This window comes from Tetrao urogallus (assembly GCF_951394365.1).
Source record: "Tetrao urogallus genome assembly, chromosome: 15".
Taxonomy (NCBI): Eukaryota; Metazoa; Chordata; class Aves; order Galliformes; family Phasianidae; genus Tetrao; species Tetrao urogallus.
The window spans coordinates 9,920,381-10,028,877 of record NC_136828.1 but is presented as its reverse complement, the minus strand read 5'-3'; the positions used below and the strand labels follow the sequence as shown (position 1 = coordinate 10,028,877).

At 56.2% G+C, this 108,497-nt stretch overlaps 8 protein-coding genes and 1 pseudogene across 9 annotated transcripts; 6 read left to right on the top strand and 3 right to left on the bottom strand.

Annotated features, from left to right (window-relative positions):
* Window positions 1-4,507: 4,507 nt before the first annotated feature.
* Window positions 4,508-24,911, top strand: MYO15A (myosin XVA; the record flags this gene model as incomplete). Its single annotated transcript, XM_079542913.1, has 63 exons — window positions 4,508-7,525; window positions 8,425-8,507; window positions 8,605-8,668; window positions 8,745-8,854; window positions 8,955-9,029; window positions 9,180-9,270; window positions 9,659-9,762; window positions 10,231-10,294; window positions 10,370-10,483; window positions 10,592-10,753; window positions 10,845-10,958; window positions 11,056-11,114; window positions 11,319-11,442; window positions 11,533-11,628; window positions 11,753-11,884; window positions 12,085-12,210; window positions 12,486-12,563; window positions 12,772-12,926; window positions 13,044-13,089; window positions 13,198-13,322; window positions 13,528-13,645; window positions 13,726-13,901; window positions 13,969-14,053; window positions 14,225-14,278; window positions 14,394-14,475; window positions 14,565-14,695; window positions 15,271-15,366; window positions 15,452-15,687; window positions 16,131-16,300; window positions 16,389-16,461; window positions 16,603-16,797; window positions 16,893-16,990; window positions 17,084-17,172; window positions 17,282-17,408; window positions 17,545-17,603; window positions 17,726-17,789; window positions 17,874-18,012; window positions 18,186-18,276; window positions 18,361-18,457; window positions 18,683-18,804; window positions 19,031-19,090; window positions 19,214-19,289; window positions 19,606-19,721; window positions 19,794-19,912; window positions 19,991-20,132; window positions 20,401-20,512; window positions 20,642-20,716; window positions 21,090-21,295; window positions 21,383-21,516; window positions 21,592-21,658; window positions 21,825-21,897; window positions 22,054-22,127; window positions 22,212-22,294; window positions 22,445-22,575; window positions 22,716-22,810; window positions 23,045-23,122; window positions 23,318-23,414; window positions 23,501-23,661; window positions 23,756-23,889; window positions 23,973-24,106; window positions 24,204-24,337; window positions 24,579-24,719; window positions 24,810-24,911. Exons 1-63 carry the CDS (start codon window positions 4,682-4,684, stop codon window positions 24,909-24,911), a joined length of 9,612 nt encoding a protein of 3,203 aa, XP_079399039.1. The 5' UTR covers window positions 4,508-4,681.
* Window positions 24,912-26,100: 1,189 nt separating this feature from the next.
* On the top strand, window positions 26,101-38,678 carry ALKBH5 (alkB homolog 5, RNA demethylase; the record flags this gene model as incomplete). Its single annotated transcript, XM_079543165.1, has 4 exons — window positions 26,101-26,804; window positions 32,555-32,635; window positions 36,626-36,781; window positions 38,495-38,678. The coding sequence occupies 4 exons, from the start codon at window positions 26,101-26,103 to the stop codon at window positions 38,676-38,678; spliced, it is 1,125 nt and encodes a 374-aa protein (XP_079399291.1).
* A 4,965-nt stretch (window positions 38,679-43,643) lies between these two features.
* Window positions 43,644-54,488, top strand: LLGL1 (LLGL scribble cell polarity complex component 1; the record flags this gene model as incomplete). The annotated part of the gene is made up of 22 exons (XM_079542834.1): window positions 43,644-44,143; window positions 46,053-46,150; window positions 48,401-48,482; window positions 48,565-48,680; window positions 49,447-49,605; window positions 49,690-49,852; window positions 49,941-50,076; window positions 50,181-50,235; window positions 50,328-50,485; window positions 50,590-50,807; window positions 50,887-50,954; window positions 51,305-51,458; window positions 51,777-51,881; window positions 52,026-52,318; window positions 52,388-52,541; window positions 52,622-52,775; window positions 52,863-53,146; window positions 53,339-53,603; window positions 53,688-53,802; window positions 53,905-53,996; window positions 54,195-54,318; window positions 54,410-54,488. Exons 1-22 carry the CDS (start codon window positions 43,679-43,681, stop codon window positions 54,486-54,488), a joined length of 3,537 nt encoding a protein of 1,178 aa, XP_079398960.1. The 5' UTR covers window positions 43,644-43,678.
* A 1,805-nt stretch (window positions 54,489-56,293) lies between these two features.
* Window positions 56,294-64,322, bottom strand: FLII (FLII actin remodeling protein; the record flags this gene model as incomplete). The annotated part of the gene is made up of 30 exons (XM_079542717.1): window positions 56,294-56,428; window positions 56,521-56,586; window positions 56,659-56,764; window positions 56,983-57,089; window positions 57,185-57,313; window positions 57,395-57,455; window positions 57,544-57,698; window positions 57,982-58,207; window positions 58,300-58,439; window positions 58,526-58,714; window positions 58,803-58,994; window positions 59,217-59,321; window positions 59,397-59,568; window positions 59,638-59,721; window positions 59,921-59,995; window positions 60,082-60,164; window positions 60,241-60,420; window positions 60,495-60,707; window positions 60,792-60,921; window positions 61,000-61,151; window positions 61,317-61,401; window positions 61,536-61,693; window positions 61,802-61,977; window positions 62,055-62,158; window positions 62,239-62,400; window positions 62,544-62,629; window positions 62,808-62,888; window positions 63,035-63,106; window positions 63,622-63,732; window positions 64,260-64,322. 30 exons carry the CDS (start codon window positions 64,320-64,322, stop codon window positions 56,294-56,296), a joined length of 3,798 nt encoding a protein of 1,265 aa, XP_079398843.1.
* A 684-nt stretch (window positions 64,323-65,006) lies between these two features.
* MIEF2 (mitochondrial elongation factor 2) lies at window positions 65,007-67,657 on the top strand (the record flags this gene model as incomplete). The annotated part of the gene is made up of 3 exons (XM_079543140.1): window positions 65,007-65,153; window positions 65,690-65,867; window positions 66,603-67,657. 3 exons carry the CDS (start codon window positions 65,007-65,009, stop codon window positions 67,655-67,657), a joined length of 1,380 nt encoding a protein of 459 aa, XP_079399266.1.
* A 3,175-nt stretch (window positions 67,658-70,832) lies between these two features.
* Window positions 70,833-81,064, bottom strand: TOP3A (DNA topoisomerase III alpha; the record flags this gene model as incomplete). The annotated part of the gene is made up of 19 exons (XM_079542933.1): window positions 70,833-71,011; window positions 72,073-72,806; window positions 73,034-73,156; window positions 73,426-73,569; window positions 73,973-74,138; window positions 74,220-74,333; window positions 74,749-74,878; window positions 75,343-75,528; window positions 75,674-75,881; window positions 75,989-76,071; window positions 76,179-76,253; window positions 76,387-76,487; window positions 76,710-76,880; window positions 77,420-77,563; window positions 77,863-77,971; window positions 78,511-78,586; window positions 79,260-79,333; window positions 79,712-79,771; window positions 80,879-81,064. The coding sequence occupies 19 exons, from the start codon at window positions 81,062-81,064 to the stop codon at window positions 70,833-70,835; spliced, it is 3,063 nt and encodes a 1,020-aa protein (XP_079399059.1).
* A 1,088-nt stretch (window positions 81,065-82,152) lies between these two features.
* SMCR8 (SMCR8-C9orf72 complex subunit) lies at window positions 82,153-87,161 on the top strand (the record flags this gene model as incomplete). The annotated part of the gene is made up of 2 exons (XM_079542777.1): window positions 82,153-84,506; window positions 86,708-87,161. 2 exons carry the CDS (start codon window positions 82,153-82,155, stop codon window positions 87,159-87,161), a joined length of 2,808 nt encoding a protein of 935 aa, XP_079398903.1.
* A 5,065-nt stretch (window positions 87,162-92,226) lies between these two features.
* Window positions 92,227-96,013, bottom strand: SHMT1 (serine hydroxymethyltransferase 1; the record flags this gene model as incomplete). Its single annotated transcript, XM_079542842.1, has 11 exons — window positions 92,227-92,396; window positions 92,584-92,694; window positions 92,868-92,984; window positions 93,218-93,340; window positions 93,597-93,713; window positions 93,905-94,117; window positions 94,389-94,470; window positions 94,578-94,738; window positions 94,829-94,944; window positions 95,300-95,445; window positions 95,912-96,013. 11 exons carry the CDS (start codon window positions 96,011-96,013, stop codon window positions 92,227-92,229), a joined length of 1,458 nt encoding a protein of 485 aa, XP_079398968.1.
* Window positions 96,014-97,641: 1,628 nt separating this feature from the next.
* On the top strand, window positions 97,642-99,976 carry LOC306952290 (chemerin-like receptor 1 pseudogene; annotated as a pseudogene). The gene is made up of 2 exons: window positions 97,642-97,671; window positions 98,873-99,976. The product of its transcript is annotated as a chemerin-like receptor 1 pseudogene (transcript).
* Window positions 99,977-108,497: the final 8,521 nt, after the last annotated feature.

The following is a 108,497-nucleotide window of genomic DNA, read 5'->3' as shown; positions in this document are numbered from 1 at the left end:
AGCTCATTTCTTTTCTGAAGCAAGAGTGGCTGTTTTTGCAAGCGAGTTCATAGCTGTGTTTGGAAATGCGTGCATTCTAATTGCAGTGCTCATTCTTTCAGACAGATTCTGTAATTGTTCTGTGCTGATGCTAAAAGCTGCAAGCATTGCAATTCAATGCAGCAGCAGCTTTGCCTGAAGATGTCTCTCAAGGGGTGGGTGGGAAATCACTGCAGTGTTTGTGTTGTACCAGAGCCTCCTGAGCTCTGTGGAATTGCTCAGACCCCTTGTTAGCTAGCAAAGGGAGATGTACTGAGGGACTCCTTGCTGAACGTTTTTGGAGGAAGGCAGGTGCAGGATGGCGTGCAGAAGCAGGCATTGTGCTGATTCCTGCTGTACGAGAGGAGGTTCTCCTGGACGAAACCAAGAGGCAGCAGCCTGGCTGGGCTGGGGCTGCTGCTCTGCACTGCAGCTGCTGCCATCTCTGCTCTTCCAGCCTGCTCTGCCTTCGTTAGCACCATGCCCTGCTCCCCCAGTCGCACCCAGCCTGCCTTGGCCCTTGCTGGTGGTGTGGGGCTGCGTGTGGCTGCTGAGTGATGCTCCAGATGTGGAGCAGGGTGGATCAGCTTTGACACAGTCCATCAACTGCCCTCCATCTCATCGTGGAAACAGCAAAGGCCCGAGGCGTGCTCTGTTTAAAATGCTTGTTCCAGGCAATCAAGCAGGTTTGATTGGCTGAACACTCCTTTTATAATTTAATTTAGTCAGGAATCGTTCGCAAGGTAATAAAAAGAGACTGACTCCAAATACATTCATTTAATTCAATGAGAGATGGTTACTGCGGCAGGCTCGCCTCCACCAGCTTCCCTCACCCCATCACACTGACATCTTAAAGCGCTGCTCGGGACTGTATATAAGAGCCACGATCCACACTGACAGCTTAATTGTTTCTAATGCTGACAAGGGTCACCCCCAAGCAGACATTGCACATTGTGCCACGCTGGCTGGGGAGGCTGCGGAGAGGAGGATTTATGGCTGGCAAATAGTTTAGAATTCCTCTGGTTGCGCCTGCTAAATGATGAACCCTCCCCTTGGGGATTGGGGCTATTGATTGTAATTTGCAGTTAAGCCTTTTGCTTTCTGAGGAATCAGCATAATAAATACCCACCGCATTACGGCAGGGATGTGTTAGCAGGGAGGAGATGGAGCCCAGGCGTGCGGCTCTGGGAGGAGGGAGTAGAGATTGGAGATGTTTCCGTGCAGGATGCTTCCCTCCTTGGGGTGCCTGCAGGGCTGCTCGGTCCCAGCCCCGTTGTGAGAGAGCTCGCTGGTGTGTGGCCCCGTGTCCCTGTGATTTCTCTTCCTAAATGTGCTTTGGCTTGTGGGGAGGAGTGGGTCAGGGCCTTTTGCTGTCTGCCCACATCTGGGGCTCGTGACACATCTGTCCTGGGAGGGATAGGGCTGTGGTACTGTCCAGCTGCGTCACCGTGGGATAAAGGCCAGGGATCAGGGCTGGCTGCCCCTCCAGCTGCTCCATCCGTGCTTCCTCCCAGCCCTGCACAGGGGAAGATTAGCTCCCATCCCTCCGCTCATGAGCAGAGATGAGAATAATAGCAGTCATCAAATATGCATTGGGTAGCAGCAGCCGGCAGCTGCCGTGCGGCAAATATGGGTCTGCCAGGAGAGTGACGGTCCCTGAGGGAGAGTGCAGAGCCAGCAGTGCCAGGGCATGCGAGCAAGCCAGGCTACCCAGGTGAGTGCTGTGGGTGCCCCAGGTAGGTGGCTCAAACCCTGGGCTCGTGGGGGCTGCGATGGACAAGGTGCTGGGAGGGACCTTTGTGCACTGTTGGTCCTTATGCTGCTGTCTTCCTGGTCACGGTACGCAGCGTTGTGTCACATCTGCATGTCTGCTCCCAGCCTTTAATCCTCCTTGCCTCCCCTTCCCATGGCCACAGTGTTTCTGTTGCTCTCTGGCACAGAGCTTCCTGTCCAAAATACCCCATCCTTCCCCACGAGCATCTGCCCCGCTTTTCTTACCGCTCCTTCCCTGCGTTTCATTTATCCTGGGGATGTGGTACCTCAGGAACCCTCCCTGTCCTGGAAGCTGAGGCCCTTAGGATCAGCTCTGTGGTCAAGGTGACACTGTGGGGCCGTGACCTGGCTGCATGGCATGGCTGGGGCTGTGAGTCAGCATTTTGGGGTGTGCGCCAGCTGGTTTAAGCACGAATCTGTTTGTGTCACACCCAGCTGCTCTGTCCTCTGCAGCATCTGCTCCATCCTCTCCTCTGGGTCACGCCTTGCTCCAGGCAGGTTTCCTGGCCAGCCTGGATGCAGTGCATGTTGCCAGGGAACTACTGGTCCCCGTGCTCTTGGGTTTGGTTTTAGGGATGAAAACGAGCAGCCAGCTCAGGGGGCACCAGGAAAAGACCTGTGGTGCTTCAGGGCTTGGAGGGCTCCTGGGGAGAGGATGGGAGCCCTTCAGTGGTGATGTGGTCAGAGGATGCTCTGGACCCCATTGCTGTCCCAGGTATCCTCAGCTCCCTGCAGGCTCTGTGCCAAAGGCATATGGGAAGGCTGTACCTTTAGTATGAGATGGCACGAAGGCGGTCTATGGGGAGATCTGGGCAGGGCTGTGTGGGAGCTCATCTATCTGGGGCTGTGCTGCCCACTCTCCCTTGTTCTCCCTCTCTTGGTATGTCCTCTTGGTGAGCCCTCATCGCGGCCACAGCCATGGCAAAGCACGGGGAGCTGTGCCGGTGCCATGCGGTGCTGAGAGCATGGCTGATGCCCACTGCCATGCCATGCCTGGAGGATGGAGGGTGGGGGTAGGGATCGCACAGGTTGGATGGAGGATAAGAAATGATGGGGACCGTGGAGGGTGGTAGGGTGAAGGTGGGACCTGCAGCTTCCTGGGGTGAAGCACAGCACGGAGGGTTGGGGCTGTGGGAATTGCACGGGGGGGGTTGGCAGCCACTGTGCTGCGCTCCATCGGGCTGTGCTAGCAGGTGAATGGTGCGGGGCGCAGGATGGGTGCTCGTGCCTCCAGCAGGGCTGTTACATGTGGCACGGTGATGGCGAGCTGTGCGTGGGCCAGGGTGTGGAGGAGGGGCTGGAACGGTGCCACCTCGCCTGCACGGCGTGCTCTGGGCAGCAAATTCACACCGCTGCTGCTGAAAGTTTCATGAACCCACAGCGGCACGAATCCAGGGCTGGCATTAAGATTTGATGCGGTCACCCCGCAGATGGGCACGTGCGTGTGTGGGCGCTGCTGCGGGACACGCAGTGTGCGCACGACATCGGGTGACCCCACGCTGCACACTGTGGACTTCCTTGCTTCGAGTGGGTCTCCAGGGTATGATGTGGGCTTGAAGTCCTCCTCTGTGACTCCCCATTGCAACGTAAAGGTGGTAGAGGCTGATTTTAGGTTGGCGACGGTGCTTTGTGCTGATATGAGTGCAAGTGGTGGTGTTTGCGTTCACCTATTGAAGGATGAGTGGCTCTGGACCAGGGCAGCTTTGGAGGCTCAGGGCATTGTTCCTGGGGCACACAGCTGGTAGTGCCACATTTCAGCCCTTGCAGCATCCCACTGCAAGCCAGGAGCAGCAGGAACAATGCTTGCTGTAGGGCTTACCCTTTCTACACCATCTGCAGAGGTGTTTCTTGCCTCTCCTTCGCTCCTTCGGAAAAGTCTCCGTGCAGGAGCAGCTCGTCCCTTGCATTATTCATTCTGCCGCGAGCCCCGAGGTTGGGTTACAGCTGGCAGCCCCGCGGCCAGCATCTCGGGCCGGACTCGTGGGGCTGGGTGGGAGGCAGGCGGCAGCTCCTGCCAGCCCTGCACTGCCGGCCCCACGCCATGCTCAGCCAGGAGCCCCCGCGGGCAGCCCATGGAGCCACACACAGGCACGTGGCCCACCGAAACCAGGCACAGGTAAATAATCACCCCTGGGATAAGGGTCGACTTGTGGCATTTGTGCAGGGCATTGCTAGGGCCGGAGCAGGTGTGAGAGCCGGAGCATGAGCGGCTGTCACCGGCAGGATGGTTGGCAAGAAGGGGGAGGCCAAAAAGGAGGCGGATGGCAAAGGGAAGGGGGGCAAAGGGAAAGGGAAGGATGGCAAGAAGGGCAAGAAGGAGGTGGTCAGCGAGGTGGAGGAGACATCAGACAGCGAGCTGCTGAAGGAGGAGAGCAAGGAGTCCGAAGCGGTGGAAGAGGAGAAGAAGGTGGAGGAAGAGGAGGAGGAGGCTGCATCGGAGGAGCCCAAGAAGGAGAAAGGGAAGGAGAAGAAAGGGGTACTGAAGGCGGTGGTGGCCAAAAAGCCGGGCAAGGGGAAGAAGGTGCAGCTGGAACCGGAGGAAGAGGAGGGCGAGAGCGATGCGGCATCGGCCAAGAAGAACCTCAAAGGCGCCTCCAAAGCGGCGGCCGACAATGCCAAGAAGAAGAAAGGAGCCAAGGGCGCGGAGGCCAAGGCCCAGCCTGCCGAGGAGGAGCAGGAGGTGGCGGCAGCCACAGCGAAGGCGCGGGCGAAGCGCAGCCTGCGAAGCACCTCCAGGCTTTTCCTGGGCTTCAAGAAGCTGGGGCTGCGGCGGCCCAAGAAGGGGCAGTTCAAGAACACGTCCCGCTTCTTCTGGGGGCTGCATAAGCAGAGCACCAAGAAGAAGAAGAAGAAGAAGAACAAAGCGGTCCTCAAGTCCACCTCCAACCTCATGGTGCGCTTCAAGCACGTGGGGAAGAAGAGGAAGAAGGAGGAGGCCGCGGCCGCAGCCGCCCCGCCGCCCAAGCCAGCCTTCCTGCTGCTGCACCGGGCCGGGCAAGCAGCCGAGGACGGCGCGTCGCTCTTCCGCCGGCAACCGGAAAGGAAATTTAAGCCGCGGGCACAGGTGCTGAGCAAGGCGGCGGCCGCCACGGGCTGGCTGGCCAGGAAGCTGCTGTCACGGCGCGGGCGGCTGACGGGGGGCAGCCGGACAGCTGACACAGCCTGGTTGTCCCGCATCGGCGCCAAGAAGCTGCCGTTCCCTGCGGAAGAAGAGATCCTCAGGCACCGAGCCAACATGAGGCGGCTGCCGGCCGGCACTGGGCCCACGGCTCCCATGGCTGAGCGGCGCGGCAGCATGGCGAGGCGCCCGTCCTCCCGGCGGCGGTCGCAGCACGGCAGGCCCATGGGGACGCCGGCCCCGCGCTACGGGTGGGCCCAGGAGGAACGGGGTGCGGCCTATGGACGCCGGCATGGCTACGGCAAGGAGGAGCAGGAGGGGCCCTATGGGATTCGTCATGGATACGCCAAGGAGGTGCCAGGTGGGGCCTATGGCCGCCATCTTGGCTACGCCAAGGAGGGTGATGGACCCTATGGCCGTCGGCGTGGCTATGCCGAGGAGGAGGAGGAGGGACCCTATGGCCTGCAGCACGGATATGAGGATGAGGAGGAAGACTACATGCACTCACCCACTGCAGCTTACCCACCAGGGTACGGCTTTGAGGACGCGGCGCCGACCCGCTACGTTGATTACCCTGGCTATGAGACAGAGGATGAGTATGGATTCGATGGAGGGTTTTGGGATGAGAATGAGCCACTGGAGCACCCCTATGGCTACTTGGAGCCCGAGGATGAGGACTATGGGTCGCCGCTCCACCTCTACGACCCTTACAGCAGTGACCCAGAGTACAGCGAGGAGGTGACAGGACCCTTTGGTTACAGGGAGGACCCCTATGAGGACTTTGGGGAGCCCCTTGGCCTCACGGCTGGAGGGTACATGGGGGATGAGTACCCCGAGCACCGCATCCAGTACAGTGAGGGTGGGTGGGCACCGCGTACCCAATCTTCCTGCAATCCCTACGCTCTGGGGCTGGACGAGATATCAGAGGCCGAGGAACCAGAAGATTGGCAGGAGGAAGACAGGGACTATCCCTTCTCCATCCTCAACACCTCCTCGCTGAAGGGCATGCGGGACACGTTGTCCTCCAAGCTCTCCCTCAACAGGAAATTCAGGCTCTTCCCAAGGCCTCAGGTAAAGCTGTTTGGCAGGGACCGCCTGGACATCTCTCTGCCTCCATCCCCGCACCGCGATGAGGATGACTACGATGAGTATGAGCCGCCAGCCACCAGCCCCAAAGCAACCCGGGGGGGCCGGGTGTCAGCAGCACGGGTGTGTGGGAGCCCTTTGGGGCAGTTCCTGCAGCGTTCCCTTTCACAGCTCCAGCCCCTCGGCCGTGCGCTGCGGGGCGTGGGGAATCCCTGGGACCGCGGTGCTCCCCAGCCCTCTTACAAGCGCTTTGGCCACGGGACAGAGCGTGCCGGGTCAGTGCGGGTGGGTGGCAGCCGGGATCCCCCGCCCCGTGAACCGGGAGCTTCACGGCCGTCCTCGCTCCGCAATCCCTTTGTAAACCCCATGCGCTCCCTATCGCCACCACCAGCCCAGCAGCACCCCAGCAGCGTGCGAGGTGAGCGGCCGCGGCGCTCCGTGTCTTTCGGGGCCAGCTTCCGCCGTGAGCCCCCTGCTGTGCCGCGGGCACCCCCAAATGCCGCGCCGCCAGCTCCAGCAGCACGGCATTCGGGGGTGTCGGGGAGACCCCTGACCCCGCGGCCGTCACGGCGGTGCAGCTCTCCTGGGGTGAGTCCCCCGGGACGGCTCCCCGCGGCCTGGCCTCGGCAGCCGGAGCCCCCCACCAAGGCTGTGAAGCCTCTGATGAGGAGCTCCTTCCTTGCACCGCCCTCACGCCCCGGCAGCCGCCGACTCAACCCCTCCTGGGAGGAAGCCCCCGGCATGGAGCTGCCTCCCTGGCAGAGCACGCCCCCACCGCCCAGCCCTGCGTCTGGGCCCCCCAAATCCTTCATCCAGCGCATCGGGCAGCCCCTCGCCGGCATGGCCCCGCGCTCGCCACCGCCAAGGCCGCCTCCTGCCGAATCCGGGGGACGCAGCCCATCCCCGGGACGGATCCGTCACGTGGGGCAGTCCCTGGCGTCGCTGATCGTGGGGAGCATGGCCTCCTCCAAAGCTCCCTCGTCCCCACCGCCTGCCCGCCGCCCCCTATCTCGCTCGCCCTCCCCACCGAGACGCGCGTCCCGGAGAAATGTGGGCACCCCCAGCTCTCCGAGCCCCAATGTGGGGAGCCCCCATCTCTCTTCCTCCCCTAGCGCCCGCCGCCGCAGTCCCCCACCCCGCGGCCGCATCCCCGGCTCGCCCCCCATCCTCCGCCGCAGCTTCCGTGCCCCCGAGCCTGCGGAGAGCGAGGCCGTGGCTGGGGAGGACGGCGCTGGGCGCTACGCGGTGGTGACGCCGCAGATCCAGAGGTTGGGCTCCTTCCGGAGGGCGTCCCGCATGTACAAGCAGCACTGGTCCAAGCAGCACGTCGTGCGGGTGCGGGAGATGCCCGACGCCTGGACGGCCGAGCAGGGCTACAGCCGGCACCCCGCCGAACGCGGGCGGCAGCGGGCGAGCCAGAGGGGAGCCGACATCGGCCGGTACCTGGGCCAGCGCTCAGCGAGCGCCTGGAGGGACAGGCACCCCTGGGCGGACGGGTACCTGGGCAGCAAGCAGCCCTGGCGCAGCAAGGTAATGCCGGCCGTGCAGTGAGCGAGGGGTGGTTCGTCACAGAGATCGTTATGGGATGGAGATGGTGGGCGAGTGGGCGTCACGTCCGGCCCCGACCACCAGCACCGCCCTGCCTGCTGGGAGGGGAAAGTGCGGTGCAGAGGGGTGTAAGGCAGCCAGAGCCACGGGCTACGTTGGCAGGGTGGGGGGCGAGCGGCTGGGGGTGGTGGTGGGGTCCTGCACGGGGACCGGGCTGGATGGGGGACGGTTGTTGCATGGCCCCCCCGTGCTGCAGACACCTGACTCTGGCTGGCTGCAGCCCGCGTATGGAAATGCTGAGATCTGATCTGCAGGATGGGGCGGGAGAGGTTTCGTTAGCGGGAGGCACCGCGACCCCGGCCGGTGTCTGCTTTCCTGCCCACTGCTGGGCGGGAGCCAGCGGGGGCTGCGTGCAGGCTGAGGTGCAGGGATAGATGTAGTGCTGGGTACAGCCGCGATGCTAGGGACTGCTGTGGTTCTGGGTACAGCTGTAGTGAGTCATTGGGTTTGGAAGGGAACTCAAGTCCAACTCCAGCCCACTGCACCAGCCCACGTCCCTCGGTGCCACATCTGCCCACCTCCCTGGGCAGCCCGCGTGCAGCCCTCTCTGCCTGTTTCTGCTCAGAATCTCCAACAACAGCAATGGAGCAGTCCCAAGCATTGCCTCACTGGGGCTGCTCCCGATTTTCAGCCCTGCTCTCTGCAGATGTGATACTTTTGTTACAGGGACTCATTTTAGGGCCACGGGTGATTGCTTGGGGTCCCTGCACTTACTGGTACTGGGGTCATACTGGCAATTTGGGGCAGTGGCTGTGACCCAGGTTAGATGTAACAAGGGAATGGCGATGCTGTGATGGTGCCCATGCTGTCTCCCCGTGTAGATGCAGTCGCTGTGCAGCCTGCCCATCGTGCGCTACCAGGAGCCGCAAGAGGAGGATGGGCTGGAGGACATGACCCAGTTGGAGTGAGTGCCGTGGTCCCATCCAGGGACAGTTCCATCCCCATGGGGCTGTGGGTCCTGCGCCCCTCCTGCTCCCTAATACAGCCTCCCCCTGCACCAGGGACCTGCAGGAAGCCGCGGTGCTGAGCAACATCCGCACACGCTTCGAGCGCCAGCTCATCTATGTAAGGACAGGGCTGCAGGGGTCCCCTGGGGGAGCTGCTCCCCCAGCGCTCTCAGCCTCTGGTCGCTCTCCTGCAGACCTACATCGGCAGCATCCTGGTGTCGGTGAATCCCTACCGCCTGTACAACATCTACGGGATGGAGCAGGTGCTGCAGTACGAAGGCAGGGCGCTGGGCGAGAACCCGCCGTGAGTACTGCGTTGCTGTGCCACCACCCAGACCTGCAGAGCCTGAGCTGCCCACGTTGGGGTGACACAGGGATGCCTACGTGCCTCCCACTGCTTCCAGGCACCTCTTTGCGATTGCAAACGTCGCCTACTCCAAAATGATGGATGCCAAACACAACCAGTGTATCGTCATCAGGTGAGGGGTGGCCATCCCCACGCACTGCCCGTAATTAGCACTGCCCTGATTGCACAGGGTGCACCAGCCCAGCCCCATGGGTATCTCTGGGCATGGGGTGCATTAGGGCTGCATTGGGTGGGTGTGTTAGGGCTGGGCTCTGCCTTTCAGTGGGGAGAGTGGCTCAGGGAAGACGGAGGCCACCAAGCTGATCCTGCGCTACCTGGCAGCCGTCAGCCAGAAGCGCAGCACTGCACAGCAGGTAGGGGCTGCCACTCTCCCTGTCCCCACCCCTGTCCCCATCCCTGCCTCCCTCCACCGGCTCCACCGCTCTCTCCTTGTCCCCATGCTTCCACTTGGACCACGGCAGATAGAGGTACTCGTGGGGCATACAGACTGAGATGGCTCGATGAGGCTGAGCAACATGGTGGCATTTCTGCCACATCACCCCATCTACATGGGGACAGTGAGGGTGGGAGCTGCATGTGCATGGGGTTGTTGTGCTGTGCTGCATCCCAGTGTGGGCTGGTGATGTTGCACGCCTCCAGTCTAGGTGTGCAATGGTGGTGACGCAGCCAGGGGGGTTGGCACAGCATGTCTTGTGGCTGTTGGGGATCCTCACCTGTGCTCTCCCCATTGGCTGTGGGCAGATCCTGGAGGCAACCCCCTTGCTGGAATCCTTCGGCAATGCCAAAACTGTGAGAAATGACAATTCCAGCAGGTTTGGGAAATTTGTGGAAGTCTTTCTGGAGGAGTAAGTAACACCCATCATTCTCACATGGCCACTCCCACCCCATGTCCTCCCCATCCCGGTGCCCTGCCCTGCTCCTGGACCAGCCCCGTTGATCACAGCTGGGGTGGGACACACATACATTGCTTCTTTTGGGAATGAAATGTGGGAAGGGGAAAGGCAAAGACAGGAAGACACGTGGCATTTGTCGTCTCCTGCCCATGATGCAGCAATGCTGTGCCAGAGGTGAGCAGCCTGACTGCCTATGGATCCCCATGGTCCCTGATCAGCACCACCAATCCCATAGGGATATCCATAGGGATGACCAATGTCACCTTGGGATGCGCAGCTCCTGCCATGCTTGGGAGCCCACTAGGAGGAACCTTGGGTTGGGGGTGACAGCTGCATATAGCAGGAGAAGGGGGGGGGGGGCACGGAGCCATCCTGCAGACCCCCAGGTTGTCAGCCAGGTGCCCGCTCTCGCCCCTGCAGTGGTCTGATTTGCGGTGCCATCACCTCACAGTATCTGCTGGAGAAATCCCGTGTGGTCTTCCAGGTGGGTGCCAGGGGGATCCCTTCAGCTTTATCCACACGCCTCCCTTGTCCTGCAGCTCATCCCTCTGCCCCACAGGCCAAAAGCGAGCGCAATTATCACATCTTCTACGAGATGCTGGTGGGGCTGCCTGCCCAGCAGCGGCAGCGCTACTGCCTGCAGGGAGCTGAGACCTACTACTACCTGAACCAGGTGGCCAGCCCCTGCCTCCTCCTAAGCCTTTCCAGGGGGCTTATGGGGTCCCTCTGTGCCATTCCCCTTGAAGACTGAGGGTGCTGATGGCTCTGGGGTCTGTGGCAGGGTGGGAACTGTGAAATCCCCGGCAAGGATGATGCAGAGGATTTCCGCCGTCTGCTCAACACCATGGAGGTGCTGGGCTTCAGTGTGGATGAGCAGAACAGCATCTTCCGCATCCTCTCCTCTGTCCTCCACCTGGGAAATGTCTACTTTGAGAAATATGAGGTATGTGAGCCAACCCGGTGCCGAGTTCTTTTGACCCAATTTGGGGTGCATACAAAGGAAATGCCCTGTTCCTTCACTGTGTGTGCTGCAGACGGACTGCCAGGAGATTGCAACGGTGGTGAGTGCCACAGAGATCCGGACAGTGGCTGAGCTGCTGCAGATCTCCCCCGAGGGCCTGCAGAAGGCCATCACTTTCAAGGTGACGGTGAGTGTGGGGGGGGGGACACCACTCCAGTCTGACAGATGCATTGGTGACCGTGGCTAAAATCTCAGTCACATCAATGCTTTGTGTCCCCAACTAGGAAACACTGCGGGAGAAGATTTTTACCCCCCTGACTGTCGAAAGTGCCGTGGATGCTAGGTAAAGGGAGGTGGTCTGGGACTGAGAAGATGGGGACATTGCAGTAAGGGACAGGGAAAAAGGGATGATCTTTGTGCAGATCTGGTGCTAGAGGCCATGCGTGCAGACCTGTGTGTGATGTGCATACAGGCCAGGCTGTACAGAGTGCTGCAGGTGCACAGGCAGGGTGCCTTGGTCAGCACTTTGCTCGCCTACCCCTTGCAGGGATGCCATTGCCAAGACCCTCTATGCCCTGCTCTTCGGCTGGCTCACCGACCGCATCAACAAGCTGGTGTACCCACGGCAGGATGCCCTTTCCATTGCCATCCTGGATATCTATGGCTTCGAGGTGAGCAAAGACCTCACCGTACACTCTATTTCCCCAATTTTGCTGCAAATAGCTCTGGATAGTTTCATACCCCACTGCTCTTTTTTGCAGGACCTCAACTTCAACAGCTTTGAGCAGCTGTGTATCAACTATGCCAATGAGTACCTGCAGTTCTTCTTCAACAAGATTATCTTCCAAGAGGAGCAGGTGGGCAGGGGAGCGGAGCCACGCTCTGCTCATCTCCGACCATGTCTCCATGGATCTGGGGGACTTTGGGGTGTCAAAATGTCCAGCCCGGGGTGCAGGGCTCAGTGAGCCGCTGCCATGGCAGGAGGAGTACCTGCGGGAGCAGATTGAGTGGAAGGAAATCCCCTTCAGTGACAACCAGCCCTGCATCGACCTCATCTCCCAGAAACCCTACGGCATCCTCCGCATCCTGGATGACCAGAGCTGCTTCCCCCAGGTGAGGCTGCCCCGAGCTGAGGCACCGAGAATGGCACCACCAGGTTGTCACCATGCCTGGGCGTCACCAAGGCTGCTCAGCTCCTGGGCTATCCTGGACCATCTGGGAGGCCCGCTGTTACCTGGCTGGGTGTCTCCATCCTGCTGCCACCAAACTGCCTGAGCTGTGCCATGGAGCCTCACCTCGCTGTCTGCCCCCAGGCCACGGATCACACATTCCTGCAGAAGTGTCACTACCACCATGGGACCAACCCGCTGTACACCAAGCCGAAGATGCCGCTGCCCGAGTTCACCATCAAGCACTACGCGGGGAAGGTGACCTACCAGGTGTGTGATGGGTTACAGAGCTGACATGGAGGGTCGTGGGACTGATGGTAGAATCATAAAGGTTAGTAAGGATCTCCAAGATCACCAAGTCCAACCACTGATCCATCACCACCATGCCCACCAAACCATGTTCCTAAAATCCAGCAGCAGGGGGCTAGGGGCAGCCCCAGGGCTCTGGGTGGGGGCTGGGAGTGGTCCCCCTCCTGCAGAATCCCAGCCTGGAGCTCCTCACCTCCCTGCTGGGCTCCTCACCTTGAGGTTTTGCCCTTTGCCAGGTTCACAAGTTTTTGGATAAAAACTATGACCAGGTCCGTCAGGACGTGCTGGACCTGTTCATCAGCAGCAGGACCAAGGTATGGCCCTGCCTGGGGCACCGGACACAGACACATGCTGCTTGTAATGTCTCCAAGCATTTGTCCCCCACTCAAGGGGATCAGCAGCAGATGGTGTGACCCCATGCCCTTTTGCCACAGGGCTCCCCAGCCTTCATGTCACGCAGACTGTTCTTGAGTGGCCACCAGGGCCACCTTCCTGCTCCATAACCCTTCCTGTCCCTCCAAGGTGGTGGCCAACCTGTTCTTCGGCCATGCCCAGGTGCTGGCCCGGCAGAGGAGCCTGGTCAGGAGGAGCAGCACCAGGACGCGGCGTTACAAGGCTCCCACTGTGGCTGCACGGTTCCAGCAGTCTCTCCTGGACTTGGTGGAGAAAATGGAGAGGTTGGCACAAGCAGAGCACTCATGAAACTGCTGGAGGGAGGGGGGTGGTTGGACCCACGTCCCTGGTGGCCAGGCTGGCTTCGTCCCCTGTCCCTTGATGGCGTTTCTCCAACACAGGTGCAACCCCTTCTTTGTGCGCTGCCTCAAACCCAACAACAAGAAGGTGAGCACGGTGGGTGCGTGGTGTCATGTGGGTCCTCAAGTCTCCACACCCTTCGCTGGTGAGGATCTGCCCACGCGGCCACCAAGGCTTCACTTCTTGTTCCCCTAGGAGCCAGGACTGTTTGAGGCTGATGTGGTCAGCAGCCAGCTGCGCTACTCGGGTATCTTGGAGACCATCCGCATCCGCAAGGAGGGCTTCCCCATCCGCATCCCTTTCCTTGTCTTCATCGACAGGTGCCTGGGGTGTGCAGGGTGATGGCTGTGGTTTGATCACTGCCAGCTCTGGGGAACCCACAGCAGGGAGCTGAGAGCCCCCCAACTTGGGTTCAGAGCGCCAGGAGAAGTTGCTGTCCCAGGCAATGGGGAGGGCCCATGCCAACATGATGGGAGAAGTCCCATCTGGTAGCAGTGCTGGTGACAGTGCTGTGGGCCCTCCCAGGTACCGCTGCCTGGTCGACATGTGGTCCAATGTTGTCCCCAATGGGGCCAACTGTGTGGAAATGCTGAGGAACCTCTGCCCCGTCAACCCCAGCATGTACTACGTCGGCGTCAGCAAGGTACCAAAGGGCTGCTGGAGAATTTGAGGTGCTCAGGTACAAGTGATGTACCATGGGGGCTCACGGCGTGCTCCCCCCAGCTCTTCCTGAAGGAGCAGCTGTACCAGGCACTGGAGAGCAAGCGGGCCCGTGCCCACCACCTGGCTGCACTCACACTGCAGCGCTACGCCCGCACCTTCTTCATCAAGAAGCGCTTCCGCTCCCTGCGCCGAAAAATCGTCCTGCTGCAGAGCCGGGCACGTGGCTACCTGGCCAGGTAGGGCTGGGGTCACTGGGGTGGGGGGTCAGTGGGGGGCACAGGATGATGGGATGCCCTCCTGCAGGCAGCGGTACCGCCGCATGAGGCACACACTCATCAAGTTCAGGTCGCTGGTACACATCTATGTGAACCGCCGGCGGTACCTCAAGGTGAGGTGGGCAACGGGGGCACCACCAGATCCTGGAGCTCTTCAGTTCCATCCCCACCACCTCCTTGGTGGCATGGATAGGGAGCACCAGAGCAAGAGCACCTTGGTGTGGTCCTGTGCCTCTGGGTCTCCGTGGTGCTGGGGCTTATGTGTAGCATCACTGTGCTTGCAGAGGAAGGAGGATGCACGCCGGCGGGCAGAGGAGGAGAAGGAGAGGATGAAGCAGGTAATGGAGTGATGCTCTCATGCCCTCGCCCATTGGCCATGCCACAGCACTCTGTAGTATTGGGGATGAGGAGGAGAAGCTCAGAAATGGGGCCCCATCTCCTTGCTCATGGCAGGAGCTGACGAGGAGGGAGGTGGTGGATGTGACACACCTGGAGATCCCTGCTGAGCTGATGGGGCTGCTGGAGGCCGCGGCGGGTGAGTGGGTCAGGCACAGCCCTCAGCCTGCACCACCCTCAGCCCCATCCCTGGCTGTGGGTGCCAGAGCTGCTGGCTGTGTGCTGCAGCTGCCCGTGAGGTGAACGCCGGCTGTGTGGTCCTGGTGCCACCACCAGCATTGCAGCCTGACTCCCAGCTCACCCTGCCCCTCGACATCAACGATTACTCCATGGCCAAGTACGTGCGGGGCCACTTCCAGGTAAGGGTGGCATCGGCCGCCTGCCCCAGCAGACAGGGGGCTCGCGGGGGTCCTCATTGCCCTGGATGTGGTGCAGCTGTTAGGTTTGGGGTCCCCAAGGTGGTGCCATGGGGCGCGAGTGGGGCTGGCTGCAGGGTGGCTGCGGTGCTGCGTGGAACTGGAGGTGGCCCCCCTCCGCCCGCCCTCCCTGTGGGTTCTGTTGTCTCCAGGGGCCAAGGGGACCCCGCTGAGGTTATTGGAGAGAGACCCGCCGAGCCCTCCTGGACACCCAACGCGGGGCCAGGAAACCCAGGTCGCTTTGTTCCTTGGCCCTGGCCACTTTGTGTCTTTCCTCTTCCTCCTCTTCCTCCTCTCCCTCTGTTTACACTGTGTGTTTCCAAGTCCCCGGGATCCTCAACAGCATCACATCCTTCTCTCAGCCTCCACAAGGTGTCGGCCCCATCCCACATCCTGACCCTTTCTCAGTCCCAAAGTCTCCATCCTCAACACTCAGAGCATTCCACTGCGTTTCCCCTGGAGGCAGTGGCAGGGTCCTCCAGGGGGGCAGGTAGCCACGGGTGTGGGTGTCACCACAGGAGCCAGCCTTTGGGATGCTGACGGCCCCACTGGTGGCCCCGCTCACCCGGCTGGATAAGGAGCTGTGCCATGAAGCACTCAGCCTCTTCAAGTTGGTAGGTGGGAGAGCGCAGAGTGAGGAAGAGGAGCTGAGCTGGAAGGAAGGAGACAGACAGCCTCCACCCCACTCTGCCCTTACAGATCCTGCGCTTCATGGGTGACCCGGGGCTGGGTGGCAAGCAGGAGACTCTTTTTGGCAACTACATCGTGCAGAAGGGGCTGTCAGCACCGGGGCTGCGGGATGAGCTGCTGGCACAAGCAGCCAACCAGGTCTGGCGCAACACCAACGTCAACAATGAGGAGCGGGGCTGGCTGCTGCTGGCTGCCTGCCTCAGTGCCTTCCCCCCATCCGCCGCCTTCGACAAGTACTTGCTGAAGTGAGCTGGGGATGGGGGCTTGCTGGGACCTCAGGGGTTGGTGTGGGATGGGGTCTGGGTCCATTGTGGGGATAATCTGGAATGCATCACTGGGGACAGTGCCCAGATCCTGGGGGTCACGTGTTTAGAGACAGCTTGGTAACAGTGCTGGGTGCTTCCAGCATCCCCTAGGACCATCCTGGCACATGCGCCCATGGATGCTGCTCCTATGTGGGAGCGCTCTGAGGTGCCCATGTGGTCACTGAGGGTCAGCCTGGTGCAAGTGTCTGAGGATGCTGTTCCCATCTGAGGTCCCTACCATGTTTCCTCGGGGTCAATCTGACACATGTCCCCAGAGACACTGCTCCCATCTGGGAGTGCTCTGAAGTCCCTCCATGGCCCCTTCCAGCCTGTGTCTGGGACTCCCACAGGGTCACCCCTTGGTAGCCGTCCTTTCCCCACAGGTTTGTCTCCGACTACGCCTTTGCTGGCTACAAGCCGGTGTGCCAGCGCAAGCTGATGCACGCCATGGCACGGTCTCAGCTGGGTGCCCGTGCTTACCCACCCTCACTGCTGGAGTGGACAGCGAACCGGCGGCAAGCCAGCATGGCACTGCAGCTCTTCTGCTTCAATGGTGTGGGGTGGCACAGAGCTGGGTTTTTTGGGGGGGTCCCAGTGCAAGAGAGGACCTTGGAACCCACTCACCACCCATCCTTCCCCAGGCGACCAATTCTCCTGCCCCGTGCACTCCTGGAGCACTGGTGAGGACCTGGCAGGAGATGTTCTGAAGCACAGGTACCACCAGCTTGGCTTCCCGCAGCTCCCCCTAAGCCATCTGGGATGACCTCAAACCTGGAGTGGGAGCCACGCTGCCCAGCTCTTGGGCATGGTATCCCCCAGAGCGGGGTCAGCCTGTCCCCAGTGTCCTGCTGTCAGCAGGGGGCTGGTGGAGGGCTGGCGCGGGTGGTCCGTGGCCATGAAGGTGGGCACCCAGTGGGCTGAGCTGGCTGGCCATGATTATGTCCTGGACCTCATCTCCGACCTGGAGCTGCTGCAGGGTTTCCCCAAGCAGAAGTCCTGCTTCCTCATTGCCTGGGACGGGGCGGGGAGCCGGGACCATGCCAGCCGGGCGTAGGTACCCGGGATGGGACACAGCCCTGCAGTCGGCACAGGGCTGGATGGGTGCTTTAGGAACACGGGTTGGTGCAAATCTTCACTCTCTGTAGGGTGCATCCCATGGATTTGGATGAAGTGCCGCCTCCTCCAGCTGTCAGAGCACCCACGCTGCCGTCGCTGGTGGAGGCAGAGGGGTACCCACCGCATGGTAGGGCAGCCCCTGGCTCCTAGATGCCCACTGGGCTGTGCTCACTACAGGGCTTCTGGGGCTTCTGGGCTCATTCTGCCCTCTGCCCACCAGACACCGACTTTGGGGAGCACAGAACCCAGAAGGGTTTGGATCGGTACCTGGACAGCCTCTTTGACCCGGTGCTCTCCTATGGCAATGGGGTGAGTGGCGTCCCCCTGCCTGAGGGTCAGCAGAGCCAGGGGCACAGGGCATAGCACAGCCTCCATGGCGGGGCTGTGCCTCAGTTTCCCCTGGACACCTGGTCATCAGGAGCTGGAGAAGCCTGCTGCCATCGTGCAGAGGATGAAAGGAGGTGGCAGCGTGGGAGGGGCGGACAGCAGTAGCGGTGCCAAGCAGCAGCAACCTGCCATGCCCACTGACACGCAGCAGCCAAGGGGTGAGCTCCTGGGTCCCTCCCTGTCCCCATGCCTTAATTTCCTCACCTGATCCCCAGTCCTTCGACTTGGGGAACACCCTGGGTCCCCGCAGTTCTCAGTGCTGAGCTGGCTGAGCTCTCCATATTGCCTTCACAGGTGCGGAGCCAGCGTCACCCCCACAGAACCACACAGACCCCAGCCCACCAGGGGCCCCGGTCAGTGGGGCAGGGCTGGGAGGGGCTGAACCCACTCCTGTCCAGTCTGCTCCCCAGCCATGGAAACACTGGGGAGCAATGGGGCAGGGGATAGGTCCTCAAGGTACAATTCCACCTTGCAGGGCAGAGCAGCAGAGGGGGCACCCACACGGGCCCCCCAGCCCCGGCCCTACTCACAGAAAGCAGGTAAGGGATGCCTGGGCCAGGAGCTTGACGTCAAATGGGCTGATTGCCCATACAGTCCCCACGAGCCACGGTTTGTCGTCACAGCACCCACAGGCTGGCAATGGAATGGCGAGCCAGTGCAGCACTCCCGGCTGAACTCGGAGCACATCCCACGGCCCACACACAACATCCGTAACATCATCCGGCAGTGCCAGCCCACTTCACGTGGCCCCCAGCCCCACAGGTACCCCCAGGCCCTGCTCTGAGCTTTTGGGGCTGCCAACTGCGTCCTCCGGCCCCATTACCCTCTTACTGGAGGGTGTGTGATGCTGGGATGTGGGTGACACTGGGACGTGGGCGATGCCTGGATGCAAGCGATGCTGTGGTTTGTGTGACATCAGGCTGCTGTCTCCACAGCAAGCTCTTTGGGAAGAAGCTGGATCCCCACGAGGAAGCCTTGCAGATCCTGAAGGAGCAGCTTTCAGCAGCCCGGGTGCCTGCGGCTGCGGTAGGGATGCGGCCACCCTTGTGCCTCCTGTGCCAGGCTGGGGGAGCCGCCAGCCCCAACATTAATCTGCTTGCTGCCTTGCAGGGGATCACGGAGGCTGTGGCTGCAGTGAAACCGGTCCCCGGTGGCAGGTACCAGATGAGAGCACCAATGGGGCGACTGGGAGCCTCCCGGCCTCCAGGTATTGCAGGGCAGAGCCGCACTGGGGTCCCAGGGCAGTGGGGCAACTTGTCCTTCCCCCGTGGCACCGGGTCTGGATGCAGGTCCCGCTCTGCAGCATCCTCATGAGATAATGGCTGTGCCCTCCCTGACCCACAGTGGTTCCCATGCCTCGGTTACCCCTGGCAGAGAGGAGCTGTCAGCTGTCCCCCCCCAGGGTCATGCAGGGCTTTCCATCCCTTTGCAGTCTTCGTGTCGAGGGAGCTCCCATCTGAGGCACAGCAGGTGCAAACCCAGCTTCACCGCAGCTGCAGCGAGGACTTCTACACCTACTGCAATGTGCCCTGGAAAATATACATCCGCAAGGAGGTGCAGGGCTGGGGACAGGGCTGGGACTGAGGACAGGGCTGGAGACAGCCTGCTCCATGTGGCATGGGGGGAAGTCAGGAGGACATGGTGTGAGCAGCAGCATCTGCTCCATGCTCCAGCGGAACAGTACCTGTTCCCTCTGTACTGGAATAAGACTGGTGTCAAATCTCTGCATGGATAAAGGGGATTTTCCCCAGCTGAGCTGTGCCGGTGTCCCTCTTGGCAGGTTTTCTACCCCAAGGACAGCTTCAACAACCCGCTGCTGCTGGACCTCATCTTCCGGCAGGTGAGGAGCTGAGCCAGCCCCGCATCTCCACCTTCAGCTCCACAGAGCTTCCCACAGCTCCGCTGAAGGCAGGGAGAGCTGGGGGCATCGGGGACACATAACTCCCTGTGCTTCTTGCCCCAGATCTTCACTGACACGCTCTCTGACACCTGCATCCGCATCAGCCCTGAAGAGCGGCTCCGCATGAAATCCCTCTTTGGTAATGCTCACCTGCACCCCAAATACTGCTATTCCTGGGAGGGAGAGAGAAGCTCAAAGTGGGCTGCTCCCATTCTCCCACTCTGGCAACTCTCCATTTCTTGCCACAAGCGATTCTGCTTAAACGTGAATCAGTTTTGCCTGTAAATGAGCTGGCTGTGCCCTTGTGTTTCACAGTCACAAGTTGTGCTGGGGCTCAGCCGGGCTTGCTGCTTCAGAGCGATATGTTTCACTGTTCTGGTCATGCTGGGAGATGGGATGAACAACTTCATCTCACACCAGAACCCCCATCCTGAACCCCTTTGCTTTCCCCACAGCGGAAAACAAGCTGGACTCCTTCAGCCCCGTGGCCACTGAGAGTGTCAAGAAGGAGATTGTGACAGCCGCCCGGGACAGCTGTGAGGTTTATTTCTCACGCCTCTTCCCTGCCACGGTGAGGGCACATCGTGGGCTGGGACATGGTGGTGACAGTCCCCGTGCCCGGCTGATGTGCAGTGATGTGCAGGGCAGCGTGGGGACGGGCGTGCAGATCCTGGCTGTGTCCCACACTGGCATCAAACTGCTGCGGTTGGTGAAGGGCACCAACATGCCTGGGGAGCAGCTGCGTGTGCTGCGGGTGTACAGGTAGGGGCTGCCCCATGCATCCATCGGGATGGGAGCTGTGGGTGCCCGGTCCTTCATCCTGCCCTCTACTTGCCCCAGCTATGCAGACGTGCTCTTCGTGGCCACCCCATCCAGGAACATGTTGGAGTTCAACCTGAGCAGTGAGAAGTTCATCCTCTTCTCCCCAAAAGCTCCTCAGGTGAAGGCCATGGTGGATCACTTCATCACGGAGCTCAGGAAGGTGGGGGACACATCTTGGGGATGGGGAGGGCAGTAGGGGACAGTCTGCTCATGGGACACTGTCTGGGACCTGTGAGGTTTGGTGGGGTTGGCTACAGGTGTTTGAGGCCCCTGTGCATGGGCGTGCACGCATTTCCACAGATGTGCATGCATTTCCATGGGTGTGCATCCATTTCCATGGGTGTGCATCCATTTCCATGGGTGTGCATGCATTTCCATGAGTGCATGTGCATGCGTGCATGGGCTGTGCCAGCCCCCCCTACCCCCAGGACTCCCAGTATGTTGTAGCTGTGAGGAACTACAGCCCTGAGGATGGGGCTCAGCTCAGCTTCCACAAAGGAGACATCATTCACCTGCAGCCACTGGAGCACCCCCAAAGAGGTGAGCCACCTCCAGTCCTCGCCCCTTGCCCTTCATGAGCTCAAGGGTCCCACCCCACCCTCAGCCAGGGATAGCTCTGGGGACGGGTTGGTGGCCACCCCTGTGGTATCCATGGCCATGTCCCCACAGATCACTACTACGGCTGCGTGGTTCGCAAGAAGGTGATGTACCTGGAGGAGCTGAAGACTGGCACCCAGGATTTTGGTGGGTGGCTCTGTGGTGTCCCTGTGAGTGTCCCCAGTGTGTATCCATCTGACCTGAGCCTTGTTCCACCCTGGGGCTGGGTCCCACTTCTGTTGCCCCCAAGCAAGCAAGCTGGCTTTGGCTCTTTTTAACACCAACCCAAAGCAAAGGGATGCTCCCCTGTGGTTCCCATCCTGGATGGTTGTAGCACTGGGTGCTGCTCCACGTCCCTGCATCCAGTGGTGTCTGTGTCCCCTCTGCTGTGTCCTTTCCTCACACAATGCAAAGCTGCAGCTGCTTCCAGCTGAAAGCCACAGCCAGACTCCATGGTGAGGGCTTGTGGGTGCCACAGGGGTGACACCTGGGGCCATCCCCACCTCTCTGCCTGATGCAGGGTGGAAGTTCGGGGCCATCCACGGCAGGTCAGGGCTCTTCCCGGCTGAGTTCGTCCAGCCCGTTGCAGCCCCTGACTTCGTCCACTTGCCAGCGGGGAAGAAGGAGGAGCCTGCGGACAAGAAGGGCAGGGTGGCAGCCTCAGGGGCCGTGGCCATGGCCGTGGCTTCCACTGCTGTGGCACGGGAACTGGATCGCAAAACTGAGGTAAGCGTTGCTCTGGGGCTACAGGTTGCCAGCTATGCTCTGTGCCCAGTGCTGGCCATGCCCTGTGCCTACCGCTCCTTTCTGCAGGGGCCTCCGACCAGCACCGCCTTCCCAGAGGGTCCAGAGGGTGACAGCAGCCAGCAGCTTGGGGACGGTGCAGAGAGCTGCTCCATGCTGGCCTTTGCCAGGCGGTATTTCCGTGCAGCACAGCGTGGGACCACGTGAGTGCCCGATGGAGGGACGGGGACACCATGGGGATGGCTGTGCCCACCCGCTCCCTCATCCCTCTCTCTTAGGGAGTCCTGTGGGAGCAAGGGCAAGATGGATGGAGCCAGCGGGATGGAGATGCTGAGGTTCACCAAGGTGCGGGGAAGTGGGGCGCACTGGGGATGGCAGTGTCATGCAAAGCTGGTGTTTGTTGTGGTGTGCCGCCCTGTGCCTGGAGATGTCCCTTGCTGTGGCATCATCTGTGATCCTTGAGGTCTGATGTGCTCGAGAGCTCCTCCAGCACTCACCCTCTCCCCCCCAGATTCCCATCCAGGAGTCGCTCATTGAGTTCACGGATAACAGCATCAACAAACTGGCGACTGAGACTTTCCAAGGTGTGCACAGCCCCCCACCACATCCCCTGCCCCATGGGTGGCCAGATGGGGCGCCTCCTCCAGCCTGCTTGCCCCACGTGCTGCAGTTTGGGAGGCTCTCGTGCCTTGGGGAAGGGATGAGTGAGCTCTGCCACCTTGTGGCTTTGTCACCCCCAGCTGTGATGAAGTTCATGGGTGACCACCCTCTGCGAGGGCAAACGGAGCTGGACATCATCTGCACCATCCTCAAGGTAAACCCCACAGCAGAGTGGTGATTGGTGGCAGCGGCCATGGGGATGTCCCCAGCCATGCACTGAGCAGTGCCTCTCCCCCAGCTGTGCGCCGAGCATGAGGTGCTGCGGGATGAGGTGTACTGTCAGATCATCAATCAGGTCACTGACAACACCAGCTCCAAGCCGTGAGTTCCTGTCTCCATGCTAGAGGCTGGGCTGGGGACAGCTGTGTCCTCTTGCAGCCCACACTGCCCTATGCTGGCCCCTGGGGCTGTGGGTGCCACCATGGACACCCTTCACTCTCCTTGGGGCTCAGCCCAGCCCCTTCCCTGCAGGGACAGCTGCCAGAAGGGCTGGAGGCTGCTCTACATTCTCACCGCCTATTACAAGTGCTCTGAGGTGCTCAGGCCCTTCCTCCTGGCCTTCCTGCGGAATGCCAGCCTGCGCCCAGAGCTGCCTTTCCAGGGTAAGGGCTGCATACGCTCCAGGGACCTTTAGGAGAGCCAGTAAAGGGCAATGTCCCAGCTCAGCCCCATCCCACCTGCCTCTGTCCTGTGCTGCAGAGCCCCTGGGGCTGTCATCCCCACACCCATCTGTCTCTCTCAGGCATCTCCAAAGCCTGTGAGCAAAACCTGCGGAAAACCCTGCAGTTTGGTGGCCGCAGCCTTTTCCCCAGCAACATGGAGCTCAAAGCCATGGTGGTGAGGCCATGGGGGTGCAGGGCAGGGCTGATGCCAGCTTGAGATCCCCTCCCAAAGTTTGGGATGTCTCCGATGTGCTTGGGAGCCTCCCATAAGGGAAGCTCTTTTGGGGATGCCCTGGGCTTTCAGGGGGGGCAAAATGTGGCTCACCATGGCAGGGGCACCGTGGGAGCCTGGGGTGTCCTTACGGGGTGTGAGAAGTGCACCCCACGCCTGATGTGTTCCCCTACACAGGCTGGACGCAGCGCCAAGCGCCAGCTCTTCCTCCTGCCTGGCGGCATCGAGCGGCACCTCAAGATCAAGACATGCTCAGTGAGTCGGGGGGCACGGTGGCTGAGCGCACCCCAGGCGCACGGTCACTGAGCTGAGGGACACTGAGACAAAAGGGTCTCTGGAGATCGGTTACCTGGGGAGCTGCGCAGCGTGAACCCCAGCACAAGAGCTGGTGGTGGCCATGAATGTGGCAGGGGACGTGACACCACCCCAACCCCACACCTCTGTGCCCAGGTGGCTCTGGATGTGATAGAGGAGCTGTGCTGCGAAATGGGGCTGCAGCGCCGAGAGGCTCTGGATGAATATATCCTCTTCGTGGTCACCAACAGAGGTGAGGGGCCAATAGGCTCAGTCAGTGCCACCAGGCGAGCACCAAGTGGAGACCCCCACTGTGCTGAGGCTGCCGGGGCTGCACAGGGCAGAGCGTGCGACCTCTGACACGCCGGGAGTACATCTTGGATGTGGCCACCGAGACCGAGCGCCTGGACGCTGCCTACACCTTCTGGTGCCGCCGGGTGGTCTGGGGACAGCCCCTCAAGTTTGATAACGAGCTCTACGTCACCGTGCACTACAACCAGGTCAGGGTGTCCTCTCCCAACCATCGTCCTCTCCCAACAATTCACCACCCCCAGTGCTGGCTCCAAGCCGTATCACCGCGCTGTCTCCCTCCAGGTCCTCCCTGACTACCTCAAGGGGCTGTTCACCGTCCTGCCGCCCACCAGGCCAGGAGAGCAGCACTTCCAGCAAGTGGCCAAGCTGGCTGCTCTCCAGCACCGAGCCAAGGATGGCCACCACCTCCCCACCATGTACGGGACAGGCTGGGAGCCCATATCCTGCAGAGACTGGGGCCCGTTGGGCACTGAAATCCCTGACCTCTGTGTCCCTGCAGGCGGGAGGTGCAGGACTACATCCCCCCACAGCTCTTCCGCCTGCTGTCGGCCCCATCCTGGCTGCACATGGTGACCCAGCACATGCAGCAAGCACAGGCACTCAGTGCCCACCAGGCCCGGGCGCAGTTCCTGGGTGAGGGCTATGGGACAGGGACAGGGATGGGGTAGGCAGGTTTCTTTACGGGCAATCCAAGAGATGCCGTCCTCCATCCACCCCTCTCCTCCCTCAGGGCTGCTGAGTGCCTGCCCCATGTTCGGCTCATCCTTCTTCTACATCCAGAGCTGCAGCAACCACGCCATCGTCTCACCCTGCATCCTGGCTGTCAACCAGAACGGCCTCAACTTTCTCAGCAAGGAGACCCACGTAGGTGTGGGTTGGGGGGCTGAGCGATGGGGAGACCCCATGGTCCCTGCTGCAGGCTGGCACAGGGCCGTGCGAGCCGTGAGGAGAGGTGGGGGCCGATATCTCCCTCCCGGCACAGTGTGGACCCCTAAGAGCACAGAGCGGGGGCAGGAGGGCCTTCCCTACACACTTTGCTGGAGATGTGCTGGATGCGGTGGGGACCTCAGGACCGCCCTCCCAGCCCCCACCTCCCCACCCCCAGGAGCCGGTGGCCAAGTTCTCGCTGAAGGAGCTGCAGGCGACCCGGACGCAGCGCCCGGCGGCCGGCTCCAGCTCTCCTTATGTGGAAATCACCACCGGGGAGCTGCAGGCCCAGGGCGTCACCCAGCTGCAGTTGGAGCAGGTTGGTGGCTGTGGGGGGACAGAAGGGCCCCGAGCGTGCCCCGACGTTGTGTCCCCGTCGCCACGGCCCGGCCCCGTCCCCTTCCGCCAGGGCCTGGAGCTGTGCCGCGTGGTGGCCGCGCACGTGGAGAGGCTGCTGGGGGCGAGGGAGAAGAGGCTGACGCTGCCGCCCAGCGAGATCACGCTGCTCTGAGCCCGCGGCCCTGTCCCCAACGCGACCCCCACCCCCTCCTCGCTGTAACCCCGCACAGGATTTTATACAAGCCCACGAAGCGGGGCCCGGCCGCGTTCGTGCTGTGTGCTGCGCTCGCTGCGATCCAACCTCCCCCCGCGCTGAGCCCCACAGTTCCTTTCGGTTTCCCCTCAGCAGCCCCCGCACCGGGCACGGAGCCCCCGGGTCCCCCCAGCCGCCAGAGGGCGGTAGTGTCCCTGCGCCACGCGTCTCGCAGGCATCTCGCTGGCCGCCCCGAAGCCCGCCGGCGTTCTCGCGAGGACCCTCCCCTAATCAACCGTCGGCTAGGACTTCCGGCAGCCTATCAGCGCCGAGTCCCGAGGTGGAGGGGCGGGGCCGCGCGTCGCCGCCGCCGACCGTCGCGACGCGAAGCGAGAGCGGGCGGAGAGGGGGAAGGGGCGGGGCTTCACGGCGAGGGGGCGGGGCGGCGGCGTGCGCGTGCGCAGTGCGAGGGCGGGGCGGGGCGGGCGGCAGTGCCGGCGCGGTGGGCGGCCCCGCGGCGGCGGCTCGGGATGTCGGGCTGCCTGCTGGTGACGTAGCGCCGCTCGCGCCGCGGGAAGGGCTGCGCCAGAGCTCCGGGGCCCTCCGCCGTTTCCTTCCCCGGTCCGGAGCCGGGGCCGGGCCCCGCGTCTCCCCCCGCCATGGGCGCCGGCGCGGTGGCGGCAGCGAGCAGGGCACGGCGCGGAGCCGGGGCCGCCGCCGCTGGGCATGTGCCAGGCTGGGCCGCCGCGTGAGCAGCCCGGGAGCCGTACCTTTGTCCGCCCGCCCGCCCCGCGGCAGCGCGAAGCGTTTTTAAATTTCCTCTCTCTCGCCGTTTCGTCCGTTGCTTCGCCGCCGCTCCCCTGGGCGAGCCGTGAGTTGGGCCCCGGGAGGGGAACGGCCGGGGGAGGGGCGGGACGGGGTGGGTCAGGCACCGGGAGCGGGGCTGTGGGGCGGGGGGATACGGGGAGCTCGGGGCCGCGGGCAGGGCAGGGCCCGGCGTGGGCTTGGGGAGCGGGCGGGAGGGCGGGTTGGGGGATCCGCTCTACCGGTGTTTGCTCTCACGTTGCCCCCCGGTACTCCCCCGGCAGGGCCATGAGCAGCAGCCCCGCGGCCCGGAGCGGCGGGCGGCCCGGAGAGCGCTGAAGGAGCGGGGTGCAGCGGGCGCACTATGGCCGGCAGCGGCTACACGGACCTGCGGGAGAAGCTGAAGTCCATGATGCCTTACCGGGACGGCTCCAAAGGGCCCCGGGAGCCCCCCGAGCCCCCCTACGAGCGTAAGCGGCGGTACCACGAGGACTCCGGTTCGGATCCCAGCGATTATGAGGAGCAGAGGGAGGAGGAAGAAGCCCGGAAAGTGAAAAGCGGCATTCGTCAGCTTCGCCTCTTCAGCGCCGAGGAGTGTGCCAAGATCGAAGCTCGCATTGACGACGTGGTGTCCAGGGCTGAGAAAGGGCTCTACAAAGAGCACACGGTGGATCGAGCCCCGCTGCGGAACAAGTATTTTTTTGGGGAGGGTTACACCTATGGGTCTCAGCTGCAGAGGAGAGGCCCTGGGCAGGAGCGCCTGTACCCGCGTGGGGAGGTGGATGCCATTCCCGAGTGGGTGCACGACCTGGTGATCAGGAAGCTGGTGGAGCACCGGGTGATCCCCGAGGGCTTTGTGAACAGTGCTGTGATCAACGACTATCAGCCCGGGGGCTGCATTGTCTCCCATGTGGACCCCATCCATATCTTCGAGCGGCCCATCGTCTCCGTGTCGTTCTTCAGCGATTCTGCGCTCTGCTTCGGGTGTAAGTTCCAGTTCAAACCCATCCGGGTGTCGGAGCCCGTGCTGTTCCTGCCGGTGAAGAGAGGAAGCGTCACGGTGCTCAGGTAACTTGCTGTGCTGGCCTCCGTGTGGCTGTGTGCTGAGACGTGGTTGTGTAATGCTCGTTATGAGACAGGCGGGCACGCGCCCCGATGGCAGGTTGGGCTCATCTGCCTTTAGACACGCAGCAGGAGGGGACAGGGCACCTTGCTGTCACAGTGGATGGTGATGGAAGAGATGGGGGCTGTTTCCTTTTTGCAGAGGTTCGGATCTGAATGTGGTCACTTGTGGGGTTGGGCTTTCCTACAGTTCCCGTGAACAGTGGGAATCCGTATCGAGATACAAAATGGATCCCATGCCCGTGAGCTGGCTGAGGCAGAGCTCCTGGTTCTATTCTTAGCTTGGCCTTCCTGACATGACCTTAAGTGTAGAGAGGTGGTGTGAGTAGCCTCATCCCAGTCCATGGGTTGAGACAGACAGACCCTCACCTGTGGGACACTGATGGGGGAGACCTGAGCACAGACCCATGTGGGACCATTCCTTGGAGGCACAGCGTAAACGCAGCACGACAGCAATGCGTGCAGCTCGCAGGCATGAGAAATGCCTTTACTGGTGTTCCTGCAAGCAGGGGAAGCGCAGTGGAGGTAAAATGACCTGCCCAAGGTCATGGAGCAAGCCAGCAGTACAGCTGGGATTGGCACTGGGGAACGCCTGCTTCCTAATTACTGCTGTCCACCCGTGAGTGCACAGAGCCCCAGGCAGCAGGGGGACATCAGCATGGGCTGCTACAAGTGGCCCCACAGAGCCCAGAAGCCCCTTGGTACCACGGAGGGAAGCTGGAAGCTGGTGCTGGGGCTTCCTGCCTTGCTGAGCACAAATCCCTCTTGTCCTGAAGGTCAGAGTGCTCTCTGCCAGCAGTGGGATGGACCAAACTGTGCCAACAGTGCTCTGAGCGACCAGCGCTATCTTTTGGGGGGAGGGGGGGTTGGTGAACATCCAGGCCAGTTTTTTTCAGGGCTCCCCAGTGTAACCCAATCCCGCACTCCAGCTTGTAAAGTGATCGCTGCAGGGTTCGGGAAGGAATTTTCCCCACCACGTCCGTACGACGTCGTGCTGTTGACTGGTGCATCAATAATAAATGCTGGGAGCTCACATCACTTTTATCTGGGAAAAGCGGTGCAAACGTTAACTAATCCTCGTCGTACCCCCTGCCTTAGGTAACTTGTGCAGATTATCGAGGGATGAGAGAGCCAGCGGGAGGACACGGCAGCAGGAAGGGCTCTCCCGAGGCTAAGGACGTTCGCTATGGTGCATGAGGCTGGGGCAGGGAGCGTGCTGGAGAAGGGCAGAGGTCAGCGCTGGGAGGGAGCCATGGGGAAGTGTCCTTTTACTGCAAGAGCACTGCGTGCTCAGCAGCCCCTGGTCTGGCATGTGTGTGAGACATGAGGAGAACTTTCTGCCTTCGTTTTCCTGCCAGCGATGTGAACCCTGCGATGCCTTCCCCTGGAGAAGGTAACTGTTTTCACCAGGAAACCACTGGTGGCCCTCGCTGTGAAATAGGGTTGGGATTCCTGCAGCACTCTCTAGGATGAGGAGCAGTGTTTGCTCCAGGACAGGAGAATCGCGTTTTCTCATCCTTTACACCAGTCCTCCAGAACTGCTGGGAAGAGAGGGCAGCTATGGATTCCCAGAATGGGAGTGAGTTCCCTGCCAGGCCCTGTGTGTGTGTGTGTGTCACATGCAGGGTTCGTGGTCTGGGTGCTGCAATCTGTTCGTTGGAATGGCTGAAGCAGTCGTACTGAGCAAGTCAAGGTATTTTTAATGCCAGAATAGGAAAGTTGGTGTCTGGGCAGCCCAGTGCTGGCTTTGCTAGCTTCATCCAGCAGTTAGATGTTCTCGCTTTCCAGCAAATAATAGACTGTAAAATGGAGATTGTTTCGATTTCAGTGCAGCAGTTAGCAGCTACTTAGCACTCACTTAAGAGTGATTCTGCCAGTGATTCTTCTGTGATGATACTGTCCCAGCCAGATAGGAGCTGGTGGACCGGCAAGCCTCCTCTCCTCCATCCTGAGGTCTGAGAGCAGGAAGGAGATGTACAGCACGGCAGGAGGACCGCAGGGGTGCAGGGGTGTACCTCTGGATCCAGCTCTCAGTCACATTTAAGCCAACTCTCCAAACTTGGCTTTTTCTCCTCCCAGTAAACAGTTGCTGAAGGCAGTTGCCCTGGAGATAGGGAAACGGCGCAGATAGAAACAGCGTGCTTGAAATGTCTGCTTCCAGCGCTGCTGGGTCAGGGGCTGCTCTGTTTGTTTGTTGCCATGTGGATTTCCTGGGGATCTAAAGAGAGCTCCCACGTTTCTCTTTGCCCCCACATCTCCAGCCATCTCTCCCCAGGTCATGCATGACCTCCTCTCAGCAACATGTGCAAAATCCTCTGCAAAACCGGCATGAAGGGTTTCCCCATTTCCTGCCCCTGACCCGACGCTCTCTGTCTCTCCCTGGGGGTAGGTTCAGGTTTGTTTCAGTAAGGCTTTGCCTGGCTGCTAACGTGCCTCGTGGCACTGCGCGTGCAGCACGTTGCTAGTTAAACTTTACCGTCAACCGAAGCATTTGTCTAACAACACTGTGCTGTTTGCAAATACTGAACCTCCTTCAGGCTGTGAAGTATTCTCTGATGGCGTGTTAGGTTTTAAAAGTGTCCTCTTCGAAGAGTTTTGGAGGTGGAACAGGGATTCTGGTGGCTGTGCTGCATACCTGAGGACAAAGGCTGAGCCACCGCAGCCACTGCCGCTCAGCCCTTTGCTCTGCCATCGAGGTATTTTTTTCTCTGTTTGCATTCATAGCGCTGATTTGCCCTGGTATGTTCCAGGAGAGGACCCCCCCAGGCCCTCTCTGCCGTGGCTGCAGGGTTTGTCCCTTTGCTGCCGTCCTCTAGGCCGGGAGGAAATGGCAGCGGCGTGTTGCAGTGCTGCGGGGCTCAAGCAGCCCGAGTCAGGCTGCAGTGCGCCTCAGCCATCGGCTTGCTGAGGGTGGTTGCTCACTGGACCATGTTTATGAGGAGGTTTTGTTTTTTTTTTTTTCCTGTTTAAAGGAAAAACCGACAAAGTAATTCAATAAGCATCAATCAATAGAAGCAGTGTGGAGGAGATGGAGGAATTTGCACATCCGCCTGGGGAACCATGTGCTTTTGGAGGAGAGAAAGGGAGCTGGGTGGGTTTGTGGAGGCTCTGGGATGGGCAGCTCCAGCCAGGCTGTGCACTGCAGCACACAGGAGATCGCGACACCTGGAGAGCTGTTGTTGGATTTTCACGTAGTGCATCTGAGCACTGTGGTTGGAAGCGCAAAGCTGCGGTTAGCCAGAGGAGTAAATTGCTAATGGTAACGTTTCCACAGCTCTGAGCTTGTGCACAGACAGGCTTTGCTTCTGAAGGTGGCAATGCTCTGTGCACAGAGCGGGGCTGCTCCCTGCTGCACACAGCAGCGCTGGGAGCGTCGTGATGTTTGTCTCTCTTGTTGTCTAGAGGCATGCCTGATGGCAGTGCTGCTCGGAGCCTCTGGGGGATGAACCTCCTTTCTTCCCAGCTGGAGGAACCTCTGCACAACCGCCTGGATTAGACATCTTTCCAGAAAAGTCTGAGCCCTCAGCAAAGGCCCTTGGTGCCTCAGCTTTGCTCAGAGCAAGCCCTGCGTGTGCTGGTGTTGACGAGGCAGAGATCTGTTCCAGCCCTGCTCCAGCTGGTTGATGCCGCATCGGTGCTTTGTGGCAGCAGCTTTTTCAAACCACAGGTGAAGCCTGAGCACAGTAACTGCTCCGGCCTGGCCGTATCCAGCCCCTGGAAGTATTTCTCTAGGGATTGTGCAGAGCTTCAGGGCTTGCTTTCTGCTGATGTTTATGCAAAAAAATCTCTGCTTCTATCTCCATATGAATCAGTAATGTTGTGGCTTTGTGTTAACTCTTCTGGACTGAAAAAGAGATGTGGGGAGGAGCTGTGAGTACGTAAGATCCAAGAGATTACTTGGGGTCAGGGTGTCAGTTGGGCCTGTGGGTGGCATCTGCACTTCTCCTCGTTCATCTGAAAGGTGCTCTGGGCTGCACACGTCATGCTCAGGTGTTCCCATAAGTGTTCTTGTGGGCAGTTACTTAGGACTTTCTTTCCTGGATCGTTCCTTTTCCTATGCTTTGGTTTTGTCCTCCAGGCAAGAGCAGAAATCCCCGGGCACGTCCTTGATATCCTTATGGGGGTTTTGTTTTAGTGTGTATTTCCCTTCACTTCATGCTCGGGATATGGCGAGGCCAGGATAGGCTGAGAGGGTTCTGCTGGCACTAGCAGGGCAACCGTGACCCAACCAAATAACCTCTTTCTGTTTCATTGCTCAGTGCTTGTGCAAACCCCTCTGCGACAGGGCTGTGCAGAGGCTGCCCCCATGCTTGGCAAGGGGCAGGCTGAGTTCCCGCCACCAGTATGGCACTGGGGCTGACTGACTGTCCCCGTTAGGGTCTGGAGCAATAGAACTACTGCTTTGGGATCATAAGCTCTTCTTAACACTGCTTTGGAAGCGAGCTGAGAGCCAGTTCGTGTATGGGGATAGCTATGGGAGGCTGAGCTGATGTCTTGCACAGGTCTCGAAGCAGCCATCCTCCTGATGTTTGCTGAGGACGTGCTGAGCTGAATATTAACGTGGATGATATTAATGGATTCACTGGAGCTTGACGCAGAAGTTCCTGGAATGTAATAGAGCATTATTAGAAGCCCATCTGCATTGCACTGTGTTGCTCTGCAGCCCCCTTGGAGGGGCAGGCGATGGCCAGCAGCCCCTCTTCTGCTGGATCTGTCTTAGGTCTGAGCTGGCTTCTCAAAGCAGCAAATTCTCTCTGTGAGCAAGAGGTGAGCGTTTCTAGATGAGTGGGTGAACTACCTAACCAGATAAAGGGAACCTGCTCCTATCCCAGACAGGACGTACGCGTGTGTGTGTGTGTGTGTGTGTGTGTGTGTGTGTGTGTGTGTGTCTCTAGCTGCAAACCCACATGAAACGGCTTCCAACCTTCATGTGAGGCTGGGAGCACAGCGCTGCCCTTGGGAAGCACGGATGTCTTGGAGACGCAGCGGTTCCTGCGTTGGGTTCACCCAGGGCATTCACCCAGTGCGTTCAGCACTCCTTCACCCCGAGGCCTTCCTGTCCTCGTCGGCCATTTCAGGAGGCGTTTCACTTCTTCCCCATGCCGGACTGGAGGAAGCTGCTGTGCACAGCAGCAGGCAGAGGGCAGCCCGCCCCTCATCAGCACCTGTAATGATGGTGAGGAGGGTGAGTGTCAAAGACCCCTTCAAAGATGCTCGGGCAGCAGCTGCTTTTCAGTGCCTCTGGTTACACCCCGTGTCCGGGCGCACTGTGCATCTTGGTGATGATGGATGGCTTTTTCTCAGTGAGATGCTTGAGAGCAATGCAGTGATTTTTTTATTCTCTTGCACACCAATCTCTTGATGAAGCTTTCGTAAATGAATTGGCTGAATTTACACTCCATAAACTCATTTTCAACATGACTTATTTCATGATGTTGTGGCAGGTGGCAATTTCCTCTGGTGTATGCTTAAAAAAAAAAGTTAAATCAACAATAATAAAAAAAAAAAGGCCTGACTTACCGCGCTTGTTCTGTAAACCCAGCTCCTGTGTGCCTGGGGAGTGGTGTGGTGTTTGGAGGAGGAATTTGTGGGGGAAGTTGGGAAATGGCTGGCCAGAGCGCGCTGCTGAGCCTGGCAACCGCTTTACCCTCCTGCCTGTCATCTTTCTCACCACGGCTCTTTGTTTTTGTTGTCAGTGGATACGCAGCCGATGAAATTACACACTGTATTCGACCACAGGACATCAAGGAGAGAAGAGCTGTCATCATTCTTCGAAAGTAAGTGTTGAAGCCTTCAGGACAGTAAGGCACCCTTGGATGCGGTGGTGTTATTTTTACGGTGCTTTGCAAGGAAAGCTTTAAAAAGATGCCTTGCTTGTTGATGTGCTGAGCTGACCTTAAATCTTTGCTAGATCTCCCTCTGATGCTCATTTGTGTCTTGCCATACCCATCGCTTGGTCAGTGGAAATAGATGGAACTTGTTACTGCAGAGTTAATCACTTCTTGGCTCTCTGCAGCACTGCTTCGTTGTTGTACCTGAGTTTGCCAGCACTGTTGGTGTCCAAGCACCTGGCTTTCATTGCCTGCCTAACCCCAAGCAGCTGGGGTTTCAGACTCTTGCTTTGGGCTGCATGTTCAGGTGTCTGATCGTATGATACCAACATAGCTGAGTCACCTGGACAGTCCTTTGAGGCTGATGCTTAAGATAAAGAATCTTCTATAAAGCAGACTGCTTTCTTTGGAGCATGCCTTTCATTTCCTGGAAGGGAGAGGAAGGTGCTGGCTTTGAAGGGAAATGAATGCAGCAAATTCAGCAGTCAGCTTCCAGAGCTCATCCTTTGAGGGTGGTGCTGGGAAGCCAAGCTCTGTGAGTTGCATCTCATGCTCCCTGCTTTAGAAGATGTGTTGTCTTGGTCAGCTGATGGCACTTCATCAGCTGATTTGATGTAAACCCAGAGAAAACCATGAGCATGGTGGCAGGGCTGCAGCTGTGGCTCAGGCTGGCATGAGGCTAGCAGGAAAGCGGTCTAGATTCAGAGTTGTGGAACTTGTGGGCAGCCTAGCTGGTTCCAAAACAAGTCTGGTGACATTGTGAAGATAAGGCACAAAGCCAGCAGAGTGGAGTTGGACATCTGGATAGAGTGACCCATGAAATGAAGGCAAATGAAGCAGCCCTGCGGCATTAGCAGAGCAAAATCAGAACAGACGCAGGGAGGCAGGACGAGATGTGGCAGGTGAGAGAATAGGAAAGATGGATTGGAACCAAGCCCTCTGGTTGCTGGTTATTGACACGAAGGGGGTAAGGCGAGAAGGCTAACAACAAAAAGCCTGTTACGTTCAACTTGTTGGTTTCTACAGCTGGTGAGAAGCAATGAGTGCTAATGAGCCCCAGTGAAAGGCATCTCCAGATCCCATGGCAAGAAAGACCTGAATTTAGGTGCTCTGGGACAGAGAAGCTGCCTGTCCTAAACTGTGGAGCAGTTCCTTGGAAAAGACAGCTTTGGCTATGTAAACTAAAGCTGCTGAAGTAGTGCAGATGTATAATGTACCTGTTTAAAGCAGCTCTACTTCTTGCCTTCATCAGCCTCTATAAGCTAAGGGGATGTTTCATTCTAGCCTGGCTGCCCTCAAAGTGCAACTGGGCAAGCATGTAGCTAGCCAAGGCGTCCTGCTGCCTGGCTGAGCCGGGCAGTGCTGCTGAACAGATGAGGCCCGTTAGCACCCAGCAGAGCCATGCTGGTTGCGTTGGCTCAGCCATCCTTCTGCAGCAGTGCGCCCTTCTGGCTTCCCTGGAGGAGCCTGAATTGCTTAGTGTCAGAGCAAGCGTCTCTGTCCAGTCATGCACAGACAGCCATGGGCTGGATGGACTGGATTTCTCTCTGAGAAAAGTGGGAACTCTCCAGTCATTATTTCTGTCTAATCTCCATAGAGCTTCGCAGTCCCGGGGGACGCGTGGCCGTCGCCTGTTTGCCAAGGGGAGCACTCTGACTGTTGCCAAATAGAGCTCCTTCGTTGTCGCTTATCCCTTGTGACAGGGACTGTCTCCTCAGCTGGCCCTGGGCGCAGGCAGGCACGCACAGCAGGGCTGCAGTGACCTTTGTCTGCGCCTGCATCCCTGGAGCATCTCTACTGCCATTCCCCAGTCCCAGATCATGCGACTGGTGCAGTCTGAATTAGCAAGTTATGCAACCAGGAAAACAGCCGCTTCCGCGAGCAGCCTGCGTGCACGCGAGGCTGGGGAGCAGCCTGTGACCTCGTAAAACTCATCTTTCATGGTGAGAATGAGCCCGGAGCTTTCCAGAAGAATCAGGCACCCTGCGGTTGTGTCACAGCAGCGTAAACTTTGCTGCTTGCAGGAGCTGTGAATAAGCTGGCAAAGGCTGCTGGGCCCCAGACTCTGGAGTCTGGATCTGTTGCCTCTGCTCTGGGCACGTGGTTCTGGAGGCTGTTCTCCTGACGCTGCCAGCAAAAACTGAGCTGGAGAAGTGGCTGGGTTTTTCAGGATGCTTGAGAGCAGCGTGGTTACCAAGTAAGTCGGCAGCACTTCAGAGCTGCTGCGTGATGGTATTTGCAGTGCTCCCTGCGTGTCGGAGCGCAGGGCTGCAGGGAGCCAGCAAAGTTTGGAAGCTTTGAGCGAGGGGGAAGGAATGATGTGCTGGATTTCAAGAGATGCTCAGAGAGGTCGTGTGGGAGGTGGGGGGTAAAAATGAGACCTATTCAGGTGGGTCTTGAAAGTCGTTTTAGAGGTCTCACGCAGCCACGTTTAAGCAATTCTTCGTAGGCCATCACACAGGGGAGTTATTTTATTTAATTTGAACTTTGGTAGGTAATTTACTTTCATTTTTAGCATGGCTCTTGCTTCTTTCCGCTCCTGCAGCACAAATCTGTATTGCTCTGTGGAGACGGAGCATGGCTGACACCCTCTTGCCTTTGCAGTATATTTGCTGTGATTTCTTTATTTTTAATTGCAATCATGTAGTTGTCATATTTAAGAGGTAATTGAACAACCTGACTTCTCTAGGGCAGGATCAGCAATGCCTTTACTGTCCTAGCTGGATCCCGTCCTGGAGCTGAGAACAGCTCAGGCTGATGGCTTTGCAGCCTGGCCAGCTGCCTGTGGAAGTTTTCCTCATTTCTGGCATACCCACCTTCATTTTTGCCATCCTGGCATCGCTCTGGTTAACTGGAGTCTCTTCCTGGAAGCACAGAGGAAGCTTGGCAGTTGAACTTGCTTCATAACAGGAGTTTAGGTTAGAATTGTCTTGCTTCAAAAGCTGAAGTTAAGCACTGAGGGACAAGTAGTGATTCTTCCCTTTCTTTTACCGAGACCCCTCTGATATTCAGCCCTGATCCTGCGAAAGCAGACAGGCTGCAGGAACAGCATCAGGATGCCCTTTTTTTTTCCCAGGAAGTGGCACTGTGGGGCACCAGCACCACTTTTTACTGTGTTTTGCTCATTCTTAGGCTTCAATTTGTGTTTTGAAATAGACTTTAGAAGTTTTTGCAAATTGAACCTGGTAATTACGTTGTGCTGGGAGGTGGTGGTGGCACCATGCGAAGGCACTGCTCTGTCAAGCTTTCATTTGTGCTGCACGGCCATTGCTCAGCCTCTTGCCTCTCTCCATACATGCATAGAAGCTGCTGGCTGCAGCCATGCTTGGGCCAGGAGCAGTGGCAGCTTTATTCCAGCATGAGCTGCTGTGCTGCTGGAGGGGCTGTGGTGTGGCTGCTGGTTACTAAACTTTGACTCCTGCCTTAAACCTCTTAGTTGAGCTGAGAAATGCCTGACCCCATGAGATCCCAGAGACAGTAAGGAGTTTCCAGATAGAAGCAGTTATTATCAGTGTTGGTGTTGATGGATCTCACAGTGCATCTCCCAGGTGGCTTAACCGGAGTTGCAAGTTATTGAAGAGTCACTGTGATTTCATAGGATGTCGCAGGTGCTTGAACACCTCTGCTCAATATCCTATCACTGTGATTGCAGCGAGCCCAGCACCTTTCCTGTGCATGGTGGCCATGCTGACCCCTAAGCCTTCCTGTCTTTAGAAAGCAGTAAAGGTTAAAAGCTGTAGCTTCAAGTAGGAAGAAGCTGCAGCTTGTTCTTCTGTTGGATGTGACAGTCCTGACCCTCTTTCAGAGCTGTGTGTCTGGGATTGAGGGTTCTACTTCAGTGCATCTAGGACAAATACCTATTGCAGCCTGCTAGCAATTCAGTTGAAATACTTTGCAAATTCACTTCTTTTTTTTTTTTTTTTTTAATATTTGCAGAACAAGACTAGATGCCCCTCGATTGGAAACAAAATCGCTGAGTAGCTCTGTGTTGCCACCAGGTTACACCTCTGACCGCCTGTCAGGAAGCAACAGGGACCAGATCTTGAAACCAAAGCGGTCCCATCGCAAAGCAGATCCCGATGCTGCTCACAGGTGAGTTGATCCTGGCCAGGGGGGAGTTTTGGGTGTTATCTCTGGGTCACCAAACATCTGAGGTTCCTGGTCTCTGGCAAGAGAGCTTGCACAGCGCGCTTACAGCATCCTTTGTACCACTTTGCCAGGAGCTGGGAAGCACCTCCCAGGTGTGTTCTGTGTATGGATCTGTTATCAGTGAGGTTCTTTATACGTTCCTCCTAGGCTTGTGGAGACTAAGCTCTGGCTGTAAGCAGCTTACATTGTTTATCTTGTGAATGGCATAATGAAGAAGCAATAGATTTGGCTGCCTCTTGATAATGCAGTCATTCAGAACAATGGTTTCCCTGCAGCTAATTATTTTTGACCTCTATTGCCAAGCAACCTGTGCAGGTGTGTTGAAGTATATTATGAAAGCAGTCTTTGAGGTTTTGTAAACTGGGAAGGGTGAAGGTCTCCTTGGGAAGCTCCGTAGATCTACTTTGCTTCCAGAGCTGTGTGTATGTGTTTTTGTGTGTGTGTGTATGTGTGTGTGTGTGTAAGGCTGACCTACAAGAGAGCTCCTTGCTGAAGCTCCAGACAGCTTGAGCTCTGTGGCAAGGCTTCCCTTAAACACCACCTTGCTTTGTGTGAATGTAGTGATAGCCAGTCTGCCAGCTGTCATGCCATGTTCCTGGTGTTCTCTAATTCCAAAGCTCCCCAAGGATTGAGGTGGCATTCTCTGCACATCATGTGAAACCAAAAGGCTGGCGTGGTCGTGGAGCTCAGCTGTTGTGAAGTTCCAGCCCGTGTTTCAACCTGTCCTGGTGAAGGAGAAGGGTGGGGATGGTTTGTTTATGAGCAGTGTTCATTCATCAGAACTCGGGATGACTGGGCACACAGATCGCAAAGAGAAGTGAGGCTGCAAATAAAATCTTACCTCTGAGCTCCTGCGTGTGATTCAGGGAGTGGTCATGCAGGGCAAAGTCTGCAGATCCATGAGAGCTGACGTGAAGGCAGAGATGCACCTTACTGGGATGTGAGCTCAGGGTAGTGCCCTGCAGTGGATGGTATCTGAAGACTCTGAAAGGTCCAAAAGACTCAGCGTAGTGCCAGTAAATAGTGCAGATAGCACATCTGTCAGAGGAGCTCAGTAGTTGGCACCTGGGATGAATGTGAGTGCTCTGTGCAGCTGTGAATCCTGCCAGCATGGTCATACCATAAACTGAACCGAGTACAGGGGAGAACAGAGGCAGCTTTACATAAATACTAATTGCACTGTGATAATGTTTTGAGAGAACTAGGATGAGGACAAAAGAGCTCAGAGTTGTGGTTTAATCCTGCACTGCAAATATCCTAGCAGCTTAGCACAGAGCTGAGCTCGTTTTTGAGCTCCTCCGTAGGAGGCAGACCCCTCTGCCAAAGGAATGTTTATTGGTACCACAAGCTGCACTTCAGGAGGGCTGATCAGGCTGCTTGGAGGTCTCCCCAGTGGAGCTAAAGACCAAAGCTCACTATGTGAAGGCTAAGGACTCACACTTGTTCAAGGAAAGTTCTCTGCTTTTTCGTGGGACGTGCAACTCGGCGCTGTGCTCTGCTCTGTTGAGAGCCGTGGGCTTAGTACTGGGAGAGCAGTGTGGAAAAAGTCACTCATGGTGCTCAACATATGCAAAAATCCAGATGGTATCCGCACAAGGAGTGTTTAAATGCTGTTGTGGATGTGTTCTCACTCCCTCTTTCTCTCTTTCTCCGTAGGCCACGGATTCTAGAAATGGATAAAGAGGAGAACAGGCGCTCAGTTCTCTTACCAAAACATAGGAGACGGAGCAACTTCAGCTCTGAGAACTATTGGCGAAGGTCTTACGAGTACACGGAGGACTGTGACGAGGAGGAGGAGGATGGCAGCCCGGCTAGGAAAGTTAAAATGAGGCGACACTGAGGAATGCACTTTCCAGGCTTGTGAAGCTGATGAGATTGGCCTCTAGTCTGTGAAAACTTTCTCCTCCCTCTGGCTGTTTTCCATTTAGCTTCAGTTTTGGTTTTTTCCTTTCAGGCTGAAGAGTAAACAGGAAGGATCTAGCGATTTGTTTTTATGAATGGAGGAATGCTGAGACGTGTGTAAGGATGGAACATGTCCAGTTACACGTGGTGTCCTGAGTTCTGGGTCTAATGGGCATCTCTACCATAGGAAGCAGATAACGTTATGCCAGGCTGTCTGTTGGGATTTCTTTGAAAACACCAAAAAGTTTAACTGTTTCATTGCGCAAGATTCAAGAATTGTATTTTGTTTTGTTGGTTTCTTTTTTCTTTTGCTTTAACTTTCTTCTTTTCCAAGTGTTCTAAATATGATGTTGTTAGACCCCAGGAGCTGAAATTCTCTGTGGTGGCCTCGTATTTCTTGCTTCACCAAAGGGCTCCTTGGTCTGCTTATACCTACTTCTTGTTGGGTTGTGTTTTAAGGGTGTGCCCTGCAGTAACTGGAAGTTTGAAGCTTTGCAGACTCCTTTTGCTGCATTGATTACAAAGGATTTAGGACATTTGTGTTGCACTTTAGTACCAGTTTTAAATGCCATAGATTTCCTTTCCAGTCCGTTTTCCCTAACCAGCTTGGGCTCACAGCTTTGTGTCCCTGTGCTGCCCTCTCCAAGAAGAATGTACTTAAGCTCTGGTTTCTCAGTGCTGTTCTGACCAGTGATCTGTTTTGGCTGAGGATGGAGCTGCAGCTGGCTTCACTGGTGTTGGTCCAGTGCTGACCTGAGGTCTGTATTGGAGCCTGGGAGCTGCAGAGCAAGGGACTGCATTGAGTACGTGCTGCTTTCCAGAGCTAGAGACAGCAAAGAGGAGTGGGAGGGAGGCTGTGCTAGGGGGAACGCTTGCCTTGGGACCCCCTGAGAAGATGTGGGATGCTGCTGGGTACGGAGGAGCTCTGTTTTGGCCCACAGGATGTTCGTCAGCTACCACTGCAGCAGTTGTCTGATGCCTTCTTGTTTCTGTGCGTGTTCTGAGGTGAGGACTCTGCTTGCCCCAGGAAGTGATGAGAGGCGTGAGATGTCTCACCCTGTGGAGGTAACGTTAGAAGTCTGCCTTCTTCCTCGTCTTTTCTCACCAGTTTGTGTTTTCTCTGCCTGAAATCTGTGTTTCGCAGGTTTGGGGCCCGACACCATATTTAGAACCCTACTTTTAAGAGTCTTTCTCCACTTGATTCTTTGAACCCGAGTGTTGGCAGTTGTAAGGAGTAGTCTTATTTTTAAATTTTTACTGCTTTGTTCTTCCTCAAATTGTAGTTTTTCTTAGTGTTGTGTCCCCCCCACTCTTCATGATCTGCACGCTTGGCAATAAAAAGATGTAATATATTTTGAAACCCGTTTGCTGCTGTCTTGAGGAGCTACTGGTCAAAAAACGGGCACTGTTCCTTAGTGATGACATCTGGGTCTCATTGTCTTTTTCCTTCCCTGCTGACTTCTGCAGCTCCCGCCACTCGTCTGTCCTTGGGCTCGCTGCTGAAGCTGGATCCAGCAGTTACACTAGTGCAAAGGGAATTGCTGTCACCCTCAGCACGGCACTGAGCTGCAGGAGGTTTTGTAGGTGAGGCTCCTACTGCCTGTCTTTGATTCTCTTCATCTGATTGCTTTCCTGGTGAGAGCTCTCATCGGCTCGCTGTGCAGCTTTGAGAGCAGCCTCATGGCCAGCGTTCGAAGGCACTTACCTGTCTTGTCAGAGAGATCTGGAAGTTCATGCATCTGGGACTTCTGAAAGGCCATTATCAGTCCACACTCGGCATTTGAGGCAGCATTCCTCCCATTCCTAGCTTGTGGCAGAGAATCCAGGCCATCTCTTGGCTACAAACCCCGTTTTGGAAAGCTTGGCGTTCCCCAACAGCAAAACAGCATGCAGGGAGCAGCGATCTCTTCTCCCCCTTATGGCTGGTGTCTGCAAACATCTCTGGCAAGCTGGAAACCTGCTAGTGGGATGCCTGGGGTGGCTGTTCCTAATTCTGGTTTTGCTCTGGACATGCCCCATTCCCTCCAAGGGCATTAGGCTGTGCTGCTTTGTGCTGCTGGCAGTAGCAGTGCAGAGCCACCTGTTCTCCCTTGCTGGAGGTCTCTGCTCTGCACAGCCTGCTCTCCCCCTCTCCCAATTTTATGCCTACCTCTGCATTATGGATACTATACTCCAGTGTCTCAACTCACAGTGAAGGCAACCTGCCTTCCCAGGGCCACTCCCTGAAGCAGCAGGAGCACTGTGACTCCCATGGGACAAGATAATTTCCACTAAAGGCTGAACAAAGCACCCTGAGGTCTTACCTCCTCGCCTGGTACCGTCACCTCATCCCAGTCCTTGTGCAGTCTGTACGTGTGCAGGCATCCTGCTTGTCCCGTTGGGTTTTGTATTCCTGCATGCCTCCTCTGGGAGCTCTGCCCTCCTTTTCCTCATCCCAGGTCTGTGCTGTGGGTCTGAGCTGGCAGCCATTGCTGGAGCTGCTCTCCTGCCGCCCTCTGCTTCGTTTTGCTTTTAGTTTTCAAGCTGACCGCTTGGGCCTTGACACCTTGGCAAGAGTGGGACACAACCGATCTGACCCATAGGATCTCTTGGGCAAGAGTCCCCAGCGTGCAGGCAGGCCATCTCCCCCACTTGTACAGACATTTTATATACACACGGATGTATATGTGTAGATACATGGTTTTTTAACTCTTTTTGCACTGAACAACATTGGGGTGAAACCTTGATTCGAAACAAGACGACACCTTTTTCACATGGATCCAGATGTCTAGATCCCTTACTGTGACCTGTTTGGTAAAACCGTGGCTCAAAACACTGCTGATGGTTGTACCTGTTCTCTGTCGTGGCTGTGTGAAGGCTTCAGTCAGACCAACAATGTGAGTCTGGTGTGAAGATGGGCTCATGTGCAGGCCTGACCAGGTCGGCTTCTTTGTCTCCAATAGTTCAGCCATGCAGTCCTAACTGCTCTCCATCCACCTGCAGCGTGCTGTGTAACCTGCTCACCCTGGAGCATGAGGCTGTGTATGATGTGGTGATCCCACGAGCACTCAGACCCACAGCCCAGACCATGAGAACTGTCTTTCCTAAGGAAGGGGGAGGTAGATGGAAGTTGTCCCTGCTTTTCTGCCAAGGGAGGAATTTGGGTTTGCTGCCCTTACCTGCATGTTGAGAAGATTCGGCGATCCAACCAAGGCTCTTGTGATGGTTGTGTAGGCTCCACTCGTCCTCTGGAAGAAAACCCAGGGCTGTCTGCCAGCAGTGAGAGGTGAGCTGGCCCAGGGAGGGGCTGTCAGCCCTGCGAGCAGCTCCCAGCCTGGTGGAGGCTGCCAGCTGTGATTTCCACCTCCCTGCAGCATGCAGGGAAGCCCCAGTTTCCACATTTAGCCCTGAGCTCAGGGCTGAGACACCATCAGCCACTCATGCTGGTTTCAGAGATGTCCCAACCCAAACCCGTGGTTGGGAATGGACTGGAGGGGGGCTCAGAACATGGCCATGGGGTCTGGCTCCCCATCCAGGGGCAAGTTGTCTTTTGTCTGCCAATTGCCCTCCTTTTCCTGGCGAGGAGGAGAAATGCTGAGCCGAGAACCACATCTCTGCTCCTTCCTGCCCCCCCTGCCCACACTTAGAAGTTCTGGCTGACTTTAATTTTGTTTTATAAGATTCTAATTTTTTTTGTTACAAATAATAATAATAAAAAAAAAAAAGAATAAAAAATAAAAAAGAAAGTGGCAATATTTTTTTCTGTAAGCTTTTCCTAGGAAAAAGCGTGGTTTGTAACAAAGTTGTACAGTTCTGAAGTTTGAGATACGAGAAGTACTGTGTGAAACGCTGTAAATGGGGCAGAGATTATTTTATGTACAGTCTGACGCAGGGGTATACTTTTAATTCTGGTTGATTCTTAGGAAGAATTTGGTTCTTCACTGTCAGGGTTTGGAATTTCATGGTTTCATTATTATTATTATTATTTTTTCTTGTATAGATTGCTGCATTAATTGAATAAAAGCAGAAAGCATCGCTGTGCCTGCCTGTGTGGTGGGGCTGGGATTGCTGTGGGAGAGGGGAGCTCTGGGAGGATGCGTGTGCTGCCCTGGAAACCAGGACGGGGTTGCAGTGGGTGCTCCCTGCCTGGTTCTCTTCCTTGGTTCCCCATGGGGCGGGTGGTGACGATGTCCCTGTTGTCCCACCGCGCTCTAGTCCGGAGGAAATGGGTCAACCCAAGGGGTCTGCACCCTGTGCTTCAGCCTCATCAGGGCATCTTGCGGGCTGTGCCTCCTGCAGGAGGGCTGGGTGCTGCCTGGCGTAGTGTCCTTCCTCCTCCTCTTCTTTCTGATTCTCTGCAGATTTCTCCCAAAAGAGAGCAGTCGGGCTCTTCTGCCCAGGCTGCGATGGGCTCACTGTGGCTGGAGGTGTTTGAGGACCATTGAGGCACTGAGGGATGTGGTTCGGTGGCACAGTGTGGGCGGTTCGGGGTTGGACTTGGTGACCTCAGAGGGTTTTTCCAACCGGAATGATTCAGTAGTTCCTGGCCAAGTCCCCATGCTGTCTCCACACGGTACCATCGCGTTCCTCCTGTCAGCCCACAAGAACCTCTCACACTAGGGGTGCCAGGATGGCTGGTGGCCGCCCTCCGTCCCCACCCCAAAGGTCCAGCCTCCCCCTGGAGAGAACCTGAAGAGGGATACCGAGGCACGAGGCCTCGCAGCGCAGCCCCGCACCGTGCGGGCGGCCCGCCGTTACTCAGCGCGGAGTGCCGGCCCAGCCCTGAGCGCGGCGCCCAACTGACTCAGCCGGGACCGGGCCCTGCGGGTGAGGCCTGCCCTGGGCCGCTCCGTGCGGTGAGCCCCGGCGCCCAGCACCCCCCGCGGCCAGGACGATCGGCCTGGAGCCGTCCTCGCTGCCCCTCAGCCCGGCCCTGAGGAGAAAAAAAAATACGAAAGAATGAGGGAGAAAAGAAAAGGGAGAAGCGCATCGGCTGCCATAGAGGGCTGCGGGGCAGCAAACTACAACTCCCGGCAGCCTCCGCGCCAGCGCATGCGCAGCGCAGACAGGAGGGCGCCGCCGCGCCGCGCGTGCGAACGCGCGCTGATTGGCGGGACGCGCCGTCCGTCAGGGCCACACCCCGCCCCGCCGCGGCGGTGCCTGCCCGGGGCTCGGCGCGCGGCGCGCGGCGCTCGGAGCGGGGGGGGGGCGCCCGCACCGGGACCGGCACCGGAGCGGCACCGCGACCGGGAGCGGCACCGCCGGCAGCGGGAGCGTCTGCCCCGGGATCACCGGTCCCGCCCTCCGCTTCCCGGTACCGAGCCGAGCCCCGCCGGCCCCACCATGATGAAGTTTCGGTTCCGGCGGCAGGGCGCCGAGCCGCACCGCGAGCGGCTCCGCCACGACCTCTTCGCCTTCAGCAAGGTGCGGACCGGGCGGGGGGCGGGACCCCTGGGCTGCGGCGGCGGGAGGAGGCGGTACCGGAGCCCCCCCGTACTGCGCGGGATGCGGGACCCCCCGGGGGGCGGGGGCGGCCCCGAGGGCACCGGGCAGCGGGAGCCGCCCCCTGCAGGGCTGCGGGTAGGGCGGCCCCGGGGCGGTGGGGCACCGCGGTGTGTGTGTATGGGGGGGAGTCACACATCGCCGCCCCCCGTCACACCGAGACCCCCGTCCCCGGGCGGCAGCACCCGTCTGGGGACCCCCGCGCTCACAGCGTCCCCGAGTGTGACCCCCGTGGTGCCGCGGGTGTCTACGGCCGCCTCGTAGCACTGCAGCGCGGTGACACCTCCACGGCTGGGAGCCGCTTTGCTCCCCCGTAACGCGCCCCGTGGATCTGGAGGCCCCCGGCCGGTGCAGCGCTTTGCCGCCGTCCTGGTGTCACCCCCCGGTCCCGCTCTGTGCCCTCTCCCCGCTGGGGGAGCTTCTCCATCCTTCCCGCCTGCAGCCCCGCGGCGCTGGGACGTCCCCAACTCCTGGTGACACCGAAGGCAGGAAAACATTGTCACCGTGCTCTCCTCCCTTGGATACAACCTCCCCCCCTCATTGCTCCCCGCAGGTTTGGGGTGCTCCAAACTCACCCCTCCGCCTCAGCCCACCCCAGTTTTGGGGTCCCACCACCAGACCCGGTACTGGGGGGTTATCCCAAGGGGTGGCTGCGTGGCGGAAGCTGTGAGCGCCCCGGGACGCTGCCTGCCCACCTGCCTCCCATTAAGGTCTTGGATTTTGTTTTTTTTTCCTTCCTTGCGAGCTCCAAATCTGCCTCAGATTTGCTGTAATTTGGCCCAGAGTGCTCCTTGGCCGTCCGGAGCAGCCTGCTGCCGGATGTGGCCCCACTGCTGGCGGGAGGAGGCAGGCTGTGAAGGGAGCGGGTGCTCAGCCACCATCCCCAGTACCATCACCCCCAGCTCCTTGGGTATCCCCAGTGCCACCATTGATCCTTGAGCTGTCCCTGTTGCCGTCATCCCCAGTAGCACTGCTGCCACTGGGTCTCCAGGTGGTGGTGGATGGGGTGGCTGTCCTGCAGTGAGGGTGTTTTTGGGGTTCTGTTAGGATGGTCCCATTGGTCCCCATCTGAACACTGCGCTCAGAGCGTCTCCATGCTGCCACCCCTCACCCCCCGGTAGCTTTCAGCATCCTGGAGCCAAGTGTGCATCCTGCAGAGCCTTTGGGGTGTCGTGTGGGCGATGGGGACCGGCACCCAAATATGTCCTCAGATTGAGAACCCTCCTGCAAGGGGACATCGTGCTCCCTGCTGCCGGGTGACACCGCAGAGCAGCTCTTGGCACGTCAGAGAGGTGTCACCCCAGAGCATTTTGGTGTCGCAGCCCCTGGGAGCGCTCCCTGGTGCAAAAGGTGGCGGCTGTTGTCGTGTGCCCCCTCCTGTCCTCGTCCCCAAATGCTGCCCAGCCCCTCCCAGAGCAGCGAGCCTGGGCACGCCGCCGTCGCGGACTTCCTTGGGAAGGTGCCTGCAGGGGCTCAGCACGGCCGGCGCTGCTCCCTGGCTGGTCCCGCTCGCCTGGTTCTGTGCGGCATCGCTGGGAACCCTCTTGTGCTCCTTGGGGCGCTGCTGTGGATGGGGGCATCCCCGTGCCTTTGGGTAGTGTGGTTCACTTCTCTAAGGTCAGGGCAGCCCTGGTCCTTCGGTGTCGTTTGGGGTGGTTTGGTCAGTTTTGGGATGTGGACCCCTAAGGAGGCTCCTGGGTAGTGCTGTGGCATCGTCGGTGCGTTGCAGGGCTGGAGTGCCATCCTGCTGGGTGCTGGGGGTGCTGCTGCTCCTACTGGGGGGACTCGGGGTTTGGGGGGATGCTCTGCTCTGACCCCTTTGTCCCCGCAGACGGTGGAGCACGGCTTCCCCAGCCAGCCCAGCGCCCTGGCCTACGACCCCAGGTTGCGTGTGATGGCCATCGGCACCAAGGCGGGAGCTGTCAAGCTGTATCCTTTCCTAACCCCCCCCTCCAAAAAAAACAAAACACCGAGGAGGGAGGGAACGCAGCCCCCAGCCACGTCCTGGCGGTGTCTGTCCATCCGTCCAGCTGGGCTGCAGCTGTGCTGAGTTGGGGAGGGGGGAGGAAGGGGGGAGTGCTGGGGGGCCGGAGCAGAACGGCTGCCTTGTCCCGAACTGTGTGCCTGGAGCGGTGTTTTGGAGGAGGAAAACGCTGGAAAACAAATCCAACCAAAACCCAGGAGCGGGGCGGGATGGATGCTCCCGTCCCAGGATGCTGCGGCTGTGCTTTGTTGCGAGCGGGGAGACTGTGCCGTGCTGCTGGCAGGCAGCCAGGGCTGGATGTGGCCACATCGGGGGCCCCGTGCTGCAGGAATGTGGGGGGGGGGCACTGGGGGGACCGCGTCCTGTGCGGGATCCTTTTTTCTTCCCTTTTTTTCTTTTTTCTTCCCTTTTTTTTTTTTTTTTTTTTTTTTTTTTTTTTTTTTTTTTTTTTTTTTTTTTTTTTTTTTTAATTTATTTTTTGGAGGGGAGGGTTGTTCCTGCTTCCCTTCCTCCATCAGCTTGCTGCATTCCTGGCTCAAAGATGGCATTTCAGTGGCAGGGCTGCTCTGGTCCCATCCTGATGCTGTCCTGGCCGTGCCTGTGCTGTGCTGGGTCCGGCTGTGGGTCGGATGCTTGGGGTCCATCTCCACCCCCAGCGATCTGTGTCCCCTCAGCCACCGGGGGGTCCCAGCACTTGGTCCCCCTGTAGCGCTGCACTGCTGTTGGGTGCCCCAGTGCTTTTTGGCCATCGGCACGTTTTGGTGATGGGGGTGTTGGGTTCCACTTGGAGCCTTTGGTGTTGTGCCATGGGGCGGTGAGCAGCCTGAGTGCCATCACAATGTCCCATCCCTATGGGTCGGCGGCTGCCCTGGGGCTGTGCTTTTGCCCCACTCCTTGATCCCCGCGGCCCCAACCCGGCTGTCTGGCTCCTCCGGGACGTCCCCAGCGCCACGGCGGCTCCAGCCCGGCCACACCGGCGCTGCCAGACAGCTCCCACCTGCCGGAGCCGCCGGGCCGGTTCCCCGTGCCCAGGGCAGCGTGCGGGGCACGGGGCGGTGTGCGGAAACCACACTGCAGGGATGCATCCATCCCAGCCCCGCATGCGGCTCTGGGGTGTGAGAGGCAATGCCCGGGGTTGGGAACATGGAGGCAGCTGGCTGGGAGGGCTGTGGGGTCGATGAGTTGGGGACCGGGAGGCTCCTTGCGCTTGGGGTGCTGCGTGGTTGTGGGCGCTGAGCATCGATGCCGGTCCTGCCGCGCTTCCTGCCGAGCGGCGTTGCCGATGGAAGAGCCGGGACCAGTTGGGTGAGTGCGGCCATGCGGGCGCATACCAAACCCCACCCTGCTGAGAAAGAAGGGGGTGGCGGAGGCCAGGATCTGGCCCGGCCCTCGTGTGCCCGTCTGGCCGCATGCCAACCACATCCTGACCCGCGGCGGCGGTCGGAAGCGCCGTGGTTGTGCCACCACCGCCGACGTTGGCTGCGTCCCCGTGCCCGCTGTGCTGGGGGAGCCCATGGGAAAACTGAGGGCCCCAAGAGCTCCCAGCGCTGCGGACATTGTCCCTGCCTGAGCGAGCGTGGCTAATTGGGGCCGTCCCTGAGTATGGGCTCCCCAGCCTGCGACTGAGAGCGCAATGAGGTGGCCAAATGGGACCGGGAATCCCTGGGATCCATCCCGTTGTGGTCCCGTGCTCTGGGCTGGGGGGGGGGAGTGCAGGACGCGTCCCACCCCAGAGCCGAGCGCTGGGGCCTCCAGCTCATCACCATCCAACCTCATTTCCTCGGCCCCAGCTGCAAACCCTCCGGCTCGCTGCTGTGCAGGGCCGCTCGGGGCCCTCTGTGCGGGGCTGGGGTGGGCTGGGGGCAGGAAGCGAGCGGGGGGAGCAGCGGGATGAGCACAGCGGCTGGCGGCAGAGCGGGTTGCTCCCAGCAACGCGAGCCGGAGGGCCGTTGCTTGGTGACCCTCGGTGAGGGATTGGGGGACGTGTGTGGGGCGTCAGGGAGGGGGGACGGGAGCGGGAGGGGTTCGGCTGCAACGGGGGGGGGGGGTTAACCTGGGTTCAGGTTAAGCTGGGGTGCTGGTTGAGTGGCATCCGAGCAGAGCTCAGGTGGGGCTGTGCCGTTTTTTGCTGCTTTTTGTTGCTTTTCTTTTTTTTTTTTTTTTTCTTTCTTTCTTTTCCTTAACGGCCCCCCCAGGTACGGTGCGCCTGGTGTGGAGCTGACAGGTTTGCACAAGGAGACGGCCACTGTCACCCAGCTGCACTTCCTGAGCGGGCAGGTAGGTGGGGAGGTGTGGGGGGGTCCCACCGAATCCTGGCGGTAGCTCCTGGAGCTCACTCTCTGTTCCCCCCCCTGCCCAGGGCTGGCTGCTGTCCCTGCTGGATGACAACTCACTGCACCTCTGGGAGATCTACCAGAAGGAGGGCTGCTCCCACCTGGAGGAGACGCGCAGCTTCGGGCTGCCTGCACGCCCCGGGTGAGGCGCTGCGCCGCTCCTCCTCCTGCCCTGTGCTGTGCTGGGGTTTGGGGGCTCCCATCCGGCTTTGGTCCCCGTGGGGTGACCCCGCTGTGGGCGGTGATGCTCATTTCCTCACCGGGCGCGTTGGGGCGGTGGTGGGTGAGGTCTGCCAGAGTTTACACCCGGCTCCGCGCCGGGGTGAGGCTTGGCTTGGCTGCAGGGTTTGCGCCGATTGTTTTGCTTAAAGAGGGGAGGGGGGGAACATGGAGCGGGATGGAGCGGAGCAGCTCTGCGGCGTGGGAGTGCTGGGATGCAGAGCTCCCGGGCTCTGTGCACACCTGGCAGTGATAAGGGCACTGGCCCTGTGCTGGGAACGGTGTGGGGGAGAGGGTGGCGGTAGCTGAGATGACCTTGACTGGGGACCTGGAGGGGATGGGAGAACCTTGGCCAAATCATTCCCTACCCCCCCCCCCGCTCTGGTTCTGGCCGGGGCAAAAGCCATGTGGCCCTGCAGTGGCTCAGGTTCTCAGGGGGATCCTTGACTTGTGTGTCCCCTCTGGTGAAGGTCTCCATTTTCCATGCTGTCTCCACACAGCCCTGATCTCAGGGTGTAAGTAATGGCTCAATAATTGCCTGTCACCACCGAGGCTGATAGTGGTGACCAGGCAGCCTGGCTGCTGTTCCTGTGCACCGTACCCATCCCGATTGGAATGATGGGATGCTCTTGGGGTATCCATCCTGGCACTGGGGTCATGCAGCTGACACAGCCCTGCTCTCCCCACAGCTGCTCCCCCAGCATCACGCGGGTGACGGTGATCCTTCCCACATCCTCGGCCACGGTGGCCTGCCTGGGCACTGAGGGTGGAGCAGTGTACTTCCTTGCACTGCCTGCCCTCGTGCTGCTGGAAGACAAAACCCTCCTCCAGGATGAGATCCTACAAAGGTGAGCACCGGTCCTGCACCCCCCAAAGCCTCAATTCCTGACCGTTTCCCCCCCCCTCTTACCACCCTGTTCTCTCCTCTGCAGCGTGCCCGATGATTACCGCTGTGGGAAGGCACTGGGGCCAGTGGAATCCATCCAGGAGCACCCCCAGGATGCTGGAAGGCTGCTGATCGGGTACAGCCGGGGGCTGGTGGCCCTGTGGGACCAGAGCACGCGCACCGTGCAGCATCTCTTCCTCGGGAACCAGGTACCTGGGCCAGGCTGGCTCCTTTATGGGGAAGGGTTCACCCTGCTCCCTCCCTGGGTCCCAAACCCCCGCTGTCCCCTTTTCGCAGCAGCTGGAGAGTCTGGCCTGGGAGCATAGCGGGAAGAACATCGTCAGCTCGCACAGTGACGGCGGCTACATGGTGTGGGCAGTGGGAGGCAGCGGGCAGCGCACCCAGCAGCCCGTCATGGTCACCATCCCCTACGGTGCGTGGGCACCTGCCCCCAAACCCCCTGCCGAGGGGCACATGTGGGCTTTGGGATGGCATTACGGTTTGAGTGTTGTAAATGTGGCACGACCTTCATTCCAGGTCCGTTCCCGTGCAAAGCCATCAGCAAAATCCTGTGGCGGACGTGTGAGTCGGGGTAGGTGATGGGGATGGGGACATGCGGTGCTGGGGGGTTTGATGCAGGGGCAGTGCCCCCATGGAGCCGTGACCGTCTGCTTTCCCCCACAGCAACCCCTTCATCATCTTCAGTGGCGGCATGCCGCGGGCCAGCTACGGCGACCGGCACTGCGTCAGTGTGGTGCAGGGCCAGAGACTGGCCACGCTGGACTTCACCTCCCGCATCATCGACTTCTTCACAGTGCAGGACCCCGCGGTGCCGGAGGGAGGTACGTCCTGGGATACCAACCCCACGGTCCCTGGGTTGGGGGTTTCCATTACCTTCATCCCTCTTTTCTTTATCTTTTTTCTTTTTTTCGCCTCATCCAACAAGGCTTTGAGAACCCCCGTGCCCTGGTGGTGCTGGTGGAGGAGGAGCTGGTGGTCATCGACCTGCAGACACCGGGCTGGCCCACCATCCCCGCCCCATACCTGGCCCCGCTCCACTCCTCTGCCATCACCTGCTCCTATCACATCTCCAACGTGCCCCTCAAACTCTGGGAGAGGATTGTCAGTGCTGGGGAGCAGCAGAGCCCACGTCTCTCCTCTGCAGTGAGTCCTGGGGTATGTGGGTAGGGGATGTGGACTTTGGGGGCACGCAGAGGTGTGATGCTTGGTAATGCTCCTCCAGGCCTGGCCCATCAATGGAGGAAAGAACCTGGCCCAGGAGCCCACGCAGAGGGGTCTGCTTCTCACCGGGTGAGTACCTCGGAGTGGCTGTGATGTTGGGGGGACCCTCAGTGCGAGGAGGGAAGGGGACATCCTCAGCCCGTCCCATGGTGGGATGGGGCAGTGGTGGGATTGGGATGGGGCGGTGGGGTGGACTTCTTCCCGCACTGGGAGCTGAAGCCCTGGGGATGTGAGGGGTGCTGCTGGGCTGACAATCCCCACTGTGCAGCTTGGTGGCCAGGCAGCAGCATGTCACCGCCGCGCTGTCCCCACGCTCAGCCCCTCCTGGCACGGCAGCCACCCAGCACACAGGCGGCTCTTGTTAGCCCCGCAGATGCTAATGGCATCACCCCCACCCTGTCCCTCCATCCCCTCCCCAGGCACGAGGACGGCACGGTGCGGTTCTGGGATGCCTCGGGGGTGTCCCTGAAGCCGCTGTACAAGCTGGGCACCGCCAACATCTTCCAGACCGACTGTGAGCACAACGACAGCCTCAACCAGGCGGGCGAGGAGGAGTGGCCGCCGTTCCGCAAGGTGACGTCCCCAGGGCTTGGAGGAGGCACACACAGCAGGAGGCACACACACCGTGCTGCAGCCCCAGCACCCTCTGCCTCTTGGGAGGGATGTGACTGTGGGAGCCATCCCAGCTGCGCTGTGGGGACGTGTCCCCTCCTCAGGGCACAGCTGCTGCCTCAGTGACACAAGGGACACTTGTTCTGCACGCCCTGACCCACGGGTCTGCCCTGGCCTAGGGGGGGAGGGACCCTGGGACACTGGAGCTGCCCTGAACGTGGTACTCAGTGCTGTTGGCTGTCCCGTGGGTGCGTGACACACCTGTCCCTTCTTCCTCAGGTGGGCTGCTTTGATCCCTACAGCGATGACCCCCGTCTGGGCATCCAGAAGATCGCTCTGTGCAAATACACAGCCAAGATGGTGGTGGCCGGCACAGCTGGGCAGGTAGTGCCTGGGGGATGAGGTGACACAGGGCACCCCAATGCCTGCAGCCTTCCCCCAAGAGAGCTCCCACCCATGGGTTCACTTTGCAGCCAGCGCACAGGGACCCTCCATGTCCCCCACCGGCCCCTTGTCCCCTCCCTACAGGTGCTGGTGATGGAGCTGAACGATGACAAGTCTGAGCATGCCGTCAGCGTGGCCGCGGTGGATCTGCTGCAGGACCGTGAGGGCTTCACCTGGAAGGGCCACGACCGCCTGGCACCCCGGAACGGCCCCATCACCTTCACCCCTGGCTTCCAGCCCAGCGTCCTGGTGCAGTGTGTGCCCCCTGCCGCCGTCACCGCCGTCACCCTGCACTCTGAGTGGAACCTGGTGGCTTTTGGTACCAGCCACGGCTTTGGGCTCTTTGATTACCACCGGCGCAACCCGGTGCTGGCCAGGTAAGGCGGTGATGTTTGGGGACGGGGGACCTCGTGCTGGGGTCCGGGTGCTGAGTGGTGATGCTGCAGGTGTACGCTGCACCCCAATGACTCGCTGGCCATGGAGGGGCCCCTGTCCCGCGTCAAGTCCCTCAAGAAGTCCCTGCGGCAGTCCTTCCGACGCATCCGCAAGAGCAGGGTGTCGGGCAAGAAGAGGCTGAACGCCGGCAGCCCCTCCAGCAAGGTGGGTGCAGCGCAGGGCTCCGATCCTCTCCTGGTGTGACATGTGCAGCTCCTGACCCCCCACTTTCCCCCCTCTGTAAGGTGCAGGAGGCCAACGCACAGCTGGCTGAGCAGGCGGGCCCCCCCGAGGTGGAGATGACGCCGGTGCAGAGGCGCATCGAGCCCCGCTCGGCTGACGACTCGCTCTCCGGGGTGGTGCGGTGCCTTTACTTCGCTGACACCTTCCTTCGAGACGGTGAGAGCCCGCAGGCAGCCCCGAGTCTGGTGCTGTGCCACGGCGAGGAGCTGTCTCATGCTTCTTCCGATCTCTCTCACCCTGCAGCCACCCACCATGGCCCCACGATGTGGGCAGGGACCAATTCAGGCTCAGTGTTCGCCTACGCCCTGGAGGTGCCGTCACAGGAGAAGTTTTCAGAGCGGGCGGTGGAGGCGGTGCTGGGGAAGGAGATCCAGCTGATGCACCGTGCACCCGTGGTGGCCATTGCTGTGCTGGACGGGCGGGGGAACCCACTGCCAGAGCCCTACGAGGTGTCGCGGGACCTGGCCAAGGCTCCCGACATGCAGGGCAGCCACTCCATGCTCATCTCCTCAGAGGAGCAGTTCAAGGTGAGCATGAGTAATGAGGATGGGACCGGACATCCCCAACATGTCTGCTCTGCTCCGGGTGTCCCCATCTGCGCCAGTACCTGGAGGAGCATCCTGGCTGGGGTGACCAGAGGGATGGGGTGGATTGAGGCACCTTTGCTGAGTGTTGTCTGGGGCTGCTCGGACTCCTCTTGCCCTTCTCGCCCTCTACAGGTCTTCACGCTGCCCAAAGTCAGCGCCAAGACCAAATTCAAGCTGACTGCGCATGAGGGCTGCCGGGTGCGGAAGGTGGCCCTGGTCAGCCTGGCCAGCACCGGCGCCGAGGAGCGTGTGGAGAACTGCCTGGCCTGCCTCACCAACCTGGGCGACATCCACATCTTCACTGTGCCCGCCCTGCGGCCACAGGTGCACTACAGCTGCATCCGCAAAGAGGACATCAGCGGCATCGCCTCCTGTGTCTTCACCAAGCACGGGCAGGGTGAGGGCTCAGCTCCGCACGGCCTCAGCGTCCCCCACCTCTGCCTGGGTGCTCCCTGATGCTCTCTGTCTCCCCACGCTGCAGGTTTCTACTTGATTTCACCGTCCGAGTTTGAGCGCTTCTCCTTGAGTGCCAGGAATGTGACAGAGCCGCTGTGCTGCCTGGAGGTGTCCCGGCTGCAGGACACCTCGTGCCTCAGGTGGGTCAGGCCGAGGGCTCCTCACCCCCTGTGGAAGCACCCCATGATGTCCATCCCTGCGCTGTGCCACCAGCAGTGACCTCTCCCTGTGTTTCCTTCCAGCAACTCAACGGTGACTCCGAAGGTGCAGCAAGCCAATGGCACGCACGTGCCACGCAGCCCCGAGGCCAACCATTCCCCTGCTGACAGTGACCGTGAGTGGGAAAGGGACGCAGCAGGGGGAGGATGCGCTCTGGAGCTGGGCATCGTTTTCTGTACTTAGGGAGAGCTGATCTGGTGGGGGGCAACCAGCCCATGGCAGGGGTTGGTGCTGTGGGGTCCCTTCTACCCCAGCCGTGGGGTTTGTGGGGATGAAGGCTCTGGGATCTCCATCCCTCCCTGTGGCTCCCCAGGGTCCCCCGAGGAGCGCCAGGCCACCTTCTCGCCTGGTTCCGTCGACTCTCCCAACAGCAGCATGGAGAACCCGCTGGACACCACTGGGGACATCACGGTGGAGGAAGTGAAGGATTTCCTGGTGTACGTTGTGGGAGGAGCACCTCTGCGTGCTTCTGGCAGCTCTGAGGGGGCTCAGGAGAAGCCCCGGCTGCATCTGGTTCATCTCCCCCAGATCCTCAGAGGAGGTGGAAAGGAACATGAGGAACGCCAGTGAGGACGAGATGCGACCTGCGGGCATCCTCATCAAGTGAGGTGCGTGGGGGAGATGGTGTCCTTGGGGTGGGGGTTCCTTTTCATCCCATTTTTGGCCCCGCACCCCGGGGGCCGCCTCCCCAAGCTCAGGGACTGCGTCTCCTGTAGGCATCGCCGATGCCCGCAGCCCCCCGGCCCATCTCAGTGTTCGGATTCCCGGGATGCGTGACTTGACTGGACCCCCCAGCCCCCTCAGTGTAACGTAGACTCGTCTCCTCTCTAACATCTGCGCCCCGGCTCCAGCACGCTCCCCCCACACCTCCTTGCCTGGCTGCCGGCCCCAGACCCCCCAGGCTGGCCCCGGGTTGGGGGGGGGGGGAGGGAGGGGGGAGAGGCCGTGTTGCACAAACTCTTCCCGGGGAAGATTTGTTTTTTTTTTTTCCCCACATGGTCCGGTGTAGCTGTTCTCTGCTCCAGAGCCCCCAGCCCAGGGGATGCTGCTGGTGGGGAGGGAAGGAAGGCTGTGATGGCTTTTGCCCCCCCCCCCAATGTGCCTCTTGGTTTTGGTCCCTGAGGGGAGGCACAGAACAAAGTGGGGGGCTGGGATCCCCCAGCACGGCCCCCCCAGACCCCTGTCTCTGTTTACATGCCCGGCTCCCTGCAGTTTACAGCCCCTCCTCTGAGTGCCACCAGGGTCCGGGCTGCCACATGGGGACTGTCCCCTTCCTGGGACCCTCCTGTCTTTCTGCTGCTCCCCAGCTGGGTGCTGCAGGGCTCGGGGAGGGGGGTTGTCACAGGTGGCCTTTTTCTCATAGTGGTTTCTCCAAGGGCTATTCTCCAGGCTGGGCTCCCTGCCTGCTGCTCCTTTCTGACACTTCATTCCTGCCATGGGTGGGTTTGGGATGGGATCGTGCTGGGGGACGGGGAGGGCAGGGGCACGATGCCGGCTCCCAGCCCTGTGCAACTCCCTGCCATTCCCTGGGGGTGTCACTGTGCCAAATCCCTGCTGGGCTCCCCATCTCTGCAGGGGCTGTAGGTGTGTCTGTGTCCCTGCGGGGCTCAGCCTGGTGCCCGCCCATCTCATTGTGGGGATTCCCAGGGCCCTTTTTTGGCCCCCAACTCTCATTTGCGGTACGTCTGGTCTGGGCCAGGGGGGGGCCGGGAGAGGCAGCGCTGCCGCAGGCCCTGCCCTGGCTGGGGCTGTAGTGTCCCTGGTAGAAATCCCACCCCCCTCCCCTCTTTTTTTTTTTTTTTTTTTTTTTTTTTTTGGTAAGATGAATTTAGCATTGTTTAGTTATTAAAAATACTGGTTTTTAATATTGAAAATAAAGCATTTAATATCAACTGCCAGCATGTGGGGTGTTGGGGGACCTCGGCTGCCTGGGGCCAGCAACACAGGATGGGCTTGGGGTGGGGAGGTTGCTGTGCCCCCATGTGGGATCCAGAGGAGCACAGTCAGAGCCTGGCATGATTGCATGGTGACAATGCAGCCTTTATTGATATGATACTGATAGGCCAGCCTTGTTTGGGGTTGGTCCTATCTCTTCAGGACCACAAAAAAAGGTGAGAGCCCCTCGCTAATCCCCCGGTGCTCTTTAGCAAAGCATCCTCCCCCTGCTCCCCAGCTGCAGGAAGCTTGTTGCTGCCTTGGAGCAGCAATTTCCCTGAGCAGGCCGGAGGCAGGGCCCTGCACTGCCCCATGTGCCCCTGAAGAGGGGAAGGAGCTGGGAGAAGGGAGGACAGGGACCCAGTGCCTCCCTCTGGCCCCAGTTCAGAGAGAAGCGGATCCAGCGGTTGAGCGCAGGCATGAGTGGTGCAGAATGCTGGGGGGGTTCAGTGTGGGCTGTTCCACTCCCCCAGGCCCTTATGCTGGGGGCTTGCGGAAGACACTCCAGGCGTGGAAGCAGCGGGTGAAGGGCCAGGGCTCGTTGCCTTTCCGCACCAACCGCAGCTTGCGGGGCCGCGTGGGGTCCTTGGAGCGCATGTGCTGGATGTAGACCTGGGGCATGGGACGCAATCAGAGCCCGCGAGGAACGGGAGAGAGACCCGAGGGGGGATGAAGGTGCCCGAGTTCAGCACGCAGGGCCTTACCTGGCACGCTTTGAGGCTCAGCTTGATCTCCACCTGGCTGGTCTGGGTGCCCACCCACATGTAAACCTGTGGAAGGATGTGCAGATGGGCTCAGCTGTGGGTCTGGGGGGGCACCGTGCAGCCCCACACCCCGCTCACCTCCTGCCCGTTGTCCAGCAGCATGATGTCATCATCAGCCAGGTCATCCTGGCAGAAATCAGAACACTTCTCTGACACGGCAAAATAACCCTTCTCGTTGGAGCACCTAAAGGGGAGCCAGAGGAGAGCGCATCAGTGGCACAAAGTCGTCATCACTCAGTGATAGAGAAGTTGTTTGGGCCACAGGGTGCCCAGGGATAGACAGACAGTGGGGAGAGAGGCTTTGCCCGTCTTGGGGAGCCCAGAGGCAAAAGGTCCTAGAGAAGGCTGGTGTGTCACTGTAGGACAAGGAATGGGACAAGCACATCCTGGGCCAGAACCCACCTGAAGAGCCGGGAGTGCTTCATGTATTCAGCATCTTCATCATAAGGTTTCTGGCTCCCAATACCCACCCAGAAGAAGTTTTCAGGCTCTTCTCCCTCGTTGATCACCTGTGAGAACAAGGGTAGTGTCAAGGCTGAGTTCCTCCATCCCTCACTGCTCTCAGGTAAGTTGGTGCTGAGCCCAGCAGCCCCAATCCTGTCACCTGCTTGCTGTAGGAGTCATCAAACATGTTGTTCATGATGTCCTCAGCCAGCTTGGCCTCGTCAGGGTCAGCAGCTCGGCCCACCCAGGTGTAGACAATACCCTGGTTGTCTGTGCTTTCAAATGGGACCTGGGGAAAGCAGAACGTTGGGGTTGGGGATGTGTGGCTGAGCCTTGTTGCTGGGGGAGGATGCTCAGCCTCAGGCAGTACCTTGAGAATGAAGCAGAACTCAGAGTTGAGCAGCCCAGCGTCCGTGTTGATCTGGATGCACCTAGAAGAGAAGCCCACGAGGCACAGTCAGGAGCTGTGGTCCCCCAGCATTCCTGGGCAGCACCAACAGGTTGGGGGGAGGCGCAGACCTGGTGCAGAGGGCTCCACCGTTGGTGCGGATGTGGTACAGGCTGGGCTGGGGTGGGCTGGCCTTCTCCTTCCGCTTGCCCCGGTGGATGACAAACCTCCTCTTGAAGTGTGACAGGAACTTGGGGTTCTCCTGCTGCTGGGTCATGCGCACCACCTGGGCGAGGTGGGTGTCAGCAGGGGCACGGGGCCCCCAACACAACCCCAAGCTCCAGGTGTGCGAGTGGCTGCTGGCACCTCTGTGCAACCATTTCAACTGTCACCCCCTGCCCTCTGTCCAGGGGGAGATAAGGGACAGGGGAGCAGCGAGGCCAAGCAGAATGACCCCATATTCCTCCTCCAGGTGTGGACAGGGGGATCCTTGGGGCTGGGGCTTTCTGGGCTGGCTTAGGGAGCAGTTCCCTGTTGGCAGTACAGGAGATCCCAGCACAGGCTCTCACCTCTAGCTTGCCAGGGAAGAGACTCTCAAACTTCTTCTGCAGGCTGAAGGTAAAGGTGAGCCAGCCCATGTTGGAGGCCTCGCGGCCCTGCCAGAAGTATACGATGCACTGGAAGTCTTCTTCAGGTTGTTTCTCCTCCTCTTCTTCCTCACCCTCCTCTTCCTCTTTGCCTTCAGTCTTCTTTTTCTTCTCCTCCTCCTCCTCATATTCTACTGGCACCCAGTATCTGAGTGCGGGGACAGGGGTGAGGGGGGAATCTGGGCAGGGCAATGGGGGACACAGGGGCTCAGCAACCCCAGAAAGGACAAACTGGCTCACCTGCAGAGGAAGACGTAGCAGTCATGTGTGTGGAAGTGGCCAAACTCCTCCTCAGGCAGCCGTGCAAATTTCTTGCCCTCCAGCACGAAGCCCTCCATTCCGTCCAGGTCCTCATTCCACTCCTCCATCAGCTGCTCTGCCTGCAAATCCCCACGTGCTCGGTCAGCTCATGGAGCTCCGGGCCTGCTGCCGCCATGGGGGACGTGTGGGGCATCCCCAGCCCTACCTCATTCAGGGGCATGGGGGGCTGCCGGGGCAGGAAGAGCGCGGTGAGGTCAGCCTTCATCTGGTCCTTCTTCTCGGCGTCCTTGCGCACCTTGCCAGCCAGGCTGCCCTCCTGCAGCACGTTCTCAGCATTGCGGGTGTAGTCCACTTGCAGGACATCATCCCAGTTCTTGAACTTGGATTTGAACACCTAAACACGGAAGATGTGAGGTGAGGAGAGGGAGCAGAAGGCCCCAGGTGCAACCCCATCTCTGCCCTTCAGATCTGTGTCCCCCCACCTGGCACTCGGTGCCCTCCAGGTTCCGTGTGACCATGGCGTGCTTGGGGCGGTGCAGCATCCCACACAGCTCCTGGCTCAGCTTCAGTGCCGCTGCTCGCACCAGCCGTGACGACTTCCTCCCAATCCAGATAAAGACATCAGACCAGCAGTCCAGGATGTACACATTCTTGGTGTCCAGCAGGCTCTGCAGCTAGGGACACAAAGTGAAGAGACGGTCAGGTACCTCCTGAGCTTTTCCCAGGCTGGAAAACTCTTCAAGGCCAACTGAAACAAGCAGAACATCCTGCACCCAGGATACCAGTGGTTGAGCCTGCCCTAGAGCACGGCTGGAGCAGGGAGAGAGCAGAACCCATTTCATGTTCAGGTCAAAACAAGAGACCCCCCCTCCACCCCACCCCATCCCATGCCCTACCAGGCGCATCTCAGGCATCAGATCAGCCTTCAGCCTCTTCTTGTGCTCTACAGACAACTTGTAGTTGATCTGGGGCAGCTCCAGGTAACCCAGCCCCAAGCCAACCTGCACAGAAAACGGACACAGGGTGAGGATGGCCATGGCATAGTGATGATCCCACAGAGGGTGGCAGCTCCTCACCTTGTACAGCTTGGGCTTGTGGGGCTGGAAGTCATCGGGAACACAGGGCTGGATCTCCTCGGGCTGCCCCCCCAGCACCTCCCAGAACTCAGGGCTCTCCTGGCCCTGGCAGAGCAGTGTGATCTCTGCTTTGCCCTTGCGCTCGTTCTTGTTGATCTTCTCAGCGAAGAGCCTGTGGGAGCCTGGGGTGAGGTGGGCTCCCCACTACCCTGGCTCCCCAGCCTAGGTTCCCAGCCCCTACCTGGCCTTGGTGGTGCTGCTCAGCGTGGCCTGGCTGCCCCGCCATACATAAAGCTCCAGGCCGTGGTCCAGGAGGAAGACAAAGCTGGAGAACACAGACACAGAGCAGGTGAGGAAGGGAGCAGGATGCACCACCGTCCTCCCCACGCAAGGGTTGAATCCCTGGTCTTACAGAAAGGCAGCTCATTTCTACCCTAAAGCTGCAGCCACTCTGTCTTGGCTTGGACCTGGCTCCCTGTCCCTTTTTAGGGTCCCGTATGTCCCCTCACTCTTTCCCTGCTCACCGGGGGTCTAGGGATGTCCCTTTCAGTGCCACTGGCTCCAGCTTGATGTTCTTCTTCCCATAGACACGGTACAGCCTGGAAGAGAGAGACGGCCATGGTTGAATACGAGGCACCACCTGCCCTGTGTGTACCCCCTCCCAACTGCCTGCCCCCTGCCCTACCTGGTGACATACTGTGTGTCCTCAACAGTGAAGAACCCGCTGGCTGTGCCGCCCTCGATGTAGGAGATGTCATTATCAAAAACCTGAGGGCAAAGAACAGGGGATGAGGGTGGGGAATGGAAGGCTGGGGGCTGTGGGGGAGCACTGAGATAGCCTCACCTGGAGGAACTCATCGCTCTCATCCCCCATCTCCTCACGGATGCAGCGGCACTCGGCCCCCAGGTAGTTACGCAGGTTGACGGCGTGGATGGCAGAGCAGGCCTTCTTGTCTAGGGTGGCCTCCTGCCCGATCCAGTAGTAGATCTCCCAGCTGAGGGAGCCGTTCTCGTCCAGGAAGGTCTGTGGAGGGACAGGGTGTGAGAAGGGCTGCCAAAAGTCCCGGGGACACAGTGATCCCCGCTCCCTTCGTGTACCTTAAGCACGATGTAGCAGTCGGCCTCATAGAACTTCCCATAGAAGGCATCATCCACCAGTGTGGGCACGAAGTTCTCGATCTGCCAGATGCTGAGGCCGGGCAGCTGCCCCACATCTTCACTGAAGAACTCTGAGTAGTCCAACTGTGGCTTCTCCAGGCCCTGGTCCCAGCGGCGTGCCTTCAGGTCCGGTGCCTTTGCTTCACCACTCTCCTGCAGGGACAGGGATGGGTCACCCTGGTGGTGACACTGGGATGGGACACTCTGGTGGTGGGACAAGGCTGGATGCAGACCTACCTCTATCTTCTTGTTCTTCTCCTGGGCCACATCTGACATCCCCTTCAGCACCTGCTTGGCTTGGTCATCCTGGGCTGAGTCCTTGCGCCGCCGCAGACGCATCTTGCGGGCCAGCGGGTCCTTGGTGCTGCTCCCTGGGGACAATGGGATGGGGTGAGAGGCAGTGGGACCCACCAGGCATGGCTCAGAGCCATGCCTCCTCGTCTACTTGCCTGCTGCAGCGGCTGCCACGGTGGCTGGTGAGGCTCCGGCCAGGCGGAGCTGGTTCTGCAGAGAGAAGTCGATGTTGTACCACTCCGACGTCCGCTCTGCTGGCTTCGGGGGCATCACCAGGTTGGGGTTCTCGCGCACATCCAGGACCTGCCAAGGGGATGGGAGACCTCAGTGCTCCGAGGCATGGAGACACCAAGGATGTGAGGTAGGATGGGAGAGCTCAGAGCACTGCAAGCTTTGGGGAGGTGATGGGGGGCCACGTGCCAGGCTGCAGGCGGTGCCTTGCCCTCACCCCAGGGCGTGGGCTCTCACCTCCACATCTGTCAGGAAGTGGATGGCCTCTGGCAGCGTCACCAAGCGGTTCTTGTTCAGCACTAGCTTCCGCAACTTGGAGCACCTGTAAGGTAGGGGGATGCTGAGATAGGGCTGGGCCAGGGTTGCATTCTTCAGGACCCTCCACCCCTGTCACCTCCCAGCTCCACGTGTCCCCTCTTGGGGACAGTGCAAATCTGGCTGGGGGCTGCCCCCTACCTGCACAAGCTCTCAGGGATGAGCTCCAGGTTGTTGTTGGCTGCCATGAACTCCTCCAGGTTGGAGAGCTTGCCAATGCCTGAGGGGATCCCATCAAAGTCGAGCTTGTTGGAGTTGAGGTACATCTTCTTCAGCTTGGTCAGCTTGCAGATGGCCGACTGGGGAAGGAAGGGGGGGAGGTGGTGGGGTGAGATCTGGCACCACAGCCACAGCAGGGACACGATGGAGGGGTGGGGACACGACGGAGGAATGGGGATGACACGCACAGGCAGGGAGGTGAGCTCATTGCGGGACAGGTTGAGGGTCTCCAGCTGTGTCCACTGGTCGATGCAGAGGGACAGCTCGGCGATCTGGTTGCTGCTGAGGTTGAGGCGCCGCAGGCTGCCCAGTGTGTAGAGGCACTCAGGAACACGGCTGAGGTTGTTGCAGGACAGGTCCACATCTGGGGAACAAACGGGGCTGAGGTCAGCAGGACACACACCAGGACAGCCCCGACGCAATGCCTCAATGCAGCCCTACCTGCCAGGTTGACCAGGCTCTCCAGGCTGGTGGGCAGGTTGCTCTGCGTGCGCTGTGTGTTCCGGAGGTGCAGGGTCTGCAGAGCTGTCATTGCTGGGAGCTGCCTGTGTGGCAGAGACAGCATCAGGGCATGGCCCAGCGTGGCTCCAGTATCTTGGGAACTAGCCACAAAATGGAGCCATACCGGAGCTGTGCGTGCAGCAGGGGGTTGTCATTGAGGATGAGGGTCTGGAGGTGCACCAGCCGTCTCATCTGTGGCGGGAGGCTTTCCAGCTTGTTGTTGCTCAGGTCAAGGTAGAGCAGGTCCGTGAGGTTGATGAAAAGCTGGTTGGGGATGGTCTCGATGCTGCAGGGACATGGGAACCTTCAGGGTGGCCCTGGATGTGCACTGAATCCAACCCAGAGAGGGGGATCCAGAGTAAAGTGGGGAGTGGAGGTGACAGGTGGAGGTGTTTGTGGTCGGGGGAGTTGTGCTGCCAGGAGCCCCACCTGTTGTGGCCCAGGTTGAGCACCAGCATGTTCTTGGCATTCTCCAGCTCCCGGGGACACTCAGTCAGATCATTGCGGCTCAGGTCCTGGGGGACGAAAGCGAGCATCATCCCCAGTCCTGGGATGGGTCCTCCATCCCACAGTTGCCACCCACCCCCAAGGACCATGGGGCATCTTTGGGACCACGCTCCAGATGCTCTTCAGTCCCACGTGTGTCTTCGAAGGGCACAAATGAGCAGGACAGCATGAAGACTCAGCACTTACCAGCACCGAGAGGTCCTCCAGCTGGAAGATGTCATCGGGGACTCCTGAGTTCTTCAGGCTGTTTGCACGTGCCACGATCGCCTTCAAAGCGGACAGAAAGAAATGACTGCAGCCTGGTTCCAGCAACCTGCTGAGCCCCTCAGGAGGACCAGTGGCCACCCTTGTGTGGCCAAGAGATGCTTGGGGACAGCATCCCCGTTGCATGGGATGCACAATGGGACACTCACCCGGAGGCAGGGCAGGCTGGACAGCTCGCCGTGAAGCGTGGTAAGGCTGTTGTGGCTGACGGACAGGTGCTCCTGCAGGGAAGCAGGACAAAGCCCCAGTGAGCAGTGAGGGGAGCAGAGTTCAGCCCTGACTCGCATAGGGCTGCTGTGGTCCCAAACTGGCTGGGAGCCCCCAGCATGTCCATAACACCACCAGAGCAAAGCTCAACCATGGGCTCCACCAAAGGCTAGGCACAGAGCTGCCAGTGAACAATGCCAGGCAGCTGCTGGCTACTGCTTTTTTTTTTTTTCTTTTTTTTTTTCCTTTGCTAAAAGAGCCCAAACCCTTAATTCTCCCCGTAAACTTTCACCCTTTCCTTCTATTAACAGGCAGAGGAAGAAAGTGTGGTTTCTGGTCTGGTTTGCTAAGAAAACAAGGTGAAACCCAGCACACCCCTGTCTCAGCCCCTTTCCTAACAACTCTTGCATCCAATTTCAACCACACTTCCTCGCTCAGCCCTATTATTAGACGCTGGCACATGAGGCAGTCAGACAGCAGGTTCTTGGCTCCGCAGCCCCCCCAAGAGCCCCATCCCCTGCCTGCTCACCAGCTTCTGCAGGGCAGCGAGCTCCTCGGGCAGGTAGCAGAGCCCTGTGTGGTTCAGCTTCAGCCAGCGCAGGCTGGTCATCGCCTTCACATGCTCTGGGAAGTAGCCACCCTGGGAGGGCATGAGGGTGAGAGAACAGCGTGATCCGTGGGGTGACAATGGAGAGACAGGGCTGGTGCTGTAGGGCCGCTGAGGGACAGATCACCCAGCACTATGGCACTGGGGACTGGGAGATCACCCAGCCCCCCAGGAATGGGATTTAAGGATGGGATCATCCAGCCTTATGGGATTGGGATCTGGGGACTGAGGTCACCCAACCGTACAGGACTGGGACTTAGGGATGACATCACCTGGCCCTACTGGACAAGGATTGGGGGCTGACACCTCCCGGCTTTCCAGGGTCCCAGGAGCGGGTGTCCCGAAGTCCCCCTCATACAGCAGGGTCTGCTAGGCGCCCCTGGGGCCAGGACCACGACCAGGGCTTGGACTGATCGGCCCTACGCGAGGACCTCCGGGATCTCCGGGCCTGGCGGGGAGCGGACAGGCCTGACTGCCCCTCCCGGCACTACGGCACTGCCCCCGACTCTCCCCGCACCCCGCCCCTAGTCCGGATACCGCTCCCGGCGCTCCCCTCGCACCTTGAAGTCGTTACCGCTGAGGTCGACGCCGCGGACGAAGGGCAGCACCCCGGTGGCCGCCATGGCTGCGGGGAACCCGGCGGGACGCGACACCGCCCCACCGCCCCGCCCCGCCCCGCCCTGCGCTGACGCTGATTGGAGGCGGGGCCGACGAGCGCTGCATTGATTGGCTGCGCCGCGACTCGCGGGCGCGCCGGCGCGCCAGCACGGGCTGCTGGGCCGCCCCGCTGGGAGCAGCGGTAAGTGGGGGGGGGGAGGGCGGGCTGTGGGGAGATCCCGGTGCGGGGGGGGGGGGGAGTTCGGTACAGTCGGAGCGAGGAGGGGAGGTGACCCTCGGCCGTACCCGACCCTCCGGTGTTCGCTGTCCCGCCTTTGTCTGCCCTTGGCAGCTCGGTGAAGGGGGCTGTATGTACCCGGCCCCTTCCGGGGTACCGGTGCGGCCCCTCGTCCCGTCCTCGTCTGCCGGCGCCGCCCCGCATGTCGGCGGGCGCTGCTTAACGGCGGGGCGAGGCGGCCGGAGCCTTACCGGGTGACCCTCGGTCCGGCCCGGCGCCACCGCCGCAGCCGGTCACGGCGGGAGCCCTGGGCCTGAAGGTCGGCTGGGGGGGTCCGGCTGCCCTGGGATCTCGCGTCCTGCCGGCCCCTCCGCCTTCACCCCATCGCCGTTCCGCGCCGGGTGGCTTTGGGGAGCCGGCTTCCCGCTGTCGGATTACGGCGCACCGTTCCTCTTCCCTCCCGCAGGTGACCATGGCTGAGTTCGCGCAGCAGCGGGGCAAACGGCGGGACGACGGCGGGCTGGGCGGCGTCCTCGATCTGCTGCTGGCCAACGCCAGGCTGGTGCTGGGCGTCAGCGGCGCGGCCGTGCTCGCCATCGCCACGCTGGCCGTCAAACGGGTGAGGCTGGGGGGATCCCCAAGCGCTGCACGGGGCGATGTGCTGCATCACGTTTCAGAAAGGCGCCTCGTTGTTCTCATTGTTAAATCCGTTGGAAGCTTGTGTGCATCTTTGAGTCTCTCAAACCGTTGCTGTTCACCTGTAGAAGAGCTGTGGGTGACTGTTACCCCATGTGTGCGCTGTGCTCTGCTCTGGGCTGGGAAGTGCTGCCAAGAGAACAATTCATCTGTGCTGGTTTTCCCTGCGGTCCCTCGGTCTCTTTGCTCTTCCAGCAATAGCAGCCTTCTGTAAAGGGTGTCTCGGGGCTTTCCCCCTGCATCCGTAGCATTCCTTGTGTTTGCATGAACAGCAGCAGCTGGAACAGCAGCAGCTGGAACAGCAGCAGCTAGAACAGCCCTCTATGTGAGCGAGGCCATTTGGGGGCTGCAGCCCCCCCTCTCAGCACACTCGGGATGGTGGAGCCCCCACTGCCCTCTGGGTGAGGTGTGGGTTTTGTGGACCACGTGCACATCCCCTCCATCTGTCTCTCCTACCAGCTGATAGATCGAGCCACGAGCCCTCGAGAGGAAGATGATCCCAAAGCTGAGCAGAAGAGCCTGGAGGAGAGCTGGCAGGACTTGGCCCTGATCAAAGCAACACAAAAACCTCCCAAGAAGCAGAGAAGGGAAGACCTCAGCGAACCCCTGCTCTCCCCGGCTCCACCGCCAGCACCAGGTGATGCTTATGGCGAGGGCGTGTGGGTGAAGATCACCTTAGCAGGCTGTGCCTGGGAGCTGGGCTTTATTTTTAGCTCCATGACCGGAAAGCTGACCCGATTGTGTCTTCCCTCTTGGGAGGCTCCCAAGCTGCGGCCCCTTTTTTGGCAGTGCCTCAGTAACAGTGCCTCTGATAACTCCTGGGTGTCTCAGCCAGCTGGTTGCAGTAGAGGCTGCCTTGCTTTTGTTTCCTGTTGAACGGTGCTTGGTTTTTGGGTCAGCTCTGTCTAGGGAGGAAGATGTGCCTGTGAACTGCTGCAGACAAAGGCTGGCTTGTCCAGCTGGCTGCAAAGGCGGTGTTTTCTGAGTAGGAAAGCAGCTCAGCCTGGTGCTGGGCAGGTCCTGAGGCACCGCACCCAGGATGGGATTGATTCAGGACTCGGCAGTCAGGCAGACGTAGGGGTGAGCAGTGGGACTGAGACTCGTGAGGGACCCTGGTAGTTTGTGTTTTGTCTGGTTGCTGCTGCTTAGCTGGCTTTAGCCACCTCTAGCTGGGGTGTAACACCAGGTGCTGTTGGGTTTTGGGTTTGGATTGAGCCTTGTGTTGGCTGAAAAGTCAGCCTCGTGGCCAAAGGCTGAGAGCTGGGACTTCAGCACATGCTTTTTTTTTATGTCTGTGGCATGAGAAGATGTGCTGTCTGATCTGCCCAAAGCCATGACTTCTTCCTGCCTTTGCCCCATCCCCTTCTTGCAGAACCCAGGATCTGCCCAGTGCCCCCGGAGCCTCCTCAGGCCGAGTCCAGCCCTCCCCGCTGCCTCACGCTGCAGGAGAAGCTGCTCTCACATTACAGCATCCACCTCCCTATGTCTGAGGAGCAAGTGGCAGTCGCCCAGCAGCTGGCCTGGAGCATCTGTGCTGAGCTTCAGAGCTTCCTGCGGAGCAAGTGCCCGGAGTTGCCCTTTGGCAGCCTCTTCCTCAGCGGTCCCCTGCTCGATGGCCTCGGGGCTCTTGCTGCTGACCACATCCACTTCATGCTGCCAGTAGTCCTCGATGCCACCCTCTGGAGCCTCATCCCAGGAGAGGACACCATTGTGAGAAACCCCCAGTACTGCATGGTCAAAAGGACTGACTTGGAGTATTTCCCTCGTGGGCGCAGCCCCTGGGACAGGTTCCTCGTGGGCCAGTACCTCTCCTCCAATGTGCTCAACGAGACCCTCCACAAGATGTTGGTGGCCTCCATCAACTGGCCAGCCATAGGCAGCCTGCTGGGGACAGTCATCCACCCACTCGTGGCCTCCCGGGAGCTGAGGCTGGCTGTCAAACACGATGAGGTTGAGCTGAGCATCGCCCTCTTCCCTGTGGTAGAAATGGAGGACAAAGTTCTTCTGGCTGCTCCTCCTGAAGGACTGGTGGAGAACCTCTGGCTTGAGAGCTTCAGCAGGGCGGAGGTCTCGAAGGTGAAGGAGCTGGATGCTGGCGACGCCGGCGCTCGGCAGCACTGCCTCTGCATCCTGAATGGTGTCTGCAGGAGCCATCCTGCCCTGCGCAAGCTGAGCGGCAGCCCTTTGGTACATGTCATCCTTCACATGAGTTCCACTGAGTCAGACTGGACAGAGGAAAGCCTTGCCACCAGGTTCCAGCAAGTGCTCGAGGAGCTGGTGGGCTACCTGGAGAATGGGGTCCTGCCTTGCTACTTTAACCCCAAAGTCAACCTTTTCTGTGGGCTGCTGGAAGAGGAAATAGAGGAGATGGGCTTCCTGCTCTACAGGGCTGTGTCTGAGCCAGGACTCCTGCTGACAGAGAAGTGACTGGTGCAGCAGGAGCTCCTGATCATGGGGAGTTCCTCAGCTGTCTGGGTTGTGATGCTTCTAGTTGACTAGTCGGTAAGAGGCCAAGTTCTTGCACTTTATGAACAAAAGTATTTCCTTTCTGAATAAAACGTGCCTGAGAGAAATGGATGATGGTGTAAGAAGCTGTTTGCCACGGGGCTCTGCCTTACCCACATTGAATGCAGCCCCTAAAGCGAAGTCCCATCTGCTGGGAACCAACATGGAACAAGTTTGACTGCTGGATCCCAGTGAACTGCTCCATCCCAACCTGCCATCCCAAACTCTAGGCTCCCTGGTGCTCCAAGCAGAGACCTGAGTGGTTTGGAGCTTCCCCTGCCCCTTGGGGCACGCTCGTCTCTTGATGCTGCTACAAACTTGTGGCATCCTGGGTGCTGTGTGGGTCCATCTGTGAGCACCGAGCTCAGTCATGCAGTGCCATGGGGTGAGGTGGGAACCTTGTTCCTTGTCAGGGCTGCACTTGGGGATGTTGCCAACCTGAAATAAAGCCTGAGCAATGGCTGTGAGGTGCTCTGGGTGCTGCAAGGTAATGCCATGGCAAGGTTACTCTTTGGAAATCTTTTCAGGTACCAAATGGCAACCCAAGCTCAGCCCTGCCTGGCTGTTCTGCCAGCGTCAGCTCTGCCCCCAAGGATGGGTCTCTGAGGCCCATTCTCCAAGCTGCTGTGCTGCAGCATGGGCTGGCAGCTAGCTGCAGGAACTGCAGCATCCTGGTGGACACCAGTGCCCATCTAGCGGGCCACAGTGTCCCTTCCCAGCCTGTCAAGTGACCTTTCCATGTATGTACTGCTGCTGTCTTAATGTCTTGTTGCCCTGAAGCATCGTGGTATGGGGCAGGAAAGGACAGGATTGATGCACAGAGCGGAGTGCTTGCAAGAAGTCAAGTGTGGTTTGTGCTTCTTTTCATTAAGATCTATTTTGTTTGAGTATTTTTTGTTGGTTTTTTTTTCTTTTCCCTTTGAGTGGCTGGTAGGTTTTGTTTCTGCCTGTAGTCCAAGTGTGAAGGAATACATTCTTGTATTTAATGGGAAGAGCTATGCTGTTTTTGCACACTGGTAGAGATGGTGAAGTCCTGTGGTCTTCAGCATGAGCATCTGTTGTGGTTTAGTTTTCTTTACAACTATCTTGTTTACAGGAGGAAAAAAAAATCACTATGCTTTTCCTCCTAGTCTGAAGAGGACTTGGTTTGTTCCTTTGAGCGACTTCCCAAGTGTTAGCGATGAGAATAAATCCTTGCTGTGTGCACTGGTTCTCTCGTCTCAGCTGTTTTGTCTCCTGTCCTGTAGGAAGGTCTGAAGCTGTGCTCCTGGGGTGGCAGCTTTCCTGGGAACAGTGCAGCTGGCTGTACCCTGCACACAGCTTGCCAGCGCTTGGACCTCATGGCGCACGGCTTTGCTCTTCCTCTTCCAGATCATCACATAAAGCACCCGGTGCTCCTGCTGCCTGCAGAAGCATCCAGTGCTGTCTGGATGCTGAGCTCTTGCTGTTCAGCTTGCAGCCCTAACTGCTCAGCTGCCTGAATGCTAGCCAGGGTTAAACCAGTAAAGCTGGTAACGGCAAATGCCATCAGCAATGCTAAACCTGTGTGCTATGCAGATGCTTTCTGCTGCCGTTGCCATTTGGAGGCTGCCCAGCTCTAGCCATGCTTTAGCCAGCTCACTGACTGCATTACGAAGCCTGCTAATCCTGTTATTTTAGACGTCAGGTTTGTATTTTTAGGTTACAGCTGTTAATAGTGGGAGTGAGGGGTACAGAGAAATGCAACGCAGGCTCTCTTGACCATACTCCATAGGTCTGGGCCTGAGAGCAGTGAACTTCTGTAAACTCGAAAGCTCTTCTTTCTTGTGCAGAGCTGAAAATGAACCTATGCTGCTGTGGTCTCCCCCGCTCTGAGCTGCCCCCTAGGCAGTGCTTCAGCCTCCTGCCCACTCTGCTCATGTATCACCTTAGTGCTGACCTGTGGGGACTGCCAGTGTCCTGAGCAACGCTGGAGGCCCTGGGGGAGCAGCTGAGTACTGTCCTGTGCCAGAAGAGGACAAGGGAGTTTTGTGGAGCTGCTTGCTTTGATGTAGAGAAAGCCCAAACAGAGGGAGGAGGTAGGTTGGCTTTTTCTCAAGGAGCTCAGTCTAAACTATGTGCAGGAAACAAGAAACTCCCTTCAGGCTCAGCCAATTGTCTTTCCCTGGACAACAACACTACAACAAATGCAGCTGGTGAGATAAAACTGTTTTACCCACAGCTCAAAGAAAAGCTGCAGGGAGTTTCTGCCAAGAAAGCTTCTGTATTGTTCCAACAACTGAATGGAAAGATTTGTGTGGATGCTTTTAATAATAGCTCAACTATTTTAAATAGGAAGAAATAATCAGACAGTCAAGATGTCACTGCATCAAATTTAAAAATTAAATGATTTTTTAATATGAAGCTTATTACTCAGACAAAAATAACTTCCATTAACTAGCAGCATCACAAAGGCACGTCTTGAGGTCTGGGCAAGAATGCAGTTTCAAATTCAGGAACAGTCTAAAATGAAGGCATTTCCCAAGCACTGCAGCTGAGCTTTCCTTTCAGGGCAAGCTCCAGCTCCATCTTCTCTGCACCAGGTTCCATCACAGACAAGGTAAGAGACAAAAAAGAAAGGGGAATGTTGCTGTGGTAACTTCACATAGAAGGGCAACTTAAAATTCCACACTGTGGAAAACCAGGGAGATAGAAGAGTAGAGCAGCCCTAGGGTCTGTCCCAGTGGCTATGATCCAGCTCTTCCTCATGCAGAAATGCTGCATACAACTGCTACCACAGCAGGAGCTGCAGGTGGACTAAATCCACTGCTGTTTTCACTGCAGATCCACAGTTTCCAACTACTTCCTTGAAATGTTTAGAGGATTTTGAGCAGCACAAGAGCAGTTGTAAAGCAAAGGCTGACACCAGTAGCGGAGCCAGTTCTCACAGCTGTTTGAACCCTTGCTGCCCATGCTCATAATGCATGAATGAGGAAGGTACCCTTAGCAGGAGCAGCCAGCCCTCCCGAAAGCACCCACACAGACTTGTTTCTGTGTTCCAGATCCTTTCAGCAGTCGCTGCTCCTAAAGCAGCTCACAGCCTGGACCTTTCAGAATCTCAAACCATGTCCATCCAGGCTCAGTGATCTAGAGGACAAGTTTTCTTAGTGTGGCCAGGCTGGTGGCAAATGCTACAGGTCCGTGGTTTCTTGGCCGTTGCTCCTGGGGAGAGATTGCTTGGTCTCTTAGCTTTACTTCCCAACTCCCTTGAGTATCCACTGCTCCCAAAGTGGTTAAAAGAGAAATCTCCAGAAGCTCCTACAAAGAAATAACTTGGATTTAAGTGCCTTTGAAAATACACAAAGGTGAAGACAGATGATGGGTTCAAAATGGCAGAAGATCAAGGACTTTGCTATTGCAGCCCATCGAGTTATTTCTGAAACTACGCTTGCTTCAGATTTGTTTGAACATTTAAATATTATCCATCTCTCTTGCAGCATTGGAGAAATGTGTGAACAGAACAGGGAAAACTGATCTTTCTGGCTGTGTGCTCCAGGCTACAGCCAAAGCAGAAGCAACAAAACATGCCAGAGAACTTGTTCTTAAAGTAGGTCTGAAAATTTAGTCCTGCCCCTTTAGGGCCAAATGTTTACGAAGGAAGTTGGTGCTAAAGAGCTCTCAGACCACATCTTTGCCTCTCTATTTTGCTTACAGTCTTTTTTTTTTTGTCAGTGCTCTTTCTTTTGCATCCTTTTTACATTGTTGTTTTGTTTTCTTTTTTAATGGGTGTTTGCTTTCAGCACCTTTTCACTGCAGCCACACTCAGCTTCTCAGCTGTGATCAAAGTTTCAGCAAGGCCTGGCCCTTCACTGAGTTTCTGAACTAGGATGGAGGAAGCACCACAGCTTCCTTGGCCTGACAGAATGGGGTTTAAGATCTCCAAAGTGGTGTTGCTGCTTCAGCTCCGTTCAAATCAGTAACAGATCTCTCAAAATGGAACACTAGAATTTGGGAGCACGAATTCTGTCTCAAACAGGCTGTTGGAAAGCATGCTGGGTTTTGTTCAGCAACTCATGGATGCACAGATGCACAAGTTCACTGCATGTAGAAGCAAAGCATTCTGTTACTGCTTAGAACTCAGTGGATCTGTTATGAGAACTTATTCTGCTAGCACTGTGAGAAAGGTAAGCCAGATTCAGTTGTTGCAAGAAATATTTAAAATACTATAATGCTTCTGACGCTTTCTGAAGACAAACCTGAAGTCTGTCAAATGTAAGAGCTGTACTGTGACAGCATGATGCAGGTGTGAGGAGTGTCTATTTAGTTTAGTTTGAAGAACAGCCTCCAACCCTCGAATTTTACCCCAAGCCCAGCCTTACCTGGAGCCACGCTTTCATCAGCCCACTGGAAGAAGCCGCACTGCTGCTCTCTGGGTTTTGAGCACGTGTGGAACTGCCGCCCTTTGTTAGGGCCATCTTTTTGGACCGTGCGTGTGACAGCTGGCTGGTCGCACCTGCAGACTGTGCTGCCTCCTGAACTGGAGCTGTTGCTGCTTCCAAAGTGTTCTGGGCCTCTCTTTCCTCCTGGTCTCTGAGAATTTGCAGGCCCCCTTGCCCCAAAGGCCTGGGCTGGTGCAGAGCCCCGCGGAGCCGCATTGCTTCTGTCCTCTGACTGTTGATCAGACCAGAGGAAAAAGTTGCAGGTATTGGCACTGCATTTGTAGAACTGTCTGCCTTGATTGGGCCCTTCTTTGCGCACAGTTAACAGCATGGCTTCGTTCCCACAGTTGCACACCACTGCGTTACTGCCATCATCTGGAGCAGCTGAAGGAGCAGGCCTGGGTGCTCTTGTGGAACTCAAGTAAAGCAGATGTCCTGTTGCCATGTTTGTGGTACCTCCTACATGCCTGTTGTCACTGTTTGCTCTGTTAAAGGAGTTGTTCACCTGCAACTGGTTGGCCTGCTGGCTGGCTGACTGTCCGGATTGGGATGATCTGTTTGAGTACCTCAGGTCCAGAAGCTCTTTCAGCATCTCATCGCATCCTCCAATGCAGCCAACAAACTCCAGGGGCATCGTGGGTGGAACACTGCCTCTCTTAAATTTAAACTTCAGTCTAAAAAGAAAGGAAGAATATAAATCTGCCAGTTCTGCTGTACTTACTGTTAACCTTAATTCCCTCCACTTTCTCTCCATCCCCAAGCCACGAGAATGCTGCTCCAGTTTTCAAGATTGAAACAGAAAACTGTTGCCCAACCTAGTCTGGAAGTCACTGGCCCTGATGGCTAACCATATAATGTCTGAGAGGCTGCACTTCCCTACGGGATGACCGGTAAGACCCACCTGTGAACTGGATGTGGTTTACACACAGCACAGACGCTCTCGTCCTTGGCCACATCCAGCACAAAATCAGGAAACCAGACAGCAGTTTTACAAGCTGGATATCCCGTGCAGCTGAGATAGAACCTGCCGTGGGATGAAGGCACCAAATGAGGAAGACGCAAAATCAAGACGGTCAGTGACTGTTCTCTTTTCTCAGCTGTCAGAAGTTACCAAAGCAAAGCTTTTTTTTAAGAGTACTTGAAAAAGAGTTTCAGAGTCCACATAGCTTTAACAGCTGGTGCAGTTTGTTAGCTGCAGCCCAAGTTTTCATGCAGTGCTGCAGAGAGCAGGTAAATGAACACCACTTAGCAAGGTACAGAAAGTTGTGTTCTAGGACAAGGAAGATCACCAACCCGCCATTCTTCTTGGTCTTCAGGACCATGTCATTGTTGCACTGGGGACACTTCCGAATGGAAACGGGCATTGCTGGGTAGACTTCCTCTTGCTCTGCAATTTCTGTGGCTTCTCCGAAATACTGAGCCAGGGCCTGGTCCAGCCTGTAGAGAAACAAGCAGAGCATGCAATGTGTCTCATCTGCAGAAAGCAATCGAGCAGTGAATTGATGCCTGCTGCCCTCTGGCACAGCTCCTCTGAGCTTCTCCATAGGCACGTTAACTTAGCACTGTGCCTCTGGAACAGGTTGGACGTGGGTGCAACATGGATGCAGCCAGAGCATTTGCTCATGTCCTTCAGATATCTCTGAATTGAATTCAAAGAGTGTAAACCACAGTATGCAGTTAATTGGCACCAGCTCGTGATGGCATGCCACGCTTCGAGTCAACCCTTCCTACGTGAATGCCTGCACACACTGAGCAGAGCCCCAGGAAGCAAATGCGTCAGGATCCTACTCCAGGCCAGAATGGCCAAGCAAGCAGAAGAGGGCGAAGACAAAAGACTCACTTGTTGGCTCTGGCCACAGCCTCAATGAAGACTTGTTTATACTTTTGGACTTGCTGTTGCAACACTAGAGATTTGTCTTTCTTTCCCTCGCAGATCAGCTTCAGATCAGCCTCCAGCTCGGCTCGAAGGTCAGGCTTGGACATCTCATAGCCCATGGAATCATAGCCTGGAGGAGCATACCACGTGGTAAGTGAAAGGAACAAGCAAGTAAGGAACCTGCCCTCTTTCTAACAAGCACTGCCCTTACCTTCAACCAGCCCCATGCCCAGGTGGCCTGGGAGGAACCTCTGATCTGCTGTGAGCCCCACGTACATCCGTGTCTTAATTGTCTCAATGTGCTCTGCGTGAGTGGCATCGGTCCCTGCAAGCAGACAGGTTGTGAGTCAAATTAGGTGCCAAGAAGAGATTTCCCTTGTGCCTACTGCAGTGTAAGATGCTAAAGGGACAAGGAGACAGAACTTATGGCCAGGAGTAATGCTGGCATTACATCCCGTTGGTGCTGAGGTCGAGAAAGTGCATGTAGATATGCCCTGGACCCTAAACTTCACATCCCCTTGGGTACTGGAGAGACACTACAGTCTTGTTGGTTTCTCTGGACGCTGCTCACAGGTTTCTACTATCTCTCTGTACTGCATATTTAAGTAACTTCTTATCCAAAGTGATGTTTAGAGAATCCCCTACTCTGAGGGCTGGAAAGAACTAGTACTAGGGAAGTAGAGGAGATGCTCATGAACAAAGCTCTCTCAAGACTGAAAGGCCACACTGCCAATACTGACCAATGCCATGTTTCTCCATGAGTGCAATGAGATCCGCTTCCGTGAGGAGCAATGGAGGGCTGGTTTCCCCATCCACCATCTCCACTGTAGTGGGCTGAAAGCGAGACCCTTTCTGATACAGTGGGATAACCTGAAGGGAAGGAGAATCTCTTTGAAACTGCCTTCTGGACCATCCACTGAAGACACACGTCACGCTAACAGCAAATTGGTGCAGTCATATAGCAGCACTCTGTTCTGGAGGAGATCCAGTCTCAGGATGCTCAGGATTAGCTAGTGAAGACCTGCCAGAGACACCACAATGCAGCAACTGCAGCTCCTCTTGGTGAGTATCCCCTCCGTGTGGGAGCAGCTCTGACTGGTCTCTGCTGTGGTGTCAGAAAGAGAAGAATCTATCCAAAGCTGGCATAACAAAGTGGCACAGGTCTTCAGCAGAGACAGTTCTAAGTGAAACAGCCACTGGGCTAAGAATTGTCAAAGAACATTCTGTAGATGGGCCTGAAAGTGGCAGGGAAGCTTTCCCACTAGTGCAAACCATCTACAATTTTAAACGGAGGTATTTTAGCCTGTCCAATCTATGTCGTTCAATGATGTTACCTTGTCACTCCACTTCTCATAAGGATAAACTTCCAGATAATTTCGGGCCAGGATCATAAGTCCTTGAGCAATGAATCGCTCGTTAGCAATGTCAATCTCCACAGTTGTTTCTTGTCCCTTGGCATCTTGAGAGCAGCAAGCCAAAAAATGGCGCACGATGAATTCATATAGTCTCTGTTCATTGCCCTGTTATCAAACAATAAAGGAGAGTTGCTCTCTTCTAGTATTAGCAAGATATTAAGAAATATTGGTGAATCTCAGGTGAGGATGCTGTGCTAACAACTCTACTATCAAGATTTCTATCTATTTTATCAAGCAGTACTAAACTCACCTGCAGGTTAGCTGTGTATTTTGTGGGATGAATGGGAGGGTGAGCCTGATCTGATTTGGTTCCATTCCGAGGAGTTGGCCCACCCTGATCCAAGATCCTCTGTGCAAATGCTCCCCAGCTGGGGTCCTGTGTTTGATGCTGTACTAAGGCAGAGAGGTTCAGCTCCTTGGGGAAAATGTTGGTCTCTGTTCGGGGATAGCTAATAAACCTTAAGAAAGACAGAAGAGCACTTCAAGAGGATGACTTCTGTTTTGGACTAGCAGTCATATATTTTTGAAATCATTTAGTTTACCAAGACAAATCTTGCTTTCTTACCCTTGAGTATAGAGTTTTTCTGCTATTCTCATGGTTTCCTTTGCATTTATTTTCAGTTTGCGGGAAGCCAACTTCTCAAGTTCCTGTGTTGGGAAGAGCCAGAAAAAAAATGCATCTGTGCACTATTCTGGGTAAAATATCTGTTTAAAGCTTCTTTCAGATTAGTCTTTTCAGCATAGTCCAAACATACCACTGTGTCCAGGGGCAGGGGCCTCCATTTGCTCTTTGGCTTGCTTCCAACCTCAACAACAGTGGCAACAGGATCCTAAATGCAGAGTAAGCAAAATGCAAAATCTCCTTGAAGAGTTCACGCAGACGGTTCTTTAAGCACCTCGAACAAGAAGGATGCAGGGAATGTTTGGCCAGTAGATCATACATCTATTGACAAGTTTTCTTACCTCCATACACATGTGGTAAAGGACCAGGCACGCTGTGTGATTAAAGAGCCGGTTCCTCTTCCAGTTGAAGACCACATTGCCCTCTTCATGATCGTGTGTCACTGTGTTGAAAACCAGATCAGAGTTACACATAGTAATATAGTTGAAAGCCAGCAGGGGCAATGGGACCACACTACTGGGAAACATTTCCAGTTCTGCTTAATCATAATGGCAAAGGAAATCACTGCTGCAGCACTGTTTGTTAGTTGCCCCGAAGTTTTTTCCTCTCCAAATACGTGAAACCCTTTAAAATGGATTACTGCATTTGTTTTCCTCCAGCATACCTTTGATTTTATAGAAGGCTTCAGGGACAAAGGCCTGGATGGCTTTAAAGCGCTCAACTACGAACCCCAGAGTTGGGAACTGGCAACTGCCATAGCTGATCAGCTGGTCTGCCAAAATGTCAGGGAAGATCTTCCGGAGCCTCAGGGTCTGGAATCTGGTGAAAGCAGCACCTGAGGTAACAAAATGGATGCTAGAATTGAATACTTCAGCAATGAAAGATAATCACAGCACTGCAGAGGGCTCTTTCATACCCTAATTGAGTATTAATTCTACTCCTAATTTTAATATTAAAATTCACAGAAGCCTTTCAGAGCTATTAACCTACAGCTTGTTTCAAAGAAAACGTGTTGTTTACAGCGGAACAGGAGATGTGCTTTAGTTGATTCTGATCTCAAAATCAGATTTAGAACACTACAGGGAGCACTGTCTTGTGTTGGAGATGCGGTACCAGATGATTTTTGAACGGCTCTTGATGAATTCTAGCAGTGTGAATTTGGCTGAGAAATGAGGAAGTCTGGTAGCTGGCTACCTAGTTCTTAACGCAATCTAAGAGTTCAAGTATTCGTAAAAAATAAGCTATATGTTGGTGACAGAATGTAAGCTGTCTGTCCCCTGCCTGCTTACTGCGCTCTTGCTCACTTGCTTTCAAGGGTACACGCAGCAGCTCAGGCCTAGCAGCCAGCTCTCATCTCCAAAGTAGTTTACTTACCTATCCTGAGGTCCAGTTCCTGCCTGACTTCAACAGCATCACTGGTTTTCTGATCTGGTTGGGTGAGATTCTCACAGGCCCTTCTGACAGCATGAAGTGTGATCTCTGAAAAACGTGCTCGGAACACCTGGAGGTTTGGCTTTACTATCAGACAAAAAAAGAAAATCGGAGTGACTCAAACAGCAGTGGAAAGCATGAGCTGATACACTGCTGCTGTCTTTGAAAGTGTTGCTGTAACCTATTCTGTATCTTTCCACAGTATTGGTGTATTTCTGGTGTGTCAGAGCCACGTATCCATCGTAACCACAGCCAGGGATTTGACCTGAACACGCTAAGAGTGACAACAGAGTGAGGATGATGCCTGGCACTAGATCTGAGCAGCGACAGCTCTTACATCATGGCTTTAACAGAAAGCAGATCGATGCAACAGATGCTCTACACACCAGCTTTGCAAACATGAATGATCTCAAAACCGATGTTCTCTCCTTCCCGATCGCAGTCGGTCCAGATGACCAGAGCCTGGCACTGCTGCACCTCTCGTTCCAGGGTTCTCTGAGGCGAGAAAAAAAGCCCTGAATGAGACCTACTGAGGCCACTGGGTTTGACGTTTAGTTTTAGAATGACTCACAAACTGAACGTGAATTGCAGCGTGTATCCATAGAGATGGACTGTTGCAATAACATTTTGCAATGGTAACTCTCAGGAGATTAGGCAGCTTTCAAAAGAAATGAATCATTTATTTACTCCCTGTTAAAAAGCAGTGCTTGGATTGGATTGTACCACAGGCTGCTTCTTGAAAATGTCATTTTTTTGTAAAATTGGGGTGCAATTAGCTGTTCCAGCTTGTTGGAAACAGTATTTCTACTTTCAACAAAGTAACTGTTCCTCGACTGTTCTGATTTTATACCAGCAGGAGACTTCAACGTTACAGAACAACGCAGTACTCCTAGAAAATCCAGGAGGAATTTGCCAAACTCCAGAAACTTTTTAAAGTTAAGGACAAAGGTAAAATCCTCCCTTTGTCTGAAGTAATATTTGTGGAATTAAACTCTGAACTCTGGCTTTCAAGAAAACTTTTAAAAACAACATACCTTAATATCCACATAATTCTCAGGACAATATTTCTCGATTTCAGCATCAAAGAGAGCTAGAGGGTTACAGCTATGCCTGGTAAACAGAGGATACACAGTGTGCATAACAAACAAAAACACTGTCAGACATTAACTGCTGCCTAGTGAGGAAATGCTGCTCAGTACTGGAATGAGAAATAATATACTGTGAGCTTCAACTCAAGAATTTGTGTGAAATGCTGAGCTGTGTTTACTCAAAAACAACAGAACCAAAATGCAAACAGAGAAAACAGAAAATCTGGAAGGCAGCCCTAAATGAGCAGCTTCTCATGTTTCACACACAATGAACAAAACACTTCCCAGGAAAATTTTTACTTAAACAAAGAACACAAAAGCTCCAGCTTTCAAATCAATTTATTTCCTTGGATTGGCCTTCCTGTATTTTAACCAGCATTGAAACTTGCTGGGTTTTCTTGTTTGTTTTTAGGACTATGAAAACAGTAATCTGAGGTAATATTTCAGCTGTCCTGTAAATAATTTGCTACTTATCGTGCTGCTTGGTGTGGCTGCTCGAAGCACGCTGTGCCACTGCCCCTCCCTGTGGATGTCTGTATGGAGCTGACACGCTGGCTCTCCCAGCTGATAAGGTACAGCCTCCAAGGAAATGTTCCCTCCAGCAGTGTGGCACAATGACTACGGCAGCCCTGCTCAGCTCAGGATCAGAAGCAGAAGACAAGCTTCAGACTCGTGAGGATGCAGTAAGTACACACCATTTGCGAAATGGCAGCTTGAAATCATGAGCCAGCAAGTGTCCTGACACGGATGTCATCACCACAGTAACGTTCTGCAAAAGATTGGGAAAGGTAATTAGTGCTCATCTTTTGCTACAGGCTACCCAGAGCCCCAGAATCCTGACACAGTTCTCAACTGACACAACAGTGATACCTCTCTCCTGCTCATTTTAACACTCCTTTCCCCATAAGCAACTAAACCTGCATCTTCATCCTGATTTTTTGTAAGCTTCCAATTCTAAGAAACAAAGTTTTTGACAAGTGGGAACACAGAACAAAGCTGAAAGAAAAGCTAAGAAGAGAAAACCTGACTCTTCCTTGTCTTTGGACAAAACTGGTTATGCATTTCTTCAGACAAATTTTGTTTTGCTTTTTAATAACTACCGTTTTGCATTTTTCCAATCCGGCAGTGAAATGAAAGAAAACTCTACCTGGCCAAACATCTGGTAGTCGTATTCGTAGATCTTGTTGAACTTGGAAAACCCTTCTCTCTAGAAGGAAAAAGAAAGCTGCTAAGTTTCTGGCTCCTACCAGAAGTCAAACACATGCCATCTCACTTTATGCAGACTGTTATGGCAGGGCGCAGAAATACAGGGCAAGTGAAAATTGCTTACTACCTAAAGCAGAAAGACAAAGGAGGTCAATGGAAATTACTTGTTTCATTTTTTAGAGACGGTGAGACGGTGCTTTCCAATGTAATGGTATTTTAAAAAGCCTGAAGGGGATGCTGGGATTATCACCCTGTGGATGGTGATAACAGACAAATTTGTTTATCAGGGCTGGCCAGTTACAGTCCCCACTCCTGATAAACAGCTGTCCTGCTCCAAACAACAATCAGTGCACCAGGTCTGGGTCCCTCCCACCTGAGATTTATGGAACTTTCTACGTGGGCCATTTGCATCGTTTCCTACAGAAGTATGACAACATCTTACTTGATTGAGAGTGTCAGTGCTCAGGTTCTTGGTAATACTGTGCATTCAAATGTAATTCTGGTGTAGAAGCACTGTCTAGTTCCTTAGCTTGAAAATATCAAGTAATTTATTCAAAAGGTGAAAGGTCACAAAGCAAAGCAGCAGCAGAGATCTTTGAATCCTTCTCCAAACCACAGACCATCTTTGCTTTATTACGTGAACTTCAGTACACCCCTGATATTTGCTGATGCTGCAGAAGCAGTGTTTTTTGACTGGGAAACACATGCCAACAGATGGTTTCAGTTCCTAAAGACTTTTACATGTACTGCAAAGTGAGGAACAACAAATGAAACCCCCACTGCTGGGCTCAATGCTTGGTGAAGGAAGTCTGGGGAAAGCGCACAGCTGGGGAACTGAATTCTACAGGACTTGAAGCAAAAAGAAAATGGGTCCAGGACTCCCAGCTATATCTGTGGTTTTTGACCATTTCACATATGAAATCTGTTCTTGTACCCTCACAAGGTCAGAAAGAGCCAGAAGCTGTGTATCAAGCTCAGCACAAGACATATAGCAGACCAGGACTGAACTGAATGGCCCGTGAACATAGGCTCTGGTGAGCTGACCACCTTCAGCCTGCTAAGGTAGATCTGCAGGCACATGAGGAAGTGAGAAGTAGTGTATTCCTACCCGCCGCATTCTGCTGTTGGAGAGCAGATCTGCAATTCCTCGGGCAGCATCATTCTTCTCAGCTACACACAGGACCTTCCGGATCCTCTGCACTGCTGGACCCTCCGCAGCCCGTGAGAAGCTGCGCCAAGGCTGAGGCAGCATCCTGACCCCACAGCTAGCAAGAAGCCTGGCTTGAAAGTTCATCACAGGTAACTGTGACAGCTCCTACGGCACCAAGGCATGGCGCTGCTTCCTCCCTCCTGGGCTGGTCCCTGTTCAGGAGACAGCCTGCTTTAGGACCACGAGCAATGCCTGAATGCCACAGAACCTAAAAAGCTGCAGAATGGTTGGGTTGGAAGAGACTTTAGAGACTTTCCAGTTCCAACCACGGGCTGGGTGCTCCTCCCAGCTCAGGCTGCCCAGGGCCCACCCATGGCCTCGGCACACCCAGGGACGGGGAACCCACCGCCCTCTGAGTGAAGCCCTCTTTTAGTTTAAAGCCCTTTCCTTCTGCCCTGACTCCACACTCTCTGATAAAGAGTTCCCCGCGGCCTTCTCTTCCCCAGGCTCAACACCCGCAGCTTTCAGCCCGTCCCCGCTCCATCCCCGCCCTCCAGACCCGCTCTTTCAGACCCACCCCCACGGAGAGCTGTGGGCCCAGAGCTGAGCGCAGCGCTCCAGATACGTTATCCCCTCCCCACATCACGCTCCCTGCATCCTCCCAGGCAGTTTTTAACCCGCACGCAGAGGACGGCCCAGCACATCCCGCCAGCCCACCCCAGCGCGGTTCGACCTCAGAGCAGCGCGGCGCGGGGCGATCCGCCCTCCGGCGCCGCGATCCCCTCAGCCGCCGCCACCGCCGCTCCCGCGCTATTTCTGTCGCAAAAAGCGGGGCGCTTTCCCTCTCCGCTACGACCTGACGTAAAGCGCAGCAGCGAGGAGAACTACAGCTCCCATGGTGCCCCGGAGCGCTGCCGCTCCAGTGTTAGGGCGTTCTCTGGTTTTCTCTCGCTTCCAGGCCCAGGACGGCTTGAAGCAAAGCGCGTTTGCGATTAAATCTGTCTGAGAACCGCGACGGCGCCCGAACGGCGGGAGAGAGACAAGGCTGTGGAGGCGGTGGCTCCGCTTCCGGGCGGCGGGGTGAGAGGTCGCGGCGTCATGTGAGCCCAAGATGGCGGCGGTGCCGCGGCGCCCGTGAGGGGAGCGGGGCCGGGGCTGCCCGGCCGTGACGGTGGTCGGGGGGGGCCGGGGCGGCCTCGGTGCTCCATGTCGGGGCCCCCCCTGCGGGAATAATGATCAGCGCCCCCGACGTGGTGGCCTTCACCCGGGAGGAGGAGCTGGGGGACGAGCTGTACCGGGAGCCGCCGCTGCCCGAGGAGTATTCCGTGCCGCTCTTCCCCTTCGCCGGCCACGGCGCCAACCCCTGGGCCAAGGTCGCCAGCTCCAAGTTCAGCCGGGACTTCATCCTCATCTCCGAGTTCTCGGAGCAGGTGGGGCCGCAGCCCCTGCTGACCATCCCCGATGACGCCAAGGTGCCGGGCAGTTTCGATCTCAATTATTTCTCCCTTCGAATCATGTCGGTGGATTACCAGGCTTCTTTTGTGGGACACCCTCCAGGCTGCGCCTACCCCAAGCTGAACTTCGTGGAGGACTCCAAAGTGGTGCTGGGGGACTCCAAGGAAGGGGCCTTCGCCTACGTGCACCACCTGACGCTGTACGACCTGGAAGCCAGGGGCTTCGTGAGGCCCTTCTGCATGGCCTACATTTCTGCTGACGAGCACAAAATCATGCAGCAGTTTCAGGAACTCTCTGCTGAGTTCTCCAAAGCCTCTGAATGCCTGAAAACGGGGAACAGGAAAGCGTTTGCTAGTGAGCTTGAGAAGAAGCTGAAGGATCTCGACTACACCAGGACTGTGCTGCACAACGAAACTGAGATACAGAAGAAAGCAAATGACAAGGGGTATTACACAACCCAAGCCATCGAAAAGGCCAACGAGTTGGCCAGTGTGGAAAAGTCTATTATTGAGCATCAAGATCTGCTAAAGCAGATTAAATCATACCCCTATAGGAAGCTGAAGGAGTCTGACTTCCACCCCTATGAGCCTGAATGTGCACTGGATCAGGCTGGCGCAGGCAGTGCACAGGACCTGGCTGCCTCAGACCCTGCTGAGCCAGGGGAAATGCACCTCTACTCCCGCCTGCCCTCCTACACTCCCAAACTCATCAAAGCAAAGCCTGCCAAATGCTTTGACAAGAAGCTGAAAACGCTGGAGGAGCTCTGCGATATTTATTTTTTCACCCAAACCCTAGATCAGCTGCATCACATTGAGAGGACTTTCAGAGGTGATGTGTGCTACCTCCTGACAAACCAGATCAGTAGGGCACTTCTGAAGCAACAGAATGTAACTAACTTTCTATTTGAAGACGTATCTTTTCTAGATGAAAAAGCACCTGAAAACCAGTACAGAGGCTGCCAGGGACTCAGTCAAGATGCTGCTGATAGAAAGTGTTCAGAAGAGTCCTCCACTCCTAAAGTGGTTATCAGCCTGGGGTCCTACAAGTCTAGCGTGGAGTGTGTCCCAATCAAGATGGAGCAGGACATGGACGACCCTCAAGAACCTGCCATGACAGAATCCCTAACTTTTGAACACCAGGAGAACCTGGACTATCTCGATGCGGATCTCAAAGGCAGTATCAGTAGTGGTGAGAGCATTGAGGTTCTTGGAACGGAGAAATCTGCATCTGGGCTGATGAAATCGGAGAGCCAGGCCAGCTTGCCCATCAGCCCGAGCCCCCAGGTGGGCAGGAGCAAGGTGGGCAGCCGGAGGACCGTCAGTGAGGACAGCATTGAAGTCCTCAGTACCTGCCCCTCCGAGTCTCTTATCCCAGAAGATTTCAAAGCGAGCTACCCAAGTGCAATTAACGAGGAACCTTATGTGGATGATGAAGAGGGAGGCCTTCGTTTCAACCCCAGGTTAAACCCAAACAACACTAACGAGCAGGAGGATGTCTCAAACCAGGAAAACTTGGCGCAGATTGATTCTGCCTGCTGTATTGGGAAGGAGAGCCCCAACTTCCTCGAGCCTCTACCCGAACTGGGCCAGAAGCAGTGCGATGAGGACGGTGTGGTCAGGATTCCCCCTCAGCCATACCGGCAGGCTGAGCAGGGGCTGCGTGGCAGCTTTGTGGGCTCCCCACCCTGTGACAGTGCTTCAGGGGGGCTCCTTCCCCACGAGCTCGACTCACGCTACCCCACAGCAGGCAGGGAGGTGAGCAGGACCAGCCTGGACGAGTGCTCAGACTCCACGAGCTACATCAGCAGCGCTGCCTCCACCTGCTCCGACCAAACGCCGTCTCCTGCTCACCCCGTTTGCCTCGCGAATGAGAGGCACAAAAAGAAGGCTGGGCAGAACGCGCTGCGGTTCATCAGGCAGTATCCCTTTGCCCACCCTGCAATATACTCTCTGCTCAGCGGAAGGACCCTGGTAGTGCTGGGGGAAGATGAAGCAATAGTCAAGAAGCTGGTGACTGCACTCTCCATCTTTGTGCCGAACTGCGGTGCTTATGCCAAACCTGTGAAACACTGGGTCACTTCCCCTCTGCATGTGGTGGATTTCCAGAGATGGAAGCTGATTGGGCTCCAAAGGTAAACTGGGGGGCTCCCTGCTTCTTGGTGTTGAGGTGTATGATAAAAACTGAGTCTGCTAAGTGGAGAATTTCAGAGGGGGTTTGATGTGCAGAGGCGTTCTCTTTATGTAATCACCTACACAGCTGCCACAGATTTCTGCTTCTGGGATGTATCTGTAGGAGGGCAGTGTGTTTGTCTGCTTCTTTACATTCAGCCTCGCTTAAGAATTAATCTAAAACATCTGCTGGGCACTTACTGCTTGGCTCATAATGTTATTTAGCTAGGAGTTTTCCTGATGTTTTAGGTCTTTAGTCTAGCAAAACAAGGGAACAGACATTAGTCCCAGTGATTTCCTGGCTGGTCTGATAATGAAGCCCTCTTGAAGGCCCCGCTGTGCTTTGCTATCTCTCCTATCACCTCTTTCCAAAATTCTCAACGTTTTTGGCTATTACTGTTTCTGAAGCAAGCGCTCGGGTATGCAGGCAGCCCAGTTTGTGTTGACAGGAGCATTCCTGCTGGTGTCGGTGAGTTCCTGTGACACCTGCGTTTGTGGTGAAGGACAGAGGTGCAAAGTCAGGGTTTGTGCTGGATCCTCTTGGAAAGGTAAAGGTACGGGTTTATGATGTGCTTTAGTGCAGGAAAGAAAGCACAGTGCCTGAAGAGCTCCTCAGGCTGCAGAGTTGGAACTGCAGCTCAGGTGCAGGGGGGACCTGTTCAGGGCAGAGGGCATCACTGAGGCAGACATCCCTCCCCCAGCACCCACTCCTAAAACGTGGCTTTGTAGTTCCTGTTAGCAAATAGTGATTGCTCAGCTCTTAAGATTTTGTCCTTTCCTTTATTGTTGTTATGACAAGGATTTTCTGTGCCTTACCAGGATGTGTTCCAGCACTTCGGGTGCAGATATAGCAGGTGGCAGGGAATGCCCACTTCTGTCACTGAGGTGGAAAGAATGATTCAGAGTGATGAGAAGAATACCCATTGCTCAGAACCAAGCTGGAATGGCTTCTAAAGGAGTGTTTCTGAGCATCCTGAAAGCTGAAATGCAGAAATCTGCTTTCCAAGCTGCTGAGTATTGCATCTCTGGTTGTGGATGGCTGAATAATCCTGAGCTGTGAGCTCGCCCTCATTTTTGTGCTTGTGGGATAGGCTGCCAGGTCTGCCAGCAGCTCCTTCAAAACGTCTCTGCTGTTGGTGAGATGTTTACAAGCCCTGGATGTTTGCTGACTAATTAATGTTTGTGGCTAGATGCAGTTTGTATGATGAAAAGTTACTTTTGTTTAAAAAAAAAACAACAAAAAACCAACCAACCAACAAGGACTGCTTGTAACATGTGTCAGTCATTCAGACTCTTCTCTGTGGAATGTTAATTAGTTGTTGAGTTTAACATGGATGCTCTCAGCAAACCATTTATATGAGGGCCATAGGAGGGAAGTTGGAGGCTAAATTAATTATTGAAGCACAGCTGTAAGGGTGCTGTTCTCACAAAGCCGCGCTGCCTAGGCGCAGGGGCAGCTCTTGCATCAGCAGTTGGTGCTTCTGGTTTGGGGCTGGGAGCTGCTTCTCACCAGGGCAATTTGAAGCAGGCAGAACTGCAAAGCAGAAGGTATTATCTGCGTAGGCTTGTAATTTGCATTTAAATAGCATTAATTTAGGCTTGGTGAATAATTGCGAGCGTGCTGCAGATTTGCATCTGGGTGAAGAAGGACTGGGCTCAGCCAGGGAATATTCTGGTCTGAGGACGGTTCCCTTTTTAAAGGAAGGTTTCGTTCCTCTTTGAGCTCCTCAGGGCAGCTCCTTCCCAAAACAACCAGACAGGGGGAAGGTGCAGCTTGTGGCAAGGGGATTTCTGTTCTGTTCCCTTCGTGTCATATCCAGAAGGGAGCCCACAGCTGCCGCAAGATCTGCTTCTGTTACCAGAAGTGTCGCTTCCCTGCCTCTCTGTCCTCATTTCTGCATCTGCGAGGGGGAGGAAGCTGCCCACAGGGCCGTGTTTGTGAAGCAGCACACGCGCAGCGTGGATCAGTGTGTGTGGACCCGGGGGATGGAGGTTCCCTCTGTCAGAGCGGAGAGGCGGTTTGGCCGTCCTCTTCCGTGCCAGCCTTAGTTTGCCCTCAGCGTATCCAAAGCCGGCGGGAACTTGGGCGCGATGCGGGGCCACGGGGCAGCCTGCTTCATGGCTCCTGGTTTCCTCCAGCTTAAGCTCTCTCTTGCTCTTCCAGGACTGCGTCACCAGCTGGAGTGAACGCGCTGCACGCCCTGAGCCGCTACGGCCGCTACGTCAGCATCCTGGATGCCGACAGCAAGACGCTGCGCTGCCCGCTGTACAAAGGCTCCTTGGTGGCCAGGCTGGCAGATCACCGCACGCAGATCAAACGGGGCAGCACCTACTACATGCACGTCCAAAGCGTCCTCACCCAGCTGTGTTCAAAAGCCTTCCTCTATACCTTCTGCCACCATTTGCACCTTCCCATCAACGAAAGGGAACCGGAGGAATCCGTTGTGAACCGTAGGATGAACTTTCTGAAGCTTCATCTGGGCCTCGCCAATGAAGATGTGAAAATTGTACAGTATTTAGCTGAGCTGCTGAAGCTGCAGTACATTCAGGAACCTGGCCAGGGGGCGAATCCTCTGCTCAGATTTGACTATGTTCCCAGCTTTTTGTACAAAATCTAGCAGCATGTAGGCTGTCTGCCTGCATACTCGGATTCTGATAAAGATCATCCATGCTTGGCATTGATGCTGTCTGCAGTAGCTGTCATACGTCAGGAAGGGGCAAAGAAGCCATTGTGTTTGCAAGCATTTCTGCTTCATAGAAATCAGTGTCTGAGGGACTGAATTTCAGTGTGGTTCCCTGTTGCTGAGAATGTAGGTGTTCCATCACATAAAACACTGGGCACTCTGTTTTTAAATGTTAGAAGGAACACTATTAACTTTTAAAATATATCATGGTAGCACCCCAGGGGGATTATGGCATGGAGGGAGAGATGAGCAGTGCTTAGTGGTGTGCAGCTCCATTAAACATGCAGGACTCTGCACTTCTGCCGGAGCCACGATGTTGTTGCTCCTTTCCATGGAGCCAGGGCAGAGACCAGCAGGGAAATACAAAGGCCACATAAAGTTTTTAACTCAGTAGTGTCTCATGTTAGCATGGGATGTAAGCAGTGTACACGTGGAAGCTCCCTGCCAGGACAGCAGTGTGCATTTACCTGTGAAGCAGCAGCTGGTGGTGTTCTTTTCCATATTTTCTGAGTTTCTTGGAGTTGCTTGTCCCTGGCCCTGAGGGACAGCAGCAGAGGCACGTGGACTTCCCTCCAGATAGTGTTTGCCAGTTTCTCAGCTTTGTTAATACTGGAATGGAGTTGAACTCCTTCAGTACACTAGCACCAAGGCTCTGCTGCTGTGAATGTAGAGCACTGTGCCTTGTTAATTTGTCACATCCTGTTTGCTGGGTGAGCTCTGTGAAGGGTGGGAAGGAGACCAGGTATCCTAAAAAGTAGTGAAGCTGGGAGTGACCTGCTAAGGAGAGATGGGGTCTGAACTGAATGGGCTTTAAAGTGCTTTTTGTGATGGAGAGCCACACAGTGCGATTCAGCTGAAGCTGTGCTGTGAGACAGCAAGCCTCTGCAGCAGGCTGCCCAGCCAGTGAGGTACAGTGCTCAGGAGAGGGCTAGGAGGAATTGAGTGGATTCCACATTGTATCTGTATAGTTTCTATTTTTGTTGTTTTTGGGGAATTGACCTTTGTGCGTGGTGGCAAAGCCAGGTCAGTGTCACCACAGGCTGCTTCTGGCTGTGCCAATTCACTTTATTTTATTGCCAAGCCTTTGCTATGTCTCGACTACCTCTCACATTGTGCTCTGGGTGGTTCAGGACAGGGCAGAGCTGCAGATCTCTGAGCCCAGACACAAGCACTTTCCTTACCAGGAGGGCAGTGCCACCATCACGGTGGTGCAGCTGGAAGATTGTTCCCTTTGGTGTGGGAGCTTTGTGCTGGGCACAGCGCTTCCCTCTGGAGTCTGGCAGGAGGTGCAGCTTGTTGGCTCAGCCTGCTCTGCCCCGTGCTGCGTGGCAGCAGCTGCTCCTGCGGTACGTCTGAGCGAGAGAAAGAAGTCTCGCTAGGAAAGGCAGCCTGGTTTTATTTCTTTTTAGCACTTTTCTGATTATGGGAGGAGAACAGCTAAGATTGTACGAGATTAGTTGAAGTTTTTTATTTTAATTTTTATTTGCTTGTTTTTTTAAAATGTCTGTTTACCATGATCATGCTGGAATGGAATGTGATCCTTCCATGCCTGGGGAAGTTTCTGTGTGGATGGAGGCTGGGGTTTGTCAGCATGAGCCTAAACCCTTTTGAAACCTGCTGTGATAACTGTGCTGCTCGGAATCCTGTGCCCCAAAGACAGGGAGCCTCCGTGGGGAGGCTGTCATCCAGCCACCAGCATCGCCACTCCGGTACCAACCTCCTGCTGCCCTGCCTGCAGAGGGCCCTTGGAGCAGTCCAGGAGGTATTAACCAACAAGGCAAAGAGTCCGTGTCAAGTAGCAGCATCACCTGTGGTGGCTTACAGTGAGGCAGCTGGGATGCTTGACTCATGACAGTCTCCAGAGGGCTTTCAAGGCCAGGGGTTGCTTGTGCTGGTCTCTTTGGCGTGCAGTGGGGAAGCAGTACGGCTTCACGTTTGCTGAAGGGAAGCAGTGTGCCTGTGCATGGGGCTGCACACCCTCATAGCATGTTCAAAGACCTTTTCCTTCTCGGATGCTATCTGTGTCCTCCTGTGTGCTGTTGTCGCATGTAACTGGGTCTGCTGGTGAAGGACTTCCATGTCCATACAAAATGTACTTTCTGAAGTGGCTCGCGGTGTCTCCTTGTTGGTCTGTGTGCATCTGGACGACTTCCAGTGCGATTCCCTGGGATGAGGAAGGCACCAGGCAGTCTCAAGCTCCCTGCACCCTGCCTGACTCACAGCTCTGGGAAAGCTTTCGTCACAGCAGCTCATGTTTTGTGCTGGGAAACTACCTGCAGTGTTTGGGTTTGAGGAGGGCCAGGAGCTCTTTGCCTGCTGACTCACGTGTCTCTTGCTGCGGGCTGACAGCTCAGAGCAGCAGAGCAGGTTCGATGATCAGCACTGGCTGATTTCGTAGTCGTAGTGGTCTTTATCTGGAATGTTCAGCTGCCTTCATAAACTGTCAGATAAGTCACTTCTCCTCTACCAAACCTAAAGTACTGATATTCAAGGCTGTGTTGAGCAATACTTGCACTTCCACCTGTCTGACCTGCTTTATCTCTCCACCACAAAGCACTTCTGAATTTTGGAGGATGCCCTGCGGGCTTCACTGGGGCTGTCACCTGTGTTATCTGCACCCAGGCCATTGTGAGGGAGCTGTGTGTGGAAACACACCTGGGAGCATTTGTCCTCAGGATGCTTGTGACAGAACAGCCGGATGGCCCCGAGCTCACCTTCCTGCACAGGGCATGAGGAGTTGTGCCAGGCTCTGGGCAGTACCTCACTGAGGTTGCAGCTGAGGGCAGTCGGATGCAGCTGGTGGTTCAGGAGCTGAATTCCTCTTTGCTCAGCCATTTATCCGTCTTTCTGATCTGACTGCACAGTAAAGATCCCTATATCAGCACTTTAAGACATTTTCCTCATCTTCACTGTGTTACCTCACTGGTTTCCAATACAGGCAGACTTGCAACAAGTTAAGATCTTACTAACAGCTCCTGTGAAGAATCCTAGCATGTGTGTTAGCTGGCTCATACCGCACCACAGTCCTCCAGCACGAGCAGGGCTGATTCCCCACAGCCGCTGCATGGTGCTGCCCAGCCTTCCTGCGTCTGCCCTCCACACCAACGCCAGCAGTGTTGTGCGCAGCCCTGATCTGCTCCTGCAAGTGCTGCCTCCCGCCCTGCGCTCCTGCATGCTGACTGCAGCTCCATCCTCTCTGCTGGCTGCTGTGGGATGAAGGCTTTTAGGGCCAGTCGGAGAATTCATCAGGGGAAAGGCCTCCCGTGGCTGCCTGGCTGGGAGGGCAGGGCTCAGTGTTTGCGCTCCTCTTGTTCCCTGCATTGGGAGACATCTGCTCGCTTGTGCTCTGAGCTGCACTGCCGGCCCCTTTGGGATCCCACCACGAGGATGGTCAGCCATAGGAGTAGGCGATACCAACCCTATGCAGGTTGCATTTCTCAGAGGATAGTGCTTGGATTTTCTTTCATTCAGTAGCAATCACTTCTAAGCAGCTCCAAAGCTGTCTTGCCTTGACTAGGGAAGCACTGCCTATACTCTAGCAATATTAACCATTTTGTAAGGGCTGGGAAAAGCACTTGAGGAGTGAGAGCTGATGTCTCCCTGCCCCAGACTCGTTCTGTGGTTTTCATTCAGCACTGGAACGAATGCAGGCAGCCCTGAGCCCACGGTCTCGAGGCAGGTGACTGCTCACACTGCTGGTTTGGCATCCTGGAGAGCCGGGCAGGACCCACTGCAGGACACGGGGCTTGTAGCAGCGCTTTGGAAAGGCACCTCTAAGTGTGCTGGGCAATTCAGTGAGCTGCATCGGCTGAAGGAGGGTGCCAGCTCTGTGCTGTGCCCCAAAAGCACGATGTTAGACTGAGCAGGACTGTACCCTGCTATTTGAGGGAGCCTTGCACTTGCTGCCAGAGCTGGGGAGGTTGCAGAGCTGTGGCTCACTGCTCATGAGACGTGTTTTAACTGGAAGGCAGAAACACAGGGTACCCAGCCCTGCTGCTCACCCCAGTGCAGGGTGAGCACGGATGGGGATGGGGCTGGGGTAGGAGCTGCCTCTGAGGGCTGCGAGGAGGCTGTGATGAATTCTCGTCTTATTTTAAAGCACTGTATCCTATTACTGCATGTTGAGTTCGTGTGTGTGCCTGTGTGTGCCGAATGCTTGTGTCAGTAGTTAGAGCGAGTGTGACGGGAGAAGTCCAAGAAGCATGTCTCAGTGTCGTGCTGTGTTACTGCACAAGAATTTAACAGATGTTAACACCAAATGACTAGTCTGAAAAATGTACTTTAAAAAAAAAATTATTTATTTGGGTTCAGATATTTTTGAAATACAAAAATTGGTTGTATTTTTTAAAGCTTATAATTCTTGTCATACATTGTGGTTAAATTCTTAATTTTACTGTGCTTATTAAAAAATGGTTCTACCTAAGGTATGTCCTCAGAGGTCTGAGAAACCGCTGGAGGTGTTGGCTCGTGCTGTGGTGGAGCTGGACTGGTGGCCCCGGCAGGGCTGCTCTCTGGGTATGGGATAAGGCTCAGCCCTGGCAAAATGTGTGGAGGCCCAAAAGGAGGCTGGTGTGTGTGTAGGAAGTCGAGTCTTGGAGGCTGAAGCCAGGAAGACTTTGTAAGGGTGTGCGGTTCCTGGGCATGGGACCCTGAGTGCTGGCTTCCGGTTGTCCCTCCTGGTTGTGAAGGCAGACAGGAAGCCTGTGTAATCTCATCTACTGCTCCCACAGCAGATCAATCCCAAACCTTGCCTCGAGGTCAGGGATTTCCTTCTGCTCAGGCCCATTTGTAAAATCTAGTGGTGAAATCTAGCTCAGAGGGGCTCCGGTGTTGGAAACAGGAGGGGAGAGGTGAGGAAGAGTCAGATGAGGAGCTGCTGCATGGGGCCAGTGCCAGCAGGAAGGTGCAGGGAGAAGGCACCAGGGCTCGTTCCAGGGGTGTGAGTGGGCCACGCTCCCTGATACTTCCTCGGCTCTGAGAGTGGGCACAGTGCCTCCCATTACAGGACTGGCAGTCCTGGGAGTGGGAAGGTTGCTGCAAATGCCTCCACCTCTTCCTTCAGTGCCTTTAGCTCTCCCTGGTATTTTTCCTCCTCCAGTTTCTCCTTGAATTCCTTCAACGTGGCTTTGGGGCTCATGTCTTTCTGCACACGCAGCGTCAGCTCGATGCCTGCAGGGGGGGAGATGTGTGCTTCAGCCCCATCAGCAGGCAGGTGCCACTTCCAGCAGCTCTCAGCCCTGCCATGGCTGGCGGGGTTGGGGCTGCTCCCCAGGATGCTTGGGACAGGAGGAGCTGGGCTGCCAGGGACTTGCTGTCCTGTGCCACCACCACCTGCTTGAGGAAATGGGACCCTCACCTTTGTGGATGTACCGAGCCACCATGCGGAAATCATCCTGCCGAAAGCCACGGGAGGTGAGAGCTGGTGTCCCAAAACGCAGACCGCTGGGACGGAGGGCACTGACATCACCTGCACCAGAACAGGAAGCGTGTGACCTAATTCCAGCACTGCTGTGCATGGGGACTTGGCCTGGCCCCTAGTGGCTGGGAGTTCTGTGAGAAGCTGTGGCCCTGGGGAGCACAGGGCACGAGAGACATCCAAGCACGTGGGGCAGAACGTGGTGGAGCTGGTGGGATGCCTACCAGGGCACGTGTTCTTGTTGCAGGCGATGGAGCAGAGTTCCAGCACCCGCTCAGCCCGGCCACCGTCTGTACCTCTGCTGCGCAGGTCCAGGAGAATGAGGTGGTTGTCAGAGCCCCCTGCAGAGAGAGGAGAGTTGAGGTGAACACTTGAGATTTCAGCAAAAGAAAGAAGAAAAAAAAAAAAAAAGAGGCTTGAGAGGGCAGTGTTAAGAAACAGTTTCTCAGAAGTTCTGAGGAAGTATTCCAGCAAAGCCCTGCCCGTCATGCCTGTGCACATGTTGCCCCAGTGGTTGGCTCAAACCTGGGATACCAAGCTGGTCCCAACCCAGGCAGCTGAGGCCTTTCCTTACCTGTTACAATGTTGTAGCCCAGCTCCACCAGCGCTGCTGCCAGTGTCTTGCAGTTGGCCACCACCTGCTGCTGGTAAGCCTTGAACTCGGGAGTCATGGCCTGCTGCAGTGCCACAGCAATCCCTGGGGATGAGGCACAGCAGTGAGCTTTTGAGGACCAACAAAAATCATCTTGGAAGCCAAGAAAGCTCATGGACAATCCCTTCCCCTAACCGTGTAGGATAGGAACAGCTTGGTTTCTCCCCCAGCCGCATCAAGCTGGCTGCTCTTTACTGCTATACCTCTCAGCTGGAGCCCTCTGCACTGATACTGGGGCTCAAAGCTGAGCCAGGACATCTTTGTCCCCTCCTCACCATCCCAGCCCAATGCAGACACGTACCTGCGATGGCATGGTTGTGCGGCCCTCCCTGCAGCCCAGGGAAGACCGCTTGGTTGATGAGGCTCTCCAGGTTGTAGAGTGTTTCCTTTCCTGTCTTGGGGTCCGTGCTGCGGATGCCTGTGGGAGGAGAGAGCAGGGTAATGCATAAGGCAGCTCGGGAAGGAAATCATGCTTGTTCTTCAGATCTGAGCCTTTGTGATGCCCCAGATCTTTCTGCCCTTCCTCTTTCCCAGCTGGAGCAGGAAGGAGCTTTAACCCGCAGCTCCCCTGGCCTGTGTGGAGAGTTTCTCCTGGCTCAGGTCAGGCACCTTTGCGATAGAAGATCATGCCGGCCCTGCAGCCCCTCAAGGTCTTGTGGGTGGTGGTGGAGACAACGTCGCAGTGTTCAAATGGTGAGGGCACGACGCCCGCGGCCACCAGCCCGCTGATGTGGGCCATGTCGGCCATCAGGTAGGCGCTGTTGGCGTCGGCAATCTGTCGCATGCGGGCATAGTCCAGGTTGCGCGAGTAACAACTGACACCTGCAAGGACAGAAGGGAATGGCCTCAAGCTGTGCCAGAGGAGGTTCAGTTTGGATATTAGGAACGTTTTATTCTCCGAAAGACTGGTCAGGCACTGGCACTGCTGCCCACAGAGGTGGTGGATTTGACGATAGAGGTCTTTTCCAACCTTAATGATTGTGTGATCCTTTGAGTCCCTTCCACCCTGGGCTGTTCAGTGATCCTATTCTATAATTCTGCAATTGCCCACTGGCTTCAGGATGCCACCCCGTGCGTAAGGGTTGCTCCTTACCTGCTATAATCAGCTTGGGGTGGAACAGACGGGCATTCTCCTCAAGTCGGTCATAGTCGATGTAACCAGTCTTGGGATTCACCTGGGAGAGGAAGAGGAGCATTCAGCCACTTTGGCAGGGGTGCTGTCAAGAGGTTCTTCCACTTATGAAGGCCATAACCTGGCTCCCACTGGAGCAGCTTTCTATACCTTGTAGGGCATGGACTCGAAGAAGACAGAGGTGGCAGAGATCTTCTTCTTGTCCGTCATGAACCCGTGGGTTAGATGACCCCCATCGGGCAGGTCCAGCCCCATGATTCTGCCATGGGGCTCCACCAGGGCCGTGTACACCGCAAAGTTAGCAGGTGACCCTGTGGCAGGAGCACACAAGGCAGTTCATGGGTGCTGGGGCATGCAGAGGCTGCCACAGCCTGTCCTGCCTGCCCTGGGGACACCATTACCTGAGTAGGGCTGGACGTTGACACCCCACTTCTGGGGATCGAGGCGGAATGCCTGCAGGGCTCGCTTCTGGCACAGCCTTTCCAGCTCATCTACAAACTCGGTCCCACCGTAGTACCTGCCAGTAAAGGACAGGGAAGGAGTTACACTGAGGTCGGTGTCTGCTGAGAACAAAACCTCAAGGTTAAAACGAATCTCTTCATTCAGGAATGCATGCCCAAGGCAGTGCCAGCTGTGAGACCAGGATGCTGCTGTTTGCAAGCAGCAGACATGACCCTGCTACAACTACCTGGTGCACGGCCAAGGACAGAAACTGAAAGGGTCAGATCCTGCCCTGCAGGAGCTCGGTTGCCAGCACCGGGACATGGCTTTCTTCCCAGAGATGAGGTATTGAGGTGAACGTGGCAGTGCAGATGGTCCCTGTCCCCTCCTTACAAGAGTTTGGGTGTCTCAGGCTCTCCCCAGCCCCATACCTCTGTCCAGGGTAGCCTTCAGAGTATTTATTGTTCAAGCAGGATCCCAGTGCCTCCAGGACAGCGCAGCTCGCAAAGTTCTCTGACGCAATCAGCTCCAGCCCCAGCCTCTGCCGCTGCTTCTCCTTCTTGATGATGTTGTACACCTTGGGGAGGGAGAGAAAGCTTCACTTGTGCCAGCTCTTCACGGAGGTATTGGTGATGCATGGCGTGGGATGCACCCTCAGAGGAGTTAGGATAATGGAGAGCAGCCTGAAAACCACTGGAGAAGGGAGGTGAGGTCCCTTCTTGGTACAGCTGATCACGTGTCCTGCCTCGTTCTGGGTTTCTCTGGTAGATACCACAAAGCCATCAGACAATTCAGCTCTTGCTTGGGCTGGAGCCAATGGCTATGCTGCCGGGTGGCTGTGAAGTGCTGGGCCTGGTGCAGGCATCTGAGCTCCAGGCAGAGAGTTACGAGCAATGGCTGAGAAATGACAGCCATAGAATTTGCACGTACCTGGAGGATGCCCTCTCTGTCCGTAACAAGGCACAGGGGCTGGCCGAGTCCCGGCAGCTTAACCTTGCACTGTGCCCCCGGTTCAAGGAGGTTGGTGTCCCTATAGCTCTCACCTCAGGGTCATTGCTCTCAAGTGGCTCCAGTAGCATCTTACTGTGGGAGGCCCAGAGCTCTGCGCTGGGGAGGCTCCCAGCACCCTCTGTCACGTTCGCCATCTGCCCACTGCCTCTGATGCCACCTGCAAAAGGCAAGGTGAGAGTGTTTATTTCAGCAACATGGCCACTTCCAGTATCCTGTTCTCCCCCCACCTTGATATCACACAACCAAGGTGTGGCCTCCCCCTACCTGCCCCCCACCTGTCCTGGCACTTGGGGACATAGAAAGTCCCTAAGAAACACGATAAGAAACATGATAAAAAAAGAAACGTGATAAAATCCAGCAGTACCATTTCATTTTACTCAGGCTTTAGACATAAATTTGCTCTAAGCCCAAGGCAGCAGCAGCCCCGCAGCACTGAGCATTACAAAGCAGCGCACAAACTCCAGGGCAGCCATGGCAGCCCAGCTCCAGTCCTGGCTGTGCACAAAGTGTCTTTTTATCCATTAACCCCACAAGGTCACAGAGGGGCCGTGAGCTGGTTGTTAAGCAATCCACTCCGTTCAGCAGCGCGGCCCCCGCTGGGCTCGGAGGCCCGGCTGCCCCGGGGCTTTGCTGGCTGCGGGGAAACGCTGTCACAGACGCGGGCTGAAATGAAGGCGCGTCGTGCGGGGCGCTGTGCAAATGCACGCTGCTGGCAGAGGGCTGCAGAGAGGACAAAGCTGCCAGGAGGAGCCCCTTTGCCACCCTCCTGGTGGGACACGAGCGTGGGCACGGCCCTGGAGTTCCACCTGCTGCATCCCACGTGGCTCCGTCGCATCCCATATCCAGGATCCGGTACCCGCCCCGACACCCGTGCTGCAGCACCACCGCCCGCCCCGCTCCCACTTCGCACGGTCCCTGTCCGCCCGCCCGCCCCATCCCTGCCCGCCCCGCAGCCTCGCACCGCACCGATACGGATCCCGATCCCGGCCCGCTCAGCCGCCCCGAGGCAGCCCGCGCGCCTAGCATAGGCTGCCGGGTCACACCCCTGCAGCCCTCGACCAATCAGCGCCCGAACGAGGAACTTTGCGACAACTTTTCGTCCAATCCGCGGCGCGCTCCGCCCCCTTCCCCGTTCCCCATGACCTGCGCTCAGGCGGGGCGGGCGGCGCTGCCGGCACGCGGGTTGACCTTGGCCGGGCCGGGGGCTGCGCCGGGCCCTGCGCACGCGGGAGCCGCCCACTTCCCCAGCGCCGGGGCTCCCCGCCGGCCGAGATCCCCCGGGCCTCCCTGCCAGCCCTGGAGGTGCTCCCCGCTGCCCCGCATCCCGCCGCCCCGGGTGATGCGCTGAACTCGGCGGGTCCGCTGTGCGTGGTGCTCGGCCACGGTGTGGGAGCACAGCCTGCGGAAGCAGAGCCTGCACTGCTCCCTGCGCACAGAGCAGCCCTGCTGCACTGCGGGGTGGGCCGGTGCCCTGGAGGAATGTTTCAGCCCCGGAAGGATGAGGCTTGCAGGCAGGAGTAGCGCTGCGCTGTGTGCTTCAAACACAAGTGGGCCCTTGGGTTTGGCCAACCTGACCCAAGAGACCACGGACAGAACTTCAGGGGTTAAATGAGCGTGCTGTAAATTGAGGAACAGAGGTAGGGAATAAGCGGTCCCAGTAAATTCCTTGTGATCCCAAGCGATGGAAAAGCAGAGTGTGCACTGTGAGTCACAGCGTGAGGAGCGGTGTCTCAAAGCAGTGGGGCTGCAGTGTGTGGGGCTGCGGGCAGAGCGGGAGCAGTGCGGTGCTGCAGTGAGTGCCGCCGGGTCCTGGAGGTGAGGGGTGCTGGGTGAGGAGCTGGGTGTGTGGGTGCAGGGGTGGCTGTTGCACCAAAACTCACCTTGGATACTGCTCTGCCTGAACTGTACACGTCCTTAGGTGCTTTTCTCCCAGGTAACAGTGATAGGATAGAAGTAATGGCCTTAAGTTGCACTAGGGGAGGTTCAGGATGGATGCTAGGAACAATTTCTTCTTCCAGAGAGCGGTCAGGCACTGGCACTGCTGCCCAGGGAGTGGTGGGGTCACCATCCCTGGAGGTGCTCCAGAATGTGGAGATGTGGCACTGAGGGCTGTGGGCAGTGGGCACGGTGGGGTGGGTTGGGGTTGGACTTGATCTTGGGAGATCTTTTCTATCTTAATAATTCTATGATACTATGATAGCTGCTGAAGGAACAACCTTTTAACTTCAGAATTCTAACAGTTTTTAGCTCTGCTAATTTGTCTTCCATCACCAAAGAGCTTGGCCACAGCTGTGCAAGTTGGGTTTTTGCAGTTCTGCTCTCAGCCCATGGCCGGCTGCTGTCACAGACTGCTTGTGGGTGAGTTGTTCTGACACTGCCAGTGCCAGCGGCAGAGCCTGGGCTGGTGTCTCGGGTCACAGGGAGACAGGGAGACAGGGCAGATGCCAACCCTCAGCCCGCAGCCTCCTGGGCCCTCTGGTGTGGAAAGAGCTGTAAGCAAAAAGATCTTTGATATCATTTATTTTCCGCCTCTCAGCGTTAATGGGCTGGCTGTCAGTGTGGGTGACAATCTCCCAGGGACTTGCCAAGAGATAAGTAATTCTTTTAGTCTTGGTTGGTCCCTGTCTGCAAAAGCTTGCAGCACTGGGACTCTGAGTTGTCCCCATGATGGCTGAGCCTCTGCTCAAACGTCTCCCCGTCCTGCTGGCATCACCCTTTCATGACAAGATCAGATCAACTCAAAACTTTCGGACTCTCTTCCTCCCTCTGTATCGGTTCACTTGCTCAAGTGGCTTAAATTCCTTGTGCCTCACAACTATTTATCTACCATTCTGAAACTTGAGATGTTCTATAGAGAAGTATGTTCGTTATTAAGTCATTTTAAGTGCAGGTTTCATCTTTGCATATCCATTTTGTGTATGGTTGCAGTCAAAGATTCTCCCCAAAGCTAAGGGAGCTGCAGGTAATAGCAGTGTGTGCTGTTATGGTTTCAGGACCCCAGCTTGCTGGCAATGGAGACCGTCTCTTCTTCTCCATCACCCTTCCCTGACAGCTCCCCCTCCATGCCCTCTGGGAATGCCACAGTCCACGACCACTACTCTGGCCTCCAGAAGAGCCTGCATGTCCTCTCCATGGTGGTGTACAGCATTGCCTGTGTGCTGGGGGTGACAGGGAACGGCCTCGTCATCTGGATTGCAGGCTTCAAGATGAAGAAGACAGTGAACTCAGTGTGGTTCCTCAACCTGGCCATCGCTGACTTCATCTTCACCTTTTTCCTGCCCCTCAGCATCATCTACACCGCTCTGGACTTCCACTGGCCCTTCGGGAAGCTGCTGTGCAAGCTGAACAGCACCATCGCCTTCCTCAACATGTTCGCCAGCGTCTTCCTCCTGATGGTCATCAGCGTGGACCGCTGCATGGCCGTGGCCTTCCCCGTGTGGTCCCACAACCGCAGGAGCCCAGAGCTGGCGGCCAGGGTGGCGCTGGGGACGTGGGGGGTGGCTGTCCTGCTCAGCTCCCCGTACCTCGTTTTTCGTGACACTGCGGTCAGTTCCCGTAACATCACCAGCTGCTACAACAACTTTGCGCTGTCTGATGACTACACGGCTGAGGAGACACGGAGGCTGTGGAGGATGCGGCACAAAGCGATGATCGTAACGCGGTTCTTATGTGGGTTCCTCATCCCCTTCACAGTGATTCTCATCTGCTACAGCGTTGTTGCTGTCAAGCTGAAAAGAAGGCAACTAGCCAGCTCTGCAAAGCCGTACAGAATTATCATTGCCGTCACAGTCTCATTCTTCCTCTGTTATTTCCCCTATCACGTCTTCTCCTTGCTAGAAATATCTCAAAACTCTTCCAGTCACGAGATGAAAATGGCCCTCTACATAGGAATCCCCTTGGTTTCCAGCCTCGCTTTCTTCAACAGCTGTATAAACCCCATCCTTTACGTCTTTGTGGGGCCAGATTTCAAGGAGAAGTTTTGCCAGTCCATCTTGTCGACCTTTGAAGGGGCCTTCAGTGAGGAGTCAATGCTGGGCAGCCTGAGCAGCAGGAGGAAGTCCAGGTCTGCCTCGGAAGCAGAAGTCCCAAGGCTCTGACTGGGCATGGTTCATCATGGGCACACTGCAGGGCAGTTTTCTCTCTCTCTTTTTCTCTCTTTGTCTCTCTTCTTTTTTTTCCTGCTGATTTGTCACAACATCCCATTTTTAGCAGGCGACCCTTTGTAAATGTCACTGAGTCTGTGACTTTGCTGACAGGACTCCCTTTTTTTTCCCTTCTCTCCAGTGTTCTTCAGCCATGAGAAGCAGCCTCTGAGCTCAGTGGGTCACCTTGTAGGCACCCGAGTCTGCATCACCACCGGGTTCACCCCCAGGGCATTCCCAAATGGCAAGTTAGCTGCTGGCAGGATGTGTTCTCTGCACTTGCCAGGCTTTCCTGGCAGCCAGTCTTTGCTGGGATGCAAAATTCTGGGGTTCCACCAGAGGGCAAAGTTGGATGCAGGTACGCTGGCAGCAGGCGCAGCCGGCACTTCAGCTGGCCAAGAGGACGGAGGGAAGAGCTGCTTCATAAATTCCTTATAACTGAATCAGTAAAGAAAATACATCTTTTCCCGTGCATCATACCAATCTGGCACGTGGGCTGCTGATTTTTAAGTAGAAGATGATTAAATTAAAAAAAAAAAAAAAAGCAGGATGAACATGCAGTGGGATCTGTCTGGAGGCACTTCAGCAAATGCAGCTTTTAAAGAAATAGGATTATGAGGTGGTTATGTGCATTCTTGTAGGGTCTGGGCTAGCTTCATCCTTTCCCTCCCGAGACAAGTTGTTGGTTGTGTCCCACTTACCCACTTACTTTGGTGTTCAGCATAACTGTTCCTAAGCAATGCTACTCCACGTTTGTGTTTGACCTGCTTCTGGCCCTTGTATAGCTGAAAAGTCTCATTTTGTACTGTTGGTGAATGCATATTAAACTCCATTAAACTTATTTAAAACATACCCAGCCTGTTGTGCTGCCCGTGTGATCCATTCAAAACGTGCATGCTCATGTTTGCTGACAAAGCAGCTAGATAAGAAGGTTCAATACCCATGATTTGGAAATTGCTCCCAGTAACTCTCCCCTGTCTGACATAGGCTGCACTCAGCCTGTGTGAGGAGGTTTGTCTGAAATCCAGCAAGGCAGAGAAGGAAGAGCAAATCTGGAATTGGTTTTGCCCACATTTCACTTTTGCAAAGTGCTTGGGATGAAGATGGTGGTGTTATTCCCCTGGGTTTGATCGGCCTCTGAACAGCTTCAATGACTATGGCATACAATGTCGGTCAGGTAGAAGGGAAGGTTCCCATCCCAACATGAGGCAGCTGTGCGAGCAGGTGCTGGTATCACACCTCTTTCCCCTGCCTGTTACATGGCACAAACTGCCACTGTCCCATTTATGCTGCTAGGAAGCAGCCTCTGAGCAGCTCTCGAAACCTCACTGCTGAATGTATGAACGTGCACGTCTCATTTCTGTGTGGATGACAGCACCGAGTGAGATCTGTCACCTGAACATGTTAGGGATTAATTACGGGTCTGCTGGGTCACACAATATTAAATGAAGGTTGTGATCCTACAGGCATGCATGTACTTAACCTTAAATTCATGCGTAATCCCACTGAGATCAGGGAGTGTAGCAAGACCATCCATATGTCAAGCATGAGTGAACAGAAAGATTTACCTTTACCACAAATTGCTGCCTGTCATCCAGATAAAGCTGCAATGTTTGCTATGCAGTGCAATGCTGGGGCTGTTTACTTGCTCCTGGTGGCAAATGACAGCATTGATTGCAGTGTCAAGGTTGTGCAGACCAGTGTTTGCTCTTTCTGGTTTTCTTCATCTGTTTGCAGAGCCCACATAATTCCTTGTGACAAGCATCTCTGAGATTGCTGGACCAAGGCCTTGGCCTCCTATTGTGCCTCTCTCATCATCCCAGAACACTTGAACTTGGAGCATCACAGTCTGGGATAAGAAAGGATGTAATTTTGTGGGGCATTTGGGCATACCAGATGGGTACAGGGTTCTGATGTCAGTGAAGCAGAGAGTCTGGATGGCATAAGGAACTGCTGCTCAAATACCAGGAGAGCAACTTGCAGAGTTGCACCTTCTCCCTGGCATCCCAGCCAAGCGCAGCGTGCCATTAGCACAGCAGCTTTAGCAAATCCCACTGAATCCTGCAACTAAATTGTCTTAATACCCCTCCCAGAAGTTGCCTCCTCTTTAAAGTGGCACATTATTATGGTTAAGCAAAACAGTGTGCCTTCACAAAGCTCTCTCCTTGCATGACGGGAAAGGGACTTAGAGAGTTTCAAACAGCTGTTGCTGAGAACACCTGTCAAAATACTGCTGGGGAAAAAATGGGAATGTTTCATCGACAGTAACCAACAGCTCATGGCCATTGCTGTGTTGCAGGATGGTCACAGAAATAGTTCTGTCATCCTGGGTCTGATCCCAAGCCTTTGTGCAAAGCTGACACCAGGTGCGGTTAGGCTGCCCAGGGACTGGTTCCAAGATAAAGCTCTCATACTGAATTCGCTTGTGTTCAGGCTATTCCATTATTACAACAATAATTACGGTAGTCCCTCACTGCTAACTAGAAGGAAGGCTATTCATTCTCTCTGATATTCATATTTGCCATGTGTGTAAATAAAAAAAACTTGAATAAAGAAAAAAATCCAAAGACAAGCAAACAATCCTAAGGGGTCAAGCAGCATTTTTGGCACCTGTGCCCCCCTCTGACGCAGCTTTGCTCTCAAGGCTCTTTCAGATGTGATCAGTTGGGTGGTGCTGGGCTTCAGGAACAGCCTGAACCCTGGTATTTGCAGTTGTTGAGAAAGGCACAGGTCGGCTGTCCTGCTGGCCTCGGCCTGATTGGCCCTGCGGAGGGCGGCTCTGTGGGCAGGCTGACAGCTCCATTCCTACAAATAGGATTGGGATGGACAGAGCGCTTGGGGAGTGCTGGGCTCAGTTGTGCGTGGAGGAAGCTGAGAACGAGCGAGTTTTGGTAGCTGGGGTGTTTGGTGTGAAGTAGCAGGGCAGTGTGAGAATTTGGGTGAGGTCATTAATGCTTTGGAGGTGGGTGAGGTGAATGTGGTATCAAAAAAACATCTCAGAGTGACAGAGCTCAGAAAGGCTTGGCAGGTGATTCGGGCTAGAGGCTTTGTCATGGCAGAAAACCCACAGCCTGTGCCTTCTGAGCGCACCCTGCACTGTTCAGAGCTGTCCTCAAAGGAAGGGAGAAAGGGAAGGAGATACCGTGCTACCTGGTGCCGGTGGGGGGAATAATGTCGTGGGGCTAGTTCAGGTGAGTGAAAATAGAATGGGCAAAATCCCAAAACAACATGACTGTGACCATCCTGATTCAATCCCAGGCTAAGTGGTACCAGGTCAGTGGTCCATTTCTGGTTGGATGGTGTTTTCTTTAGCACAAGAAAAAGTAAGCGTGGTATTTTCATTATGCTGGGGCACCACCATAGTACAGCTGGATTTTGTGACACAGCAGCTTCTGTAAGGAAGACAGGATCTTAGAAAAGGATTTAACGAAGGTCTCAGGCAGTTAAAGCCTGGGGGACTTGCAGCATGTAGTCCTTGATAGCAGTGGATTATTGCTATGCCTGGCAGTTCTATGTTTTTCTAGCAAGCATTTTAAGCCAGGATTTCAACTAGAGCTGTGGCTGCTTTGCTTTGGAGGAGAGAGTATAGCAGGTGACTCTGGAGGTGGGAGAAACTGCAGAGCTATCAGGGACAAACCAACCGAGCAGCATTAAAGAAGAGATTGTACTCTATCCTTGGAACCTGGAGGAGAGCATGCAAATAAAAAACTGGGCTCAGAACAGTTAAGAGGAAAGAGGGAGGGAAGAACAGGAGGAAGTACCAGCAGCGGAAGGTGGCTGCAGATGGATGGAGAGTAATTCAGCAGGGAAGGAAGTTCTCAGTAGATGCTCCTAAATGAAACAATAAAAGCCTGTGAGAAGTCCACTAGTTCTTTTGCATTTCTTCCGGTGAAATCTCCCTGGTGAGTAAAACTTTTAAAGTGTCTCACTCCTGAACCTGGGGAAGGGGCTTGTTAGATAAGGTCAAGCTAAAGGCAATGTATGGAGGTCCGTCATTTCTTGGTATTGCAGCTGGGTAAGGATCCACAACCTGCACAGGTGTTTGTGTGTTACTGCTGCTCTGGGCTCAGCCCTGTTCTGCACCAAGCTGGGAGGAGATCAGGGTGCCCTTGCAGGTTTCTTTCTGGTCCTCCCTGCATTTCTCCTAGTTTCTGCCTAGCTGCTCTGGGCAGAGATGGAAGTCGGCAGTCTCTTTACTTTCCCCTTCTTCCCCTCCCCCCCCTCCCCCATATTTGTGTATGTGAAGCACAGGATCTTCTCCCTACTGAGCTCTGCTTTCATTAGCAAGCCGCTGTACAGTGACCCATGCCTAGTTCAAACCTTTCCTGAATATGCACTAAGAGCCTGCCCAGAGCATGATGTGTGCTCGCTTCCTCTGTGTAGAGGAGCTGTAGCTTTGTGCAGTAATGCAGTAAATGCCAAGTCAAACTAGGAGCTAGTGGTAGGACAGTGAAATAGAGCGTTTAGCACTGTGTAGCTGTTCAACTTCCCTACAATGACACCACTTCATTGTTCAGTGGCTTTTGTTTAAGGGAGAACTGAAGGGCAAACCACTTCTGTAAATAGAGAGTTATGACTGTGACACAAACTTTACAGGACACTGCTGCATGCAATTGCAGCAAGCAAAGAGAATATGCAAACAAAGCAGAAGACACTACTGCTGGTTCTTGTTCCAGGACAGCGTTTGCTCAAATCCTCTCCCTTTCATCCAGCTTGAGACATTTCTCTGTGCAGTGACCTGTTAAACGCTGGCTATTCCAACAAGTCTGTTGTTTCTTTGTTTGAAGGCTGATAGGAGATAACTCCATGCCTGTGCTGAAGGCTGATGTGGCAGATCTGTTAATCATTTCAGACTGACCTGGAACACGCAGTACCATTAGGAATGGGAAACAAACTAACCTCTGGTTTTTTTTATATACCTCTTTTCCCCAAATAGATATACTTATGATTTAGGAGGGACTTTACTATAATAGAATGAGTTGGTGCCTGTTTCCTGCAGACAGTCAAGCCATACTTAAGCGTTAATATTTGATTAAGCAAAAATAGAGTGCTGTCTATTCAGCCCTTCATGTAGATAAGATGCCTACTCTGCTCTGGGGCCTTTCTTAAGGCACTTTAGTTCCCAGAAGTGGGGAATGCTATTTTCCAGATCACTTCCATGCGCAGGGGAGATTCAGAAATCTATAGCTACTTTGAGCTCTGCCTTGCTAGCTGGGCAGTATCCAAGTTGGTGTCTTCTAGAAACCAGATACGGTCACTCCTGAGGTAGGGATTGGAGGTGGCAGCCTCAAGGCTGTGCTGAGCGTGGAGGTGCTCAGTGTGAAGGTTCCTACATGCTGCAGGGCGTCCCAGCAGGCTCTGGAAGGATATGTGGGGCAGAAGATTTCTTCAAGGTGCCTTGTAAGACTACTGGGAGAGACAAAACACACTCACAGGGCAGTGTCAGGATGAAAGCAAAACATTTCTTAGGTGTGCCAAGCTCAATAACTCTTGCCAACAAGTAGATTGGCAGGAGATTTTTAGCGTCCACCTTAATTTAAAAAAAAAAAAAAATACAAAGCAACAGCAAACAATACGAAACAGCAACCTGGCAGAGCAGTGATGGAAGGAGCTTAGGAGACAGGATGACACAAGCATTTGTTGTCTCTCAGGTGATGGATGCAGGCTGTCGTCCGGCCAAGCGCTGGATGAGCAGTGCCCTTCACCTTGGCTGGACTAACTGTGGGCTTCTTAAATTCATACTTTATGGCACACTTCTTCCTGACAGAATTGTATCTGGATTAAGAACAACAGATTTCCCTGAGCTGCTCCAGCCACACGTAACAATTTTTCAGAATTCCTTAGATGACTGCTAATTGGATCATTGTAAATGAAATTAAAAACCAGGTGCTCGTTTTGGGAAAGCAATCTGTTAAACTCTCAGTACTTGAAGAACATATTGTAATATTAACAAATCCCTCTCCGTTGGGACTGGAGGCTTCCGTTTGTAATCCTCTGACCAGGAAAACAGAAGCAGGAAAGAAACTGATTTTCTTTGAGGAAACGCAGACAGTTGCTCAAGAAAAAGGATCAAAAGACATAATTTTTTTTTAGTTCCTGGTCCTGTGGTTTGCTTGTGTAAATGTCAGGAATTTGGGGCAGGACAAATTGAATAGTCAGCAAATTCTGTGTGCCCTGAGGGTATTGAAAAATGCCTCTGAGGAAGGCTGCTGATTGCACTGTGGGTCAGCGCTTCAACATGTGTTGTTTCTGGCTGCTCTGCCATCAGCCTGCAGTGAAACCCTGTGATGAGGGCTGACGCTAAGAAGTCTCTGCTGCTCTATGAAGAGGCTGACAAAAGGCTCAAAGCCACCTTCCCTGCAATACAAAAAGGAACCTGCAAAGGTCAAGGAACCTGAATCAACAGCGGGAGCAGCAGCCTATAAGCAGAGGAACGCAGACTGGAAATGGTGGGGGTGGTGAGGAGGCATGGGGCCCATTTTATGACACTTTCCAACCTGAGATCCTGCAGACACGCATGGAATCGCTGCAGCATTGCCTCTCTGAGGACACAAACAGGTCTTATGCATTTCAGACGGATGTCTGTGCTCTGTGAGGAGTGCTGCGTGTGGAGTGCTCAGCATCTGGCAGCTGGGTCAGGTTCAACTGCTCTTCTGCCCTGCTCTGACTGCTGGCAGCGGAGACAACTGTTGAAGCACATATTGTGAGCTGCAGGCAAGCATGTGAATGCTTAAAGCAAAAAATGCAGCTCACGGTGGCAGTTTCATTGTAAGAAGTTTCAAAGTACAAAATCTGAAGTTGTCTCTGTGCATTGGGTGAGCAGTATGGGCAGCTTTTCTGTGTCTTTCATGGCACACAGGTCTCTGCTCGGTGCTACAGGCCTTGTTCCAATGCACGCTGTATGTTGCATGCATATAGGAATAATTATTTTGTGAGAAGGTGCAGTCAAAAGCACCTGATCTGTACCTGTACTCCAAAGGATAGAACTCTGACCCACGTACCACAACATGACTGTCTGCTTTACCCTCCTGAATTTGGGCGGGATAACAAAACCTAGCACTGCGCAGTGTACTTCACAGTACAGTCGGATAGAGCCATACAGCTCGGATTTTGTGAGGGGGCTTCCACAACCCTGATGGATACCACTGCCCGCCCCTGTGACATCCGAGCGGGAAAAACGTGAAACGACACGTTAACAGCACGGTCCCCCAATCGGCCCTCCTCAGCAGTGCCTCAGCATCCCCCCCCCCCACCGCAGGGGGGCAAAATGGCGCCGGCGGAGACGCCCCTCAGAGCGGCGCGAGGCCTCGGCGGGAAGGGCTGTGGGGGGGGGGGGGGGGGGGGGGGGGCAGGGCGTGGCCTCTCTCCCGCCCCTCGCGCACCCTCCGCCCGCCCCCCCCTCGCGGCGCCGCCATCTTGCGAGCGGATAACCGCTGGAGGGGCTGAGCTTCGCGCTGCTTCTGCCTCCCCACCATCCCTCCGGGCCGGGTCGCCTTCTCCCGGGACCGGAGGGCCGGAGCCGGTAGGTAAGGCTTTCAGCAAGGGCCGCTCCGTGTTCCCCTTCCACACCCTGCCCCGCACGGCGCCCCGCCGCCCGAGAGACGGGTTTCCCCTCAGCGGCCGTGTGGGAGGGAGCCGCTTTCCGGGGGGTTCGTCGGCGGCCCCGCAGGTGAAGGCAGGAGCGGGGTTGTGGTTGGTGGCACGTCGGGGGCTGAGGGGCGCTCGGGCCGCTCCCCCGAGGGAATACGGAGCGGTAGGGAGGTGTGGGTGCGGGGCTCGGCCCTCTGAGCGAGCCGGGGGGATCGATCCCCGCCCAGGTCTTTCTGGGGCTGTGGAGAACCGCATCCCCTCGTGGGAAGGGCCCAGGCTGCCCCCAGCCCGTGGCGATCGCGTTTAGAAGCGGTGATTCCAGACAGCTGTTAATGCCTCTGTTGCTTTCCGTATTGCACGCGCTGAGTTGGTGGAGGTGTAAAAGGGAAAGCGATGGGATCGTGTGCAGCCCGTCCAGGAATCGTTGTATTCATCAGCTAATGCGGGTGTAGCTGCGTCCTGCCCAGAAGGAAGGGTAGGAGCTGGTGGAGCAGCCTGCACTGCGAAATGTGTGTTTGCTTACAGTCTGGCCTGGGAGATGCATCCACCTGCAGCCAGGGAGGGCTGTGGTCCCATAGGCACCTGTGGAGTCACATCTATGCACATCTAATAAATAAAGTTGATGTCAGTTTGCTGTCGTCCCAGCATCCTTTTCTTGTTTGATGCATCAGTGTTGCTTCACAAAACTGACTTCTCCCTACACCACACAGTTGTTGCTGCTGCAGTACATCCGCATGTCCTTGACCTGTGTTTATGTGAAAAACTGCAAATCTTCCTTGTTGGTAGTGAATGGCAGTACCTTGTTGTGGATTAAGGTGCATGCTGAGCAATAAATGTGAAACAGCTCTCATCTTTCACCAGATTCTTAATTACTCTTTATTTTCCT